Consider the following 144,179-nt stretch of genomic DNA (forward strand, 5'->3'; position numbering starts at 1 on the left):
GGCATTTGTTAAAATATAAAGCTATAGGGATGAAAGCCCTATTATAAAGGAAAGCACAAAACCAAAACTCGTTATTAATTTGAGATTTCAGAAATATCCATATAAGGAGTAATTCCATAATAATATAGAGATTAAAGAAAAATTAAATTTAAAATACATAGAAAAGGGATAAAAACTTTTACCTTTGTTGAATCAAGTGAGAATCCAATTCTCCAACTCAAATTTTAGAACACCACAAAAAATGTAGCCTTCTTATACTCTAAGAAATCTTTAGTAATTTTTGGTTTTTGGAATCAATTGAATTGAGAAAAAGGAAGGGAGAAGGAGGATTTTCTTTTAGAGAAGAAAAGAGTCAAAAGTGTTATGTGCATGATTTTTTTTTCTTTTTTTTTTTTCTTCTTCTTCTTCTTCTTATTATTATTATTTGTCAGTGATCAAAACATATTTTTTATCAACCAAGATAGAGAGGGAGAGAAACATAGAATCACCCACATTTTTAGATAACTCCTCTACCTGAGAGTTATCTAATTAATTAAATTAATTAAATTATTTTAATTAATTAATAATAATAAATAAATAAATAATCATTGATTAAATCTAATTCAATTAATCATTTGAATTAAATCATATTAAATGAAAGAAATCTCACATAATCTATAGTTTTAATTCAATTAACTAAATTAAATTAAATTAAATTAAATAATCAGTTAACTCTCCAATTAAATTATCTCCAAATTAAATATCTGGCTTACATTTGAATCATATTCAATTGTATTTCTCTCATACCTATAGTTCTAATGTGCATAAAATACAAATTAATTTTAACTTATAGTTTCAATATGAATCCAATTCATTAATATTTGAACTCCTTCAAATATTTAATTCTCCCATAAATTAATTTTAAATCATATCCAAAAATAAATTTATATTATAAAGTCTAATTACAATATAAACTTTATATTATAAAATATCATTATACATTATATTATTTCCCTAAATGAATTTGAACATTTCAAACTCTATTCAAAGCATAGTTACCTCAATTCCCTTTACAAGCTAAGAAGGGGATCTCATGGACCTATATATCAAAAACTCGAATGATATGAGATTAATTGACTAAACTCATTAACCAATTACACAATATTTGTTAATTGTGGGTACACTCCACTAAAGACCCATAGTTGCACTATTCTCCTATAGATATATTTATGTGTCCGGGTATATAGACCAATGATAGAAAATTAGTCCTTCACGAGTGCTTGTAACACCAGCTAGGTCAAATTACTGTTTTACCTCTATGTTACCTCTATATCCTTAAGTACCAGTGCTCCTCTAATGAACAACCCATTTATGATCCAACCATTAAATAGAAACCCCTCTCAAACCAGTCAGAGAGTAACGCCAAGGTCCCAAAGACACCACTTAAGGGAACACTCATCTACTTACCCTAAAGTCGGGAAGGAGTGAATTTCATCTTGTGAAATTATGTTCCTAGCTCCCCACTCGGTTTTATACCAAAATGGTAGACGTATTGAGTCGTGAACTAGACACTCTCACCCATACAAATCAAAGCAAAATCCCTCATGAACAGAAGTCCATAACTCACTTAGGAAGAAGATTAAGTTGCCTAGGTCATCCTAGTGAAATAGAAACCTAACTAGTCAATAGAGTTACATCTAGTGGTTACTATTTCGTGGTGCAGTCTCATGCAAACTTATTGCATTGGATACCCCCACTAGCATATCCTCTACACAAATGCGTTGGATCGTTGCATTTGTATCAAATACAAAGTGGACTGTATCCATAATGTCACTAGGATAAGGTATCCAGTCTTATCCATATACTATAAACCTTTTAGGCTGTATCTTAAACACTGATCCCCAAAACTCATATACAATTTAGGATGTTAGTTTATTGGATAAGGGTTATTCAGGCAAGATAAATAAAAGATAAACAATAATTATTTATTGCAATAAACATTAATAACACTTTATTAATGATCGATCAAATGTTACATTTACTATCTATGAGTTTTAGGGTATCAAACCCAACAAACTCCTACTTGAACTAAAACTCTAGTTAATGGGATGTTACACAATAAATAATCCAAAGCTAGAAATGTCAGATGTATAAGTACATTACATGAAAAGTAAATATACAAATACAATAAACTAGGTCATTCTTATATCCATTACAAATCTCCCACTCGCCATAGATTAAACTATATACTTGTCTTGCAAACTTAGACTCTTTAGATGACCCTCAAACACTTTAGTCGAGAGTGCCTTTGTAAATGGATCAGCAATATTGTACTTCGAGGTGATCTTCGTGATGATCACGTTTCTTCGTTACACTATCTCCCGTATTAGATGATACTTCCTCTCTATAAGCTTTCCTCGTTTGTGGCTATGAGGTTCTTTCGAGTTAGTTACAGCCCCACTATTGTCACAATATAATGTAATAGGTAAGTCCAAATTTTGGAACAACTTCCAAATCTGTAAGGAGCTTCCTAAACCAAACAACTTCCTTAGCTGCTTCACAAGCAGCTATATACTCAGCCTCCATAGTGGAATCTGCTATGCATCCTTGCTTGATGCTTCTCCAAACTATAGCTTCCCCATTAAAGATGAACACTGATCCTGACGTGGATTTCCTAGAATCCTTGTCAGTCTGAAAGTCAGAGTCAGCGTATCCTGTAAGGATCAAATCCTTAGCCCCATACACTAGTATATAATCTCTAATTCTTCGAAGATATTTGAGGATGTTTTCAATCGTTGTCCAGTAGTCCAACCTTACATTAAGCTCCCCACAATTGAGGCATATGGAATGTGTCTCATATCCTTAACTTCTTAAGGTGTCTTAGGATATTATTCCTTAGACAAGTGAACCATGTGCCTGAAAGGTAATAAACCCTTCTTAGAATTATGCATTCAATATCGAATCAACATTTTGTCGATATACATTGTCAGAGACAATGCTAGCATTTTGTTCTTACAATCCCTAATGAGCTAGATCTCAAGGACATACTGCACCTCTCTCAAATCTTTCATTTAGAATTGGGTCTGCTAACCAGTTCTTTATGTTAGTGAGGTACCCTACATCATTTCTAATGAGTAGGATATCGTCCACATAAAGTATTAGAAAAGCTACATTATTCTTATTTCTTTTCTTATATACACAAGGCCCGTAAACATTTTTGTCAAAACCAAAATTTTGATCACAATATTCCAAGATTTGGAAGTTTATTTCAATCCATAAATGGATCAATTCAGCTTGCAAACTTTTTACTCCTGACCTTAGACTATGAACCCTTCGTACTGAGACATAAAGATATTTTCTTCAAGATACCATTCAAAATGGCAGTCATAACATCAATTTGACAAATTTCATAGTCATAATATGTAGCTATGGACAACAGAATTCTTATAAAATTTAACATAGCAATAGGAGAAAAAGCTTCTTCATAGTCAACCTCTTTTCTCTAAGTATAACCCTTTGCTACAAGCCTAGCTTTGAAGGTCTATATCTTCTCAGTTGTATCTCTCTTTCTCCTAACAATCCATTTGCACCTTATGGGTTTTACCCCTAAGGTAGATCTACAAGCTCTCATACTAAATTGAAGTACATTGACTCCATTTCAAGGTCATACCCATTGGTTATTATCTTCGTCATTCATTGCCTGTCGATAGGACAATGGATCCTCAATGCCATCATCATGTATGATGACCTGAGTTTCAGTTAAATCCAAGTAGCGGTCAGGTCGTGATAAAACCCTCCCACTATATTGAGGCATTCTCAACGATTGAGAAGGACGCGAGACAAGTCTGAAGAACTAACTCCTTCATCAACTTTTGTTGAAGGACCAGTTTTATCAACAACTTTTGTTGACTCTTTAGTGTCTTCTCCTAACATTAACATACTGAAAGAACTCTAAATAGAGCACCAGTGAGCAAATTCCAAATCCCATTGAGAAAGAATACAAACAATTATAGTCTAACGGAATAGATTATGCATAAATAATAAATTACAACATGCTTCTTTAAATGAACAAATAAGGGATAGAGTATGCAAACCTTTGAAGAACCTTTCTTCAGTTATCCCTCGATCATTCAACAATTCGTTTAACAGCATGAACTCGAACGCAACAATCAGAACACGATCTCAATGAACGACTAGATGAACCTCGATCATAATCGAGTTCAACTCGATCCTCGAACCTCGAACGCAACTAGAACACCACCACAAAGGTTACCTTGGTATTCTCGGCATGAGAATCCAGGAGTTGTGGGCTCTATGTGATTTTGGATAGAAGAATGAAGGAGGTAAACGATCGAGTAAGTGGGAGATGGATGAAGTCTATCGTATAGACTAGATACTCAATCGTGTAGAAAGAAGAAGCCTATCGTATAGACTTGCTACTCGATCGTGTAGTCTCTTTATGCTATCGTTTAGTAAAACACTTTTACTCGATAGTCTTTCTGTGAGATCAATCTGAATGAATCATCAACTTCTGAATTTTGGAAAACCATTTTCCTTTTACCTCATAGTTATCATAAAACTTCTAATAACCTCCTCATCAAAACAGTTATTAAAGAAAAAGATTAATTAATTATCATATAATTAATATGTTATAAATAAACATAATAACCAACTTATAATATTATATTTATAACCTATAGTTTTAATATTTCATCATATGAAACATATAAATCATAGTTCTTTTTCTATTTATGGTATTTAATATAAATCATATTTATATTAATTTCTCCAATGATAATGTATCAAATACATCATATCAATTATATCACATATAATTAAATTTCCTCTTGTTAATTTGAACACTTCAAACTAACCCAAAATCTGACTCTCAGCTTGAACCCAGTGAGTTATTAAGGGGACCTTATGGATCTGTAGCTTGAAGCTCCAACGGTACGTGAATAACTTATTAAACTCTTTAATCACGAGATCTACCATCCGTTAACTATTGGTCACTCCACTAAAGACCGACAGCTTCATTCGTCGCACTACAGATATATTTTTGTGTCCATATGACCAATCAACAGGTGATGACCCTTCACAAATCGCTCGTAAGTACAGTTGGGCCAGTTTATCATTTTGCCCCTGTAGTTACATCTAACTCCTTAAGTACCACTAATTCCTCTAATGAACAATAACTACTATGACACTATGATTATGTCCTCTTGGGCCAGGAGAGGGTGTGGCCACTATGTTCAAGACCCAGAATCAGCTCTTAAGAGAGCAATTTATCTACTTACCTCTACTTCGGGGAAGGAGTGAATTCCATCTTGTGTAGATGCGTTCCCAGCAACCTAATCAGACGAATCCCAAAAATGATAGGCTTGTTGAGTTGGCAATCTGGCCACTCTCCCATGCAAATTAAAGGATGACCCTCATGAACAGGAGTTCCCAACTCACTCAGGATTAAGGTCATGTCACCAATGGTCATTCTGGTGAAATGTACGTCTCAATTATCGATGTTATATAAAAAGACTAATCATTTCGTGGTCCGGTCTTATACAAACTCTTTGTATAGGATACTCCCGCTCGCATATCTCCACATGAATGGTCAGGATCAAACCATTTGTAGCACTTCACGACACTTGTAACATCTACAAAGCAGACCGTATCCGTAGTGTCATCAGAATAAGATATCCCTCTATTATCCATCTACTACAGACCATTTAGATTATTACTTAAGGCATGATCCACTTATATGTCTACATATACATGCTTAAGTTACATGAAATAACCTAAATGTCTTTTGGTCATCTATAAAAGAGATGAAATATGTGTACCCTCCTCGAGTTTTTACATTCATTAGACCACATAGATCCGAATTATTAACTTTAAGAGTTCTTTGGCCCTATAACTTTTTCCAATAAAATGTCTTTTGGTCATTGATAACGGACAGAAATGCACGTTATTACAACACTAAAATATAAAACAATGTGGGAATGCGACGGTAAAAACATGCAAAATTGTGTCCAAAAGCATTAAGTTGAGAACATTATGATCGCATGCGCCCATCACATTAAAGCAACTAATTTACGTATTTTGTGCAGAAAAATGCGTTGGCGCAAAGCAAGTTGTGATCCAAGTAATTCGGCATCTGAGCGCATTAGAAGATTGTGACCGTACTATGCGATCGTATGCACTCGCGAAGATCTGCTCAAGAAGGTGGCCGCATAAAGACGGCGCATTAAGGTGAAAGCTTAATAAATCATGATGGGATAGAAAGCTGATGACGGTCCAATCCAAATTTAGTTAACAAGCCATTAACGACACACTGTAGCAAGAATATTCAACTTTTTGGTGACCATTAATCGGTGCATCAGATAGAGATTTAATGACTTCCCATCATTACAATCATTTGAGAGAAAAGCTCCTCACCTCGAAGCTCTATAAATACCGAAGGCCACCTTCATTAAAGGAGTTCCAGTTTTTGTTAGTATGAAATATACATAGTTTGCCATATACATAGAGTTAGATCATAGATAGTCGTAATCTGTAAGTTTTATACTTAGAAGGCGGAGGCGAGCGAAGAGAGAAGACGCCGAAAGACCATTCTTGGTTAACTCGAGAGACAGCGGGAAGTGCTGATAATGGAAAGAGGGCCGACTCTTGCTACAACAAGAACATTATTTTAGGTAGAGTAGAGTAAAACATAGTGTAAAAGCCTCGGGAAGCAAGACATTGCTATCAGGATCCCTATCCCTACTTCTATTGTCATTCTGTATTCTGGTTTTATGTATAAAATGGAATTTGCATCCCTACATCTGTTCAATCTCTTCACAATTCGCATGAGTAACTAAACTTCCGAATAGGTTGAGAAGCATTTAACTATCATGATCTAAGATCTTCATTTTATGTGATCATCTTGTCTTATGTATGCGTCCATCACCTTTTAGAGATACTTGAGAGAGTAGTCTAAAGAAAGAACCAAGACTTCAGAGAGTTAGGTTAGAATCTAGGCTTCAGAAAGTGAGATTAGAACCGCATAAGCAAGAGATAGAAACTTAGAGATAAGTTTTGATTGCTATCATGCATCGCATGCACCCAAGAAATAGGATATGATAGTATGTGGTCGCCTTGTGTATGTATGTGTCATTCATTATCGCATAGACAAGAATAGAGGCTTAGACATAAGTCCTATAGACATTATCGTATACATCCTAAAATTAGGAACTATAGCATTTGTATTGAGAGATGATATATTGTCGTATGTGTGTAGCATGATCGCATAACTTGAATGCAATCTTAGAAAGTGTTAGCTAAATCCCTTCTTAACCCGTTCCCCACATACTCATTGTAACTTTTGTTGTTATTAACCCTTTTCTCAATTCTACCGTGTAGGATTTATACTTTGAACAAACATACCAACCAACTTATTGTTTTGTTTGTCACCAGAAAGGAACAGAATTTACCGTTGCATATTGTCTCAATTAGTCCCTGTGTTTGATCCTGAGCTTATGATAACAGGTAGAAATGGACGTTATCATAATGCTAAGTTCTTAAACAATGCTGGCTTGTGTTGATAAAACATGTTAAATTGCGTCCAAAAAGCATCAGATCTATAATATTGCGGTCGCATGCGTTCATCGCATTATAACAGTTGATTTTTGTATTTTTAGGCAGAATATGCGATGACACAAGGTAGAAATTGCGATCATAGGAAATCATTGGTTGAGCGCAGCATCACCTCAAGGCTTTGCGGTGATTGTATTCGCAAACATTTGCTCAAGAAGGATTGCCGCAACATGGTCGACGCATCTGGGTGAAAGGCTAATTAATCGCGATGAGACAGAAAGCTGATGACAATCGAATCCGAATTAAGTTGATAGCTGCTAATAATAACAAGTACATTCAGCTCTTCGGTGACAAATATTGGACGCATCAATCAAGATTAAAGTTGTCCCATCTGTGCAATCATGAGAGAGAAGTCACTATTCACCTTGGTTGTTCTATAAATACCAAAGGCATCCTTCAGAAAAGGGGTTCACCGTTCCACTAGTTCGAAAATTCATACATTCGGATCGCACGTCTTTGTTCATAATTTTCTTTTTGTTTTAAGTCGGAGCAAGAGAAGAGTGGTGACGCCGGAGATTGCTCTGGGCAACTCAAGAGAGAACCTTGAGGCGTAGAAGCAGAGAGCGGGCCGACTCTCACGAGAGCGAGATTATCTTTTGAACGTGAGTAGAAAAATAATGTAAAAGCTTGGGCAACAAGAGATCGCTACTAGGCTCTTTATTCTATTCTTGCATTGTTGTTTTGTACTTCATCTTTACACTTATACAATGGAAGTTCTTATTCTACATCTATTCACTTTCCTAGTACGCATGAGTAGCTAAACTAGTCGAATGGGTTGAGAAGAACTAAGCTAACATGACCTAGGAGTTCATTGCTTGCGATTATCTTGTGTTATGCTGTGCCAAATACCCCTTTAGAGCTACTCGAGAGAGAGAGTCTGAAGAAAGAACCTAAGACTCGAGAAAGCTAGGTTAAAATCTAGACTCGAGAGAGCAAGATTAGAACTGCATAAACAAGAGATAGGGACGTAGATATAAGCTCTGTTTTCCAACCTGCATCGCATGCATCCTAGAGATAGGAATGATATTATGCTGTCGTCTAATTTGTGTGTGTATTATTCTATCCTCGCATAGATAAGAATAGAGGCTTATGTGTAGGTCCTATAGACTTATATTGCATGCATTCTAGCATTAAAAGCCGTAGCATTCGCATCGAGAGATGGTTTACTATTGTATGTATGTTGCATGATCGCAAAGTATGAACGCATCCTAAGAAGTGTTAGCCGAAACCCTTCTCAACCCGTTCATCGCATACTCATCGTATCTTCCGTCTACCAACTCTTTTCAAACTCCGCCGAATTTTTTATTTTTTTTTATCATCGAAAACAACAACCTCAACAACTATTTATTTATTTGGTTACCGCAAAGTTTTCCTAAAAATTACCAACGCAGCCTGCTTTCATAAGTCTCTGAGTTCGACCCTGGACTTACTAGGAAACTTAGTGGAGTTCACACTTGGATTCTGCTGAGGAAACTTGAGTGCTCAATTCAATTTCACCACCGCTTATCATCCATAATTCACTTCATAAAATCAAGCATCAGCTTACCAGGCAACCTAGTAGGATTTATACTTGGATTTTGCTAGGAAAACTTACATGTGCAACACATACACCACCATCGCAATATACACCATTATTTCATCGTATTCACAACGCATCAGTTATTTTCCTTTGAGACAAGATTCATATGGAGGTAGTGAATCATCTTCTAACTAATTTAGAAGTCCACTCTTAATCGAACGCTTGATCCTATTGAGGTTAATGTGACCTAGTCTTAAGTGCCAAAGATAGGTTTTGTTAGTCTCATGATTTGAAATTGCTTTTATGCCAGTTGGTCTTAATACATACAAGTTATTTTCTAATCTAGTATAACATATAAGCACACCATTTGTAAGAACGAATGCTTCATTATATTGAAAATTTACCGTGTAAGATTGTTTAAGTAGACAAGAGATATAAACTAAATTTCTCTTAGTTCTTGGTATGATAAATCCTTAAGAAAAAAAAATGTATCTCTAAAAAATAACTTTGCAGCTTCCACTGCACTGGTTGAAAAGACGTCTCCTATTTCGACCTTGAGCGCCATTTCACCTTCTTCCAGTGGTTGAATGGAACTATTTTCCTATAAAGAAGAACAAACATGATTAGTTGTATAACATCCCGAGTTTTTTTTTTTCATAATTCAATTTCTATATTTTCGTAAAATTTGAGGACATTTTGTTAATTTTGAAATTTGATCTTTATTTAAAGGAAAATTTTGATTTTATGTCGAATTGATTTGATATTTAAGTTAATGTCAAAATTTTAATTTAAATTAGGGAAATTGGTGTAATTTTGAAATTGGATTTTAAGAGGAAAAGGAAAGAGTTATATATATATATTTGTATGGAAGGAATGAATAAAATGAGATAGAATAAAATAAAATAAAACTAAATAAAATATTTTTTTTTTCTTTTTTCTTTCTTTTTTTAATGTTTCTCCCCCTAACCTTCATGAAAGCCCTCGTGTCCCCCCACCCCCCCCTCCCCCACTCTCACGATCTTCCTTAGCCAACCCCACCCTTCGTCGCGTGTTCGCCGCTGTTGATGCCCAGCCGACACCAACCACTGTTCGTTGACCTCGAAGCACTGCACGTCCGCCTTCAACCGGTCGCACCACTGGATCCAGCCCTCGCGCCGCTGCTCCAGCCGTTGCCTTTAGTCGCTTCCAGTCGCTCGCCATCAATCGAAGTTCTTCATTCAGCCGTTCTTCGTCGAGCCCTGTTGTTTGTCCACCGTCAACAATCGAGGCCTACCGCCCGCGAACCCATCGACGGCCGTCACTTCCAGACGCGTCAGATCGCACTTTTCTACAGCCAATCAGTCGTTCTGGCACTTTTCTACCCACGTCGTCATTCTTATGAACACTCAGCCTTGAATTTCGCCGGGTTCTTGTATTCTTTTTTTGTCAGTGATTAGTTGTTGTGAGTGGAATTTGTATGTCAATTAGAGTTCTATTTTGGGTGTTTTGGGTTGTTTTGGAATGCCATTGTTATTGAATTTAAGTTTTGGCCAAGAACTGATTTACCCATAAATTTTCAGGTTGGATTCCAGAATTTGGATTGGTTAGAGCCACTCTCCGGTGAGATTAAGACTTTATCGACAGGTTTTCGTTGGCTTTGTTTGCAAAGTTTGGGAGCGAGTTCAGTTTAAGCTTCAACTTTTGGGAGTTTGCTCCAAGATTATTCCATTCTAAGAAAAAGATTATTAGTTTATTTAGGCTTAAGTTTGAGATAAGTAATCTTACTACTGGAACCACTTTGGTGCCGGGCTATAAATTTATGATTTATTTTGAGGATTTTAAGACTAGTTACAAGGATAATTGTGATGAGATTTAATGGACTATTTAGAAAAGATATATGAGCATGTGATAATATGCCTGAAGCATGTTAATGTATGAACATTATTTAGAATTTTATAAGACATATTAAAAGTACGATTGAGCATGACCCTAAATTATGAGTTAAGCAACACTACTACTGGAATGTCTTAAAGCTAGGTGAAAGTTGGAGCACTGGTTGATGTACATATTTATGTGATTTATTATGAAAGTGTGTAGGCTATATGATGTATTATAAAATTTCGAACGTGTGATTGTTTACATGATTTAGTGCATGAGAGTGATGTGCTATAGTTGATCCATTTAAAACTAGATTAAATATGTATGTTGAGGTTAATTAACATGAGGTTGATAAGGAGATTTTAAAGGACTTATGATTATGTGAATGTTATATGTAATATGAAGTTAGATGTAATCTCTTTTCCTTTCCAGACTGTGTGACTGCATGAAAGTGATGCATGTCCAAGGGCGCTAGTACATGAAAGAGATGTACTAGGGCTGGTATGTATGAAAGTGATACATACCTAGAGGGTATTGGGGTGTACGTAAGAGGTGAACGCTCAGTGGGTTATGTGTATACAAAAGAGGTGTATACATAACCATGTGTACGAAAGAGGTATGCATCCTTACATTTATAGAGATGATCTAGGGTGTACAAAGAGGTACGCACTCAGTAGGTTATGTGTATACGAAAGAGGTGTATACTTAACCAGGTGTACGAAAGAGGTACACATTCAGTGGGTTATGTGTATATGAAAGAGGTGTATACATAACCATGTGTACGAAAGAGGTACATATTAAGTGGGCTATGTGTATACGAAAGAGGTTTATGCATAACCATGTATACATTAGAGATTGTCTTTCCTTCGGGATTCACTAGAGGTTGTGGGTCCTATCGGACTTACTAGAGGTAGTGGGCATACTTAACTATAGTAGGATAGAAACAAGTTTTTTTTCATGTATGTATGTGTCCCAGGAGGACTAGAGCAGTTTATATGTTCTACCAGAGGTAGGCATCTAGAGGACATAGATGTCTAGCCTGACTCCAGTAGTGGGGTTACTTACTGAGTAATTTATACTCATCCTTTCTCATGTTTATCTTTCAGGTAAGAGTAGAGACACATTGACGAATGACAAGTGAAATCCGTGATCAAGCCACTGGGACCAGTTTTATGCTTTCACTCATGATGTTTAGATTTCTTTCATGTTTTTCCACTTTCAGTCTTCATGTTTGAAACTTATTGATTAATATTCATTTCCAAACTTTTACAGTTTTCCAGACTCATTAAATTTCTAATTATGATTTATGGGTACCCTGTTATTTTACTTTTATTTAGTTTTAATGAAAATATTTTATTTGACTTTATTTATTTAGCATTTATTTCGTTATGAAAATGTATCATTTTAAATTCTATGCATGCATGTGTATAGTAACGGCCTAGCTCGAGTCCTAGGGAGTCAGGTCATTACAAGTTTCTCTCGAATCAAGTATTCAGGCAAACTCACCATGTTCCACAAGACACGTTTCAAAAATAAGTAATTTTATTTACCTTTTTTTTTCTTCTTTTTCTCAATGAGGTACTTAAAGGAGTTCCTTTTCTAGTGTGCATCCACATTGCAGTGGTTACACTTGCCCTTGTTGGCCACCTTGGCCTTTCCCTTGCCTTTTACAGTAGCGGTGGGAGCCTTCCCCTTATCTCATTTCTTCTTATGAGTCTTCTTCGAAGCATAAGATTAAGGAACAGACTTAGTTCAAGAGGATGAACCCTTCTGGACTTCCTTTTGTAATGGGCAACGTTATCTCTCTTTCAACCGGTCTCTTATTTTTCATAAGAGATTAGTAAGTTGTAGATCATTAAGGAGACTGCTCAGGATAAATTGGATTTTTTTCATCATCACATTGCTACGAAATTGTAGAAAACTCTTCGAAAGAGATTCCATGATGAACATAACTTGACTGCGCTCATCTATGACTGCTCCATTTGCCTCTACCACGTTAAATTGGATCATCATGTCCAGGACATGTTCCCAAACAGATTAGCCCTCTTTTATTCGGCAGTTGTAAGTGTATTTGAGAGATCATGGTGGAGGTGATAGGACGGTTGTCCAAACATCTCCCATAGAGATTTCATAATCTCTTTTGCTTTTTTCCATGGTCTAGTGCTTCTTAGATAAGACTTCAGTTAAGCTTGTCAAGATATAGGCATGGGCCTTTATCCATTGGTCATAAGTATCCCTCCAAGCCTTGGGTGCGTTACGAGTAGGGTCCAGAGGACATTCCTCTGATAAGACGAACCATAAATTGTCAACAACTAGGATCGTATTCAAGTTGCACTTCAACGTAGTGTAATTTTCGTCTGTTAATTTTTCATGTTTAAGTAGTGTGATAATTGAGGAAGACATTGCCAAAACTAAACAAAAAATAATATTAGTTATTTTTGCCTTAACCCATCACACAAGCAAAAAAATTGCGTGGAATCCATTCATTTAGAAAAAACAAGAAATCATAGAGCCCTTAATAAACAATTGATTTAATTTTTGCAACGATGCTTCAGAGGTTTAGAGCAATAACCACCGAAGGGTGATCTGTTACTCCTCCTCTAAAATGAGACAATTCTCCACGAACTCTAATGCTAAAATAACTCATATTCCTATAGACATTAGCCACCATTGTTTGATTACGAATTTATTAACTCTTAACTCATCCTTATAAGTGTAACCCTCTTACTTTCAGATCCCAGAGGTACGTCAACAGGCAGGTGGATCATAAGAATCTCATGGTGCACCCTAAGGGTGAAGCCCGAAGGATACGTGGACATGCATCTCACTCCCACTTACTATGGACATTTTCGCCATTCACCTTATTATTGAACCATGCAAATACTTTTCGAAGGAATGTCGTGCCTAAGGTGACACGAAGCCGAGCATGGATCTCATGGTCTAAATATAGGGACGTATGAGCAAAATTTGATATAAATATCTTGTTTTATAATTTTCCTCCCACTAAACGGTCCTATTGTATTATAGGCGATGGGATGTATAATCGTGCAACGGAGGCAAACAAAATCAATAAGCACTCTAATTGCATTTAATTTGAGTTCTAAAGCATACGAAATCAAATTTTCTAAAAGAGGGTTTTCAAGAATATCATACCTTTGAAGAATCCTCCAAATCCAAGCTACTCTCTACGAATTCTCAGCTTTAACACCTCAGTGCACTACCAAGAGATATTCTCTATTATTCCTAGCCTTGAATTTGAGCGGTGGAACACTAATTTAAAGTGAATTAAGTGAGGGAATGGAGAGGGTTTGAGATAGAGAGAAAGAGCTACAAGATTTCTCTAAATTCCAGCGTTCATCCCTTTTTCAATTTGAAAATTCCAAGCTTTTTATGTAACCCTTACATGTAAGCCTTGAATAAGGTATGCATTTGACACTTCAGTTGGAATTAAGAAAGTGAGATAAGTGTTTTAATTAGATAATGCCACAAAGAAACTCTAATTTTGTGGATTTCTCCACTAAATCACAAATTGATTTTCAATTTCTTTTTATTTATTTATAATTAAATGAAATCCAAAATTCAATTTCTAAAATTGAATTGAAAATTGAAAAGTGATTTGATTTTTAATTAATTAAATAATAATTTTACACCAAATATTAGATTAAACAAATACCTAATTTTAAACATGAATCATATTCATATTATCAATATTTAAATCAATATTTAAATGTTTTAAACTACTTAATTTTGTTTTATTTCGATAAATTAAACATTAATTATATCGAATATAATTATGAAAACCCTAATTTGAAATTGAACATTTCAAATTCAAACCCTAGTTGTCAATTTGAACACTTCATATTGAAACACTTAATTCAATTTGAAAACTTAATTTTGATTTTGAACATTTCAAAATTACTCAACTCACTCATCCAAGGTGTTCATGTCTTACGAGCTAGTAGAGGAATCTTACGAACCTATAGATCATGAGCTCCAATGATTTGAGATTAATTGGCTAAAACTCTTTAGACCGAATTAATCAATATTAATTAACTACCGAGTCACACCACTATAGCTCGATAGTTGCACTCTCTTCACTGTAGATATATTTGTGTCCACTTGATTTAACCAAAATGAGTAAGTCGACTCTTCACAGGTTGTTCGTAATAACGACTGGGTCAAATATTTTTTTACTCCCCACTCAGTCTTGTCCCCAAAATGGTAGGCTTATTGAGTTGGTAAACTGGTCACACTCACCCATACAAATCAAAGGACAATCTCTCATGAACAGGAGTCTATAACTCACTTAGGATTAAGACTAAGTTGCCTAAGTTATCCTAGTGATATAGAAACCTAACTAATCAACGAAGTTACATCTAGTGGTTACTATTCTGTGGTCCGGTCTTATGAAAACTCATTGTATGGGATACCTTCGTTCTCATGTCCCGTACACGAACGTGCTTGATCGTTGCATTTGTATCAAATACAAAGTGAGTTTTATCCATAGTGTCATCAAGATAAGATACCCAGTTTTATCCATATAGTATAGACCCTTTAGGTTGTATCTGATGATGTTAACATTCAACATGCAAAAGCAATTAGGATCTTAAGCAGTCTAGTTTCATCAATTTTAGTAAAGAAACATGCAACTTCATATAAAGAGAATAGGGTTTCAAAGGTATACCTTTGAAGAAATTTTCAACCTTTCAGTTCCAGGTTGAATCTGTTGGAAATGTCCTAGAACTTGTAGTTCGTGAATTTTGTGTTAAACATTCTATTTATCAATAAAATATTATTGAGTACCTTATTCAATAAAGTTGTTGATTTTGCATTCTATTATGAAAATCCAATAAACATATCAATGGGTATAGTATGAATACTTTGATTTTATGTGGTGACATAAAAAAAATCAAGTTAATAGTATATAGCCTAAATGGTCTATAAGTATATGGATGAAACTGGGTATCTCATCCTTATAAGATTATTGGATGCGGCCCATTTTGTATAGGTAATACAGATGACATAATCCACAAATCATTCATGTAGAGACATGTGAGTGGGGGGCATCCTATGTAATGAGTTTGCATATAGACTGGACCACAAAATAGTTACTTTTCTTTATAACGACTCTTTACTATTAAAACTGAATATTTCATACTTAAGTAACCTAGGATAACTCGATCTTAATCTTGAGTTAGCTATGAACTCTTGTTTATTTGGGATTATCCTTTGATCTGCATGGGTGAGAGTAGTCCAACATCACTGCTCAATAAGCCTTCCATTTTGGGGATAAGACCGAATAGATAGTTGGGGACATAGCCCTACAAGATAGAATTCACTCCTACCCATTTTAGGGTTAACAAATAGGTTATTCTCTTAAGTGCTGATTCTAGGTCTTGAACAATCGGAACTCACCTTCTCGTGATAGAGAAGGACATGATTCATAAGTAGTATTATGAATCAAATTATTCATTAGAGGGTCAGAGGAAACTTAAGGAACGAGATGTATTTATGGGGTAAAACAGTAATTTTGACCCAGTTGTAATTACAAACGACCTGTGAAGGATCGACTTAGTGATTATCATTTATATGGACAAAAATATATCTTCAGTGAGGAGAGTGCAACTATCGAGCTGTAATGGTGTGTCTTGATAGTTAACAAATAGTAATTAATTCGATTAAAAAGTTTTAACGAATTAATTACAGATCGTTGGAGCTTATGATTTGTAGGTCCATTAGGTCCCTCTACTAGCTCATTAAATTGAAATAACAAATTCAGTATTGATGTATGAAATTGAAATATTCAAATTCAAATTTAGGGGTTTTCGATTGATTGTATATGATACAATTATAAACGTTTAATATAATTGAAATTAAACGAAATGGAAAATCAATTAATATTTAAATATAAAATTGATTTATTGGTGATATTGATATTTTATTAATTTAATATTTAGATATTAAATTTTTTAAAATTAGTTTATCTAAAATAATTATTTTTGAATTAATTTTATAAAACTAATTTAAAACTAAAAATAAAAATGTTTTTTGAAAAAATTTTAAGGGAAAAATCCACTAACCACATTTTGATGGATTATCAACAAAATCCAATTGGAAATTGATATGATTGTTGAGGTTAATGCCCTAAAGTCTCGTGTCCTGTAGTTTATAAGCAGTTTGCGCGAATGCTTGTGATCTATAATATATGATATTTTACTTCACTTCTTGATTTTGCTCAGTTAAATGTTTTATTTGCTTTACCACAAACCAATAAACCTAAAATCCATAGTTATCTGTCTGTAACATAAGCATATATATGGTGACATACAAGTGGAAAATGTCTTAAGGGATAACCAAAATGGTCTGTAGTATATGGATATAGGAGTGAAACCTTATCATGGTAACGCTATGGATGCTGCCCGCTTTGTGGAATGGTCATAAGTGTCGTGACTTGTCACAGATGGTCTGATTTTGATCATTTATGTAGGGGACATGCGAGCGGGGATGTTTTATACAAAGAGTTTATATAAGACCTGACCACAAAGTGTTAACGTCTCGTTATATAACACCGTTCATGACAGAGACTTCAGTTCACTAGGATGACCATAGGTAACATGACCTCAATCCTGAGTGAGTTAGTAACTCCTGCCATTGACGGTGGTTCTTTGATTTGCATGGGTACGAGTGGCCAGATCGCCTACTCAAACCTACCACTTTGGGGATTCGTCTGATTTGAGAGTTGGGAACTCAGCTACACAAGATGAAATTCACTCCTTCCCCGATGTAGGGGCAAGTAGATAGATAGCTCCTTAAGGGCTGATTCTAGGGGTTTGAACGATGTGGCGCCAAACACCTTCTCTGAGCTCGAGTGGTGTTCACACATAGTTGGATTATGTTATATTATTCATTAGAGAAATCAGTGGTACTTAAGGAGTGAGATGTAACTATAGTGGCAAAACGGTAAATTGGTTCAGCTATACTTACGAGCATATGTGAAGGGTCATTGTACTCATGATTGGTTATATCCGATGGACACAGAAATATATCTGTGGTAAGAAGAGTTCAGCTGTTGGTCTTTAGAGTAATGCTTGGTAGTTAACGGAAGGTGGATCTCGTGGCTAAAGAGTTTAGTCAGCTATTCACGTACCGTCAGAGCTTCGAGCCATAGGTCTATAAGGCCCTCTTGGTAGCTTGGATAAAGTTAAGAATAAGTTTTTGTGTCAGCTTGAAATGTTCAAATTGACAAGAGGGAGTTCGATTATATATGATATAATTGAACTAGTTAATTATATATGATATGATTGACTAAATGTATGAGATTCATTGTTTTGGAAGAAATTGGATATAAATATGATTTATATCAAGTAGAGGAGAAAATACTATAGTAGATATATGATATCAAACTATGGGTTAAGAATATAATATGATTATATTGATTAATTAATTAATTAGGCGGTTATGAGATTATTGGCCGAGAATTTCTCTGGAAATGTGCGAAAATGGGAAGATCGAATTCAGTTCTTGTAACTAAAGAATAAAATGAAAATTGGTTTCATTTTGGAAAAGATCTGAAAAATCGCTCACGATGTGTTCCTATTCGATCGCTTAGCATTGAGAACCTATGTGATAGCGCCCATCGTCCTAAACGATCGCACATCCGCACACTAAATGATTGATTACGTTTACTACACGATCACTTAGCATGCCAAGCAGACCTAAACGATCGCTTACCATTTGCTAGATGATCATTTAGCAAAACCTACACGATCATGTACCTTTTTTTAAACGACAAGCACCCAACTATACGATAGTCTTCTACTATCTCCCACTTGCTTGTTCGTTCAACACGATCGTCTTTTCCTCATCCCTCTATCAATTCCATCAAAGTCCACCCTTTGGATTCTCATTCTGAGAACACCGAGGGCTTCGAGTGGTGGTGTCGTCCCCAGTTGCTATTGGTTCATGCGTTGCCGATCGTGTAGACGATCGTAGTGCTGTTAGGTGACTATTTGCTAGGCGATAAAGAGCATAGAGGAGTTCGCTTCTGCTGGATTGAGTTGAATAAAGAAAGTCTTCAATGGTACGTTTCTCTCAGTCTTTTGTATATTATTTGTTAAAGCATGCAAGTAATTAGTGTACAATGCATATCTGAATGTTAGAATGTATGTGTGGTAATTTTGTCACAATGAAATTGGAAAGATCCGCTTCCTCTCATGGATTCTCTTGTTTAAGAGTTCTTTCCATGATCACCGAGTAGGTGGTGCCCTCCATGCAGCCTATTGGTTTTGCATGATTTCTACATATATATAGTAGCTCCATGCATGAAGATCATGAAGCAATTAGAGTTTTACTTGTTGAAGTGAAAACCTGAAAACCCTACACGTCCCTCATTTATTCTTCATCAATTCAACTTGATTTCAGTGTTTCCATCACACGTTCTAGCTTGAGTATAGTGAAGAGAAATATCTCGGTGGTAGTCCTCTTGAAGATTCAAGCACTATCTTGGTGATTTACAGCTTAATTCGTGGAGGAAATCTTCAAATGTAATATGTGTTTCATACCCTCTTATGAATATCATATGAACAACATGCTTAAAACATAAATTAAATGTGGTTTAAGTACTTATTGATTCTGAAGTCTTCCATTACTTGATATATCATTCCTTCAATTGATATCATAACATGATTTAAGCGCTTAACTATTGTTAATTTGAGTTTGGTGGGTGTTTTTTTCATGAACTGCATGAAATACTATACTGATATGGTTTTTCCAGTGTTTTGGCATTTGAATCCTTTCAATTATGTTGTTTCTCTTGTAATTGGCTCTTGTTTGATGGGCCTTAATATGTATTTAAGAGTGTGTAATTCATATGGAGTCATTAGAAGTTGAAATTAGGATGTAATTGAAGAAAGAAAAAGAAGGTCGAGCTGTAGATTTCCAGTTATTTAGCTACTATTTGAATTTCCAGCGAGATTGGACCAAGTTCGAGTGAGATTTCATGTTCAAGCTTGATTTTGAATCGAGTTTGAGCGAGATTCTGATGGAATTCCAAGCAAGAAATCAAGTTCGAGCGAGATTTAAAGCAAGTAGCGAGATTCTGATGGTTTGAGCGAGATTTCAATAAGCCAGCAAGAGATCAAATTTTGAATGAGATTTCAACCAGCAGCGAGAGATCAAGTTTGAGCTAGATTTCAACATGGAGCGAGATCACGTTCAAACCAAGCGAGATCTTGGTCCATCAGCGAGATTTGGTTTATCCAAACTTGATTCTTGAACCGGTTTAAGAAGATTGACTGGTTTGACCGGTTTTCTTTAAACTTGACCCGGTTCATTTTCAAAATTATTTTGATTGGCCAAGTTTAGGTGGTTCACATTCGGTTAAGGATTTTTTAGGTCCAGTGAGCTGTTTGAGCGATTAAAAAGCGGTTTGGAGATGTCAACTGTTTTTTGTAATACATAGGCTTTTGAAATGGAAATCTAATTTCAAAAATTAAAATGGAAAAATTATTAATTCTAAAATTAATTCTTAATTAAATTAATTTAATATCATATATTAAATTAATAAAATACCTCTATCAAATATGAATCTTTATTCATATAATTAATATTTAAACCATGTTTAAATATTTTTCAATTCTCCAATTTCGTTGAATTCGATAATTAAACGTACAATTATATCGTATATAATTACTGATCCTCTTAATTCAAATTTGAACGTTTCAAATTTACTCATCACGCTATTCTAATGTTTAATCCGCTTATGAGCTAGTAGGAGACCTTATGGACTTACAGATCATGGGCTCCAACAATTTTAGATTAACCGTTTAAACTCTTTAACCTAATTAACCAACATTCGTTAGCTAACGGGTCACTTCACTAAAACTTAGCAGTTGCATTTCCCTCACTGTATATATATTTCTGTCCACTCGATATAACCATAATCAGTAAGTCAACGCTTCATGGGTTATTCATAGTAACAGTTGGGTCAAAAGTTGTTTCATTCTCGAGATTACATCTTGCTTCTTAAGTTCCATTGATCTTCTAATGAACAATTCGTTTGTGATCCATTCACTAAACCAAGTCTTTCTCCGGCCAATGAGAGGGTGGGGCCCCTTGTTCAAGACACGAAGTCAGTACTTAAGGGAACGACCTCTCTACTATCCCAAAAGTGAGTAGGAATGAATTCCATCTTGCAACCTTTGTTCCCAGCTATCTACCTGGTCTTACCCCTGAAATGGGAGGCTTATTGAGCTGGTGTTATTTGAGCCAACTCTCACCCATGCAAATCTAAGGATAATCCCAAATAAACAGAAGTTCATAGTTAACTCAAGATTAGGGTCAAATTACCTAGGTCATCGCTTTGAAATAGTCATGTTTTAAACAATAAACAACTTTATAAAGTAAGAGTGGCTTATTTCTCAGTTCGATCTTATACAAACTCTTTACATAGGACGCTTTCACTCACATGTCTCCACATGAACGTTTTTGGATCATATCATTTGTATTAAATATAAAGTGGGTCGTATCCAATAGTGTTCCTAGAATGAGGTACCCAGCCTTATCCATATACTATAGACCATTTTGACTATCTACTCAAACTTGATCTACTCTTATGTCTCCACATAAAGTTCAAGTACTTATGTAATAGCTATGGATCTTAGTTTATTTGATTTAGTTTTTATAAGAGCAATTTACATATTCAATAATAGTTCTATTGAATAAACCTCAATAACCTTTTTATTACAAATAGAATATATTTAATTTTACAAACTACGAGTTTTAGGACATACAACCCAACAGTATCTTGAACACTAATCCCCATATGTCTCCACGTATAGTTCAAGACTCATACAACAGTCTAGTATGTTAGTTTATTGGATTATGTTATTTAGGCAAGATAAATACAAGATAAAAAACAACTATTTATTGCAATAAACATTAATAATACTTTATTAATGATCAATCAAATGCTACATTTACTATCTACGAGTTATATGGCATAAAACCCAACAATAGAAACACTAACTAATTTAGAAAGTTTTTAAAGTATCAACAAAATGACATAAATGTGTGAATTTGGATTTTATAGAATTATAATGAAATATGTCAATTGTAAATACACTACAAAAGTAAAGATCTAGAAATGTATTAAACTTTCTTTAGGTTTAAGGAATTCTAGAATTCCTTTAGATAAGAATGAACCAAAATATTTAGAATATTTAGAATCCAAAAATAATCTAGAGAAATCCTTTTATTTGAGTTCCAAGGACCTCATGCCTATAAATAGAAGGTGTGACCCTATATGTGAGCCAAGAAAAGCTAGAGAGTTGACAAAAAGAAGTGAATGAGCATTAAAGAGTGAAAGAGTAATCTCTAAGTGTACTTCCTTGTATATTCATAATAAAAGTTCCTTTCTTTTCAAAAGTTTGTCTTCATTTTTGTGCTAATTTCTTCAACAAGTGGTATTAGAGCCAGGTTAGACTAGCTTGTTGTGGTGGAGCTTCTAAAGATCGAGTTATGAGACTTTGAATCTTGTTATAGGGACACAACTACTCTGGAGTACATTCATCACTATAAGATAATGGGAGACCTTCACATTGTTGGAGGAACCAAAAAGCTCAACGCTCATAACTACAAAACATAATCTCTATGCATGAAGTCTTATCTCCAAGCCCAAGAGTTATGGGATGTACTGAAGTCAATCCACCTGAGGATGTTGCCACTTTGAAGAAATGGAATATCAATGTAGGTAAGGTCATGTTTACAATTAAAACTACAGTTTACGATGAAATGTTGGAGCAAATAAGTACAATGGAGACAGGTACCATGGGACACATTTGCTTCAATTTTCTCAAAAGAAAATGATGCGAGATTGCAGTTTCCAAAGAATGAGCTATTATCAGTTCCTTAAAAGGAGATGACTATCAACCAATACTTTAGGTAAAAACACTAAACCGTGAAATCTCTTAATTAGATCCTACTTTTGCTATTTTAGAATCAAGGATGAGAAAAGTTATTATTCATGGACTTAAACCTAGATATAGAAGCTTTATTGCTGCTATTCAATGTTGGGCAGTCCAACCTTTCCTGATTGACCTAGAAAATATGCTTGTAGATAGAGATGTCCAATTTCTCCATGAGGATGGGATCCCATGGGGCCCCGCCCTGAACGGGGCGGGGATTCCCCGATTAGGTGGGGAATGGGGGAGGGGTGGGGGAAAAAAATTTCCCGTGAGCTAAACGGGGACGGAAATGGAGAATGCATTCCCCGTCCCCGCCCCCGGCCTCGGCCCCACCCCGTTTTCTGTCCCTGCCTCGATTAGCTTTTACATATTTATTTAGTATAGTTATTTAATGTTATGTTATTATTATTATTATATAAATATTACATTTAAATTTCAAATTTGATTATTTATTGGGAAAGATAATGAATATGTTTAAATTTAGATTATATATATGAATAATTTTATTTATATTTATTTCTTTATACTAAAAAAATAAATTAGCTTTTTTATACCAAAATTTGAGTAATTTATCTTTAAATTCAAATTTTCATATAAAACTAACCATAATAAAAAATTTAATGATAATTTTAATTATTTAATTAAAATTTGCTTACATTAATGATTTAAATTAATTGACTTTTTACAAAAAAAAAAAGGTAACGGGAAAAAACTTCCCGTGGGGAATCCCCGCCCTGATCTCCGTGGGGAATTTCACGAGGATGGGGAATGAAATGGGGAACGAGGACGGGGATAGGGAATGGCATTCCCGGCCCCGCCCTGCCCCATGGACATCTCTACTTGTAGATGCATGTTTTTCAACAAGTTGGCTCTTATGCATAAGAGGTAAATTATGAAAATGATTGGATTGTCGATTCAGGCTGCTTTAACCACATGATAGATTATAAGAGGAAGCTGTAAAATACATTTGAATACATAGGAATCTGAGTTGTTGTCACTACAAATAACTCAAAGTTGTCAATAGCCCTTGTTGGCAAAATTCTGATAATGCCACGTTGTAATTCTAATCAAGTAGAACTAAAGAACATATTTTATTTGTCTAGAATGAAGAATATTTTGGTATCAATATCTCAATTGATATCAGTAGGCAACTTTTTCGTGTTTAGATCTAACGATGTCAAGCTGTATCATAATCTCAAAGTCAATGGTACGCTATCGATGGAAGGGAAAAGAATAGATTCCATTTACTTCATATCAACAGAGGAAAACTAGGTGAATAAAACATGGAAGAATGAAACAGCAGATTTGTGGCAAGCAAGATTTAGCCATGTTAGCTACAATAAATTGAAGACAAGAACTAGATAAGTCTATGCTTAAGGAGCTACCTCAACTTGATATCAGAGAAGATATGAAATGTGTGGATTGCCAGTTTGATAAGGCACATCAACTACCATTTAAGGAGTCCAAGTTTAGAGCAAAGCAACCATTGGAGTTGGTGCATTCTGATGTATTTGGTCCTGTCAAGCAACATTCAATCAATGGTATGTTCTATATGGTAAACTTTATTAATGACTTCTTCAGGTAAGTTTGAGTGTTCTTTATGAAAGAGAAGTATGAAACAATTATAAAGTTTAAAGGATTCAAAGAACAATTTGAAGGTGAATTAGGAAAGATAATTCAATGCCTACGTACAGATAATAGAGAGAATGTACGTCTAATGAATTCTCTCAATACTTGCAAAGGTATAAGATACGCCATCAATTGACGTGTCCAAACGCTCCACAACAAAGGAGTGGCAGAAAGGAAAAATAGACATCTTGCAGAAGTATGTTGCAGCATGTTATACGCAAATAATGTGCAAAGAAGATTCTGGTTGAGTGCATGAGAACAATAGCCTATGTGGTTAACAGACTTCTTTAATAGAGTCCTAATTCCAAGTCACCTTATAAAAAAATTGTTGAATATCAAGCTAACAATTGAACACTTTTGAGCCTTTGGTTGTGTGTGTTATGTATTTGTACTAGGTCATTTGAGAAAAAAGTTTGATAAGATCGAAAGTAATTAGATGCATCTTTGTTGAATATGACAATCAAATAAAAGGGTAGAGGTGCATTGATCCTATCAGTGGACAATGTTATACATCAAAGAATGTGATATTTGATAAAGCATCATCATGGTGAGCACCTGAATTAGAAAAGGCACCCGAAGATGAGAAGTCTTTCAAAGAAGAACCAAAAAAAGAAATAAGTCAAGTGCAAAAAGCTCCAATACAAAAGAAGAAGAAAACAACGAAGAGACACGATCCTCGGCAAAGTAGAGTATATAATCAAAAGTCGCAATTATAAAGATCAACCAGACTATGAAAACCAAATTTCAGGTACGTGAATACGACATTAGAACCATTTGAAGAGCCAGAAATATATGATGAAGCATCAAAGAATATTCAATAGAGAAAGGCTATAGAAGAAGAAGTTAACGCACTAAGAAGAAATCGAACATGAGACTTGGCATTAAAGCCTAAAGATTTTAAACTCATATCATGTAAATGATTTTACAAAATTAGAACTCGAGCAAATGGGATAGTAGAGAGATATAAAGCTCGACTGGTGGTACGCGAGTTTTCTCAACAATATGGCTTGGACTATAATGAGACATTTAGTCCTGTAGTAAAGCTCACAACTGTTCGAGTCTTATTAACACTTGTTGCTAGTAAGGGATGGAAGGTATGGCGGATGGATGAATGCTTTCTTAAATGGAGAGCTAAATCGATAAATATATATGGAACAACCAAAAGGAATTGAGGATGAAGCTCATCATGACTATGTCTGCAAGTTGAGAAAGGTTTTATATGGTTTGAAGCAAGTACTAAAAGCCTGGTAAGAAAAAAATTGTAGAATTTCAAGTTGAAAGTGGCTTTGCAGTAGCTCCAGCAGATTCCAACTTATTTGTCAAAGCTTAAGACTCAAAGGTCACAATATATGAGTCTATATGGATGACTTAACCATAACAAGAGACTACATACAAAAAGTCCAACGAATAAAGCAGAATCTACTAGTCTGATTTGAAATAAAAGAGCTATGAGAACTAAAACATTTCCTTGGACTATTGGTGGAGCGCTCAGAGAAAGATTTGTTCCATGGACAACAAAAGTATGTAAAGAATCTTCTGAGCCAATATAAACATTGATGGAGGTTAATAAAAAGTTCTGCATGCATGAAGGTAAAGATCATGCAGACTCAAAGATGTATTGCCAATTGGTAGGTAGTTTGATCGACCTTAATTTAACAAGACCCGATATCTCATCTTTTGTTAGAGCTGTGAGTTAGTACTCAAAGAATCCAAAGAATCCTCATCTTGAAGTAGTTTAAAGAATTTTAAGATATTAAAAAAGAACAAGTGAATACAATCTTCTATATAAGAAAGGGGATGACTACAAGTTAAAAGGCTTATGCGACATTGATTTTGTATGAGATCACGATACATGACGATCAACTACTAGGTACTTGTTTAAACTTGGTTATGGAGTGGTTTCTTGGTGTAGCAAGAGACAATTAACAGTTGCACTATCTACCATAGGAACAGAGTATAAAGATGCAGCCATGCCAGCACAAGAGAATCTGTGGACAAAGCAACTAATGAAAGATTTGCACCAAAAAGTTAGTCATGCAATGACTTTATATTGCGATAATCAATGCTTAGCTGAGAATCCAGTGTTCCATGCAAGAACCAAGCATGTGAAAATGTATTACCACTTCATAAGGGAAAAGGTACTTCAAGAAGAAATTGAGATGAAGCCAATAAAACTCGAAGATTAAATTGCAGATGAAGGGATCAAATTCACAATGAAAGCATTGTGAACACCTTGCATCCCACAATTTGATTTTTACATAAACCATTCAGTATACTGAAGCATAATATAAACATGTAATATAGCATGATTTAGGGGAAAAGATTATAACCATTCTTACCTTTGTAGATTCCCAAGCTTCACAAAAAGTCTTCTTTAAGTTTCAACGAACGACTCCTCCAACGATCTCGAGCATGAACGATTTCTTGAACAATCTCAAATACAACCATGAGTGTAACCTTGTTATTCTCTAGGATTCCAATAGAAGGATAAGTGATATCCACCTATTGGGAGAGTGAGAGGAGAAAAGGTTTTTGGAGAGTAAAGAGAATTTTCTTTGTGGCTTAGGAAAAATTTTGCACAATAACACTTGTGTATTGTGTATTCTCAGTGTCTGTGTCCTAAATGGGCCATAGAGAGGTCTTTATATAGAGAAGAGTCAAACCCTTTTCCGATCTTTTTTCTATTTTCCTTTTCCATAATCAATTAATTAAATAACACTTATAACATCTTGTTGTTGCATCGAAACATAGAAATGTTGACTAATCTGACTAACATTGAACTTGGTAAAATGAAATGGTTGAATAATTGAAAAATGAGATTATTCAAGAATACACATTGAATGCTAAGATTACGCATTGAGTTTCTGGTAGTAGATCCATAATCAAAAAAGTGTTTGTGATTGTTCCAGAAGAAATGAAACAAAAGATACGGTAGAGCTAGGACAGTTATTGTATGAGGTCTATCCAATGCTAGATGCAGAGGCGCATAATAGATCGATATGAACATCATGAGCTGTCCTGTAATAAAACCTGTTGTTGCTGATACTTTCTTAATATATATATATATATATATTTAATTAGCATAAAAATCGTATATATATGTGCAATACCTCTCTATTAATTAATTCTTTGTGAATGTAATTCACTTGAATTAATTAATTGAATCTTATTCAAATATTACTTTCCAATTTATTTTGAATTATTGATCATATCCAAAATGAATTATATATTAATCACATTAATATATAGTTTCCTCAAATTAATTTGAACAATTCAAATCATCCCTTTTAAATATACTCTAGTGAGCTAACAAGGGATCTGGTGGACCCTAGATAAGAAACTCTAATGATATGAGATTAATTGGCTAAACTCATTAACCAAGTTAATCAATATTTGTTAATTGTGGGTATACTCTACTAAAGACCCACAACTGCACTCTTCTACAAATATATTTATGTTTCCACGAATATAGACCAATAATAACAAGTTAGTCCTTGACGAGTGTTCGTAACTCCAATTGTATCAAATTACCATTCTACCCTTGGGTTACCGCGGACTCCTTAAGTACTAGTGTTCCTCTAATGAACAACCTGTTCATGGTCCAATTATTAAACAAAAACCTATCTCGGGCCAATGAGAGGGTATGACCCTTTTTTCAAGTCCTTGAGACACCACTTAAGGGAACACTCATCTATTTTTCCTTAAAGTGGGAATGGAAGAATTCCATCTTGTATTATTATGTTCTCAGCTTCCCCACTCGATCTTGTCCCTAAAATGGTAGGCATATTGGGTCGGCAAACTGGCCACCCCATCCATACAAATCAAAAGAAAATCCCTCATGAATAAGAGTTCATAATATACTCAAGACTAAGACCAAGTTGCCTAGATCTTCCTATTGAAATAGAAACCTAACTAGTTAATGGTGTTATAGTGGTTACTATTTCATAGTCCATTTTTATGCAAACTCATTGCATAGGATAGCTCCACTCGCCTGTGTCAAGTACAAAAACACATTGGATCATTGTGTTTGTATCAAATACAAAGTGGGTCGTATCCATAGTGTTACCAGGATAAGGTATCTAGCTTTATCCATATACTATAGGCCTTTTAGGTTGTATCTTGAACATTGATCCTTGTATGTCTCCATATACAGTTGAAGATTCATAAGGCAACCTTGGACGTTAGTTTATTGGATTTAAGTTTATTAAGACAAAAATAGACAAACAACACAAACAATAACATTTATTGAATTAACATCTATAACTCTTTATTGATGACAATCAATTAATAACATTTATTATCTACAAGTTTTAAGGCATAAAACCCAACAGTAGATATATTCACCAAAGAACTGCCTGCAACCAAGCATGCAAAGTTTCGGCAGCAACTCAGGATAATTAAAAGACCTAGAATAGTTAGTATTGAGGGAGAGAGTTAAAATATAAAGCAACACTAACTAATCTAGAAAGTTCTTGAAGTATCAACAAAATGACGTAAATGTGTAGATTAAGATTTTCTAAAATTATGATGAAATAGGTACATTGTAAATATACACCACAAAAGTAAAGATCTAGAAGTTTCCTAGAATTTCCTTAGGTGTAAGAAATTCGAGAATTCCTTTAGATAAGAATAAATCAAGAAATATGTAGAATATTTCGAATCCTAGAACAATCTAGAGAGATCATTTTACTTGGACTTCAAGGATCTCATGCCTATAAATAGGAGGTGTGACCCATATTTAAGCCAAGAAAAGTTAGAGAGTTCACAAAGAAAAGTGAGTGAGTGTTAGAGAGTAAAAGAGTAATCTTTAAGTATCCATCCTTGTATATTCGTAATAAAAGTTTTTTTTTCAAGAGATTGTCTTCCTTTTTGTGCCGTCTTCAACAACATTTACTTCAACAAATTATTGTGCCATCATTTTCCACATCCATATGTTATTATTGGTTTTCTAATTTGCTTTATAGAAGATTTATAAGAATAAATCATCAAGCTACATGTTCTTGAGTTTTTTTTTTTAAAGTTGCAAAGATATGACCAAGGTGACAAAGTTAAAATTGACTAACAACTAGCTTTTGTAGACATAAGTCCCAAAAGGAGAAACAAGAAAAACCAAAATTGGAGTGGGAGTTAATTTTTTCTTTCAATAAAACAATATTTTTGAAGTCATGTATTACTTCTTTTCTTTCACTTTCTTCCAATCATAACTTTGACGTTTAGAATGTTAAATGATACCTTATTTACTAACCTACACACTTTGATAAACATTTTAAAAACATTTTAGACCAAACAAAAAAAATTAAAATAAACATTTTCAAAATACTATATACTAGCATATATTCAACAATAAAAAATACGTCTTTACTTCCTCCGAAAAAAATGGTCGATTGAAATAACAAAAGAAATATATGTGTGTGGGTATATATATTTGAATTCAATATGCAAAAAGGAAATTCAATTAGCGTTTTAGAAATTTATTCTTTTAATTTCAAAGTTTTGAAAAATAAATGGATCTAGTTTCTAACTTTTCAAAACATATATTTTTAGCCTCCGAAATTTTAATATTGGTACATTTGGTTTTTGAATAATTTTCAAAATATAATTTTTTAATCTTTAAATTTTTTAGAATAGGTTTTAAAAGGTCGTTGAAATAATTTTTTTTAATTATTTTAAATAATTATATAATATTTTAAATTAAAAAATAATTTTTAAAAAAATCTTCATAGATAGAAAAAAATGTCAAACTATTTATAAAAATCGTCTATCACAATTGAATTATGTGATATACCACTAGGCACAAACCCCTTTTCCTTCATTCATTACACAACTCTCCTGCATTATCTGTTCGCCCTTGAGCGCATAACCCGTGAATCAAACAGTCACACGAAAATGAATGTGAAACTTAGAATCAGGTTGCATGCTAACCTAATATAATTATGGTTTTAACAAAGATCAAATTAATTAAATTGTTTTAAAGAGTTTAAAATGTGGTAATTAATTAATTTATTTTTTATTTTATTTATAATAAGATTAGATTTGAAATAAATTTTTTAGTTTATTTTAAATAGTTTAAAATGAGAAATTAAAAGCCTATGGACACTACGTTCACTTCCAAATTTCTTCCTTTGTTATCTACTTTTCACCAATGGTTTTAAAAACCAAGTTAAATTTTGAAAACTAAAAAAGTAACTTTCAAAAAGTTGTTTTTGTTTTTTGAATTTGGCTAAGAATTTAATCATTCTAATTAAGAAAAATGCAAATCATTGTAAGAAATATGAATTAAATAGATTTAATTTTAAAAAAAAAAAAAAAAAAATCAAATGGTTATCAAACGGAGTCTAAAAATCAAATGTACACTACCTACAAACTCAAATTAAGAAGTTTCAACAAATGTGTACATATTTTTCAAAAATTAAAAGAGATAAAAAAAAAAAATTCTTTCGAATCTTTTTAATTTAGTTAAAAATATATGAATTGGAGAGATTCCAACCTCTAGAAGAAAAAAAAAAAGAAAGATCTTAAGTCAAAAGCGCATGCAGCAAAGCCCCCTCCTCCACTTGTACCGAAAGAAGGCGGGGCCACGGCGGCCATGGGGCTGTCTGCCGCTGCCTAAATGGGCGCCACCACCACACTATGGCTGGTCCTTCTCCCTACCTCTTCACTATATTTCTCTCTCCTTATTGTTTGGAGTCTTGACTCCTCTTTTTTTTTCTACAAATTTTAAACCTCACTACACATTTCTATTTCTAATCATTACTCTTTCCAAATCAATATACTTTCTAGTCCTTATAATTTTTTAAACAAATTACTGATATATAAAAATGGGGTATTTTCAGATTAAAAAAAAATAACCAACTTGTTTATAAATATAATAATAGACTACATCTGATAGATATTTATCGCAGTTTTTCGCCTACAGATAAATGTTTATCGTAGTCTATCGCCCATTGATAGATGACTATCATAGTTTATCACTGATAGACAATAATATTTTGTTATATTTAAAAATATTTTTCAGCAGTTTTACCATATAAACAATTACCCTGTAAAAATCCTGTTTTTCAACATTTATACGTTCATTCTTACCAACTTTCAAAATATCTATTTAATTTATCACACCTTTTTAAAGTATTTGTTACCCATTTCCAACATGTCTAGCTTGAGTACATGCCCACGTTATTAAATTAATATATATACTCAAATTCATTTTTTTTTTAATTTATGAAGGTCTTGTTTGGTAACTATTTTATTTTTTATTTTTGTTTTTGAAAGTTAAACTTATGGACACTACTTCTACCACCAAATTTCTTCCTTTGTTATCTACTTTTCACTAATAGTTTGAAAAACCAAACCAAATTTTGAGAACTAAAAAAAAGTAGCTTTCAAAAAGTTATTTTTGTTTTTGGAATTTGGCTAAGAATTTAGTTATTGTACTTAAGAATGATACAAATCATTGTAAGAAATGTGGATAGAAATGTGGATGATATAGGCTTAATTTTCAAAACAAAAACCAAAAACCAAATAATTACCAAATGAGGCCTAAATAATCCAAATGCACTGATTTCATGTGGCATATCATCGACATTTATGCCAATGAATGTGTTGCGAAGGGAAGAATATCAATTTGGCACAAACAAAATTTTTTGTAGTGAAGCTTTTTGCTTTGTTATCGACACTTTCAACCAATGTTTTCAAAAATCAAGTAGAATTTTAAAAATGAAAGTATGATTTTTGTTTTTGTGAATTTGTTTAAGAATTAAAATGTTTCTAAAAGAAGTATGAAAACTATGAAAATAGAGAGAATATAATAATAAATTTTGAAAGAAAATAAAAAATAAAGGTATTGTTTGGTATACCATTTGAATTTTGAGAACTATGCTTGTTTTTTTAAAAAAATTATCGATGGTTTTTCATGTTTCCTTTGTAAACATTTAGATTTTTAATCAATTATTTTCAAAAACAAAAACATATAAAAATATTATTTGTTAGAGCTTTGTTGATTGACTCTATATTTTCCTAAGGCTGCATGTGGTGGTTTTGCAGTTGTCACAAATATTGTCTCAATAAAATATTTTATAACAGTCACAGAAGATGTTTTTTTTGCCTTATATTTTCTTTTCTTATCTAGATATATTTTGCAAATTTATTTTTGCCTGATATTTTTCTTGTTCAAGGCTCAGTTTATATTTTTTTCCAAAAAAGTATTGTATTTCCTTTCATGGCTTCGATTTTTTAAAAGAAAAAAACAATGTTCTTTTAGGGCGGCTACATTTGATTATTATTGGAGAGTATTTCTATTTTTGGTGGTCGAATTGTGCAACATCGTGCTTTTTATCTTTGTTCCCCATATTCCACTATGCAATCTTGTTGATTGAAAGATGCAAGACCTAGAAGATATTCTCTATCTTAGAGGGAGTCTAGGACATTATCCTTGAGAAGTGATTCTTGATTTTAGGGGGAGCCTAAGACCTCGTTCTTGAGAAGAAATTCTCAATCTTAGAGTGGATCTAAGATTCATCGGCGAAAGGAGTTCATTGAAGAAAATAGAAGATAATATTGTTAGAGAGAAGCCTCACGCACTGTTGGAAGTCGAAGTATTCAACATTAATATTAACATACTTAGGGGCATTTGAGAGGGAGTTTCACATCTAAGGGGAGCCTAGATGATCTATGAGTTGGGCTTTACATGAGTCATTATAGTAGTCGTTGTATTATAGATAAGTACTACATTGTAATTGTTTGACTCTTTAATATTAGTAGATTATTTTTCCTGAGAATACAACCCCCCAGACGTAGGTGGATTTTTACTGAACTGGGTTACCAACTTCTTTATGTCTTTACTTGATTTCTTGTTGTTGGTATTTTGTTGTTACAGTGTTTGTTTGTGCTTTTTGTTTAATATTCATGTTCTAAGTGACGAGTCATGTTATAATTTTTCACTATTTCTTTTAGTTTTCAAATTTTGACTTTGTTTTTGAAAACATTAATAAAATAAAGCTAGTAAAATAAAGAAATTCATAGATAGTTGTGGTACTTATAGGCTTAATTTTTAAAAATCAAAAACAAAAAATTAAACCCCTTTTGATAGTCATTTGGTTTTTGAATTTTGAAAATTAAAACTATAAATACTCTACCACCTCTAAAATCCTTGTTTTATTGTTAACTATATTTAGCCAAATTTTAAAAAATAAAAAATTAGTTTTAAAAATTTTTGGAATTTTGACTAAGTAAGAACTTAACTCTTATACTTTAAATAAAATTCAAACGAGAAAATAAGTTTAATTCAAAAATTAAAAATAAAAATCAAATGAATTAAACTGAAATTGTTGTCGAAAAATTAAAATCATTACCATATTATTCGGATTGATAAACCAAATTGAAAATTTGGTAGTGAGGGTTGAGAACCGCAGAATATGGAGTCGTATTCAGTCAGGGCTTCAACCAAATTCTCCACCAAGTCTCCATCATTCTTGACAACTTCCCACCACCTTTGTTATTGGAACCTTTTTTTAGCTAAAGCAATTGACACTTATTGGCTTCTAACTTTTCTTTTCTTTTTCTTTTGACTTTTTTTGGTTGGTTAGAATGAATTTTGGATTATTCTAATTATGAAAATTGAAAACACTAATTGAAAAGTAGTGTTCTTCCGGTGAAACTTAACCGAAGATTGAAGCTTCCACAGAACAAGAAAAAACTATATGTATTTTCATCATCTTAATAAAGAGTTGACATTGTAAGTAGTGACTAGGTAACGTACTATATATAGCTAAATTTCATCTATGTCCCAATTTCATTAGTTCGATACTTATATGTTAGTGTCGTCTTTAGAATAAGAGGTAACATTTTTCTTCTGTTTCCTTCCATTTTACTACTTTTTAAAGGAAATTTAGTATTTTTGTGCATGAAAATTAAAAATTAATGAGGTCGATTGTTGTAGTTGGACTATCTAGAGATAATGTGTTGTTTTGTGTTGCAAGTTGCAAGTGCATTATCTAATTAAGATAAATTTTTAATATTAGACATGATCTCAAACAAAAAAATAATAAAAATAATTTTATTTTCATAAAAAACACTAGTTTTTTAAAAAATAAAAATAAAAATAAAATAATTAAAAATGCTCATATTTCCAAACTTGTATTTTTTTTAAAATTAAATATATAATTTTGCTCTTACTTTTATAGTGTTTTTTTAATTACTTTTAGGATGGTTTTTCAATATAAAAGTTCTAAATCTATTACTTTTAAGTCTCGTTTGATAATTATTTTATTTTTAATTTTTATTTTTAAAATTAAACATAGCAAAATTAAAAGAAAATAAAACATAAAACATATCATTGAACAAATAAAATACTGTTTTTTCAAGTTATTTTAAAAATTACAAGAAGTAAGACTTTCTGGTTAAAAAAACAACTTTCTTTTTCTTTTGTCTTTTCTTCTTTTTTTTTTCAGTAGATAGGTTGGTTTACTGTTAATGAGCCACAATAGTGCAAGGATGATTGGACAACGGTCTAATTTCTAGGTTCAATCGTGAAAAATATTTAAACTAAAATTCTATTCCAATAATATCGAAACACAAAATAATTAATTAAAATATACGTCATTTAGTTTTATATATTGACATGTATACCCTTCCTAACAATAACAAAATTACAAAATATTTAAAATTAAAATTAAATCAAAATTTCAAACCTACCATAAATATAGGAATTAGAATCTAATCTAGTGATTAAAAATTCTCAAAATTGAAGGAATTTTATATTGAAAATGAATCCGAAATTATTCCAAAAATAAAGAAAAAGAAAAGAATATTGTATGAAGGCAAAAAAAAAAAAAAACCCTAAAACGTGTATGCACATATACAATATTTGGAAACAAACAAAAGTAAAATCAATATGAACACATAAATAACCCTCCACCAATAAATACAACATATAAATATTTTATTTTTTTCAAGCAAGCTTATACAGTAAGGTGTATATAGTCCGAGTTGGGTCGGGTTGGAAGATTTTTGTGTACCAACTCAAAAATTCGGGTTGGCTAATAATGAACCTATTAGTTCTTTTTTGGAGAGTCAACCCAACCCAATCCAAAATTTCCGGGTTGGGCCGGGTTGGGTCACCAGTTCTTTTTTTTTTTAATTTGATTTTTTTTTTAACTTTTATTTATATATATATTCGGGTCGGGTCGGATTGACCCGATCCTGAAATGGGGTAACCCAGACCCAACCCGAATTTAATATTATTTTTAACATTTTTAACTCAACCCAACCCAAAATAAAATCTAACCCAACCCAACCCTTGCGGTTTGGGTTGGGTAGTTCGGGTTGGTTGGGTTACCGGGTTTTTTTAACACCCATAATATACAGAGCCTTTCAAGCTCACATTTGGATTGAAACACAAATCTTTCTTTTATGTATGAAATTAAAGGAGGTAGAATCCAACCAAATCAACAAATCTAACATCCTTTCGGCTACCATTTGTATCACTGTTACTAATATACGTAGACAGTGTGTTTGTAGTTACATCTATTGGATCACATGCGTTACTATGTATGCACTGTGAATTTGAGACACTGTCAGTATCAATAACTTTACACAAATCATTTACTAACTCTTCTAATGGTCTATTGCAGTTCTGATTATAGAGTTAATTCAACTCATTCCTATACAGGTAAGTCGAGAAATAACTTGGTTGGCTGTATTAAGTTGTAACTCAACACCAATACTCTCTAAGATGAATGATATTGGTGTCAAGAGGGACATGAAAAGAAGCTAATTTGAATCCATCATAACGGTTATTCAAATCCTATCTACCTCGGTATAACAAAGTAATTAGAAGCATCGGCACAATAATCAAAATGTATTGACAAAATGAACTTCAGAAGAAAAATAATAAATAAAAAAATATAAAAACACATAGCAAACTAAAAAGAAAGAAAAAAAGAGTACGCAGAAAATATAAATTCAACAAATAATAACGAATAAATACCAACAAATCAATGGTTTTGATCAATGTTGCAAGCCAATGAGATTGCTAATTATGCTAATACAACACAATAAATGCAAGAATGAGGAACGACAGTAACAAATTCATCCCTATTACCCATCCTATTTTTTTTAATCGATCAAAACATTAAAAATACTAAAAATATATGATTTAAAATATCAAATATGCAAAAGAAAAAAAAAATGAAAAGCTAAAGCGGGAATTGAAAAAATATAAATCCAGTTTGTTGAGATATTGTAAATCTAAAGAAATAAATCTAATAAAAAACCCCACAGTCGTCAGGAGAAGTAACAATTACCATCGGGCTAACCTTTCCGGACGGCAAAGAAATCGTCGGCAACACCGTTGGGGTATCATCGTCGGGGAAACCTTTCCCGACGGTTGGAAAGCCCTGTCATAGGAAAAAAGAATTATCTCGACGGATAAGAATGAGGCGTTTCCCCGACCCTAAAGGAAGCCGTTAGGAAAAAGGAATAAGGCCCGACGGTCGATCATCGGAATTGGTAGGTTAACCCGACGCTCATCCTTCGGGATTTAAGCTTTCGCTCGACAGTCGAGCATCGGCATTTATGGTAAGCCCGACGGTCTTCTGAACCGTCGGGATTAGTTTTTATCTCGACGGGTTTTGACGCCGTCGGGCTTTTCAATTTCGACCGACGGTGATGTAGACCACCGAGAGAGTTATAACGTCGGGCGATGTCTTTATCCCGACGGTGCATAGAGACCGTCGGGATAGTTTTAAATCCAGATGTTATGTAGTCATCGTCGGGAGTTCGTTGCCTGACTCCTTGCCGTAGGAAATTCTTGAAATAAACAAATAAAAAGATTTAAATGCCTCTTTAAATCTATTTATTTTTTTTTTAGATCTGTTTTTTTTTTCTCCAAATGTCATACCTGTCTGAATCTTATAAATATCAATCAACTAAATTAAGATTGCCAAAATGAAGTACATATCCATAATAGATTAATAATATATTAAAAACTTTAATCCATGAGTTCTATAACATCCATAATTACATCGACAATTACATCCACAATGACAATGTAAAACCTAAATACACTTCTTGCCTAGAGATGTATCTTCAATAAAAATCTCCAGATACCTACATAATACAAATTTAAATAAGTTTAATACTCGATAATATATCAATCTCAACTAAACAAATCACGTTACCTCAATCATAAATAAACCTACAAACCAAGAACTCAATCATAAACAAACAAACTCAATCAAAACTTAAACTTAACATACTTGTACTTAAATATAGATATGCAATCAACTGAAACAAACTAACTTACACAATCAAACTAACTTACAACTTAAACTTAACATACTTGTACTTAAATATAGATATGCAATCAACTGAAACAAACTAACTTACACAATCAAACTAACTTACAGAGTCTAACTAACTTACACAATCAACTAAAACAACCCTCCCCCATCCCCCAAAATTACTCAATGGTAATAAACAAACTAGCTTACATAATCAACTGAAACACTCCCCCTCCCCCTCCCCTCCCCCTCTCCTCCCCAAAATTATTCTCAATGGTGATAAACAAACTAATTTATACAATTAAACAAACTAACTAACTAAAACAAATTAACTAATACAATTAACTGAAATATCCCCTCCCCCACCCCCCACCCCCCACCCCCCACCCCCCAAACTTATTCTCAATCGTAATATACAAACCATCTGAAACACTTATATGTTTATGTTGTTACCATAACTACAGGATAACAACACATACACAATCATCTAATTTAGCATAAAATAAAATTCAAACTCAACTTCAGGATAACAACATTGACTATACTTTACATAACTATACGCTTGTGTTGTTATCATAACTGCAGGATAATAATATACACAATCTTACAATTAAGTTTACTAAAAAAGTCGAAGAGCTCATACATAGTTCGATCTATCTTTCATGAGCTGTAAGAGCATAACTTTCATATCCTCCATCTCAGCTTGTCTTTTGGCATCCTGTTCATCCAATCTAGCCTTTAAGAAGTATATTTCTTGTTGCTGCCCCTCTAGAATTCTTGATGAAGATGCACTAGACGATGATTCCCTAGATTTTTTTACTTTCTTACCCTTCGGTGTCCTACTAAGGCCCACTCCTGGGCCCAACACCTGCTCACATATTGGGAGGATTCTCTCAGCTTAACCATTTGACTCTACATAAATAATTAAAACTAATTATTATATGACAATTGTATATGAATAAAGTTACATTGAGGAATAAAAACTTACATATGCATCATTCGCAGCCTGATTAACAAAAGAGTTATCACTCCTACAGTGTGTTTGCCTAAATAAATCCACTAGGTCCTCTAGAAGTCTATCCTCATTTCTTTCATCTCTATTGAACCTTGTCTCAATTCCAGTTATGTACAAAGAACAAAATTCCAACGATTCATTCACTATATATGCTTCTCCTATAGAACCCTCAAGATGTGCTTTGTTTCTTACATATTGTTTCGCTGTCCGTAAGCTTCTTTCAATAGGGTGCATCCAATTATAACTAACTGGACCTGTAACTTTTGTTTCATAGGACAAATGGATTGCTAGGTGCACCATTACATCAAAAAATGCTAGTGAAAATATTTTTTCTAACTTACAAAGTATGATTATAATGTTTCTTTGTAATTGATTCAAATCCCCTATAGATATTGTTTTTGCACATAGATCACAGAAAAGTTTGCATAACTCAACGATAACAATGGCACGTCTTTTTTCAAATATGCTCGAACACCAATTGGAAGAAGCCTCTGAAGCAGAACATGCGAGTCGTGAGTTTTTGGCCCCCATATCTTTCCATCTTTATCATTCACACATCTTGATATATTGGATACAAACCCATCATAAAATTTGACTGATTTGATCCACTTACAAAATGCAACCTTATCATTAGTAGTCAATGCGTATGCAGGGTGTGGCTTTACAACTTTGTCTCCTACCTTTTGCAGGTGTAGTTCTTTCCGTATATTTAGATCTTCTAGATTCAGACGAGCATTAGTTGTATCCTTATTCTTTCCCTCAATATTTAATAATGTGCCTACCAAATTATCACAAATATTCTTTTCAATATGCATAACATCCAACTTATGTCTCAATAAAAGTTTCGACCAATATGGAAGTTGGAAAAATATACTTTTTTTTATTCCAATTTAAACTTCGTTTCTATTTTTTATCACATTTATCTGGATGTTTGCTAAGCACGGGAAAATTTAACAAATTCACCTCTCGTAAGATATCTTCTCCATCCATGTCAACTGGAGGAGGTCTACGTTCCACTTTTCAATCAAATTGTTTACTTTTATGCCAACTGTGATTATCTAGAAGATAACGTCGATGCCTTATAAAATATTGTTTTCCTCTTAGCCTCATTGATGATGTATCCTCTTTACAAATAGGGCATGTTTGGTAACCTTTGTTACTCCATCCAGATAAGTCACCATACGCAGGGAAGCCGTTAATAGTCCACAATAACCAAGCACGTAGTTGAAAGTATTCGTTGCTAACATAATTGTAAGTGTGCACACCATAATTCCACAACTCCTTTAACTCTTCAATCAATGGCTGTAAGTAAATGTCAATTTCTTTTCTAGGAGATTTTAGACCGGGTATAAGAAGGGAGACAATGAAATTGTCTCTTTCATGCATTTCCAAAGTGGCAAATTGTAAGGAAGGAGCACACTGGCCACATACTATATGAAGTACTCATATTCCCAAATGGATTGAATCCATCTGAAGCTAGTCCTAAACGAACATTATGTGGGTCTGAAGCAAACTGAGGAAACTCACGATCAAAATGCTTCCACCCTTCAGCATCAACTGGATGTCGCAACACTCCACTAGTTTCAACACGTTTATCTTTATGTCACCTCATTTCAGGTGCAATATGCTTAGATGCAAACAATCGCTTCAATCTTGGTATTAAAGGAAAGTGTCATAAAATTTTATGTGGAATCTTTTTACTTTTTCCATATTCAACTTTGTACCGAGATTCACCACATACTAGACACTGTTCCAAATCAACAAATTCTTTCCAATATAGGATGCAATCGTATTTGCAAGCATGAATACACTCATAACCAAGTCCTAAGTCATGTAATTTTCTTTTAACTTCATAAAATGAACTAGGTATAGATGCTGGGAAATGCTTCTTTTAACAATTCAAGTAACAAATCAAACGGCTTGTTACTCCAACTGCTAAAAACCTTAATATGCATCAATTTCACCAAGAACAACAATGACAAGAAATTTGTACAACCAGGGTACAACTGGTTGCGTGCTTCATTCATTAAGTCTTCAAATAAGCTTGAATTGTTATCTCTTTCTTGGGCATTAGTCTGTATCTCATCCTCATTTTCTTCTTTATTTACATCAGCAATTGGACACTATAGATCATTTATAATATTCAAAATTTCATTTTCTTCATCTATGACATTCATCTTTGTCGTACTTAATCTATCATCATGTGTCGATTGAGATGTGTGACTATCGTATCCCCTAAACAAGTCGAATGGGTCTCCATAATTTACCCATTGATGATAAGATGGAGAAATTTCATTAATGAATGTCGTTCAACTCCATCTATTGGCTTCTACCTAGCATTCATACATTTCTGCATGGACATCTTGTTTTTCCTGACTTATTAACATGAAGTTTTGCAACATCAAGGAATCAATATACTCCTTCTGCATACTCAGTTGATAACTTATTCCTAATCTTAATCCACTCTTTATCAATTCTTAATAATATATGCGATAAATTGAATCTGTATGATTTAGACAATTAGTTATATTAGAACATATAGTTCCAATTACTAACTTTTAATTTCATTTCATTTACTTCTTGTTTGTAGTTATGAATGATTAAAAGTACGTTTAAGTGTGATTTTGAAAATGACAAAAGTCATTTTAACTATTTTAGAATCACTCCTAAATATATCCTTATTCCTCTTTTGATCCTATACAATTTGTGTTGGGGTTGATGCCCTCATGTCTCATGTCCTGTAGTAAACAGTTTGTACAAATGCTTGTGTTGTATAATATATGATATTTACTTCACATCTTGTATTTTGCTCAGTTGCTTATTTTATCTGCTTTACCACAAACCAATAAACATAAAATCCCTGGTTATTTGTATGTGGCTCAAGCATGTATGTGTTGACATACGAGTGAATCATGTCTTGAGTGATAACCAAAATGGTCTGTAGTATATGGATATAGGAGGGAAACCTTATCCTGCTAACGCTACGAATGCGGCCCGCTTTGTGGAATGGTCACAAATATTGTGACTTGTCACAGATGATCTGATCCTGATCATTCGTGTTGGGGACATGCGAGTGGGGGTGTCCTATACAAAGAGTTTGTATAAGACTTGACCATAAAGTGTTAACATCTTGTTATATAACATCGTTCATGATAGAGACTTCACTTCATTAGGATAACCATATGTAACATGACCTCAATCCTAAGTGAGTTGGGAACTCCTACCATTGAGGGCGGTCATTTGATTTGTATGGGTGCGAGTGGCCAGGTCGCCGAATAAAACCTACCATTTTGGGGATTCGTCTGATTTGGGAGTTAGGAATTCAGCTACACAAGATGGAATTCATTTCTTCCCCAAGGCAGGGGTAAATAGATAGATAGCTCCCTTAAGGGCTGATTCCAGGGCTTGAACGATGTGGCACTACACACCTTCTCTTGGCCCGAGAGGTGTTCACACATAATTGGACTATATTAAGTCCCCTAGGTAGCTTGGATAAAGTCGAAAATCAGTGTTTGAGTTAATTTGAAATGTTCAAATTGACAAGAGGAAGTTTGATTATATACGATATAATTGGACTGGTTAATTATATATGATATAATTGGCTAAATGTATGAGATACATTATTTTGGAGGAAATTAGATATAAATATGATTTATATCAAGTAGAGGAGAAAATACTATAGTAGATATGTGATATCAAACTATAGGATAAAAATATAATATGATTATATTTATTATTAATTAATTGGTTAATTATATGATAATTAAGCCAATTCTTTACGTTCGGACGTGGGTTAGTGGAGCAGCGTCGGTTATTGTAACCGATGAATTAAAATGAAAATTTTTTTCATTTTTGAAAAGTTTGTCAAACCGTCTAAAAAGAAAAAGAGATGGCACTGGTGAAAAGTAATCGATTGCTTAAGTATTTCGAGAGCCTATACGATAGTCACTCTCTGACTAAACAATCGTCCACCTCGTGCCTAAACGATCACACACTAGTTCCTACACGATCGGATAGCTTCCCTAAACGATCGTATAGTGTGTCGAGTTTGCTAAGCGATCGTATATTATTTCCTAAACGATCGTTCAGTATCGTGTAGTTTCTCCTAAACAATAAGCATCGTGCTATACAACAGCGTCTTTTTCTCTCCCACTTGCTTATCGTCTACACGATCCGTGCTTCTTCCTTCCTCTACCAAATTCATCAAAGACCATGCTTTGGGTTCTCGCTCCGAGAATACCTGGGGCTCTTTTCTAGTGGTGTCGTCCCCACGACGTTTGTGTTCGTGCGGTTGTTCGGACATTGGTTGATCGGGTAGAGGTTTCCGCTGCATTGAGTTCCGAAGTTTGAAGAATGTCTTCAACTGGAAATAGTTATAAAAGTAGATATAAGGGTAGAAAGGCTTGAGATGTTTGGAGATAGTTTCAAAATGCTAGTTGAAGTTCTAGAGGTTGAAGCCAGATTATTGTAAAGACAACCAAATGATATCCACTCAGATAGAGATTTATAGTTGAAGCCAAATTGATGACAAAATCAATATTAGTACTATCATTCTTATCATTCTTATGAGAACGACGATGAAAGGATGAAGAAGAAGAAGAAGAATTAGCGAGAGAGGGAAGAAGAAGAATCGGTGATTTAAATCGAGTTTTTTCTGATGGTTGTCTGCCACCGTGGGATATGTCTTAAGCAATCCCGATAGTTTTCTGACACGATCGTCGACAGAAAATCACCAATTCCCAAATGAAAATTAGAATCCCTGACGGTTGATTGAACACCGTCGGGAATACAATAAAGACCGACAATTTTTTGACACCACTGTCGGGGCAAAATCACCAATTCTCAAAAGGAAAATTAGAATCCCTGACAGTTGACTGAACACCGTTGAGAATACAATAACGACAGACGGTTTCCTGACACCACCATCGGGGAACCTTCCCAAATTCCCAAAAAAGATTTTATATTGCTTAGAAATCCCGACGGTCGACTAAAAACCATCGGGAGTTGGACTTATCCCAATGGATCCTGTTGTACCGTCGGCCAATGATTCTGCAATTCCTGTAAAAACTTTTAAATATTTATTTTAGAACTTAGAATCTCGACGGTTGCATTGTGTTGTCGCGCTTTATAAAGAAAAGTCGACGGTTTCATGCTTACCGTCGGGGGAGCTTAAAAAATCACAATAGATTTTGCACACCACGCTCGAAGGTCGAGTAGTAATCGTCGGGTTTGCTTAGAATGCCCAACGGTGTTTTCTTATCGTTGGGAGAGATTAAAAAGCCCGACGGTCTTCTAGTGGATGGTCGGGAAAATTTGAAATCCCGACAGTCTGTTCGCGGACCGTTGGGAGTAAATTTTTATCCCGACCCCTTGTTTGGACCGTCGGGATTGGTAGAAACCGCCGATGGTTTTTTGGTCGTCGGAATTAATGTCGTTGGGAATTACATAAATTCTTGTAGTGAAAAAAAAATAGTTTCATTTTCATAAAAAAACACTAGTTTTATAAAAAAAAAAAAAAAAAAAATTAAATTCTCATATTTACAAACTTGTAATTTTTAAAAAAATAAATATATAATTTTGTTCTTACTTTTATAATGTCTTTTTAATTACTTTTAGGATGCTTTTTCAATATAAAAGTTCTAAATCCATTATATTTTAAGCCTTGTTTGGTAACCATCTTATTTTTGCAAATTAAACATATTTCATCAACATTTCTTATAATGATTTACATCTTTCTTAAGTACAATCGTTGAATTCTTAGTTAAATTCTAAGAACAAAAACAACTCTTTGAAAGCTTTTTTTTTTTAATTCTCAAATTTTGGCTTTATTTTTTAAATTATTAGTGAAAAGTAGATGACAAAAAAAGAAACTTGAAGGTAGGGTAGTGTTTATAAGCTTAATTTTAAAAAACAAAAGTAAAAAATAAAATGATTATCAAACGAGATTTAATTTTAAGGGTACCTTTTTAAACTTATTTTTCTTTTAATTCAACCATTATAATGGTACAAAAATCAATTGTGAATGAAACTCTATCGACGTAGTTTTTTTAAGCGGTAATAGGGAGGTTAAGATGTACCTTTTCTGTTTAATAATTTAAGAGATTTTAAACATACCGGTTCTAGTTTAAGAAATTACTTCAACAAAATTTTCAAATTAAAATATTTGCAAAATAAGTCTAAACTCTATTGACTCATGTCTGGCACTTTTATCTTAAAAATTTTCCATTTTTAGATTTGTGTGCAACAAAAAAAAATTATTACGATCTTATTTTAGAGAAATTATTTTAAATGATAAAACTGATGAAAATATTTATAAATAATAGTAAAATATCATTGTCTATTATCACAATAGATTACTGTCTATGTCGATTATGATATATATTAGTCTATCGCGGTCTATCTTAATAGATAAACAGTTAAATTTTATTATATTTATAAATATTTTTGTCATTTTTCTATATTTGAAAAACAGCCTCTTATTTTATTTTATTTTTTTAAAAAAATAGTTGGTGAGTTTTGTTAGCAAAACTAAAAGAAAATAAAATGTAAAACATACCATAGAATAAATAAAATACTGTTTTTTCAAGTTATTTTAAAAATTACAAGAAGTAAGACTTTCTGGTTAAAAAAACAATTTTTTTTTTTTTTTTTTCATGAGATAGGTTGGTTTACTGTTAATGAGCCACAATACTGCAAGGATGATTGGACAATTAGTTTTAAATATTGACAGGTATACCCTTCTTAACGATAACATAATTACAAAATATTTAAAATCAAAATTTAACCAAAATTTCAAACCTACCATAAATATAGGAATAGGAATCTAATCTAGTGATAATCTCAAAATGGAAGGAATTTTATATTGAAAATGAATCCAAAATTATTCTAAAAATAAAGAAAAAGAAAAGAATATTGTATGAAGGCAAAAAAAGTCCCTAAAACGTGTATGCACATATACAATGTCTGGAAACAAACAAAAGTAAAATCAATATGAACACATAAATAACCCTCCACCAATAAATACAACCTATTTTACACATTTGGATTGAAACACAAATCTTTCTTTTCAAGTATGAAATTCAAGGAGATAGAATCCAACCAAATCAACAAACTTGACATCCTTTCGACCACCTCTATGAACGATATTTGTGTAACATTATACGTAAACAATGTGTTTGCAGTTACATCCATTGGATCACATATATTACTATGTATGCACTATGAATTTGAGACATTGTCAACACCAACAACTAATACACAAATCATTTACTAATTTTTCTAAAATAATTGACATATATGTCACATTCTGACTATAGAGTTATTCAACTCATTCCTATATAGGTAAGTCGAGAAATAAGTTGGTTGGCATACATTAAGTTGTAACTCAACACCAATACACTCTCTAAGTTGAATGATATTGGTGTCAAAAGGGACATGAAAAGAAGCTAATTTGAATCCATCATAACAGTTATTCAAATCTCATCTACCTCTATATAACAAAGTAATTAGAAGCATTGACATAATAATCAAAACGTATTGACACAATGAACTTCTGAAAAAAAATAAAAAAAATAAAAATATAAAAACACATAGCAAACTAAAAAGAAAGAAAAAAAGAGTACGTAGAAAATATAAATTCAACAAATAATAACGAATAAATACCAGCATATCAATGGGTTTGATCAATGTTGCAAGCCAATGAGATTGCTAATTATGCTAATACAACACAATAAACGCAAGAATGAGGAACGATAGTAACAAATTCATCCCTATTACTCATCCTATTTTTTTTAATCGATCAAAACATTAAAAATATTAAAAATATATGATTTAAAATATCATATATGCAAAAAAAAAAAAAAAAAAGGAATGAAAAGCTAAAGCGGGAATTGAAAAACTATAAATCCAGTGAGTTGAGATATTGTAAATTTTAAAAAATAAATCTAAAAAAAAAAAAACCCACAACCTACAAAAATAGGCTGCCCAACAACCCACAAAAATATGAACTCAAAAAGGGAAAATTAAAAATTTAACCAACGTCCAGTAGTCCCTTAGAGGGTACATACGGATTAAAAAACATATCCTACAAATGCGGTCTTTCACACTTCAGACATTATTCATGAAAAAAAATCAAAATAGAGATCAATTAAATCCCTATCCTTGTTTTAGACATTTGGTGCAATTTGTCTTAGGTCTAGTTGCACAAATAACAATCAAACCTAAAATAATAAAAAAAATGTAGAACAAAGATGAACATATTAAGGATATGACACAAAATTAGCATCAGATATCACTGATAGCAGCTATCAGTGATAGCAATATAGGTAAATGACTAAAAAGCCCACATGCAGCCCACCATTTCACGCTTCTTCTTCCGATTTTCTCAAATTTAAAACTATCACTGATAGCAACTAACAACGATAGCAAATGATAGCAGCTATCACTGATAGCCACTGATAGCTACTATTGATTGCTATCGTTGATAGTTATTATAAGTGATAACTTTCAATTTAGGAAATATTAATACAACCTTAGAATAGTAACACTTGAATTATCACCTTAAAATAGTAGCCTTAAAATCTTTTTGTCTTTTTCTCATTTCTTACTTTTACACAAAAGAGGAAATCTTATCTAGACACGTCACTTTCGTTTTGGCTTGCCCACATGGGTTATGTTGAAGATATCCAACTATGAGCAACGTCTCCTAATAGGGTGTCAAAGCTTACTCATTCCTCAGGGTACTTTAGCTTAGAGGGAAACTATAGATATCATAGTTGCCCTAAGTTAATCATAACCCCAAGAAAGAGGAGTAATCCCCTTAAAAAATAACATACAAACTTGTTTTTACTCTACCACATGCTTTGCCTTTTACAAACTTTCTTTTACTTCATAACATGCTTGCCTTTTACAATACAAAACAAGAGTTTGGTAAAAACTTAAACATGCATTACTAGGTTGAGCTTTCAGTCACTTAACATCTATCACCTAGGTGTTTTGGGATGACAACAAAAATATAAGCCAAATAATACAATTCTAAGCATGCAAGACCTAATTTCGTTAGACAAAGGACTTAGGTGTGCATGAGAGATAAGAAAATTTTTTAAAACGGGCCAAAAGCATGATCATGCTCTTCAAACATAATTTCGTGCAAACGTAATCACAAAGAAGGTGTGTCATCAACTATTCATCATAACAATCCAAGCAAAAGAGCAAGCAAGCAATTCAAGCACACAAACACATTGCTTAAGGACCCCAAGCTATCACAACATACCCCATCCCCAACTTAAAATGATACATTGTCCCCAATGTGTCTCTAATCTAAACCCAATAAAAATAAAAGGGCCAAGGGGCAAGAAAACCTCCCCTGAAGATGTTTATGTGCACGAAATGGTGGTATAAGGGCTCACGCATGAATTGATATTCTTCTTCTTTTAGGGTAATGGAAGAGAACCTACTAAATAAAAAGAAGAAGCTAAGCTACAAAAGTAGTAAAGGAAAGTAGTAATTTTTTTTCACTTAGCTCCCTCTAGTTAGGACAAATTTTTAACTTCAGTTGCTCAACGTGACATGTCCCCTGTCAAAACACAAAGAAATTCTCGTACTTCTCTATTCCCTTCTTAGATGAGTCAATATAGCCTAGTAAGGCTATAAGGATCTTCGTATTTTGAAGAGAACCAAATAGTTTGAATTTTTACTTTTTTTAATAAGGAAAAAAAAGGAAAAAAGAAAGAATAAAAAGACTCAAATGACCAAAAAGAGTTGAAAGAAAGAAAAAACTCAACAAACTCGTATGGACTAGGAGAGAAAAAATAAAAAATATACGCAATATTAAGCGTTAGAACAAGGCGAGTGTTGGGTTGTATGTCCTAAAACTCATAGTTTTCTATACAGTAAACATATATGAAGTTTATTCAGACAACTGTTGTTGATTGTTTAATAACTCTAAATTCTATAAACTACGAACCCTTGGCTATTGTTATGAATACTTGGACTTTATGTGGAGACATAAACTAGATCAAGTTATGTAACACTGTTTATTATGTGTAACAAGCTACGAATCCTTGGCTATTGTTATGTGTAAGACTGACCACGAAATAATCACTGTTATGTATTAACACCATTTACGATTAACACTGATTAATTTCACTTCTTGATGACCTAAATAACATGATCTGAATCCTGAGTTGTCTATGAACTCCTGTTTATTCGAGATTGTCCCTTGATCTGTATAGGTGAGGGTAAGCTCAACATTGTTGCTCAATATGCCTCCAATTTCAGGGATAAGACCCAGTAGATGATTGGGGACATAGAATTTGCAAGATGGAACTCACTCATACCATTTTTAGAGATAGTAGAAAGGTTATTTCCTTAAAGGTTAATCCTAGGTCTTGAACAATGGGCTCCATCCTCTCGTTGGCCTGAGAGCGAATGGATTTAGTGATTATGATCCTAAATCAATTGTTCATTAGAGGGACAGTGGTACTTAAAGAGAAAAGATGTAACTCAGGGTATTTCGGTATTTGACCTAGCTGAGATTGCGACCAACCTATGAAGGATCAACTTATTGATGACGGTCATATCAAATGAACACATAATATATCTACAGTGAGGGGAGTGCAACTACAAGCTATAGTGGATAGTCCTGTTAGTTAACAAATGTTGATTAACTAGGTTAAAGAGTTTGATTGGTTAGTCTCGAATCGTTGGAGCCCATGATCTATAGGTTCATCGGGTCTCCTTGCTAGCTCAATACGGACAAAATTGAAGAACTAGGTGAAGTGAGAATTTGAAATGTGCAAATTCGGTCTTAAGGAAAAATTGTATTTTATATGAGATATAATTTACAATTAAATAATTAATTTATTAATTAACTATTTTTTAGAGTATACTTAATCATTAGCATGAAAGTATTTTTTAAACTTGATTAATGTGATTAATCAAAACAAGGTGTCTTAAACAATTTAATATGTGATATTAAATTTGTTATTTTTTTAATTAAAATTATTTTAATTAAATAATTTCTAAAATTTGAAAATTGTATTACATTTTGTTAATAAAAAAAATTAGTTAGTGAAAAAATCCAATTGTTGGATTTTCCCACTAACTAAGTAGATATTGAAGTGGCATTTCCCAAGCTTGACACCTAGAGATTACATGCTAATGGAGTTTGAGTTGGAAGATATGCAAAATCTCTCTCTACAAAAAGCTTTGTTTTCAAGACTAATGCTTCCTCAACTTTTGACCTAAAATCTTTCACTTCATTTCTCTTTACTCTCCTTCTTTCTATAGTGAAATTCCCTTATTTTGACTAACATAATGGTCCCACAACCGTGTTCTTCAACTAGAGAATAGCGGGATTTACAGTTGGTGGTGTCGATCGAGCTTGGGAGAGGAAGATTGCAGTAGAGTCTTCAAAGGTTGTATTTTCTATCCATTTTGCATGCTTATTATTGTTTTTATTGCAATTAGAATGTTGTCAATTTCATCGCTTCCACTGTGCATGCATTTTTTATGTTCCACCAAATGGTATCAGAGCATGCTTATAACGTTCTATTGCATTTTGGTGGGTGTTATTCATGTGATGAATGTTTGGTTGACTAAAGTAGAAACATTACGGTTTTGACATTAGTTTTCATTTAATTTCTTGTTGAAATTTGTAATTGCTCACATATATGTGAGCTTTAATGTGTGGCAAAGGGTCTGTAAATTTGCTAGAGTCATTAGAGTCGTTTTTAGGCTGTAATTGCTCGATTCCAGGAAAGAGGATAACTTCTTTTTGGTGAAGAAAAACTCAAAGACGTGATTTAAACCTTCAGACCCGAGAACCCGCAGACTCGACCCAGTTCGTGGGTGTCCCTACACGTGCCAACTATCTTCGCGCCCGGGCCATCCGCTTCATAACCCAGCTCCGAGCCCCGACCCGGTTCACTTTAGCTCTACATGCGTCCATCAGGGACCCGACCCACGCGCCTCCTTCCATTAACTGACCCTTGCGTGCGTTGATCAGTTGGTCCAGATGGTATGGACCAGCCCAGTTGACCTAGTTGAGCCAGTTTGACCAGTTCAACCTGGTTTTTGGTGTTCAAGCCGGTTCGAGTGGTTTTTAGCTGGTTTGGATTGGGTCAAAGTGTTTGAAGCCGGTTCGAGGGAGCTACTTGTTGTTTTATGTAATAATTTAGTTGATTGTTTGCTTTTAATGCCAAAAGCAATCCACTTTAGTATTGTTAACTTATTATGCATGTGATGTATAATATTGTTTGATTATGTATGCATAAAGTATGCCATATAGTTTTTTAAAAACCCCACCATAGGATAAGCATGTGGCATACATTTGTTATATATTATAAGTGTTATAATGTATATAGTATGCATGCTAGGTTTTAATATAAGTGTTATATTAAAGCATGTTTGTTTAAAGAAGCATGTTATAGATGAATGTTCTAGGGTTATAATATATTTTATAATTGTTATAAAATAACCTAGACTTTTAAAATCTATAACAAAGATAAGATGCATGTTCATCTAGGTTTAACCGGTGCAATTCAATCGCCTTTTAAGAGTTAAAATAGGTTGATTACTTGTAAAACAAGAGTTGTTTACTTACCTGGGGAGATCTTATCTAAGGTTAGGGGTGTTGGGGTTGATGCTCTAAAGTCTCGTGTCCTGTAGTTTGTAAACAGTTTGTACGAACGCTTGTGATGTATAATATATGATATTTACTTCACTTCTTGATTTGTTCATCTGAATGTTTTATCGGCTTTACCACAAACCAATAAACTAAAATCTCTGGTTATCTTTATGTAACTTAAGCATGTATATGGTGACATACAAATAGATCATGTGTTAAGTGATGACATGCAAAAATGCATGTCATCTTGGGCCTTTTATTTAGAATTATGAGGGCTGTTAAGTAGAATATGCGACAATTATGTTAGGAATTCATGAGAAAATGGGCTTACGGCGTTCAGCATTGAGAATCTTGGCTAACTCATTATTATGCATTCATTTGTCTATTTTTGTACCTAATGCAGGAAGTGGACACAAACACGGAAGCCGGACTACCGCATAGACGACCGCATGTGGAGAAACTTTCCATCACATAGGCGAACGCATACGATGAACGCATGGGTGTTGCGGTGATTATCTGCATGCATCCATCGCATAGGGGTTGCGATCGTCAAGTGATTGTAGTCATCGTGTAGAAGTTGCGGTATTAAGCGAATACGGTCACTAAACGATTGCGGCTACATGATGACGCATAATAGAGGGATCAACGCAAGGTTGGTGGAATGAACTCATCAACGCATCTCTTGGGAAATCAAAAGATGATGTTGACATTTCACCTACCACGCCGTTAGCAGCAGAGATTCAGAAAAGGACTAACGCGCCGCGAATGTCAGAACCAGAGCAGTCCATTAATGCCGTCGATGATTCAAGCTCTATAAATAGAAGCCGATGAGTAGAAATTCAAGTATCCAAGGTTTTTGTCTGAGGTTCGCCTTAGGGAAGATCCAGGGTTACCCCTGTGATCCAGACTAATGCGTGAGAAGAAATCTTGAATGTTTTTCATCTCCCTCATCCATTCCGAGTGACGACTGGAGCCTTCGACCGGAGCTAGATCTCAGAAGAGTTAGCTCTACCACCCATCCATGGCACCTTTAGCAGCCTTGACACACATCTGCTGGAAGCAAGACATTGGTTCTAGTTGGTCATTTAATTTTCTCCCCTTTTCTTATATTGTATTGTATTACAATTTTGTGATTAAGGAATTAATATATTATGTGTTCAATGCATCTCTGTGTTTCCTCCGCTTCCATCTCCATCTCTTTACTTAGCATCCTTAACTTTCATTGCATCACTTAATGAGATTGCTGAAGTATCACATACTTAGTCATGTAGATTAGAGATATGAAGCATGTAGCAAACCACCGAGAGGTGTGCGTTGTGCGATTGTGCAAGAAAACCTTATTTGCTTAGTGTGAAGCTATAGCAACGTCTGTCTATAGGCGGATGCAACGCTTGTCTATGAGTAAAGTCAGCAACAACTAATTGCCCGAGAGGGTAAGTGGTTGGTCGCATTAAGCAGTGTAAGCAAGTTTTCACTAAAGATAGGAATAATCTTATGTCAGCCAAGTTTATGCTGTTACATTGTCTTATGAGCACATCATTCATCATTTAGGCATACTTGAGAGAGTAGTCTAAAAACCCAAATATAAGACTTGAGAGAGTGGATTGGAAAGCATAAGCAAGAATAGAGAACTTAGAGATAAACTCCGTTTGCTATTACACAGCGTATGCACCCTACGGATAGGATATTGCATGCGTCCAGAAGTAGGATATGGTGGTATGTGTCTATCACGCTCATGCAGCGAGAGCACGTGAATGGGTTATGGAGGTTTAGGCAGGCATAGGCTTCTCGGCACTATCGCATATACATCGCATGCGTCCTAGATTAGGCTCAAGTGTGTGTAGCATAATCGCATTGCTTGTGTTGGTTGAGGTTGCCCTTACGGTCAAGCTCAGTCTTGCAGTGAAGAATCCTCACATTTTATCTATTTTTCCATCCATTTATTTCACGTCAATAGTTGTCGTGTCTCTATCTCTCATTCATACTTCTCATTGCATTGTCTGTTAGTTAGGAGTAGAAGTAGTGTTAGCATAGAAACCGCTCCATCATTCTTTTATTCAACCGCCGCATGCACATTACTGCATACATCTAGCTACAAGTCCCTGAGTTTGACCTCGGATCACCCGAGAAACTTGCATTCACGTTATACTTGGCATGAGCACAAGAAAACTTGTGACATGAATGCATGGTCATCGCATACATTCGTTAACGCATGGTTTATTCCAACGCATGACCACCGACGCATGATAATTAACGCATACTTTAAGACATGCATCGCATATTGCGTTCACTTAATTTTAGTGATCAAGTCCTTCACGATTTGATTTACTAATTTTCGTCACCAAGTTTTTGTCGCCGTTGCCGGGGACTTGGTAGTTAATTGTTTGTTAAGTTTTGTGTCTCTGCAGGCAACCTTTTTATCTTAGGAGTATTGCAGCTTATGTGACCAATTTGCAACCAATATTGAAGTGTAGGCGATGCACCGAAAGCCACTATTGACCCCAGGATAGAAGGGCAATCAGTCGCATGAGCTGAAGGTAATTCTAAGCACATGGTGGCCAACATGAGCCCAACAATTGTCGGAAGTTCCAATGGTCAGGACAAGATCTTGACCTAAGAAGTTGAGAGTAATCTTCTGCACGGGAGACTCCTTACGGTGACAACACTCCAATTTCTCCAGGGATGTCTTCTACTCTATCTTTACCTTGCTTTCTTAGTTTAGTTTATTTTTATTTTTATTGTTATTTTGTATATGCGGCTGCATCCTTTGTTGTGGTACGTTTGCTCTTTGTAGGTGCGATTATAAGTCTCCTCGGTGCGCAGTACAATGGAAGAATTCCTTTCATCCTTCAATGCATGGCTTCGATCACGTGGATTCCAATGCACGATCGCATGCATTATTCCGCCTGAGGTTCTTTTCTTGTTATCTCGTATGCTTTATCCTTTTGAAATTCTTTTTTTCCCAATCACGTTCCTTTGCATTGTTTCTATGATGTTATGTATAATTCACCGCATCATCTAACTAAGCATCGCAAGACGCTCCTTACTTTTGATAGCTTCTTTAAATTTTGAAAGTCTTAAGTTTCATTTTGTGTAAACCTTTGCTCAAACATTTATTACCGCATTCCTGTTGATTTTGTTTTTAGCTTTGCGATGAGAACACTGCCAACCTCTAAGTTTGGGGGTGGCAGCGGTCTTGGAGAATTGTGTTCATTACATTGCGATCATTTAAAAAAAAAAAAAAAGAGAAAGAATTTTGAGAATAATAACTCCACTGTCAACACAATGGGGAAACCCATGTTGATAAGAGTTAAGTTGTGAAAGGAACTTACCTGTAGTTGGATGTTCGCATGACACACGTGAGGGCAAGCCAAAACGAAGGTAAGATTGCCAGGATCAACGCATAAGCGCAACTTCTCATTCCGGCAAAAGCCAAATCAAGCAAGACAAGAGTTGAGTTGAATATGGAATGCAACCGAAGTTGGATGCCCGTATGACACACGTGAGGGTGAGCCAAAACGAAGAGCGTAACTAGGTTCAGCACCGCATTCGATTAAGTCATCGCAATTTTTTGAAATATTTTGAACGAACGCATTCTCAAAAGTTAAACACAAAGTTGCAGTGAATGAAGAAAATTTTTTTGAGCAAAGGCTTGCCGGATCTAAACTTAGAAAAGTTCTTTTTGAAGAAGCAGCTGAAGTGGAGGAGAGCATTGTAGCGATGGTTAGAGGTATGAGTAAATTATATTCTGAAAAGCTGGTCATCGCAAAGGAAAGTCGGAAGGTGAGTTAGAATTTCTTGAGTATAACGCATGCTTGAGGACAAGCATGATTCTAAGTTTGAGGGTGTGATGACATGTAGAAATGCATGTCATCTTGGGCCTTTTATTTAGAATTATGAGGGCTGTTAAGCAGAATATGCGACAATTATGTTAGGAATTCATGAGAAAATGAGCTTGCGGCGTTCAGCATTGAGAATCTTGGCTAACCCATTATTATGTGTTATTATGCTTCAATTGCCTATTTTTGTAGCTAACGCAGGAAGTGGATGCAAACGCAGAAGCCGGACTACCGCATAGACGACCGCATGTGGAGAAACTTTCCATCGCATAGGCGAACGCATACGATCAACGCATGGGTGTTACGGTGATTATCTGCATGCATCCATCGCATAGGGGTTGCGATCGTCAAGTGATTGCGGTCATCGTGTAGAAGTTGTGGTATTAAGCGAATCTGGTCACTAAATGATTACGGCTACACGATAACGATAATAGAAGGATCAATGCAAGGTTGGTGGAATGAACGCATCAATGCATCTCTCGGAAAAATCAAAAGATGATGTTGACATTTCACCTACCACGCTGTTAGCAGCAGAGATTCAGAAAAGGACTAACGCGACACGAATGTCAAAACCAGAGCAGTCCATTAAGCCTGTTGGCGATTCAAGCTCTATAAATAGAAGCCGATGAGTAGAAATTCAAGTATCTAAGGTTTTCGCCTGAGGTTCGCCTTAGGGCGTATCCAGGTTATCCCTGCGATCCAGACTAATGCGTGAGAAGAAAGCTTGAGAGTTCTTCATCTCCCTTATCCATTCCGAGTGACAACCGGAGCCTTCGACCGGAGCTAGATCTCAGGAAAGTCAACTCCACCGCCCATCCATTGCACCACCGGCAGTCTTGACACATTGCTACATTGCTTTCAGCTGATCATTTCATTTTCTCCCCTTTTCTTATATTGTATTGTATTACAATTTTGTGATTAAGGAATTAATACATTATGTGTTCAATGCATTTATGTGTTTCCTCCGCTTCCATCTCCATCTTCTTACTTAGCATCCTTAACTTTCATTAAATCACTTAGTGAGATTGCTAGAGTATCACATACTTAGTCATGTGGATTAGAGATATGAAGCATGTAGCAAACCACCTAGAGGTGTGCGTTGTGCGATTGTGCAAGAAAACCTTATTTGCTTAGTGTGAAGTGTTAGCAACATCTGTCTATAGGCAGACGCAACGCTTGTCTATGAATAAAGTTAGCAACAACTAACTGCCAGGGAGGGTAAGTGGTTGGTCGCATTAAGCAATGTAAGTAAGTATTCACTAGAGATAGGAATAATCTTATGTCAGCCAAGTTTATGTGGTTACCTTGTCTTATGAGTGGATCATTCATAATTTAGGCATACTTGAGAGAGTAGTCTAAAAACCCAAATCTAAGACTCGAAAGAGCAAATTGGAAAGCATAAGTAAGAATGGGGAACTTAGAGATAAACTCCGTTTGCTATTACACAGCGTATGCACCCTACGGATAGGATATTGCATGCGTCCAGAAGTAGGATATGGTGGTATGTGTCTATCACGCTCATGCAGCGAGAGCACGTGAATGGGTTATGGAGGTTTAGGCAGGCATAGGCTTCTCGGCACTATCGCATATACATCGCATGCGTCCTAGATTAGGCTCAAGTGTGTGTAGCATAATCGCATTGCTTGTGTTGGTTGAGGTTGCCCTTACGGTCAAGCTCAGTCTTGCAGTGAAGAATCCTCACATTTTATCTATTTTTCTATCCATTTATTTCACGTCAATAGTTGTCGTGTCTCTATCTCTCATTCATACTTCTCATTGCATTGTCTGTTAGTTAGGAGTAGCAGTAGTGTTAGCACAGAAACCGCTCCATCATTCTCTTATTCAACCGCCGCATGCACATTACTGCATACATCTAGCTACAAGTCCCTGAGTTTGACCTCGGATCACCCGAGAAACTTGCATTCACGTTATACTTGGCGTGAGCACAAGAAAACTTGTGACAGGAACTCATAGTCATCGCGTACATTCGTTAACGCATAGTTCATTCCAACGTATGACCACCGACGCATGATAATCAATGCATATTTTAAGACATGCATCACATATTGCGTTCACTTAATTTTAGTGATCAAGTCCTTCATGATTTGATTTACTAATTTCCATCTGATTTTGCTCATCCGGATGTTTTATTGACTTTACCACAAAACAATAAATTAAAATCTCTGGTTATCTTTATGTAACTTAAGCATGTATGTGGTGACATACAAGTAGATCATGTGTTAAGTGATAACCAAAATGATCTGAAGTATATGGATATAGGAGGGAAAACTTATCCTGGTAATGCTACGGATGTGGCCCACTTTGTGGAATAGTTACAACTGTTGTGACTTGTCACAGATAGTCTGATCCTGATCATTCGTGTAGGGGACATGCGAGCAGGGGCGTCCTATACAAAGAGTTTGTATTAGACTTGGCCACCAAGTGTTAACATCTCGTTATATAATGTCGTTCATGACAGAGACTTCACTTCACTAGGATAATCATAGGTAATATGACCTCAATCCTGAGTGAGTACGAAATTCCTGCCATTAAGGGTGGTTCTTTGATTTGCCTGGGTGCATGTGGGCAGGCCTCCGACTCAAACCTACCACATTGGGGATTCGTCTGATTTGGGAGCTGGGAACTCAGCTACACAAGATGGAATTCACTCCTTCCCCGAAGTAGGGGTAAGTAGATAGATAACTCCATTAAGGGTTGATTCCAAGGCTTAAACAATGTGGTGCCACACATCTTCTCATGGCCTGAGAGGTGTCCACACATAGTAGGACTATGTTGTAATGTTCATTAGAGGGATTAGTGGTACTTAAGGAGTGTGATGTAACTACAGGGGCAAAACGATAAATTGGCCCAACTGTACTTACAAGCATCTGTGAAGGGTTATCGTACTCAAGATTGGTTATATCTGATAGACACAGAAATATATCTGTGGTAAGAAGAGTTCAGTTGTCAGTCTTTAGTGGAATGCATGACAGTTAACGGATGGTGGATCTCGTGGTTAAAGAGTTTAGTCAGCTATTCACGTATCGTTAGAGCTTTGAGCCATAGGTTCATAAGGTCTCCTTGGTAGCTTGGATACAAGTTAGGAATCAGTTTTTGGGTCAGTTTGAAATGTTCAAATTGACAAGAGGGAGTTCGATTATATATGATATACTTGAACTGGTTAATTATATATGATATGATTGACTAAATGTATGAGATACATTATTTTGGAGGAAATTGGATATAAATATGATTTGTATTAAGTAGAGGAGAAAACATTATAGTTGATATATGATATCAAACTATAGGTTAAGAAAATGATATGATTATATTCATTATTTTATTAATTTATTAATTAGGCGGTTATGAGATATTTGGTCGAAGTTTTCTTCGATTTCAAGCGATAGTGGGAAGTTCAATTCAGTTTTAGTAACTGAAGAATAAAATGAAAATGGTTTTCATTTTGCAAAAGACGTGAAAAATTGCTCACGGTGTGAAATCCTTGTATCGCTTAATGTTGAGAGCCTGTATGATAATGCCCACCTACTAAATGATCACACACCCGCGTTTCCTAAACGATCGCTCGCGATTATCTAAACGATCACTCGTGATTATCTAAACGATCGCTTACCTTTCCTAGACGATTGCTTAGCACGCCGAGTCCTTGTGAAGAAAGTCTTCAAATGGTACATTCTCTCGGTCTTTTGTTTTTATCTTTTAAAGCATGCCAGTAATTAATATTTTCAATGCATATATGTATGTTAGAATGTATGTGTGGAAATTCTGTCACAATGAATTAGAAAGATCTGCTTCCGCTCATAGGTACTATTGTATAAGAGTTCCTTCAGGGGGTACTTAAATTGATGGTTTACGAAACACCTCCTATCTGGAGATCAAACTGGCGTCTAAGTAAATAACCCTAGTTTTATGAGCATGCATGAGTGGTGTAAGATAATAAAATTGGTTTATCACCTAGACATCATAGGTTAATCCTGGTATAAGAGTTATACTAGGAAAAATCACCTAGACTTAGATTGTTAAATATTAGCTGATTAATAAGCAAGTAAATACCAAATCTTTTATAAAATAGAACATTTCAGTGGGAGATTAATAGTATATGAGATATATTATTTTTAGCTCTCACGTCCCTAAGAGTTCACACTGTGAGATCCATGCTCGGCTTCGAGTTGCTATTAGCGGCAACCTCCCTTCAAAAAGTGTTTGCATGGGTCAATAACAAGGTGAATAGGGAAGTAGTTCATAGTAAGTAGGTGAAGGGTGTATGTCAACATGTCCTACGGTCTCTTCCATTAGGTCACACCGTGAGATTCCTATGTTGCGCCTACTGGTTGGCTTTATGCGACCCTTTGCTAGTCGTTTAGCTATGGCTATCCCTTCAGAAGGTTGTAACATAGGATTCGTAACACCGTGAACTCTATAAATGGATAGGGTTGCTTAGTTCCATTTTCAAACAATTGTTTCTCATTTCGAGGGTTTGCTTGATTCCGATCTCTGTAATTCGAAAGTGGCGATTATATACTTACAAGTTCTTGACCAAATAAACGGTAACTAAGTACTATAAGGATAAGATTTATTTGGGTATTAGTATTTAGTCAAGTATGTCTTGATTCAGTGAAGGAGTAGTCAACTGCCCTTCGGTGGAGGCTATTCTGACTCACTAAAGTATCTTAGCAAAATAATAATGAAAATGGGTACATTTCTTTTTTGCTAAATAAATTGGATTAAAAAGAGTTAAAATTAATTTTTTAATAAATTTGTTTACTTTTTCAACAATGTCATCATCCATTATACAACTGCTAGCTTCTGAAAAACTTAATAGCGATAATTATGAAACTTCGAAATCAAATATCAACACAATACTAGTAATAGATGATCATCGATTCATTTTAACGGAGGATTGTCCTCCATCCTCTAGTCCCAATGCAAACCAAACAGTTTGAGAAGCATATGACAGATGGGTCAAATCTAATGAGAAGGCTTGAGTTGATATCTTAGTCAGTATATATGATGTATTGTCTAAGAAACACGAGAATTTAGCTACTGAAAAAGAGATCATGGACTCTTTGCAAGGCCTTTTTGGACAACAATCCACATTTGTCAACGTACTTTAGAGTTACAAATCTTTATTGAAAAATAAAGGTTCAGAGGCAGAAGAAAATGTTGTTTCTATTGGGGATGATGCCTAAACTCTCGTTGGGTCTTGTAGTTTGTAAACATAGTTTTGAACAAATGCTTATGATGTAACAATATATGATATTTTCTTCACTTTTGTCAATGGAACATTGGAAGTTTTAATTTCTTTACCACAAACCAATAAACTAAGATCCATGGTTGTCGTTTGTAACTTAAACATGTATGTGGAGACATATAGGTGGATCATGTCTTAAGTGATAACCAAAATGGTCTGTAATATATGCATATAGGAGGGAAACCTTATCCTTGTAACGCTACGGATGTGGCCCGCTTTCTAGAATAATTACAAGTGTTGTGACTTGCTACAGATAGTCTGATTCTAATCATTCATAGGGAGACATGCGAGCGGGGGCGTCCTATAGAAAGGAGTTCTTATAAGACCGAACCACGAAGTGTTATAGTCTCGTTATATAACGCCGTTCATGACAGAGACTTCATTTCACTAAGATGACCATAGGTAACATGACCTTAATCCTGAGTGTATTGGGAACTCATGCTTTTGAGGGTAGTTGTTTGATTTGCATGGGTACGAGTGGCCAGATCACCAACTTAAACCTACCGCTTTGGGGATTTGTCTGATTTGGGAGCTGGGAACTCAGCTACACAAGATGGAATTCACTCCTTCCCCGAAGTAGAGGTAAGTAGATAGATTGCTCATTTAAGAGCTGATCCCGGGGCTTGAACGATGTGGCAACACACACATTCTCATGGCCTGAGAGGTGTCCACACGTAGTAGGACTATGTTATATTGTTCATTAAAGGGATCAGTGGTACTTAAGAAGTTAGATGTAACTACAGAGGCAAAATAGTAAATTGGCCCAGATGTACTTACGAGCATCTGTGAAGGGTTATCATATTGTTGATTTGTTATATCCGATGGACACAGAAATATATCTATGGTGAGAAGAGTACAACTATCGGTCTTTAGTGGAATGTTTGGCAGTTAACGGATGGTGGATCTCGTGGCTAAAGAGTTTACTTGGCTATTCACGTACCGTTGGAGCTTCGAGCCGTAGGTCCATAAGGTGCCATTGGTAGCTCAATAGATTCAAGTCGAGAATCAATTTTTAGGTCAATTTGAAGTGTTCAAATTGACAAGAGGGTGTTCTATTATATATGATATGGTTGAACTAGTTAACTATATATGATATGGGATAATTGTTGTCCGACTTTTTCTCCTTAACTGAATGACTTAGTGGGAGATTGCTTACAGTTTTCATAACTGCAGGATAAAATGAAAATTGTTTTCTTTTTGCAAAGGATCAGACATTCGCTCAAAAGTGAAGGATAAAATGAAAATTGTCTACTGCCTATCGCATAGCAAACCGAGAGCATACACGACAGCTCAAAGTTTCTAAGCGATTGTATACACAAGCACGGTTTACTAAACGGTCGCATAAGTTTTGATAAACGATCATCTAGCTTCTTTCTAACCAATCACACGTCCGAGCATTTAGTAAACGATCTTCTATACGATCGCGCCCCTTTTACTAAACAATTGTGTACTCTACCTAAACGATCAAGCATCGTCTATACGATAGACACTCGATATTTCCCACTTGCATGGTCATGGTATACGATTGTCTCTTCCTCCTTCCCTCTACCAAATTCAACAAAGCCCACACCTCTTGATTCTCACTACGAGAATACTGAGGGTTTTAAGTGGACGTGTCTTTCTTACTGACGAGTTCGTGAGATGTCCGTTCGTGGGTAGACGATTTGGTGGACGATTGTTTGGACAATCTCAGCGAGAGCGAGAGGAGCAATCCTTGAACGAGAATGAGATTTGAGGCTAAGAAGGGTTCTTTAACTAGTATGTATTCTGTTCTCTTTGTAGTTTAAAGTTCAAAGCATGCCTGTAATTTGCTGTTAATGCATAACTAGCCTGTCTGATTGTGAATGCGGTAATTCTATCACAATGAGTTTGGAACGATCTTGCTTCCACTCAGAGGTGCTCTTTGATAAGAGTTCCTTCAACTTCCACCTTAAAGAGAAAACCCCAGAACAAATCGTCTTTGGGAGTAAATCTGGCCCTTCTTTCTCCAAGAATAGAGGTATTAAAAAGAAAAAAAAGAAAACTGGGAAGGGGAAGGCTCCAACTGCATAGAAAGTTGAGAAAGAAAAACTAGGTAAATTAGATTTACTAGTAATTTGAACATGTATAGTGGAGAATGAAGGTTCTACCTGGATACTGGATTCAGGGGCCATTAATCATGTTTGTTTTTCTTTTCAGCAAACTACTTCTTGGAGGCAACTTGAAGAAGATGAGATTACACTCTAGGTTGGATCAGGGGAGCGTATCTGTGTAAAAGTAGTTGGAGCTGTTAAGTTAACTTTTGAAAATAGATATCTGTATTTAGAAAATGTTCTTTATGTACCTTCTTGTAAAAGAAATTTGATATCTATTTCTTGTTTATTGGAAGATTTGTACAAAGTAAATTTTTGTCTTAATAAAACATTCATTACATAAAAAGGTATACAAATCTGTTTTGCAAACTTAGAAAGTAACATATATAAGCACCGGGAACGCCACAGCAAAACAGCTGTATATAACACAGAAATGTTTAAAATAGCTAAAACTCAAAGAAAAAGGCAACGCATTTCTCAGAGTACCTATCTTTGGCACTTGAGACTTGACCATATTAATCTCAATATGATTAAGAGACGGGCTAAAAGTGGACTTCTAAACAAGTTAGAAGATGTTTTATTACCGCCGTGTGAGTCATGTCTTGAAGGAAAAATGATAAAAAGATCTTTTTTCCTAGAAAAAGTCTTCGAGCCAAAGAAACCTTAGAGCTCATGCGTTCAGACCTCTGTGGACCGATAAGTGTTAAAGCGCAAGGAGGTTATGAATATTTCATTAGCTTTATAGATGATTATTCAAGGTACGGTTACATTTACCTAATTTGTTTTATGTCTGAAGCTCTTGAAAAGTTCAAGGAGTTTAATACCGAGGTTGAGAACCAATTAGGTAAATCTATTAAGACATCTCGATCAAATCGAGGTGGGGAGTATTTGAACTTGAAATTCCAAGACTACATGATAGACATCGAATTCAGTCACAACTCTCTGCATCGGGAACGCCTCAGCAAAACAATGTATCTGAATGGAGAAACCGAACCTTGTTGGACATGGTTCGGTCCATGATGAATTAATCTCGGTTGTCTAACTCGTTGGGGGTATTAAATTTTGAATAAAATTCCCTCTAAGAGTGTTTCAGAAACACCTTATGATTTATGAATAGGATGTAAAACTAGGTTACATCATTTTCGGATCTGGGGTTGCCCGGCATACGTGTTGGTGCAAAATCCTAAGAAATTGGAACATGGTTCAAAATTATGCATGCTTATAGGTTACCCTAAACGAACGAGAGGTGGTCAGTTTTATGATCCTCAGCATGATAAGATAATTGTATTGAAAAATGCCACATTATTAGAGGAAGACCACATTCGAGATCATAAACCCCTGCAATAAACTAGTATTGGAAGAGATTTCAAATAATGCTACAGACGAATCAACAAACGTTGTTGATCAGCTTTGCTCATCAATAAGAGTTGTAGATAGATCAAGGGCGTATGGTCCATCACATCCTACTCAAGAGTTGAGAAAGCCTCGACCTACTGGGAGGGTTGTGAGACAGTCTAACTGCTATATAGGTTTAACTAAAACCAAAGTCAACGTACCTGATGATGGCTTAGAGGATCCATTAACATATAAACAGGCAATGGATGATTTTGATTGAGATCAGTGCATCAAATTCATGGATCTTAAAATAGAGTCTATGTACTTTAATTCAGTCAGGGAACTTATAGATAAACCTGATGAGGTAAAACCTATTGATTGTAAATGGATCTACAAGCGTAAAAGAGACTATACGGGGAAGGTACATACCTATAAAGCCCGATTAGTAGAAAAAGGGTTATACCTAGGTTGAGGGGGTGGACTATGAAGAAACCTTCTCACCTATTACTATGATAAAATCAATCAGGATAATCTTGTCCATTTCCACTTTTTATAATTATGAAATTTGGCAAATGGATGTCAATACTGCATTTCTAAATGGAGATCTTGAAGAGAGTATTTATATGGTCCAACTAGAAGGGTTCATTGGACAGGGTCAAGAGCAAAACGTTTGCAAACTGAAGAGATCTATTTATGGATTGAAACATGCATCTAGATTCTGGAATATAAGATTTGAAACTGAAGTCAAATCTTATGGCTTTGAACATATGTTGATGAACCTTGTGTATACAAAAAGATCATCAACTCTACTGTAGCATTTCTAGTTTTGTATGTAGATGATATCCTACTTATTGGGAATAATGTAAGATACCTAACTGACATTAAAAATTGGCTAGCAACCCAATTTTAGATGAAAGATCTGGGAGAGACGTAGTATGTGATAACGGGCAGAAATGCACGTTATTACAGTGCTAAGTTATTAAACAATGCAGGTTTGCATTGATAAAATATATAAGATTGCGTCCAAAAAGCATTAAGTTTGTAACATTGCGGTCGCATGCATTCATTGCATAAAAAGAGTTAACTTTGGTATTTTTATGCAAGATATGCGTTAACGCAAGGTGGAATGTGCGATCACAAGAAATCAACGGACGAGCGTAGTATTACCGCAAGGCTTTGCAGTGATTTGTGCTCGCAAACATCTACTCAAGAAGGATTGCCGCATAGAGCTGGCGCAACTTAGTGGACGCATCTGGGTGAAAAGCATAATAAATCACGATGGGACAAAAAGCTGATGAGGTCGAATCCGAATTAAGTTGACAAGCCGCTAACGATAACAAGTACACTTAGCTTTTCGGTGACAAATATTTGACACATCAGTCAGAGAATTAAAGCCATCCCATCTATGCAATCATAAGAGAGAAGTCGCCTTTCACCCTGAAGTTCCATAAATACCAAAGACAACCTTCAGAAAAGGGGTTCAACAAGTTCAAACACTTAGAGAATTTTCCCTTAGATAGAATAACCTTGTTCATAGTTTTCTTTTTTATTTAGAAGGCGAAGCGAGAAAAGGGAAGAGATGTCGGAAGATCACTCAGGGCAACTCGAGAGAGAACCTAGGGGCATGAAAAAGTAGAGACCGGGCCGACTCTCGCGAGAGCGAGACTATCTTTTGAACAGAGTAGAAAAGACAGTGTAAAAGCCTTAGGAAGCAAGAGATTGCTACCGGGCTCTTTATTCTCATCTTGCATTGTTATTTCATATTTCAACTCTATGTCTATATAAAGGAATTTCTTTATCTACATCTGTTCACTCTCTTACAAACACGCATGGGTAGCTAAATATGTCGAATTGGTTGAGAAGAACTAAGCTAACATGACCTAGGATCCTTATTGCATGCGGTTATCTTGTTTTATGTTGTGCCCAACACCCCTTTAGAGCTACTCAAGAGAGAGTCTAAAGAAAGAACCTAAGACTTGAGAGCTAAGATACAATCTAGACTCGAGAGAGCATGATTAGATCTTCATAAGCGAGAGATAGAGACTTAGAGATAAGCTCTATTTTCCAACCTGCATCGCATGCACCCTAGAGATAAGTTATGATATTATGTGGTTGCCTTATTTGTATGTGTGTCATTTTGTCATCGCATAAATATGAATAGAGGCTTATGTGTAGGTCCTATAGACTCATTGTATATATCACATGCGTTCTAGTATTAGAAGTCGTAGCATTTGCGTCGAGAGATGATTTTCTATTGTATGTGTGTTGCATGATCGCATAACATGAGGGCATCCTAGGAAGTGTTAGCCGAACCCCTTCTCAACCTATTCACCGCATACTCATCGCATCTTTCGTATTATCAACTCTTTTCATAATTCCGCTGCATTTTTTTATTTTATTACCGCAAACAAAAACCCAAAACAACTATTTGATTTCTTGGTTACCGCAAAGTTTTCTTGAAAATTACCACCGCATACCGTTTTCCCTAGTCCCTGTGGTCGAACTTGGACTTACCAGGAAACTCAGTGGAATTCATACTTGGATTTCGCTAAGAAAACTTGTTGCTCAACACATTTCCACCACCGTATTTCATTCCATTATTTCATCTCATAAAACAACACATCAAGATTTTAGCACCGTTGTCAGGGACTTTGGCAAATCAGTGTGCTAACGGTAATTTTTATGATTTCTTTATAGCTCTCAATCTTTGGCGAATTACGACCCAAAGATTGAGAGGACGTTCCGAAGATGATTAAGATACAACCACTAACAACAACAACCAGATAAAGACGATATGGCAGAGCAGCCTGAAAACGAAGCACCAATCGAAAACAATGTCATGGCGAATCCAATCCTACTAGCAAACGATCGTAATAGGCTCAATCGGGACTATGCATCGCCAAACCTCTACGATTTCTCCCTAGGAATCACAAGGCCTACCCTTGATGGAAGTCGATTCGAAATGAAACCAGTGATATTACCGATGATCCAAACTGCAGGACAGTTCGGAGGAAGGTGTGCGAGTTCCCGCATGCCCACCTCTGTAGCTTTATAGAAATCTGCAACACTTTTGTGTTCCCGAATATCTTTGCCGAAGAAGTTCGAATAACTCTTTTTCCATTTTCTCTGTATGATCAGGCAAGAAAATAGGCGTATTCCATCGAGTCGGGAGAGATCACTTCATGGGAACAGGTCGTGGAGAAGTTTAGGAAAAAATATTTCCCACCTACTAAGAATGGTAGAAGAAGGAAACTAATAACCGATTTTGAACAAGACATGGATGAATCGCTCAGTGATGCCTGGGCAAGGTTTAAGCGGTTGGTAAGGGACTGTCCACACAATGGATTACCAGACTACTTGCAAATGGAAATTTTTTATCACAGTTTAAATCCCACTTTGCAGACCGCTGCCAAAGCGGCAACCGCTGATGGTCTGCTAGACAAAACGTATGACAAGGCTAAGAACATCTTGGATTGCATCTCTAAAAATCACGAGGATTGGAGAGAGAGCAATCAGAGACTGAGAATAAAGGATAACGACGCAAACAATGGTGCTATCGCTTTGCTTTAGAGTCAGATGACCGCAATAATGAGCCTAATTCAGGGAATTACGATCAACTACCCAACACTGCATAGTGGGAAAGTAAATGCAATTAATCAGAATGTCTCAAGGTATGCGACTTGCGGTGAAGGGCACACAATGGAAGAATGTCCACAGAACCCATAGTCTATTTATTTTGTGAAAAACAATCCATTCTCTAACACCTACAACCCTGGGTGGAGAAACCACCGCAACTTTGCGTGGAAGAATCAGTAGCAAAATTTCCACAATGTGGCACAAAATAAAGGGCCACCCAGATTCTTCCCGCGAAACAAAAGTCAGACGTGCAGTCAAGCTAGTAACTCACAACTGTCGCAATCTTCCTCCTTGGAAATTTTATTGAAGCAATATATCGAGACAAATGAAATTATGCTTCAAAACCAGGCAATGTCCATCCACAACCTAGAATTACAGATGAGCCAGATTGCGAGCGAATTAAAGAATAGACCGCAAGGGGCTCTGCTGAGTTCAACAGAACTCCCACGCAACCCAGGGGGAACAGGTAAAGTGTAATGTCAAGTCGTGACATTGTGGAGTGGAAAAACTGTGGAGGGAGAGAGGAAGGAGCCTAGTCGGGCGACTTCAATTGCGCTGGAACTTGAGATTGTAGTGACTCAAGAAGAATAAGAAGAAAAAGAAGTGATAGAGCCAGAAATTGCGTCCACCTCTAAGTCGACAGAAAAGAGGACCGTGAGAGTGCAGTTGCCATCTTTCCCACAGAGATTCAGAAAGAAAAAGAATGACGAGGTACAGTACCAACGCTTCATGAATATGTTAAAACAATTGCACATTTATATTCCGTTCAGTGAAGCGATTGAAGAGATGCCTGCATACACGAAGTTTCTGAAGGATATGGTAATCAAGAAGAGGGGTACTGGTAAGTTTGCCACGGTGGCTTTAACGCAGAGCTCAAAATCAATAATCCCATCGAAGATGAGCGATCCTGGGAGCTTTACTATAACTTGCTCCATTGGAAGACTGTACATCGGGCAAGCATTGTGTGACCTTAGAGCTAGCATCAACTTGATGCCTCTGTCGATCTTTAAGCAGCTGAATGTGGGGCAACTTGGACCCATGATCGTGACTCTCCAACTAGTAGATAGATCTCTAGTGCATCCAAAGGGGAAGGTGAAAGACGTGCTGGTTACCATCGACAAATTTATATTACCAGCCGACTTTATCATCTTAGATTATGAAGCTGACAAAGATGTGCCCATCATCCTGGGACGACCATTTTTATCAACAGGTCATGCCAGATTGATGTGCACAAAGGAGAGATCACTTTGAGCGTAAATGGACAGAAGCTCAAGTTCAACATCATCCGTGCCAAGAAGTTTCCTGACAAGAAAGACCTGCATGAATCTGACGACGGCCAGAGTTTAAATGAAGAAGAGAAGATTGACAACGAAAATGAAGATGAGGATGCAAGCGCATCCATTGTGACATATAATGCGATCATAAACAAACAAGGAAGATGAGAGAAGAAGAGCCAACAAAAAATGAAGAAAGAAAAACAACGCAACTATCCTTAAAAGAACCACCAACAATAGAGTTGAAGACCCTACCGAATCACCTAAAGTATGCATTCTTGGGGCAGAATGAAAAGCTACCAATCATTATTTCCTCTGAACTTAATGAAGAACAGAAGAATGCGTTGATGAGCATTCTGAGGAAACAAGTGCGAGCGATTGGCTAGCCGCTCACAAACATTCGAGGAATTAAACCCGCATATTGTATGCAATAAATTCGTCTCGAAGAAAACCACAAGGCATCGATCGAGTATCAGTGCAGACTCAACTCTGCGATGAAAGAGGTCATTAAAAAGCATCAAGTGGTTAGATTCAGGCATTATTTATCTGATAGCAGACAGCACGTGGGTCAGCCCCGTGCAGTGCGTACCGAAAAAAGGTGGCATGACGGTAGTCCCCAACGAAAATAATGAGCTGATATCGTAAAGGACCGTCACTGGGTGGCGTATTTGCATGGACTACCGCAAGCTGAATGCGGTAATGAAGAAAAATCGTTTCCCTTTACCTTTCATTGACCAAATGCTTGATCGTCTGGCCGGAAATGACTTCTACTGCTTTTTGGATGGGTATGCTGTGTATAACCAGATTATGATTGCTCCAGAAGATCAGGACAAGACCACATTCACCTGCCCATATGGGACTTTTGCTTTTCGCCGCATGCCGTTCGACCTCTGCAATGCACCGAGCACGTTCCAAAGGTGCATGATGGCCATCTTTTCAGAATATCTTGAGGACTCTTTTGAAATCTTCATGGACGACTTCTCTGTCTATGGGCACAATACGATGTTTGTCTTGTCAATTTGGAGAAGATATTGAAAAGATGCGAGGAGACGAATCTCATTCTTAACTGGGAAAACTACCATTTTATGGAAAAGGGGGGCAGTGCTGGGGCACAAGGTATCTCGGGACGGGTTGGAAGTGGACAAGGAAAAAATAGAAGCAATTGAAAAACTCCCACCTCCAACAAGTGTAAAGGCTGTAAGAAGTTTCTTGGGGCATGTCGGATTTTACAGATGCTTTGTCAAGAACTTTTCGAAAATAGCACGACCGTTGAGTGCGTTGATGAAGGTTGACAAAATATTTGAATTTGATGACAATTGCCTCAATGCATTCAGGATTTTGAAGAATGCATTGTTGACCGCACCCGTATTGATCACACTAGATTGGACACTTCCCTTTGAATTAATGTGCGATGCAAGCGGGTATGCGATGGGAGCAGCTCTGGCACAGAAGAGAAAAACAATATTACATCCTATCGCATATGCAAATAATACTTTGAATCCTGCTCAGACTAACTACACCACCACAGAAAAATAGCTACTTGCGATAATTTTTGCGTTGGAAAAATTTAGAGCATATCTGTTGGGAACAAAAGTAGTCATCCACACTGACCACTCGGCGATAAAGTATTTAATGACAAAGAAGGATGCGAAGCCGATGTTGATCAGATGGGTTCTCCTCCTCCAAGAATTTGACATAGAAATAATTGATCACAAAGGGACGGAGAACCATGTTGCGGATCACTTATCCAGATTGGAAAACCCAGAGGTTGACTGGAATCAGTCAGAAGTGAGTACGATGTTCCTAGACAAGCTGCTATGTCATATTGAAGAATTGCCATGGTATGCAGACGTGGTAAATTATCTGGTTTGCGAGCAATTTCCAGAGGATTATACTGACCACCAGAAGAGGAGGCTCAAGTACGAATGCAAATCATATTTTTGGGATGAGCCAAATTTGTATAAATAGAGGACAGACCAGATTTTGCGATTATGTGTATCGAATGCTGCTCAACAACGCATATTATTGCAATGTCATGATTCACCATATAGTAGGCACTTTGGAGGACAGTGCACTGCAGCTAAGGTATTGCAAAGTGGATTCTATTGGCTAACACTGTTTAAGGATGCAACTGACTATGTGATGAAATTTGACCAGTGCCAATGCACAGGTAACATTTCATGGAAACATGCAATGCCTATGAACACCATTTTGGAACTAGAGTTGTTCGACGTTTCGGGTATCGATTTCATGGACCATTCCCACCATCAAATGATAAAAATTATATTTTGTTAGCCGTCGACTACGTGTCCAAATGGGTAGAAGCAGTGGCATGCACCACAAGTGATGCGTCGGTAGTCTCTAAATTCTTGAAGAAAAATATTTTCACTCGTTTTGGCACTTCACGTGCCATAATAAGTGATGAAGGGACCCACTTTTTCAATCATACGGTCAAGGAGTTGCTACACAAATATAATATCCTCCATAAAGTGGCTACCGCATACCATCCGTAGATGAATGGTTAAGTCGAAGTGTCCAACCGAGAGATCAAGCTGATAATGGAGAAGGTGGTAAGGCCTTCGCGAAAGGATTGGGTAACAAAGCTTGATGATGCGTTGTGGGCTTACGGACTGCATATAAGACACCCATAGGTATGTCCCCGTATGTGTTGGTATTTGGTAAGGAATGTTATTTTCCATTGAAGCTGGAAAACAAAGCGCTGTGGGCGGTGAAGAAGCTAAACTTTAACTTGAAGACAGCAAGAGAAGCGAGAAAACTTCAATTGGTCGAGTTGGAGGAATGAAGGGTCAACGTATATGAGAATGCAAAGATCTACAAGGAGCGTGCAAAGCGCTGGCACGACAAACACATATGCAGCAAGAACCTCCAAGTCGGGCAGAGGGTCTTACTATTCAACTCACGACTACGGCTCTTCCCTGGAGAATTAAAGTCACGTTGGTCCGAACCATTCATGGTCAGAGAGGTATTCCCACATGGTGCGGTTGAGTTATCTAATGATGATGGAACCAACATAGTCAAAGTTAATGGCAGCGAGTAAAAGTGTATCACGGAGAAGGCTGGCATCGCTGAGTTGACTCCGTGGACCTGAGGAACTCTGATTTTGAATGAAGTGGGTGGTCCCTGCACGATCAAGTGATTTAAATTCATCAGGGACGCAAGTTTTGTGAAGCATCCGTTGTAACCTTTAACTCTTCAACTTATCCCTACTCCTTAGTATTTGCATTTCATTATCCTTTTGCTTATCTAAAAAAAACAAAAAAAAGGGCGATCGTACTGAATGATTGCGGTAAAAGAGTTTGTTTTGTTTAATATTATTTGACCCTCTCAATGTTTTTCTTGTAACGATCGAGGTGAGCGATTGCAGAGGTGCTACATGAAGAAGCAACTTATCTTATTCCATCACTACAATCCAAAGAAGGTAGATCGCCACAAAGCAGAATGCGTCAACAAATAATGCGGGCGACAACGCAAATTTGGGGGTTGTATTCTTCCTTGACTTTATTCTAAATTATGTATTATCTCATCGCATTTTAATTTTGAAAGTTTTATCACCGCGTCCTCTTTGATTACCGCAATCATTTAATATTGATAAATTTAGTAAGTAACCGTATGACTTCTCTTTGCCAATTATGATTTCAATGATGAAACACATGTTTCTATTTTTTTCGTATATACTAGAGTCAACTTAATTTTAGGACAGTCACCTTATGAAATATCTCTAGAAGTTAGTGGTCTGTTAGATTTCTTTCAAATTGACTCTTTATGTAGCCTCCTAAGAACATCACATGACTTTTTTCAATCTATTGGTAATGAGGACATTGCCGCATTTTAAATTTGGGGGTGAGGTATTCATTTTCGACATTTCTATTTTTAGCTCTTTAAAAAAAATTGAGAATAACAACTCCAATGTCAATGCAATGGGGAAACCCATGTTGATAAGAGTTAAGTTGTAAAGGGCACTTACCTGTAGTTGGATGACCAAATGACACACGTGGAGGCAAGCCAAAACGAAAGTAAGTCGTCAGGATCAACGCATAAATAAATGACAGCAACTCTGCTGCCAAGTAGGAATGAGTTTAGTCTGAGAAAGAGCACCTTGCTCATAGCTGGATGTCCGCATGACACACATGGGGGCAAGCCAAAACGAAGGCAAGGTACTTGGATCAGTGCAAGGTCAAAAAAAAAATAACAATGTAAAAAATATGCAAGGATAAAAAAAATCAGTTAACACCCCAGTGAAAAAGTTTTTTTGAAATAAATCATGCGATGTCGTGAAGTCCAGTAAATAAGACTTAAGGAAATTTAGGTGTATAGGATTTGAATGAAGTATACTTGAGAAATCTAGGAAAAGAATGTGCGGTCGACTTTCTAAAGGAAATCTTTAGCTTATACTTGAGGACAAGCATTGTTTAAATTTGGGGGTATAATAACAGGCAGAAATGCACGTTATTATAGTGCTAAGTTATTAAACAATGCAGGTTTGCATTGATAAAATATATAAGATTGCGTTCAAAAAAGCATTAAGTTTGTAACATTGCGGTCACATGTGTTTATCGCATAAAAATACCAAAAAAATTAACTTTGGTATTTTTATGCAGAATATGCATTAACGCAAGGTAGAATGCACGATCACAAGAAATCAACGGACGAGTGCAGTATTACTGCAAGGCTTTGCGATGATTTATGATCGCAAACATCTGCTCAAGAAGGATTACCGCATAGAGCCAGCGCAACTTGGTGGACGCATCTGGGTTAAAAGCATAATTAATCACGATGGGACAAAAAGCTGATGAGGTCGAATCCGAATTAAGTTGACAAGCCGCTAATGATAACAAGTACACTCAACTTTTCGGTGACAAATATTCGGTGCATCAGTCAGAGAATTAAAGCCATCCCATCTGTGTAATCATAAGAGAGAAGCCGCCTTTCACCCCGAAGCTCTATAAATATCGAAGGCAACCTTCAGAAAAAGGGTTCAGCAAGTTCAAACACTTAGAGAATTTTCCCTTAGATAGAATAGCCTTGTTCATAGTTTTCCTTTTTATTTAGAAGGCAGAGCGAGAGAAGGGAAGAGAGGCCAGAAGATCGCTTAGGGCAACTCGAGAGAGAATCCAGAGGCGTGGAAAAGCAGAGAGCGGGGTGACTCTCGAGAGAGCAAGACTATCTTTTGAACAGAGTAGAAAAGACAGTGTAAAAGCCTTGGGAAGCAAGAGATTGCTACTAGGCTCTTTTTACTCATCTTGCATTGTTATTTTTTATTTCAAATCTATATCTTTACAATGGAATTTCTTTATCTACATTTGTTCACTCTCTTACAAACATGCATGAGTAGACAAATTTTTCGAATAGGTTGAGAAGAACTAAGTTTACATGACCTAGGATCCTCATTGCATGCGGTTATCTTGTTTTATGTTGTGCTCAACACCCATTTAGAGCTACTCGAGAGAGAGTCTAAAGAAAGAACCTAAGATTTGAGAGAGCTAGGTTAGAATCTAGACTCGAGAGAGCAAGATTAGATCTGCATAAGCAAGAGATAGAGACTTAGAGATAAGCTCTGTTTGCCAACCTGCATTGCATGTACCCTAGAGATAGGTTATGATATTATGTGGTTGCCTTATTTGTGTGTTATCATTTTGTCATCGCATAAATAAGAATAGAGGTTTATGTGTAGGTCCTATAGACTTATCGCATATATCACATGCGTTCTAGTATTAGAAGTCGTAGCATTTGCGTCGAGAGATGATTTGCTATTGTTTCTGTGTTGCATGATCGCATAACATGAACGCATCCTAGGAAGTGTTACCCGAACCCCTTCTCAACCCGTTCACCGCATACTCATCGCATCTTTCGTATTATCAACTCTTTTCGTAACTCTACCGCATTTGTTTATTTTATTATTGCAAACAACAACCCAAAACAACTATTTGATTTCTTGGTTACCGCAAAGTTTTCTTGAAAATTACCACCGTATACTGTTTTTTCTAGTCCTTGAGTTCGACCCTGGACTTACCAGGAAACTCATTGGAATTTATACTTGGATTCCACTGAGAAAACTTGTTGCTCAACGCATCTCCACCACCGTATTTCATTCCATTATTTCATCTCATAAAACAATGCATCAGTATATTCTTGGGATTCAAATAGTTCGAAACCGAAAGAACAGAACACTAGCAATGTCTCAAACATCTTATATAGACAAGATGTTGTCTAGGTTTAAGATGCAAGATCCCAAAAGAGGTCTTTTACCTTTTAGGAATGGAATACATTTGTGAAAGGAACAATGTCCTAAGACACCTCAAGAAGTTGAGGATATGAGATGGGTTCCCTATGCATCAGTAGTCGGAAGTCTGATGTATGCAATGTTATGTACTCATCTAAACATATGCTTTGTAGTAGGGATTGTCACTAGGTATCAGTCCAATCCTAGTTATGAACATTGGACTGCTGTTAAGAATGAGGAGAATATTGCTGATCTGTTTACAAAGGCCCTACTGGCTAAGATTTTCGAGGGTCACCTAAAGAGTTTAGGACTACGGGTAAAATAAATAGGGCAAGTGGGAGAAAATATGGGTATGAGATGCCCTAGTTTATTGTATTTAGTTTTCTCTAACAACACTCGACTTTGTTGTAACTGTTGGGATTAGTGTCCTAATTCTCCTGGAGTTTCGTTGTTCTGTAAAGATACACATTGTTCAATGAATAAAATAAGTGTTATTTAATTCTGGCATTTACTCATATCCAATAAATAAAACTCCTTGGTTATCTTATGTGAACTTAAGCATGTATATGTGATATACAAGTGGATCATGCCTTAAATGATAACCTAAATTGGTTTGTAGTATAAGGATTAAGGTGGGATACCTGATCTTGGTGACACTACGGATATGGCCCGCTTTGTAGAGGTTTGCAAATGTTGTAAACTACTACAGATGGTAGGTCCTGACCATTCATGTGGAGACGTGGAACAGGGGTGTCTTATACAAAGTGTTTGTATAAGACCTGGACCACGAGATGACTAGACTTTGTATATAATGCTATTGATACTAGAGACTTGCATCTCACCTAAACGACCATAGTGACAAGCCCTCAATCCTGAGTGTTTTAAGAACTCCTGGCTTTGAGGATGGTCCTTTAATTAGTATGGGTGAGAGTGGCCAGATTGCTAACTCAACATGCCTACCTTTTTGGGGACTTGTTTGATCTGGGAGCTAGGAACTCAATCCACAATGGAATTCAATCCTTTCCCGAAGCAGGGATAAGTAGAGAGATTTCTTCCTTAAGGGCTGATTTCGGAGCTTGAACATAGTGGCCACAACTTCTCTTTGGAAGAGAAGACTCAGTCATAGTAGGACTATGACTTATGTTCATTAGAGGGATCAGTGGTACTTAAGGAGACAGATGTAATTACAGGGGCATAATGGTTATTGGCCCAGCTGTACTTACGAGCGATCTGTGAAGGGTTGTCGCACTGCTGATTGGTTAAGATGGACACATAATATATCTGTAGTAAGAAGAGTTCAACTGTCGATCTTTAGTGGAGTGCCTAGTAGTTAACGGATGGTGGATCCCGTGACTAAAGAGTTTAGTCAGTTATTCACGTACCGTTGGAACTTCGGAGCTACAGGTCCATGGGTCCCCTTGGTAGCTTGGATTTAGTTGAGAATCAGTTCTTGGTGTTGATTTGAAATGTTCAAATTGACAAGAGGTATTTTGATTATATATGATATAATTGGTATGATGTATAAGATACATCCAGTGAAGGATTGATGTAAATGAGATTTACATTAAGTACCATGGAATAGAAAAAGAACTATGGTTTATATGTTTCGTGGGATGAAATATTAAAACTATAGGTTATAAATATAGTATGATAAGTTGGTTATCATTTATATTTATAATGATATTAATTATTGGATAATTAATTCTTTTTCTTTTAAATAACCAAAGTAGTGGATGGTTATTGGATCATGGTAACCGTGAGTTTAAAAGGAAAGTGGTTTCCTATTTTTGAAAATGAGGTTTTCTTACAAAAGTTTGAAAAGGTTTTCGAGTTTTCTCTCACGAAAAAAAAAACTCAGGCATCGTCAAGTAAATTCGGATTTACTAAACGACGGCTGGGTGAGCTAAACGATCGTGCAGGTGTGAGCTAAATGATCATGTAGTATTTACTAAACAATCGCATAGCTTTGCTAGACGATTGCTGGCCAAAGGTAAACGATCATGTAAAGTCTGTAGGTAACAGGCTGAGCTAAACGATAGAGCTAAACGATCACATAGCTTTTGCTAGACGATCATTTAGCTTTATCTAAACGATTGGGCATCGACCTATATGATAGGTCTCAGCCATCTCCCACTTGCCCAATCATGTACGTGACCATTCTTTCCTCCATCTATCTGCCTCATACTAAGTCTGAACAAAGCCCACCCTCTAGATTCTCACACCAAGAATACCAAGGTCACCTTGTTGGTGGTGTCAGACTCAACTTGTCACTGTCGAGGTTTATTAGAGGCCGTTCGTGGTGCTGTAGAGGTCGTTCGGGTTGCAGAGGAGTTCATGATCGAGGAGATCGTTGAGGACGAGCGCCAAGGGTTGGTGCTATATTCGTGTGGTGTTGAGGTCATGTAGATCGAGTGTTCATGGTCGCTGTTGTTCGAGCGGTCGCGCAATGGAGCATGGAGACGCTGCTACATATATTTGTATAGTTTTTCCCTCGGTACTTTTGAGACTTTCATACTGTAATTTCTTTATGATTTGCATAACCATTTATGTTTGAAGTCGACTGTAAATATATGTTCATTCATGATTGTAATTTGGAATAGTCTTATTCCGCTGCTCATGGAAATTTCGAGTTCCGATTTCCTTCAGTATCGCACTACGAGTTTTAGTCCAAGTGAGAGTTTGTTGGGCTGTATGTCCTAAAACTCATAGTTTTTTAAATAGTAAACATATATGAAGTTTATTCAGATAAGTTTTTTTGATTGTTTAATAACTCTAAGTCCAAAAAATTACAAACTCTTGGCTATTGTTATGAATACTTGGACTTTATGTAGAGACATAAACTAGATCAAGTACGAGTAAAATAGCCCAAACCGTCTATAGTACTTGGATTTGGTTGGGTACCTATTTCTGGAGACATTATCGAATATGGCCCACTTTATGATTGTTACAAATGTTGTAAAGTTTATCAACGATGTGATCAGTTCGTTCATGTAGAGACATGTGAGCGAGGGTATTCTACATGATGAGATTGTGTAAGTCAGTCCACGAAATAATCACTGTTACGTATTAACACCATTTACTTTTAACACTGATTAATTTCACTTCTTGATGACCTAGATAACTTGATCTGAATCCTGAGCTGTCTATGAACTCCTGTTTATTCGTGATTGTCCCTTGGTCTGCATAGGTAAGGGTAAGCCTAGCGTCGTTGCTCAATATGCCTCCCATTTTATGGATAAGACTGGGTAGATGGCTGGGGACATAGAATTTGCAAGATGGAATTCACTTCTACCCATTTTAAGGATAGTAGAAAGATTGTTCCCTTAAGGGTTGATCCCGGGACTTGAATAAAGGGCCCCATCCTCTCGTTGGCCTGAGAGGGAATGGATTTAGTGATTATGATCATAAATCAATTGTTTATTAATGGGACAGTTGTACTTAAGTAGAAAAGATGTAACTCAGGGGTATTTTGGTATTTGACCTAGCTGAGGTTACGAACAACCTATGAAGGATCAACTTATTGATGATTGTTATATCAAATGGACACATAATATATCTACATTAGTTAACAAATGTTGATTAACGAGGTTAAAGAGTTTGACTAGTTAGTCTTGGATCGTTGGAGCCCATGATCTGTAGGTTCATCAGGTATCCTTTCTAGCTCAATAAGGACAAAATTGAAGAACTAGGTGAAATGAGAATTTGAAATGTTCAAAATCGGTCTTAAGGAAAAATTATATTTTATATGAGATATAATTTAAAGTTAAATAATTAATTAATTTATTAATTATTTTTTAGAGTATACTTGATCATTAGCATGAAAGTATTTTTTAAACTTGATTAATATGATTAATCAAAGCAAGGCGTCTTAAATAATTTAATATGTGATATTAAATTTGTTTATTTTTATTTAATTGAAATTTTTTTAATTAAATAATTTCCAAAATTTGAAAATTTCATTACATTCTGTTAACAAAAAAAATTAGTTAGTGGAAAATTCCAATTGTTGGATTTTCCCACTAACTAAGTGGACATTGAAGTGGCATTTTCCAAGCTTGATCTCATAAATTGTATGAAAGTCTAAATCCAATAAACTAAGACCCATGACTATTGTATGAGTACTTGAACTTTATGTGGAGACATGAGAGTGGATCGGGTTCGAGTAAATAGTCAAAATGATCTATGGTACATGAATGAGGTATGGTATCTTATTCTGGTAACACCACTGGATATGGCCTACTCTGTAGTTGTTCCAAAGAGTTGTAAAGTGCTACATATGACGTGATCCTAATTCGTACATATTATGACATGTGGAGTGGGGGTGTTCTATGCAATGAGTTTGCATAAGATCAGGACAAAGAAATAAGTCACTCTTACTTTATAATGCTAATTACTGTTTAAGACTGACTATTTCACCTAGATTACCTAGGTAACTCGATCTTAATCTTGAGCTAACTATCAACTCCTATTTATTCGGGATTGCCCTTAGATTTGCATAGTTGAGGGTTGGCTCAACAGCACCGGCTCAATAAGACTCCCATTTCAGGGGTAAGACCGGATAGATAGCTAGGGACATAGGGTGAAAGAAGTAATTCACACCTACCCGATTTAGGGATAGGTGAAAGGTTGTTCTCTCAAGTATTGAATCCAAGTCTTGAACAAGGGGCCCCACCCTCTCACTGGACTGAGAGAGTTTGGTTTAGTGATTGGATCACAAACTAGTTATTCATTAAAGGATCAGTAGGGACTTCAGGAATAAGACATAATCTCAAGGGGTAAAACAGATATTTGACCCAGCCGTTATTACGAACAAACTGTGAAGGGTCGACTTTCTGATTATGGTTAAATCATGTAGACAAATATATCTACAGTAAGGGGAGTGCAACTATGGGCTTTAATGTGGTGACCCATTAGTTAATGGATGGAGATTAATTTGGTCTAATGAGTTTAGCCAATTAATCTTGGATCATTGGAGCTCATGATCTGTAGGTCCGCGAGGTCCCCCTACCAGCTCGTAACGGACTAGCTCTAGAATAGCGTGATAACTTAATTTGAAATGTTCAAATTAGAATTAATGGAATTAGTAATTATATGAGATATAATTATGTTTAATTTTAGAATTAAATGGAATAGGAGAATTTATATATTAAAATATGATTTAAATATACAAAGATGGATATGTGTTAAAATTAATTTAATATTTGATATTAAATTAATTAAGTTTTATTTAATAATTAATTTATGAAATTAATTAATTTTTAATTTTAAAATCAAATAGATTTTTTAAATCAAAATTTAAGTTTTAGATAAAATTGGAAAAATTGGAAAACTAAAACACAAAATGGAAAAATGGATTTTTCCATTATCCATCACCAAGTAGCTCACACATATTGCATTGTCATGGCCTTGTCTTCTCCAAGCATGAGCTGCAACTCATGTAGCTATTCTCTTTGCATGTTGATCTGCAATATAATGAGAAGATTGGAGTGAAAATCAGGCATGAAATCAAAGGAGTTTTGAGAGAAAAAATGGTTTGAAGAAAGGTTCTTCAATAAGGTTGCAGCAGTGAGCTTTTCTTTTTCGTCCCTTGATTCATGCTTGTTTTGAGTCTCACAACTCAATCTAGAGCACCAAAAGAAGAGTGGGGAAGATCTTGAGGTGATCTACAACAAGATATGGAGAAGATAGCAGCTGGAGATGGAGCTTTGAAGAAGTTCTACAAGAGATATGTCTTGAAACTCACTTTTTCTGTAGAAGCATGCTTTATATTATGCCAAAATTAGTGAATTTGAATGCTTAGATATTCCTTGTGCTTCCGCTATTGTTGATACAACCTTAAAATTGGTATCAAAGTATCAAATAAGCATTCAATTCAGTTTAATTTTGTTTGGTGGGTGTTTTATATGAAAAATATGAAACTGGTGCACTGATATGATTTTATGAGTTTTGGCTGTTTAATTCTCTTTAATTTCTTATTTAAACTTGTAATTGGTTCTTTCTTGATGAGCTTTAATGTGTTCCCAAGAGTCTGTAATTTATTTGGAGTCATTAGAGTTGAAATTAAACTATAAATCGAAGAAACAAGCGAAGAGGCCGAGTTGCAGTTCTAGAAAATCAGCCTCTGTTCTTATCGTCGCTGAGGTTCCAGTTGCTAAACGATCGTCTAGCTCCAGACACTATACGATGTGAAGAAAAGCTAGATGATCGTCTATCAATGGGAGCTGGTCGTTGTGATGTTAAGGCTAGACGATCATGTACCTACGGGAGTTAAACGATGCGTTCAATTTTCTATACGATAGCATTAAGTGATCGTTTAGCTTTGACGTGGGAACTAAACGATACGTTGAATTTACTATATGATTGTACTATGCGATCATTTAGCAATGATGCCTCTAAGCGATGCGATGAAGTGTTACGGGATAACACTGAGCGATCGTTTAGATGCGGAGCTAAGCGATCATATAGACGAACTGCTAAGCGATATGCTGAAGTTTCTAAGCAATGGAACTAAACAAATCGCTTATCTACGATGCTAAACGACGCGATGATGTTTTATACGATGGAGCTAAGTGATCGTTTAGCTACGGTGGATACTAAAACGATGACATGCAGTGCTAGACGATAGTGTTAAGTGATTCAATGAAGAGCTATACGATAGCCCTGAGCGGTCGCCTACTACAATAGTGAGCGGTCGCCTACTACAATAGTTTATCTTTGATTAGGAGCTAAACGATGCGCCGAGCTGCTATGCGATAGCACTACCCCATTATTTACGTCTATGCGGGAGCTAGGCGATGCAACGAGTTGCTATACGATAGCACTACGCGATCGCATACCTTCGTGTGATAGCTGGGCGATGAATTGAATGCTATGCGATGGCATTAAACGATCGCTTACCTTTTGTGCATGCTAAACGATCAAGTATTTACTAAATGATCTGGCAAAATGCAAGATGATGATCGTCGTTGCTAAACGATGAGACTTAGTGAGATGTTGAACATGTGCAAGGGCTGCTGATTCGACCGATTCTCTTGTGGTCGAGTCCGGTTTAGCTTCGAATGGTTCTTGGCTGGTTCGGTTCAGACAGTATGGGTTCGGTTCAAGCTAATTGAGTTCATTTACAAACTCGATCGGTATATAATCATGTCTAAGGCTAGGGTACTTAAGTTGACGGGTTACGGAACACCTCCTACCTGAGGATTATGGCCGAATTATTGAGCGTTGGTAACTGGTTTTATGAGCATACGTGAGTGATGTGAGGTAATAAAATGATTTATCACCTAGACATCGTAGGTTAAAATCCAATTATAAAGAGTTATACTCGGATAAACCACATAGACTTAGGGTTGTTTTATTAGCCAGAAAAAACCTAAATATAAATATACCTAATTAGAACACTTCAATGGCAGTTTAATGACTTTTATATGATAAAGTTATTAGAAAACTTTAGTGGGAGATTAATAACATATACGATATGTTATTTTTAGCTCTCACGTTTCTAAGAGTTCACAATCTATATTTAAGTGGTACTTCATGTCACCCTTGAAGTGACCTCCATTTGGAAAGTATTTTTTAGCTTAGATCTAGATTTTGGTGAATAAGAGAAAGTTGTTCAAATATAAGTCTATTATACGATATATAAATTTCAACTGCCATGTTTTCACGTAGTTTACACCGTGAGATTCATATGACGCTTCGTGTCTCCCTGGAAGTAGCCTCCCTTCAGAGAGTGTTTTGTATGAGTCAATATCAAGGTAAGCGGATGAAGTAGTTCAAAGTAAGTGGGTGAAGGATATGTGGCAATATATCTTATGGTCTCCTCCATTAATCTGAACCATGAGATTCCTATGCCGTGCCTGTTGGTTTGCTTTAGGCAGCCCTTTGCTAGTCGTTTAGCGACGACTATCCTTTCGTAGGGTTGTAACATAGGCTTCAGTAAAATGAATAAGGTCTTATAGTTTCGTTTTGGATGTTGTCTTCTATTTCGGAGACAAATTCATACCATCCTATAGGATCTGAAAATGACGGGTCACACTTACAAGAATTACTAAGTTGTTAGTAAAGATCTTGGCCGAAAATGATAACGAAACGACTATAGGAATAAGAGTTATTCTGAAGACAATAGGAATAATGGTTATTTTGGGAATAGTGTTTGGTTAAAATTGTTTGTTTTAGTGAAGGAGTATATGACTGCCCCTCGGTAGCACATATTCTGACTCACTAAAATATCGTTGCAAATAAATAATGGTTATGGGTACATTATTGCTTTTGCTAAAATTTGATTTTGGATTTAGTTACAATTTGCTAATTAGATTTTTTTTGAATTTTATCAGTATGTCAAATTCTGTAATACTCGCTTCCGATGTACATAACAGTAAAATCAAATCAACAAACAAATTACTAGCAGTTGATTATACCAAAAGAGTTTTAACAGAGGATTGTCCTCTATCTCCCAACTCATCTAAAATTATGAATTATGTAGATGAGGATGATGAATTCAAACAACAAGATAAATATGATTTATTTGTTATCGAAGTATGTTTAGTAGAAAACGATAAAATCTGGATAATTGATTCAGGTGCCGCTAATCATGTATGTACTATCTCACAGGAAACAAGTTCCTAGAGACAGTTGACAGAAGGTAAAACAATCTTTAAGGTAGGGACCAGGGAGATTGTTTCGACCAAAGCAGTGGGAGATATGAAGTTATTTATAGGAGATAAGTACATTTATTTGAAAAATGTATATTATATTCCTTCTATGAAAAGAAATCTAATATCCATCCCTATTTGCTAGAACAAAATTATAAAGTTTATTTCGAAAATGGTGAAGTGTTCATCAATATGGGAAATAACATATTTACTCTGTAAAATTAGAAAATAACTTGTATATGTTAAAACCAATTGAGGTCAAAGCTGTTTTGAACATAGAGATGTTTAAAACTGCTGGGAGAAAAGGAAGATTTCTCCAAATGCCTATCTTTGGCACTTAAGACTGGGTCACATAAATCTCAACAAGATTGAGAGATTGGTTAAGAACAGTCTTTTAAACAAGTTGGAAGACAGTTCATTACCACCATGTGAGTCCTTCCTTGAGGGTAAAATGACAAAAAGATCTTTTTCTGGAAAAGGTCTTAGAGCCAAAGAACCCCTAGAGCTGATTCATTCAGACCTCTGTGGGCCTCTAAATATTAGAGCAAGAGGAGGGTATGAATATTTCATTACTTTTATAGATGATTATTCAAGGTATGGCCATATTTACCTAATACACCAAAAGTCTAAAACTTTTGAAAAGTTCAAAGAGTATAAGGTTGAGGTTGAAAACCAATTAGGTAAAAAGATTAAAACACTTCGATCGGATCGAGGTGGTGAGTATATGGACATACAATTCCAAAACTGTTTGATAGAACATGGAATTCAGTCTCAAACTCACAGCCCCTGGCACACTTCAGCAGAATGGTGTGGCAGAGAGGAGAAACAGAACCTTGTTGGACATGGTTCGTTCCATGATGAGTTACGCTCAATTACCAAATTCTTTTTGGGGACACGCAATTGGGACTGCAGTGTATATTTTGAACATGGTTCCCTCGAAAAGTGTTTTTGAAACACCTTACGAGGTTTGGAGAGGACATACTTTAGGATTTGGGGTTGTCCAGCACATGTGTTGGTGCAAAATCCTAAAAAGTTGAAACATTGTTCAAAAGAGTGTCTATTTGTAGGCTACCCGAAGGAAACAAGAGGTGGTCTCTTTTATGATCCTTAGGAAGATAAAGTATTTGTATCGACAAATGAAACCTTCCTAGAGGAAGATTATATAAAGAACCATCAACCTCGCAGTAAGCTAGTAATAGAAGAAATGTCCAGAGAAACGACAAAAGTATCAACAAGAGTTGTTGATCGAGTAGGTCCTTCAACAAGAGTTTTTGATAGAGCAGGTCCATCAACAAGAGATGTTGATGAAACTGATACTTCAAATCCTTCTCAAGAGTTGAGAATGCCTCATCGTAGTTGGAGGGTTGTGCAACAACCTGACCAGTACATGGGTTTAACTCAAACTCAAGTCATCATACCAAATGATGGTTTAGAGGATCCGTTGTCTTTAAATCTAGCAGTGAACGATGTGGACAAAGACCAATGGATTAAAGTCATGGACCTTGAAATGGAATCTATGTATTTCAATTCTGTCTGGGATCTTGTAGATCAATCGGAAGGGGTAAAACCCATCGGTTGCAAGTGGATCTACAAGAGAAAATGAGACCAAGCTAGTAAGGTACAGACCTACAAAGCTAGACTGGTGGCAAAAGGGTTTACCCAAAGAGAGGGGTTAGATTTTGAAGAAACCTTCTCTCCAGTTGCCATGATAAAGTCTATTAGAATACTCTTATCCATAGCCACATTTTATGATTATGAAATATAGCAAATGTATGTTAAGACAACTTTTCTTAATGGCTATCTTGGATAGAGTATCTATATGTCTCAACCAGAAGGGTTTATACAGCAGGGTCAAGAGTAAAAAGTTTGCAAGCTTAATCGATCCATTTATGGATTAAAATAAGCTTCTAGATCTTGGAATATGATATTTGACGCTGCGATCAAATCTTATGGCTTTGAACAAAATATTGACGAACCTTGTCTCTGAAAATCGTCAACAAAACTGTCACTTTTCTGGTGTTGTATGTTAATGATATTCTACTAATTGGGATGAGGTAGAATATCTAGCTGACGTTAAGAGATGGTTGGCTTCACAATTCCAAATGAAAGATTTAGGAGAAGCACAGTATATTCTTGGAATCAAAATAGTTTGGAATCGCAAGAACAGAATATTGGCATTATCTCAAGCATCTTATATAGACAAGATCTTGTCTAGATATAAAATGCAAAATTCCAAGAAAGGATCTTTACTTTTTAGGCATGGAATTCACTTGTCTAAGGAGCAGAGTCCTAAGACACCTCAAGAGGTTGAGAAGGTGAATCGAATTCCATATGTATCTGCAGTTGGGAGTTTGATGTATGCAATGTTGTGTACTCGTCTCGACATATGCTATGTCGTAGGAATTGTCAGCAGATTTCAGTCCAATCCTGGTCATAACCAATGGACTGCTATTAAAAACATTCTCAAGTATCTTCGGAGAATGAGAAATTATATGTTCGTGTATGGTCCTAAGGATCTGATTCTTACTTGATACACTGATTCTGACTTTCAGACCAATATTGATTCGAGGAAATCAACTTTGGGGTTAGTATTCACTCTGAATGGAGGAGCATCAAACAGAGTTGTATTGCAGACTCCACAATGGAAGCCGAGTATGTAGCTGCAAGCGAAGCAATAAAAGAAGCACTATGGCTTAGAAAGTTCCTGACAGATATTGAAGTAGTTCTTAACATGTACATGCCTATCACTCTCTATTGTGACAACAATGGAGCAGTTGCAAATTCAAAGGAACCACGAAGCCATAAAAGGGGAAAGCATATCGAACGGAAGTACCATCTTATCAGAGAGATTGTACACAGAGAAGACGTCATTGTCACTCAAATTGCTTCCCAAGACAACTTAGTTAATCCATTTACGAAGGCCCTCCAGCCTAAAGTGTTCGAGGGTCACCTAGTAGGACTAGGTCTACGAGTTTTGTATCACTAGGGCAAGTGGAAGAATTTATGGGTATTGTAATTCCCTAGTTTATTGTATTTGTACATTTTATTCTCTCCATGTAAACTCAACATTGTATTTGTATATATTGATGCCCTAGTTTATTGTATTTGTACATTTTATTCTTTCCATGTAAACTTAACATTGTATATATTTGTATATATTAATCCACTGGAGTTTTAGTCCAAGTAGGAGTATTTTTGGGTTTTATGTCCTAAAAAACTCGCAATTTGTAAAATGATAAACATTTTCTATAATCAATATACTTGTTATTGATCTCATAAATTGTATGAAAGTCTAAATCCAATAAACTAAGACCCATGACTATTGTATGAGTACTTAAACTTTATGTGGAGACATGAGAGTAGATTGAGTTCGAGTAAATATTCAAAATGATCTATGGTACATGAATGAAGTGTTGGATTTTATGTCTTAAAACTCGTAGTTTGCAAATTAATAAACATATTCTGTTTTGTTTTTCGATAAAGTTGTTATTGAAATTGTAATCTTAAATCCAATAAACTAAGGTCCTGAGGCTATTTATTGTAGTTTGAACTTTATGTAGTGACATAAATGTGGATCAAGTTTAAATATATAGCCAAAATGGTCTATAGTATATAAATAAGGTTGGGCGCCTTATTCTAAGGACACTATGGATGCGACCCACTTTGTAGTTAGTACAAACGATGTGATCCTGAATCGTTCATATAGAGATATGTGAGTGGGGGCATCCTATGCAATGAGTTTGCATAAGACTGAACCATGAAATAGTCACTTTTAACGTTCTAAATGCCATTTTATGTATAAAACTGACTATATCGTTAATTGATGATCTAAGTAACTTAATCTTAATCCTGAGCTAACTATGAACTCCTGTTTACTCGGAATTATCCTTAATCTGCATAGGTGAGGGCAGCTCATCATCGCTGGCCCAATAAGCATAGTTATATCAAATGGACACAAATATATCTATAGTGAGGGGAATGCAACTACGGGACTATAGTGGAATGACCCGTTAGTTAACGAATATTGATTAGCTCCATCTAAAGAGTTTAGCCAGCTAATCTCGGATCATTGGAGCCCATGATCTATAGGTTCATTAGGTTCCCTTACTAGCTCATATGGAATAAACTTAGAACAGTATGATAGAATGATTCGAATTGTTCGAATTAGGTGAAGAGAGAGAAACCGTCAAGTATATGTGATATAGTAATCGAATTTTTCAGTTTAGAGATACAGCTTTAATATTTAAATATGATTTAAATATCAAGAATATGAATACGTTCATATTCGGAAGCTCGAAAATAATGGAAATGGTCAAAGATGTAAAAAGTCAAAGAGTTGACTTTTGACTTTGAAAAGTCAAACTTTGACCAATCTTATATTCAAATATGATTTGAATTTCGAGAAAATGAATGTGGATTCATGCTCGGGAGGTCAAAGTTAGTCAACATGGAAAAAATCATAAAAAGTCAAAATGTTGACTTTTTGGTCAAAGTTTGACTTTGACCAAATGACTATTTTGCTCTTTGACTAAAGTTAGTGGAAAAATCCAAACTTTTGTTGGATAATTCCACTAACAAAATAGTGGACTAAGTGTTGGCTTATAGTGGAGACATTAAGCCCACTTAGATAGTGGATTCTAGATGTTGAATTTTTATGAATTGATTTCATGCAATTGTTGCATGGTTCTTTTCTATAAATATAGGCTTTTGAATTTGGATGAAAAAGTTTTGACAATTTGCCAATTTTTGTTTTCAAAATTGGGCTGGAAAAACAAACCCAAACCCCTACCCAAATTCCATCTTCTTTTCAATCTCTTTCTCTCTCTCGGGTTCTTCATCCACCGGGTCCCACAACCTGGTTCTGGGTCCAGAGGATTGTAGGTCAACTCTAGTGGTGGTCTGTTCGTGTTCTGGTCGAGATTCAGCGAGGAAAAGCGGTTTTGGGAGCTTCAAAGGTAATTATTAATTACTGTTTTTCCTTCAATTGCATGCATTTTTTCCTTTAAATTAAAAGAAATTAGAGTGTAATTAGGTTCGTTTTCCGCTGCGTATGTCTCGTGTTCCATCATGAGGTTGGGTACCTTATTCTGGTAACACGATTGAATGCGGCCTACTTTGTAGTTGTTACAAAGAGTTGTAAAGTGCTACATACGATGTGATCCTAATTCGTACATGTTATGACATGTGGAGTGGGGACGTTCTATGCAATGATTTTGCGTAAGATCAGGACCAAGAAATAAGTCACTCTTACTTTATAACACTATTTGTTGTTTAAGACTGCCTATTTCACCTAGATGACCTAGGTAACTCAATCTTAATCCTGAGCTCTATCAACTCCTGTTTATTCAGGATTGCCCTTAGATTTGCATAGTTGAGGGTTGGCTCAACAGCGCCGACTCAATAAGATTCCCATTTCAAGGGTAAGATCGGATAGATAGCTGGGGACATAGGGTGCAAGAAGGAATTCACACCTACCCGATTTAAGGATAGGAGAAAGGTTGTTTTCTCAGGTACTGAATCCAGGTCTTGAACAAGGGGCCCCACCCTCTCACTGGGCTGAAAGAGTTTGGTTTGGTGATTGGATCACAAACCAGTTATTCATTAGAGGATCAGTACGGACTTGAGGAATAAGACGTAATCTCGGAGGGTAAAACATATATTTGACCCAGCCGTTGTTACGAACAACCTGTGAAGGGTCGACTTCCTGATTATGGTTAAATCATGTGGACATAATATATCTACAGTGAGGGGAGTGCAACTATGGATTTTAGTGGGGTGACCCATTAGTTAACGAATGGAGATTAATTTAGTCTAATGAGTTTAGCCAATTAATATCGGATCTTTGGAGCCCATGATCTGTAGGTCCGCGAGGTCCCCCTACTAGCTCGTAACGAACTAGCTTTAAAATAGCATGATAAGTTAATTTCAACCATTCAAATTAGAATTAAGGGAATTAGTAATTATATGAGATATAATTATGTTTAATTTTAGAATTAAACAGAATAGGAGAATTTATATATTTAAATATAATTTAAATATATAAAGATGAATATATGTTAAAATTAATTTAATATTTGATATTAAATTAATTATGTTCTATTTAATAATTAATTTATGAAATTAATTAATTTTTCATTTTTAAAATTAAATAGATTTTTTAAATCAAAATTTGATTTTTAGATAAAATTGGAAAAATTGGAAAACAAAAACACAAAATGGAAAAATGAATTTTTCCATTATCCATCATCAAGTAGCTCACACATATTGCATTATCTTAGCCTTGTCTTCTCCAAGCATAAGCTGCAACTCATGCAGCTCTTCTCTTTGCATGTTGATCTTCAATATAATGAGAAGATTGGAGTGAAAATCGGGCATGCAATCAAAAGAGTTTTGAAAGAAAAACTGGTTTGAAGAAAGGTCTTCAACAAGGTTGCAACAATGAGCTTTTCTCCTTCATTCCTTGATTTATGCTTGTTTTGAGTCCCACAACTCAATCTAGAACACCAAGAAAATAGTGGGAAAGATCTTGAGGTGGTCTATAATAAGATATGGAGAAGATAGCAGCTGGAGATGGAGCTTTGAAGAAGTTTTACAAGAGGTATGTCTTGAAACTCACTTTTTCTTCAGAAGCATGCTTTAATATTATGGAAAACTTAGTGAATTTGAATGCTTAGATGATCCTTGTGCTTTTGCTGCTATTTATACAATCCTACAATTGGTGTCAGAGTATCAAATAAGCATTCAATTCGGTTTAATTTTGTTTGGTGGGTGTTTTATATGAGAAACATGAAACTGGTGCACTGATATGGTTTTATGAGATTTGGCTATTTAATTCTCTTTAATTTCTCATTTAAATTTGTAATTGGCTCTTGCTTGATGAGCTTTAATGTGTTCCTAAGAGTCTGTAATTTATTTGGAGTCATAAGAGTTGAAATTAAGCTGTAAATCGAAGAAATAAGCGAAAGGATGAAGTTGCAGTTCTAAAAAATTAGCCTCTGTTCTTATCGGCGCTGAGGTTCCAGTTGCTAAACGATCATCTAGCTCTAGACACTACATTATGTGAAGAAAAGCTAGATGATCGTATAGCAATCGGCGTTGGTCGTTGTCATTTTAAAGGCTAGACGATCATGTACCTACGGGAGTTAAATGATGCGTTCAATTTTCTATACGATAGCATTAAGCGATCGTTTAACTTTGGCGTGGGAACTAAACGATACGTTGAATTTACTATACGATGGTACTATCCGATCATTTAGCAACTATGTGCTCTAAGCGATACGATGAAGTGCTACGCGATAGCACTGAGCGATCGTTTAGATGCGGAGCTAAGCGATCGTATAGACGAAGTGCTAAGCGATATGTTGAAGTTTCTACGCGATGGAACTAAACAAATCGCTTATCTACGATGTTGAACGACACGATGATGTTCTATACGATGGAGCTAAGCGATCATTTAGCTAGAGCTAAGCGTTCTACACGATGATGTACTAAAACGATGACATGAAGTGCTAGATGATGGTGTTAAGTGATTCAATGAAGAGCTATATGATAGCCTTGAGCAATCACCTAGTACGATCGTTTATCTTTGATTAAGAGCTAAACGATGCATCGAGTTGCTATGTGATAGCACTACGCGATCGTTTACGTCTATACGGGAGCTAGGCGATTCGACGAGTTGCTATGTGATAGCACTACACGATCACATACCTTCGTGTGGCAGCTGGGCAATGCGTTGAAGGCTATACAATGGCATAAAACGATCGTTTACCTTTTGCGTGTGCTAATGATCAAGCATTTACTAAACATCTGGCAAAATGTAAGACGATGGTCGTCATTACTAAACGATGAGACTTAGCAAGATGTTGAACATGTGCAAGGGCTGTCGGTTCGACCGATTATCTTGTGGTCTAGTCCCGTTCAGCTTCGAATGGTTCTTGGCTGATCCGGTTCAGACGGTTCGAGTCCGGTTCAAGCTAATTGAGTTCATTTTGGAGCGGTTCGAACAGTCCGGGAGCAGTTTGGAAGCTGTTTTGTAATAGTTAGGCTTCTATTTGCTTGTTTTTGGAAAAACTAAAACCATATCAGTCTATGTTTAATTATTTATGCATTTGTTGTATGTTATAATAAATAAATCTTGTATGTTCATATAGTATGCCATTTAGATTTAAAATCCCACCATAGAAAGCATGTAACATGCATTGAAAGTAAGTTATAATTGTTATAATATATAGTATGCATGTTAGGGTTTCTAGTATTTAATATAAATATTATAAATGTTGAATGTCTCATGTATGTTGTGGATGTTTATCATGTCTAAAGTTTTATAAGTTGTTATAAAATTGAGTTAGACATTTAAAATCCATAAACAACAGTTGCATGCTCACGTAGGTTGACCACCTGTTTTATTTGTTAAAACTTATAAAACCAAGGTTACAAACTCAGCTGATATATAATCCTGTCTAAGGCTGGGGGTACTTAAGTTGACGGGTTACAGAACACCTCCTACTTGGGGATTATGGCTGAATTATTAAGCGTTGGTAACCAATTTTATGAGCATACGTGAGTGATGTGAGGTAATAAAATGGTTTATCACCTAGACATCGTAGGTTAAAATCCAATTATAAAGAGTTGTACTTGGATAAACCACATAGACTCAGGGTTGTTTTATTAGCCGAAAAGAACGTAAGTATAAATATACCCAATTAGAACACTTCAGTGGCAGTTTAATAACTTCTATATGATAGAGTTATTAGAAAACTTCAGTGGGAGATTAATAACATATACGATACATTATTTTTAGATCTCACGTCTCTAAGAGTTCACAATCCATATTTCTAGATAATGCTAAGTATGCAATTACAAAATCTCAAGTAGTTTATAAGACAAATAAGAAATAATATAATTGAACAAGCAAGATAAACAGAGGCAAATCCATGGCCAAGTTATAAAAATTACAATTAAACAAAACTCCCAAAATTACATTGTTCCAAAATTCCCTAAACTAGGGAAAAAAAACCCCTAGAACTTACCTACCCATGGGATGAAGAAGACAAATCAGGGCTCCATCTCCACTAATTATATGAGAAGAAGGAAGAAATTAGAGAAAAATAAAGTAGAAAAGGTAAGAAGGTGGAGAAATCAGTTGAAGGCCGATTGGGGGGTCGATTCTTTTACCCTAAAACAAAGAATCCTTTATATAGCAGTCACAGTGGCACCGCGACACTAGGGATAGTGTTGCAACGCTAAGACATACCCATGTTCGTCAAAATATGTAGCATCGCGGTGCTGTGCTAGAATCTGTGCTTTTGGAAAAAGCGTTGCATGTTGATGCCGCAATGTGGAGGACGTGTACCTAACGGTATGTGCAAGGGCACGCAATCGAAGTAATAAATCCTAAACATGGTATCATCCTCAGGGACAAGCATGAGCAAAATTTTCCTAACTTAGCTATCACAATTCTTCGTCAATTTTATCCAGGCAACCAAAAGATGATTTCTATCTATAACTACGGATAACAAAAATTCAGTCACACGTAAGAACAATTTCGAGCAAAACAATTCTAGGGTATTGTTTCTTTTAGAGAATACAATGAATATGACATGCAATTGATTGAAATTGATAGATTGAGGATAGAAGTTCTAAAATCAAGAAATCCTCTCTCGAGCTCAAACCATACTGATAACTACCCATCAACCCAAATCTCTTCTACCGCTTGAATAGTTACAACATTAAGACCCTTCAATCGCACCTCTTATTATTCTAAAATCACTCTCTTGCAATTTCGAATAACAATCTAAATTATTGGGTCCAACGAATTAAATTCTTTCTCGAGACATCTAATTAACTTAAGTTCATTTAATTAGTGGCCAGTTAATCAAAAGTATTAAGCATAAATAATTCAGAAATCTATGCAAAATCAATCAACTGTAAATTCAATATTCAAAGTAACATCCCTAAAATCCACAAACACCCTAGAATAAAAGAGTTTAGTCACGCATGATTCCGATAACAGTATTCAATAAACAAACAATCATTATGGCGAAAAATAAATTAACAAAGAAGAACGATCTCCCATCAATAGGTTCGAATCTTAATCATAATCTTTTTAACTCTCATCAAGAATACCGGATTGTTCTTCAATAACACTACACAATCATCATCAATCTTCATGTCACGATTAATCCAGAAACACTCTCAGATCAACTTTTAATTAAAATCTTGAGTCTTCAACCAAAAATGGTCATAAATGCTCTGTTTTGGCTCTTGTACGGACTAGAATCTATCAAGTCGACTCTCTATTTTCTCCTCTTTTCAGACCTGGAGGTGCACACTGATATTTATAAAATGCTCGCAGCGTTGCAGTGCCCTGTTCCAACACTGCAACGCTGTTGACATGCCAGCCGCACGTTAAAGTCGTAGCGTTGCAATTCTACCCTGTTCCAACTTGCTCTCGGGCCTACAGTGTCAGAGAGCAGCGTTGCAACATTCTTTCAATGATGGCTCCCCCGAATTGCCTTCCGAATTTTCCTCTTTTCTTGATCTTGGGTCGTTGGTTTCTTCTTAATTCCATAGTCAACCGTAGTTGCGTAAAATTGGAGTTTTGCCCCATATTTTTTTTATCATTTTCACACAAATTGCTCCTGATGCTTAGATTCCTGAAATTACTCAATAAACCACGTCAAACTAAACAAAACTAGCCATATTAGTTTCTTGAAGGTAATAAAAGCACTTTTTAGATGCTTTTCACCATGTCAAACTTAAAACTTTGCTAGTCTCGAGCAAATAAAAGAAAGAAACACAAAGTAGGAGAAATAATGAATACTAAAATGAAAAGGTTCAAGCCATGCAATCTCTTATTCCAGTTTCATCAGCTTCTCAACATATATAACAGTCATCCACAGAGAAATTCAGACACATCCTAATCATTGAGAGTTTCTAAAGCCAAAACTTTGTATGCTCTGTGTCTGTGTGATTCCTCCTTTAATTCAAAACTTAAAAACTGATTTAAGATTTAATTAAGCATCATTAGTTTTCCCCTTAATCTAGCTCAAGCACCAATAATCAAGCATCACCACACTCAAGGAAGTAATATGTCCACTAAGGTGCCTTATTTCTCTCTCTCTCTCTCTCTCTCTCTCTCTCTAGCAAAAGGGCCTTAAACTTGCATCATTTTACCTAGAGGCACTAGCTTTCGCACATCCATTGCAGGGAACCGTACCTAATCAAGTCCCAGATGTCCTAACTGATCACAGCAAAGGCTTCTCTTTTTACTCCCATCCATGCATACACATTACATGTTTACAATAAGAAAAAGGTATTTCTTTTAAGCACACGAGTATACTCATCTTGTTATTTATTTATTTTTTCAATAGCAATAATAGTATTCTTTTCTTTCCTCTTAATCTAACATTACAAACGATCATGCAAGACACTCTCTAACCAGTGGGGCCTTTCGAGGTGATAACCAAATTGACTTAAATCAATGCTTTGTTTAGTTTGAGGTTCTAAATTAAAATGGTTTGTGCTCAAGATAACAAAGGATACAAAGAGAGATTCAGTACAAAGAATACTCAAGACAAGACTATGTTATCCAATTTCTACTTCAAAGCATGGCATACTTCCTAAGTGACTCATCAACCATCATAGTAAAAGAAAACAACCAAAGAAAACAATTCAATCAATCTTAGTATTCTTCCTAACCTTTTCAAAATTTAAAAAAAAATTCAATTTTTCCTCAAAATCAACAATATCATGCATAAAATAATCAACTCAAAACAACATGCATAAAAGCACAAGATTCAAGCACAAAGTACGCCTCCCACCCCAAACTTAAAAAACTGTCCCCAATGCATAACATCTAAAACAATCACACAACATATGAGTGATACAAGGCTGGGTAATGAGCAAAGATTCACAAATATGGATGGCGAACTGGTGCTTGAAAACACTTGAGCATCCTCTCCAACCTGAGGATCAAAACAAAATAATCATGAGGTGGCTCTCTATCTTTAAAAAAATCAAACGAATCAAATAAAAAATAAAATAAACTTGAATTAAAACAAGAACACTTGGGTTGCCTCTCAAAAAATTCTTAGTTTAACGTCTTTAGCTAGACCTGGTCTCTAATTCAGACAACTTTCAAGGTGGCTTCATCATTCCATGCACAATAGCACCTGAAATATATAATTTTCTCCCACACTGACATTCACATAAAAAAAATTAGTCGAAGAAAAATTATCAAAAAAAGCATATTCTCTCCCTTCTTCCACCAGTTCAATATCTCCCTTATGAATATAATCGAGAAAGTTTATTGTACCTTCCTTTGGAGATTGTTCATAACAACTTATCTTTAATTTTCCCTTTCCTTTAACAAGAGATTTTTCAGAATGTTACCATCTACTTCATTGATCTATTGGCACAAATTTACAGGCTCATTAGGTTTGGAAGAACGAAAGATGATGAATTTTACCTCTTCATCATTCACCCGAAGTATAACCTTGCCATCATAAACCTCAATCAAATCTCTGCTTGTGGCTAGGAATGGTCGTCCAAGGATGATGGGAATTTTAGCTTCTTCCATGTCTAGGACCACCAAATTTGCTAGGAAGATGAAATCACCGACTTTAACCAGAACATCCTCTACTACACCACGAGGGTAAGTGGGGAACAATCTTCCAACTGCAATGAGATCGTCGTCGGCTGTACCTCTCCTATGTCTAGTTTCTTGTACAAAGATAAAGGCATCAGATTAATTGAGGCTTCTAAATTACATAAGGTCTTATTTACCGTCAAATTCCCTATAATGCGGGGAATGAAATTCCCAGGATCCTTTAATTTTTGCAGTAGCTTCTTTTGCAATATAGCATTACATTCCTCATTTAAGCTAACTGTCTTATACTTCATGGACTTCACATAGTTTGGCATATGTTCCAACGCATTTGCAAAAAGAATATTAATGTGAAGCTTCTTAAAAATATCCAAAAATTTAACCAATTGATCATTCAATTTCTTTTTCTGAAAGTTCTGGGGATAGGGGATTTTATTCAATACAATAGGTGAAGGTTCAGAATTACTCCCTGATTTAGATGATACAGGAACATCAGCCTTTTTCCCTTGATTCACATTACCAGTTGAAGAACTCAATACCGCCTGTTCATCTGTCTGGTCTGTCATAGAATGCACAATATTTTTTCCACATCTCAACGTTATTGATTTGCACTCTTCCCTTGGGTTTTTCTCCGTACAGTAGGGAAAGCTCCTTTGTTCATTGTGTTTAATGTAGTAGCGATCTAGCTAACTTGAACCTCAAGGTTTTGGATTGCTTTCCCATGACTCGTTACTATGCTCTCCAAGAAATTGCTTCTGCTCCTTGACTTCTTTATGAAATCCCCAAGCAAAGCCTCCACAGATGGTTTCTTTTCAGAAAAACCTGGAGGTGCCTGCAGAACATTCTTATTGTTGACATATGAAAACTTCTCATGATAGTGCAAACCTAGGTGATAATGAGTGGGTTGATTCATCTAATAAGAATTTTGATGGACTCTTTGAAGATTCGCTTGGCACACATAATTTTCCTGCTCAGGGTTAGGTACCTCCCATGATGTGAGTGTATTACAAGCTGCCATCGATACAATCGATGGTTGGGTACCTATAGACAAGAGATTAATGGCATTAGTCAAAGTAGCCATTTGCGCCTTTAAAGCATTTACCTCATCGAGTTCATAAACTCCAGCCACTCTAGATGAAGATCATTTCGAGGGCCGATTATAGCTCGTGGCAGCCATGTCCTCCAATAATGCCTAAGTAGCATCAACAGTTTTTGCAAAAAATTGAGCCACCTGTAGCAACATCGAAGATGGATTTCGTTGTACTGGTCAATCCATTGTAGAACAACTAGATTCGTATCCATTCATGGTATCCATGTTGGGGACACTTCTACAACAACTCCTTATAGCACTCCCATGCCTCGACTAACCTCTCGTCCTCTCTCTGTCTGAATGTGCCAATTTATATTCTCAGTTTGCTCGTTTTCGCAGGAAGGAAGAATTTGTTCAGAAAGGCTTGGGCTAACTCATCCCATGTTGTTGTGCTTCCCATTGTAAGTGACTTCAACCAATCTTTCGCCTTGTCCTGCATAGAAAAGGGAAACAATCTCAGTCTAATGGCATCAGAAGAGACTCCATTTATTTTTACTGTCTCGCTAATTTCCAGGAAAGAGTGGATATGCTTATGTGGATCTTCATGTGGAGTTCTCTGAATGCAAGGTCTCATGCCATCTGAATTAAACCAGGTTTTAGCTCAAAATTATTGGCATTAATTGGGGCTTCAGTAATGCCCATTAGGTTGTAGGGATAGCTGGTTAGAAATAATCTCTGATAGTTCTAACAGCTCCACCCTGGTCTCCCATGGCATCGAGCTCATCTCTCATATTCCTTCCTACTCTTCTCAAAGTCCTTTCAAGTTCTGGATCACAAGGAACAAGTTCAACCTGTTGACTTCTTCGCATACACAGGATTTTGCAACAACTACAAAAAAAAAAAAAAAACAAAAAAAAACAAAACAAAAACAAAAATGCCCAAATTAAGATCAACTCAGTTTTTAGCAATATTAAGCTAGGAAAAAAATTTCGTGTCAGTCCCCGGTAGCGGCGCCAAAAACTTGACGGTATGCATAAGCGCACGCAATCGAAGTAATAAATCCCAAATAGGGTATCGTCTTCAAGGACCTGCGTGAGCAAAATTTTCCTAACTTAGCTATCATAATTCCTCGTCAATTTTATCCAGAAAACCAAAAGATGATTTATATCTACAACTACGGATAACAAAAATTCAGTCATACACAAGAATAATTCAGAGCAAAACAATTCCAGGGTGTTATTTCTTTTAGGGAATACAATGAATATGATATGCAATTGATTGAAATTGATAGATTGATGCTAGAAGTTCTAAAATCAAGAAATCCTCTTTCGAGCTCAAACCATCCTAATAACTATCCATTGACCCAAATCTCTTCTATCGCTTGAATAGTTACAGCATTAAGACCCTTCAATCGCATCCCTTATTATTCTAAATTCACTCTCATGCAATTTTGAATAACAATCTAAATTATTGGGTCCAGCAAATTAAATTCTATCCCGATACATCTAATTAACTTAAGTTCATTCAATTAGTGGTCAGTTAATCAAAAGCATTAAGCAAAAATAATTTAGAAATCTATACAAAATCAATAAATTGTAAATTCAATATTCAAAGTAACATCCCTAAAATCCATAAACACCCTAGAATAAAAGAGTTTAGCCATGCATGATTCCGATAACAGTATTCAATAAACAAACAATCATTATAGCAAAAAATAAATTAACAAAGAAGAACGATCTCCCCTTAATAGGTTTGAATCCGAATCACGATCTTCTTGACACTCCCCGAGAATATCGGATTGTTCTTCAACAACAATGCACAATCACCATCAATCTTTCTGTCACGATCAATCCAGAAATGCTCTTAGATCAATTCTTAATCAAAATCTCAAGTCTTCAACCAAAAATGATCATAATTGCTCTTTTTCGGCTCTTGTACGGACTATAATCTATGAAGTCAGCTCTCTATTTTCTCCTCTTTTCAGACCTAGCGGCGCACACTGATATTTATAAAATGTTCACAGCGTTGCAACACTGGCATCACACCAGCCGCGCGTTAAAGTCATAGTTTCACAACATTACAAGTAGCATTGCAACGCTACCTTGTTCCAACTTGCTCTCGGGTCTACAGTGTCCGAGAGCAACGTTGCAACATTTGTCCAACACTGGCTCCCTCGAGTTTCCTTGCAAATTTGCCTATTTTCTTAATCTTGGGTCATTGGTTTCTTCCTAAATCCATAGCCAACTTGCAATTGCTCAAAATTGGAGCTTTGCCCCGGGTTTTGTTTTTTATCATTTTCGCACAAATTGCTCTTGATGCTTAGATTCTTGAAATTACTCAATAAACCACGTCAAACTAAACAAATCTAGAAATATTAGTTCTAAATTTGAAAGTAATGAAAGCACTTTTTAGATGCTTTTCAGTGCTTCCAGGGTCGTTTTTGTCATTTCTACCTAGATAATTGATTTAGGCACCAAAAATCATGTTTCTTCTTCTTTTCAAGAAATTAGTTCCCGAAAACAGCTCAGGACTGGTGAGATGACTATGCATGTTGGAACTAGGCAAGTCATCTCAGTTGTAACAATGAGAAGCCTCCGATTACTTTTTCGAATAACATATTTATTATTAGGTAATGTATATGTGGTTTTTTATATGAAACAGAACCGTATTTCTATTAAAAGTTTTACTTTAACAATCATATTCTGTAAATTCTCTTATGAATGAAGTGTTTGTTTATAAGAATGGTGTACATATTTGTTTAGTAAACCTAGAAAGTAATCTTTATGTGCTAAAACCGTTAGCATCTAAGGCCTCCTTAATATTAAAATATTTAGAACTGCTGTAACTCAAAATAAAAGATAAAAAGTTTCTTCTAAAGAAAATGACCAACTTTGGTACCTAAGATTAGGTCACATAAATATCAATAGGATTGAGAGGTTAGTTAAGAATGGACTTTTAAGTGAGTGAGAAGAAAATTCTCTACCAGTGTGTGAGTCATGCCTTGTAGAAAAAATGACTAAAAGACCTTTTACTAGAAAAGGTGATAGAGTCAAAGAACCCTTGGAACTTATACATTTGGACCTCTGTAGTCATATGAATGTTAAGATAAGAGTAGGGTTTGAATATTTCATGTCTTTTATAAATGATTTTTCAAAGTATGGGTATATTTTCCTAATGCAACATAAGCTTGAAGCCCTCGAAAAGTTCAAGGAGTACAAGGCTAAAGTTAAGAATACATTGGGTAAAACAATTAAGACACTTTGAACTGATCGAGGTGGGGAGTATATGGCTTTGAAATTCTAGGACTATTTGATAGAACATGGAATTGTATCCAACTCTCAGCACCTGATACACCTCAGTAGAATGGTGTATCAGAAAGGAGAAATCAAACCTTGTTGGACATGGTTTGGTCTATAGTGAGTTACGCTCATTTACCTGATACGGTTTAGGCTTATGAAGTACAGACTGCAGCTTATATTTTGAATTGTGTTCCATCCAAGAGTGCTTATATAACAACTTTGGAATTATGGAATGGTCATAAAGGTAGTTTATGTCATTTTAGGTTTTGGGATTTCCCAACACATGTGCTTGAGGCTAATCCTAAGAAATTGAAACCTCGTTCAAAATTATGCCTATTTGTGGGGTACCCCAATGGAAAGAGAGGTGATTGCTTCTACAATCCTCAAAATAATAAAGTGTTTATGCCAAAAAATGCTACATTTTTCGAAGAGGACCTCATCAGGGGGCAAGTTGTGTAGTAAGATAGTGTAAGCGAACTTTCCGACGAAACTATTACAACTACAACAAGAATTGTTGAAGAGCCTAGTACATTAACAAGAGTTGTTGATTCAGTTCATCTATTCGATCACATCCACCTTAACCGTGAGGAAACCTCGATGTAGTGGGAGGGTCATGAACTCACTTATTCATTATATGGATTTAACGGAAACCCTAACCATCATATCTAATGGTGACGTTGAGGATTTATTGTCCTATAAACAGGTAATAGAGGATGTGGAAAAATATGAATGGATCAAAGCTATGGATCTGGAGTCGATATACTTCAATTTAGTCTAAGATCTTGTAGATCAACTTGATGTGGTTAAACCTATAGGTTGCAAGTGGATCTACAAGAGAAAAATGGATGTAGATGGTAAGCTGCAAACCTTTAAGGCTAGACGAGTAGCAAAGAGTTATACCCAGGTTGAGGGAGTTGACTATGAGGAAACTTTCTCACCTGTTGCCATGTTAAAGTCTATACCATATACTTCTTTCCATTGCCACATATTATGACTATGAGATTTGGAAAATAGATTTCAAGACTGCCTTTCTGAATGGAAATCTTGAAGAGACCATCTTTATCTAACAACCAGAAGGATTCATTTCCCAAGGTCAAGAGCAAAATGTTTGCAAGCTTAATCGATAAATTTATGGACTGAAATAGGTTTCTCAATCTTGGAATATAAGGTTTGATACTACGATCAAATCTTATGGCTTTGATCAGAATGTTGATGAGCTTTATGTCTATAAGAAAATCATCAACAATTCAGTAGCTTTCCAAGTATTGTATGTAGACGATATCCTACTCATTAAGAATGGTGTATGTCTATTGACTAGTGTAAAGTAGTGATTAGTAGCACAATTCCAAATGAAAGATTTGGGAGAGGCGTCATTTTTTCTTGGGATCTAGATCTTTAGAGATCATAAGAACAAAACATTGGCCTTGTATCAGGCATTGTACATTGACAAAATACTTGTCAAATATTCGATGTAGAATTCCAAGAGAGGTTTATTACATTTTAGGTATGGAATTATCTTGTCTAAGGAAAAGTGTCCTAAGAAACCTCAAGAAATTGAGAAGATGAGATGAATCCCCTATGCATCGGCTGTTGGTAGCCTAATGTATGCAATGTTATGTACTAGATCTGACATTTGTTATGCAGTGGGGATAGTCAGTAGATATCATCTAATCCAAGATTAGATCACTGGATAGCAATTAAAACCATCCTTAAGTGTCTTCAGAGAATGAGGGACTACATGCTTGTGTATGGATTTAAGGATTTGATCCTTACATGATACACTAACTCTGATTTTTCATACTGATAGGGATTTTAGGAAATCCACTTCAAACAATGTTCACTCTAACGGAAGAGCACTAGGCAAGGTTGCATAGTTAAATCTACCATGGAGGCGATGTATGTAGCGGATTTTGAAGCTGCCAAGGAGGCTGTGTGGCTTAGGAAACTTTTGACTAATCTGGAAGTTTTTCCATACATGTCAAAGCTCATCACTCTTTATTGTAATAATAGTGGTGCTGTGGCGAATTCAAGAGACCTTAAAAGCCAAAATCGTGGAAAACACATAGAGCGCAAGTATCATCGCATACGAGAGATTGTGCATCGAGGGGATGTAATCGTCATGAAGATCACTTCAGAGCACAGTGTTGCCAATCCATTTACAAAGCCTCTCATGGCTAAAGTTTTCGAGGGTCACCTAGAGTGTCTGGGTCTACAAGACAGGCCTAATCTAGTCTAGGGCAAGTTGGAAATTTTTACTAGACGTGTAATGTATGCCCTAGTTTCTTGTTTTTATGTACTATACCTTGTAATTTTACTTTGCATTTGTACACCCCACTAGCTTTAGGATAAGTGGGAGATTGCTATTGTTGATGCCCTAAATCTTGTGATCATGTAGTTTGTAATTGTATTTGTACAAACTTATTTTTTATCTAATAAAATAAGTTGTATTTTATTTGACATTTAGTTTATTTAACCTAAAAACTAATAAACTAAGATCCAAAGTTATTAGATGTAACTTAAATATGTATGTGGAGACATACAAGTGGATCATGTTTAAGTGATAACCTGAACAGTCTGTAGTAGATGGATAAGGTTGGGTACCTTATCCTGATTACACTACGGATATGACTCGCTTTGTAGTTGTTACAATTGTTGTAAAGTGCTATAAATGATTTAATCCTGATCACTCATGTGGAGACATGTGAGTAGAAGTATCATAGACAAAGAGTTTGTATAAGACCAAACCATGAAATGAATAGTCTCTCTTTATAACATCGTTGCTAGAAGAGACTTAGATTTCATCAGGATGACCATAAATGACTTGACCTTAATCCTGAGTGAGTTGTGAACTCCTACCTATAAGGGTGATCCTTTGATTTGTATGGTAAGAGTGGTCAGATTTGCCGACTTAATAATCCTACCATTTTGGGGATTCGTCTGAATGGGGAGCTGGGAACACATTTACATAAGAAGAAATTCACTCTTTCCCTATTATTTGGGTAAGTAGATAAATTTCTTCCATAAAGGATGATTCCGAAATTTGAACAATGTCACGTCACACCCTCTCTTGATCTGAAAGGGGTTCGGTTATAGTTGGGCTATAACTAATTGTTCATTAAAGGGATCAGTGATACTTAAAGAGTTAGGTGTAGCTACAGGAGTAAAACAATAATTTTGACCCATATGTACTTTTGAGCAATTTGTGAAGGGTCAATGCACTATTGATTGGTTATATCCTATGGACATAGAAATATATCTATAGTGCGAAAAGTGTAGTTATTGGTCTTTAATGAAGTGACTGACAGTTAATGAAGATTGATTAATTTAATTAAAGAGTTTAATTAATTAATCAGGTATCATTGAAGCTTCAATCTATAGGTCCATAAGGTCCCTTTGTTGGCTCAATAAGGATTAATGAGAATCAAATCCATTTTTCATTAATTAAATTGTTCAAATTAATTAAAAGGAATTAATTATATAAGATATAATTAATATAATGTATGTGATACATTATTATATAAAGTTTTAATGAGAGAAATAAATATTCGAATATGATTTGAATATTAATTATATGAATGTGATTCATATAAAAACTATAGGTTAAAATTAATGTGAATATGATTCATATTATACTATTGGTTATACGAGAGAGCAATAAACTATAGGTTATATTATATGTGATATAATATAAATTATAGGTTATATATTATATGTTATATGTGATATATTTATTTATATGTATATATTAAATTAGTTATTGGATGGAATAGACAAGCATGCAACGGAAGCAAACAGAATCAATAAGCACTCTAATTACATTTAATTTGAGTTCTAAAGCAAGCTTTTTCAGAAAAACTGGGTTTCAAATTGAACTTACCTTTGATGAAATCTTCCAATTCTAAGCTGCTCTTCACTCCAATTTAGCTCCAAATCAACAATGAACCACCAAGAGATCTTTTCTACTATTCTCAGCCTTAAATTTGAGTGGTAGAACTCGAATTTGAGTGAATTTGGTGACGAAAATTGAGAGAGTTTGTAAGGAAGAAGATGAAGTAGCTTAAAACTAATTTTTCCAGCTGAATCTCTTATTGGCTGCTTTTATTTAGCAAATTGAGAGAGTTTTATATTTCTTCAACATGCAAGCACTCCTCAGCCATCAAATGGCTAGCACCTACTTCAACTAAAGGTTGGATTTGTGTATGCTTCTAGGAAGAACACCTCCTACTTGAGGTGTTTGTGGGCAAAACCCACTTAATCCAATTTTTCCAAATTTTCATTTCAAAATTCAATTAATTAAAAAATGAATTAATTAATTCATAATTATCAAATCTAAAATATCAAAATCCAATTTCATAAATTGAATTAAAATTAGAAATTAATTTTAATTTTAATTAATTAAACATATTTAATTAATTAATTGATTTAATATCAAATATTAAATTAATCACACACCTAATTTTAAACATGAATCTTATTGATGCGTGGTTAATGCGATGAAATAAAGGTGTAGAATGCGATGGTGGAATGTGCGTTGTGCATGCAAGTTTTCTTAGCAAGATCAAAGTATAAACCTTACTAAGTTGCCTGGTAAGCCCAGGGTCGAATGAAGGGACTAAGGAATAGTATGTGATGGCACTTTTCGATTATTTTGCGGTAACAAATAAATCAATGTGTTGGTTGGTTTGTTGTTCAAGGTATAAAGTCTATGCGGCAGAATTGAGAAAAGAGTTAATAATGTGAAAGATACAATAAGTATGTGGAGGAACGGGTTGAGAAGGTCTTTAGCTAGTGCTTCTTGAGATTGTGTTCAAGCTATACGATCAAGCTACACACATGCGACAGCAATTCATTTTCCAATGCAAATGTGATAGCTCCTAGCTTTAGGATGCATGCGATGTATGCGATGATGTCTATAGAGCTTATTCCTAAGTCTCTAGTTCTTTCCTATGCGATGATGAATGATGAACACAGGTACAAGGTGACCGCATACAATCATATCCTATCTCTAGGGTGCATGCGATACGTTAATAGCAAACAGAACTTATTCCTAAGCTTCTATCTCTTGATTATGCGTTTCTAATCTGAATCTCCCGAGCCTAGATTCTAATTGAACTTTTCCAAGCCTAGATTCTATCCTCAGACTACCCTCTTGAGTATCTCTAAGGGACGAATGACAAATACATAATACAAGATGATCACATAAAGTGAAGAGCCCAGGTCATGCTAGCTAAGTACTTATCAACCCATTCGACAGTTTTAACTACTCACGCGTAATGTAAAGAGAGTGGACAGATATAGAGATGCAATTTCCATTTTATAAATAAGTTCAGAATACAAAATGGCAATGGAAAGTAAGGTTAGAGAGCCTAGTGGCAATATCTTGTTTTCCAAGGCTTTTACACTGAGTTTTCTCTACTTTGCCTAAAAGATGTTCTTGCTTCCGAAAGAGTTGGATCTATCTTTATTTTCGACGCTTCCGGATACTCTTCCGAGTTGACCAGGACGATCTCTCGGCATATTCTCCCTTCACTCGCCTCCTCTTTCTAAGTATGTAAAATCTAAGTATATGGTGAAGATGAACTCTAAATTTTGAATAGCAGAATCGAATTCTCCGAACTCCTTTAACAAAGGTGGCCTTCAGTATTTATAGAGCTTCAGGGTGAAGAGCTTTTTCTCTCAAATGATTGCACTGATGGGATGTCATTAATTCTCTGTCTGATGCACTGAATAATTTTCACTGAAAAGTTGAGTGTACTTGCTACAGTGTCATTAACGGCTTGTCAACTTACTTCGGAATTGACCGTCATCAGCTTTCTGTCCCATCGTGATTTATTAAGTTTTCACCTTGATGCGCCGGCTCTATGCGGCCACCTTCTTGAGTAGATCTTCACGAATACATATGATCGCATAGCCTTGCGGTTGCAATCTCTTGATGCGCTTGACTCTAAATTCCTTGGATCGCAATTTTGCCTTACGTCAATGCATTTTTTGCAAAAAATACATAAGTTAGTTGTTTTAATGCGATGGACGCAATTTCATATATTTTTATCGTCGCAACCCTTCATTGTTTTATATCTTTGCGCTGTAATAACGTGCATTTCTGCTCGTTATCACACCCCCAAATTTAAAACAATGCTTGTTCTCAAGCATAGACTAAAGATTTTCTTTAGAAATTCGATCGCCTTCTACTTTCCTAGATTTCTCAAGATTGACTTATTCAAATTCTATGTACCAAAATCTCCTTAATTCTTATCCAGATCTCTTCTAAAAATATTTCTAAAATTTAGGGACCGCAAGTTTAACCTTCAAATAGACTTTACCAATTTTCAAGGCTTCGCCTGATTTATTTCATAAAAAAACCTTTTTCAACTGGGGTGTTTTCAACTTGTTTTTATCCTTGCGTAATCTGGACGTCTATATATATATATATATATATTTTCTATGACCTTCCGCTGATTCGAGTACCTAGCCTTCGTTTTGGCTTGCCCCCACATGTGTCATGCATACATCCAACTACGAGCAAGTGCTTTTCTCAGTCTAAACTCATGCCCATTTGGCAGCGGAGTTACGATCATTTTTTTTTGTAATGCCTACAAATAGCAAGGTTGGAAAAGAATACCGCACCCCCAAATTTAAACGCAACAATGTCCTCATTGCTGAAAGATTGAAAGAATTCATGCGATGCTCTTAGGAAATTTCGTAAAAGTCAATTTGAAAGAAAGTTGGTGGACCACTAACTTCTAGAAATATTTCGTGAGTTGGTTTGTCCTAAAATTAAGTTGACTCTAGTATATACGAAAAAAAATAGAGGCATGTGTTTCATCATTGAAATCATAATTTGCAAAGAGAAATAATGCGGTGACTTACTAAATTAATCAATGTGTAATGATTACGCCGACTAAAGAGGATGCGATGATAAATTTATCAAAGTTAAAATGTGATGCGAGAGTGAAAAATTTGGAATAGAAAAAGTCAAGGAAAGTTACAACCCCCAAATTTGCTCTGTCGCCCGCATTGTTTGTGATAGCATCCTTCTTTACGGTGGCGGAATAAACTAGTTACATATTTCGTATGGCTCCTCCGTAATCGTTCACCACGATCGTTGTAAAGAAAACATCGAGAGGGTCAAATAAAAGACAAAGGTAGCAATTTTTTTTAAATATAAAGAGAAAAGACAAATAAACGATAACCAATTTAAAAGAAGAGTAGCGAGAGTTCACTAATCAATGGTAAGAAAAGGATACTCCAAAAGACTTGCGCCCCTGATGATTTTCTGTCGCATAACAACGCAGGGGCCGCTCGCTTTTTCTTCATTTAGGATTTCTCAAGTCTATAGAGGTATTTTCTCGATGAAAATCACCTCCGTGATATATCATGACTCTTTGCCCATTAACCTTAAATGTGGGGCTCCCTTCCTCATTAGTCAACTCGACCGCACCATGTGGGAATACTTCTTTAATTTATCGGGAAAGAGTCGTAGCCGTGAATTGAATAATAAGACCTTTTGTCCGACGTGGAGATTCTTCTCGCATAGTTGTTTGTCATGCCAACGTTTTGCACATTCTTTATAAATTTTGGCATTCTCATAAGCTTGCATTCTCCATTCATCAAGCTCGACCAACTGAAGTTTCCTTGCTTCGCCTACGACCTTTAAGTTGAGATTAAGCTTTTTCACCGCCCACAGTGCTTTATGCTTCCGCTCAAGCGATAAATGACATGCCTTATCGAACACCAGCACATATGGGGACATGCCTATAAGTGTCTTATAGGCGGTCTTGTATGCCCACAAGGCATCGTCCAGTTTTATTGCCTAATCTTTTCGTGAAGGCTTTACCACCTTCTCTAATATCAGCTTGATTTCTCTGTTAGACACTTCAGCTTGACCATTTGTCTGTGGATGGTATGCGGTGGCCACATTATGGAGGATATTATATTTGAGCAGCAAGTTGTTGACGATGTGATTAACAAAGTGGGAGCCCTCAGCACTTATTATTGCACGTGGAGTACTAAAACGAGTGAAAATATTTTTTTTAAGAACTTGGAGACTACCGTCGCATCACTTGTGGCGCATGATATCGCTTCTACCCATTTGGAAACGTAGTCGACGACTAACAGAATGTATTTGTGACCATTCGATGGTGGAAATGGTCCCATGAAGTCTATGCCCCAGACGTCAAACAATGATAGTTCTAAAATGATGTTCATGGGCATCGCATGCTTCCATGAAATGTTTCCCGTGCGTTGGCACCGGTCACATTTCATCGCACAGTCTCTTGTATCCTTGAATAATGTTGGCCAATAATACCCACTTTGTAACACCTTGGCTGCTGTGCGTTGGCCTCCAAAGTGCCCTCTATATGGCGAGTCATGGCATTATGATAGTATGCATTGGTGAGCAGGATCTGGTACACACAGGCGCAAAATATGGTCTGACCCCCTCTTATGAAGATTTGGCTCGTCCCAATAATATGATCTGCATTCATGTCTGAGCCGCCTCTTTTGGTGGGCTATATAGTCTTCAAGAAATTTTTCGCAAACCAGAAAATTGACCACGTCTACATACCATGGTAATTCTTCAATTTTAAATAGCTGCTCGTCTGCGAAAGTTGCGTTCACCTCTGACTAGTTGCGATCAACTTCTGGATTTTCTAATCTAGATAAATAGTCTGCAATCTAGTTCTCCGTCCCCTTGTGATCAATGATCTCCATATTGAATTCCTGGAGGAGGACAACCCATCTAATCAATCTCGGCTTCGCATCTTTCTTTGTCATCAAATATTTTATCGTTGAGTGGTCAGTGTGAATGATTACTTTAGTTCCCAGCAAATAAGCTTTGAATTTTTCCAATGCAAATATCACCGTAAGCAATTCTTTTTCTGTGGTGGTGTAATTTGTTTGAGCAGAATTCAAGGTTTTACTCAAATGTGCAATGGGGTGTAACATTTTTTTCTTCTTCTGCGCCAGCACTGCTCACATCGCATAACCGCTTGCATCACACATTAATTCAAAGTATTGTGTTCAGTCTAGTGCGATCAACACAGGTGCAGTTGTTAATACATTCTTCAGTATCATGAATGTGTTGTGGCATTGATCATCAAAGTCAAACTTTCTTTCTGCCTCCAGCAACGAACTCAGTGGTCGTGTAATCTTTGAAAAGACTTTTACAAAATGTCTATAAAAGCTAGCATGTCCTAAGAAGCTCCTAACAGCCTTCACATTTGCTAGAGGTGGAAGCTTTTCAATCGCCTCAATCTTTGCCTTGTCCACCTCCAGCCCATCCTTAGAGACCTTGTGGCCAAGCACAATACCTTCCTTCACCATGAAGTGGCATTTCTCTCAATTAAGCACAAAGTTCGTCTCTTTACATATTTTCAATATCTTCTCCAGATTGTTGAGACAGACTTCATAAGTTTACCCATACACCGAGAAGTCGTCCATGAAAATTTCTATAGTCTTCAACATATTCAGAAAAGATGCCCATCATACACCTTTAGAAATTGCTCGACGCATTGCATAAGCCTAACAGCATGCGTCGAAATGCAAATGTTCCATAAAGGCAGGTGAATGTGGTTTTCTCTTGGTCTTCAGGAGCAATAATGATTTGCTTATAACCGACATATCCATCCAAAAATTAGTATAAATAATTTCCAGCTAGGCGGTCTAGCATTTGGTTGATAAAGGGAAAAGGGAAATGATCCTTCTTTGTCGCCGCATTAAGTTTGCGGTAGTCCATACAAATCTGCCATCCAATGATGGTCCTCATTGGTATTAGTTCGTTATTTGCATTGGGGACTACTTTCATCCCTCCTTTCTTCGACATGCATTGCACGGGGCTAACCCACGTGCTGTCGGCTATTAGATAGATAATTCCCACATCCAACCACTTGATTATTTCCTTCTTCACGACCTCCTTCATCGTAGGGTTCAGTCTGCGTTGATGTTCGATCGATCCTTTTTGGTTCTTCTCAAGACGAATCCTGTGCATGCAATAAGTGGGGCTACTTCCTCTAATGTCTGCTAGCGTCCAGCCAATTTCTTTTATATACTTTCTTAGGATGCTCAGCAACGCATTCTCTTGATCTTCATTAAGTGCATAGGAAATTATTACAGGTAGCTTTTCATTATGTCCTAGAAACACATACTTCAGGTGGTTTGGAAGGGTCTTCAACTCTATTGTTGGTGGTTGTTCCAAGAATGGTTTCGTTGTTTTTCTTTCTTCATTCACTATCAGCTCGTCTTCTTTGGATGCGATCATCTCATCTTCTTTGGTTGTTTTTTCTGTGATCGCATTGCAGGCTGCTATGGATGCGGTCGCATCCTCATCTTTATTTTCATCTTCAGACTTTTCTTCTTCATTCAAACTTGGTTCATCGTTGGATTCATTGAGGTCTTCTTCTTTAGGATATTTCATGGCTAGGATAATGTCAAACCTGAGCTTCTGTCCATTCATGCTTAGTGTGATCTCTCCCTTGTACACATCAATCTGAGCGCGACCAGTGGATAAAAATGTCGCCTCAGGATGATGGGTACATCCTTGTCTGCTTCGTAGTCCAGGATGATGAAGTATGCTTGTAATATAAATTTTTCAATCGTAACTAGAACATCCTTCACCTTCCCTTCTGGATGCACAAGGGATTTATCAGCCAATTGAAGAGTCACCGTCATGGGTGCCAGCTGCCCCACATTCAGCTGCTTGAAAATTGAAAGGGGCATCAAGTTGGTGCTGGCCTTAAGATCGCAAAGCGGTTGACCAATGTATAACCCTCCAATAGAGTAGGGTATGGTGAAACTTCCAGGGTTACACATTTTTGGTGGAACTATGGATTTTGAACTTTGCGTCAATGCCACCGTTGCGAAGTTACCAATGCTTCTCTTCTTTGTCACCATATCCTTCAAAAACTTTCCATACATGGGCATCTGTTTGATCGCTTCAATGAACAGTATGTTAATATGAAATTGTTTCAGCATACCCATGAAGCGCTGATACTGTACCTCATCATTTTTCTTCTTTTTGAGTCTTTGGGGGAATAGTGGCAGCTGTATTCTCACGGTTCCCTGTTCTTTCGGCTCTGAGGTGGACGCAATCTCTGGTTTCATCGCCTCATTTTCTTCTGTTTCTCCTCGAGTCAACGTAATCTCTGGTTCCATCGCAACTGGAGCAGTCCGTCTAGGCTCATTCTTCTCCTCCGCCACAGTCCTTCCACTCCGCAACATCACAACTTGACATTGCTCTTTTCCCATACCCTCTGGGTTGCGTGGGAGCTCTGTTGAACTCAGAAATGCCCCCTGCGGTCTATTCTTGAGTTTGCCCCCAATCTATCCTATTTGAATTTCTAGATTGCGGATAGACATTGCTTGGTTCTGAAGCACTGTTTCATTCTTTTCAATATATTGCTTCAGTAAACTTTCCAAAGATGAAGATTGCGGCACCTGCGAATTGCTGGCTTGGTTTTGCGTTTGACTGTTTGTTCGCGGAAAAAATCCGAGTAGCCCTTCCTTTTACGCCACGGGTTGAAATTTTTGTTGTTGATTTTTCCACTCGAAGTTAGGGTGGTTTCTCCACCTAGGGTTGTACGTGTTGGAAAACGGATTATTCTTCAAAAAATAGACTGATTATGGGTTCCTCGGGCATTCCTCTATTGGATGGTCTTCTCCGCAAGTAGCACAACCTTCGGTCATCTGGTTGATTGCATTGACTTGCCCACTATGCGTTCCTGGGCTACTGATTGCGATTCCTTGTATTAAATTCATCATCACAGTCATTTGGTTCTGAAGGGACGCGATGGCCCCGTTATTCACATCACTGTCTTTGATTCTTAATCTTTGATCGTTTTCTCTCCAGTCTTTATGATTTTTATAAATGTGATCAAGTATATTCTTGGCCTCATCGTATGTCTTATCAAGCAGACCTTTAGCTGCTGCCGCATTGGTAGTCGTCTGCGATGCAGGGTTCAATCCGTGGTAGAAAATTTTCATCTGTAAATAATCTGGTAAGCCATTATGCAGGCAATCTCTTACCAACCTCTTAAACCTCGCCCAGGTGTCACTAAGCGATTCGTCAATATCCTGTTCAAAATTAGTGATCAACTTCCTCCTTATGGCATTTTCCGTCGGGGGGAAATACTTCTTCATGAACTTCTTAACTACTTGTTCCCATGATGTAATCTCCCCTGGTTCGAGAGAATAAGCCCATTTTCGTGCTTAATGTTAATCGAACCTCCTCAGCAGAGATGTTTGGGAACACAAACGTGTTGCAGATCTCAATTAAACTCCGGAGGTGGGCATGCAGATCCTCACCACGCTTATCACCAAACTGTCCGACAGTTTAGATCATATGCAGCATCATAAGTTTCATTTCAAACCTCGATCCGTCAAGAGCTGGCCTAATGATTCTTGGTGAGAAATCATAGAGGTTGGGCGATGCATAGTCCCGAATGGGCCTATTGCGGTCGTTCGCCAATAGGATGGGATTCGCCATGATATTATTTGCATTTGGTACTCCATTTTCGGGTTGCTCCGCCATATTTGGATCTTTCTCTTATTGTTGTTGTTGTTGGCGGTTGTTTCTTCTTCTTCTTTGGAATGATCTCTTGATCTCTGAGTCGTAAGTGGGCTCAGGATTTTGTCCTTTGCTCATATGATGCCCGCTTCTTCCCTTACCTAAGGAAAAGCAGTGAACAGAGATGGAGAGTCTGAAAGAAAATAAAAAAGTTACCGTTAGCGCAATGTATTGTCGTAGTCCCCGACAACGGCACCAAAAACTTGATGCATGGTTAATGCGATGAAATAAAGGTATAGAATGTGATGGTGGAATATGCGTTGTGCATGCAAGTTTTCTTAGCAAGATCCAAGTATAAACCTTACTAAGTTGCCTGGTAAGCCCAGGGTCGAACATAGGGACTAAGAAACAGTATGCGATGGTACTTTTTGATTACTTTGTGGTAATAAATAAATCAATGTGTTGGTTGGTTTGTTGTTTAAGGTATAAAGTCTATACGGCAGAATTGAGAAAATAGTTAATAATGCGAAAGATACAATGAGTATGTAGAGGAACGGTTTGAGAAGGTCTTTAGCTAGTGCTTCATGAGATTACGTTCAAGCGATGCGATCAAGCTACACACATGCGACAACAATTCATTTTCCAATGCAAATGCAATAGCTCCTAGCTTTAGGACGCATGCAATGTATGCGATGATGTCTATAGAGCTTATTCCTATGTCTCTATTTCTTGCCTATGCGATAATGAATGATGCACACAGGTACAAGGTGACCGCATATAATCATATCCTATCTCTAGGGTACATGCGACGCGTTAATAGCAAACAAAACTTATTCCTAATATTCTATCTCTTGATTATCAAGCCTAGATTCTATTCTTAGACTACCCTCTCAAGTATCTCTAAGAGATGAATGACGCATACATAATACAAGATGATCGCGTAAAGTGAAAAGCCCAGGTCATGCTAGCTAAGTGCTTCTCAACCCATTAGACAGTTTTAGCTAAGTGCTTCTCATGCATAATGTAAAGAGGGTGGAAAAATATAGAGATGCAATTTCCATTTTATAAATAAGTTTAGAATACAAAATGGCAATGGAAAGTAAGGTTAGAGAGCCTGGTAGCAATATCTTGCTTCCCAAGGCTTTTACACTGAGTTTTCTCTACTCTGCCCAAAAGATGTTCTTGCTTCCGCAAGAGTTGGTCCTCTTTGTTTCCCACGCTTCCTGGCACTCTTTCAAGTTGACCAGGATGATCTCTCGCCGTATTCTCCCTTCACTCGCCTCCGCCTTCTAAGTATGTAAAATCTAAGTATATGGTGAAGACGAATTGTAAATTCTGAATAGCGGAATCCAATTTTCCGAACTCCTTTAACGAATGGGGCCTTTGATATTTATAAAGCTTTAGGGTGAAGAGCTTTTTCTCTCAAATAATTGAACTGATGGGATGTCATTAATTCTCTGTCTGATTCGCCGAATAATTGTCAATGAAAAGTTGAGTGTACTTGCTACAGTGTCGTTAACGGCTTGTCAACTTAATTTGGAATCGACTGTCATCAGCTTTCTGTCCCATCGTGATTTATTAAGCTTTAACATTGATGCGTCGGCTCTATGCAGCCACCTTCTTGAGCAGATCTTTGCGAACATATATGATCGCATAGCCTTGCCGTCGCAATCTCTTGATGCGCTCAGACTCTAAATTCCTTGGATCGCAATTTCGACTTGCGCCAACGCATTTTCTGCACAAAATATATAAGTTAGCTGTGTTAATGCGATGGACGTATGTGATCGCAATGTTATAAACTTAATGCTTTTGGATGCAATTTCATATATTCTATCGCAACCCTTCATTGTTTTATATCTTTGCACTGTAATAACGTGCATTTCTGCCCGTTATCACCTATTCATGTAATTAATATTTAAATCAACATTTAAATATTATAAACTCTCCAATTTTGTTTAATTTCAATAAATTAAATGTTAATTATTTCATATATAATTATACAACCGTAATTTGAATTTGAACCTATTCAAATTCAAACCCTAATGGCAATTTGAACATATTGAAACTCAATTTGAACAATTCAAATTGATATCATTCCAAATTTACTCAATCTAATAATTTAAGGTGTTCATGTTTTACGAGCTAGTAGAGGGACCTTATGGACCAACAGATCATGAGCTCCAATGATTTAAGGTTAATTGGCTAAAAATCTTTAGACCAAATTAATAAGTATTCGTTAACTATCAAGTCACACTTCTATAGCTCGATAGTTGCACTCTCCTCACTGTAGATATATTTATGTCCACATGATTTAACTATAACCAGTAAGTCGACCTTTCACAGGTTGTTCGTAATAACGATTGGGTTAATATGCTAGTTTACCCCCGATATTCCGTCTTGTTCCTTAAGTTCCAACTGATCCTCTAATGAACAATTGGTTTATGATCTAATCACTAAACCGAATCTCTCTCTATCACGAGAGGGCGGGGCCCTGTTGTTCAAGACCAGGAATCAGCACTTAAGAGAATAATTTATCTGCTAACCCTAGGACAGGTAAGAGTGAATTCCACCTTGCAAAGCTATGTCTCCAACTATCTATCCGATCCTATCCCCAAAATGGGAGGATTATTGAGCAGTGCTGTTGGACTCACCTATGCAGATCAAAAGATAATCTCGAATAAACAGGAGTTCATAGCTAGCTCAGGATTAAGATCAAGTTATCCTAGGTTATTTTAGTACGAAATAGTCAGTTTTAATAGTAAACGGTCGTTATAAAGAAAAAGTGACTATTTCGAGGTCCAGTCATTATGCAAACTCATTGCATAAGATGCCCTTACTCACATGTCTCTATAAGAATGACCTGTGGATCACATCATTTGTGAAGGAACTCTTATACAAGAGTACATATCAGCAAAAGCGGATCTTTCCAATTCATTGTGACAGAATTTTCACATATACATTCACACATACAGATATGCATTAACAATACTAAATTATCGGCATGCTTAAGGAGATAAACACAAGAGAATAAGAAACTTACCAGTTGAAGACTTCCGTCTCGGAAAATCTCAATCTCTCCACGAACGAACTCCTCTCGCTCTCGCTAGAATAGCAAGCTATCGTCCAGCAACACCCCAGTCGGCAACCACAAATAGCTTCACACGAACAACAAGAAATGGGGATGACACCACCACTAGAAGCCCTTAGTATTCTCGGAGTGAGAATCCAAAGAGTGGGCTCTGTTCGGATTTGGTAGAGGTGAGGAGCAAAAGAGATCGTGTACAATGATCAAGCAAGTGGGAGAAGGCAATGACTATCATATAGTCAAGGTGCTTGATCATTTAGGCAAGGTATACAATCGTGTAGGAAAAGCTAGATGATCGTCTATACAATCATTTAGTAATGCTCGGGCACTAAGCGGTCGTTTAGTATGTGCACGCTCGGGTGTGCGATCATTTAGTAAATGATGTGCTATCATATAGGCTCTGATTCACTAAGCGATTGAATGTTATACACACCGTGAGCAATTACGCATCTTTTTTTTGCCAAAATAAAAAAAATATCATTTTATTCTTCAGTTACGAAAACCAAATTGGAACCTCCCTCTAAAGCATGGATACAGAGAAAATGTCGAAAAATTATCCCATAATTGTCGAATTAATAAAATAATAAATATAATCATATTATATTCATAACCTATAGTCTAATATCATATATCAGTCATAGTGTTTTCTCCTCTAATTGATATAAATCATATTTATATCCAATGTCCTCCAAATTAATATATCTCATACATTTAGTTTATCATATCATATATAATCGAACTCCCTCTTGTCAATTTGAACATTTCAAACTAACCCAAAAACTGATTCTCAACTTGTATCCAAGCTACCAAGGGGACCTTATGGACCTATGGCTCGAAGCTCCAACGATATGTGAATAGCTGACTAAACTCTTTAGCCACGAGATCCACCATCCATTAACTGCCAGGCATTCCCCTAAAGATCGACAGCTGAACTCTTCTTACCACAAATATATTTTTATGTCCATCAGATATAACCAATAATCAGTACGATAACCCTTCACAGATGCTCGTAAGTACAGTTGGACCAATTTACCATTTTGCCCCTGTAGTTATATCTTACTCCTTAAGTACCACTGATCCCTTTAATGAACAATACAACATAGTCTTACTATGCGTGAACACCTCTCGAGTCGTGAGAAGGTATGTGGCACCACATCGTTCAAGCCCTGGGATCAGCCCTTAAGGAAGCTATCTATCTACTTACCCTTGCTTCAAGAAGGAGTGAATTCCATCTTGTGTAGTTGAGTTCCCAGCTCCTAAATCAGATGCATCCCCAAAGTGGTAGGTTTGAGTCGACGACCTGTCCACTCGCACCCATGCAAATCAAAGGACCGCCCTCAATGGCAGGAGTTCCCAACTCACTCAGGATTGAGGTCATGTTACCTATGGTCATCCTAGTGAAGTGAAGTCTCTGTCATGAATGGCGTTATATAACGAGACGTTAACACTTCGTGGTCAGGCCTCATACAAACTCTTTGTATAGGACGTCTCTGCTCGCATGTCCCCACACAAATGATCAGGATTAAGCCATCTGTGGCAAGTCACAACACTTGTAATCAGTCCATAAAGCGGGCTACATCCATAGCGTTACCGGGATAAGGTTTCCCTTCTATATCCATATACTCCAGACCATTTTAGTTATCACTTAAGATATGATCCACTTATATGTCACCATATACATGCTTAAGTTACATAATGACAACCAGGGATTTTAGTTTATTGGTTTGTGGTAAAGCTTAAGTTACTTATATGTCACCATATACATGCTTAAGTTACTTATATGTCACCATATCCATGCTTAAGACATCCAATGTGAAAAGTCAAGAAGTGAAGTAAATATCGTATATTATACATCACAAGCGTGCGTACAAAATGTGTTTACAAACTACGGGACACGAGACTTTAGGACATCATCCCTAACAATCTCCCACTTGTCCTAAAGCGAGTAAGGTGTACAAAAACTAGTATAAAACAATAAACTAGGGCACTCAGGCCAAGTACAAGAAAATCTCCTACTTGTCCTAGTCCAACCGCGGGTAGTCTCGTAGACCCATGCTCTGAAGGTGACCCTCAAACACTGTAACCATGAGAGCCTTCGTAAACGGGTCAGTAATGTTGTGCTTCGAAGTGATCTTCATCATGATCATGTCCCCTCGATGCACTATCTTGCGGATCAAGTGATACTTCTGCTCTATGTGTTTGTCGCGCCTATGACTTTTAGGCTCCTTGGAGTTCGCCATAGCACCACTATTGTCACAATAGAGAGTGATGGGCCTAGACATATCTGGAACAACTTCTAGCTCTGTCAGGATCTTCCTGAGCCAGACAACATTCTTAGCAGCTTCGCAAGCCGCTACGTACTCGACTTCCATCGTGGAGTCGGCGATGCACCTCTGCTTAATGCTTTGCCACACTATAGCTCCTCCGTTAAGAGTAAAAACTGACCCTGAAGTGGACTTGTGAAAGTCCCTATCAGTCTGAAAGTCAAAATTTGTGTATCTAGTAAAGATCAAATCCCTAGATCTATACACGAGCATGTAGTCCCTCATTCTCCGAAGATACTTGAGGATGTTCTTCACTTCCGTCCAGTGACTCTGGCCTGGGTTAGACTGATACCTATTGAGTATTCCAACAGTAGATGTCTGGTCTAGTACAGAACATCGCGTACATCAAACTACCAACGACAGATGCATATGGGACCCATCTCATCTCCTCAACCTCTTGTGGTGTCTTAGGACACATGTCCTTAGACAAAGTGACTCCATACCTGAACAGTACTAGGCCCTTTTTGCAGCCCTGCATCGAGTACTTGAGCAAAATCTTGTCAATGTACAATGCTTGAGACAGTGCTGGTACTTTGTTCTTACGATCCTGAAAGATCTGTATACCCAGAACAAACTGAGCCTCTACCAAATCTTTCATTTGGAATTAAGTCGCTAGTCAATTCTTAATTGTAGTCAGTAGACCTACATCATTCCCAAGTAGGATATTGTCTACATACAATACTAAGAAAACTACTAAACCGTTGACGATCTTCTTGTAAACATAAGGTTCATCAACGTTCTGGTCAAAGGCATATGATTTGATCCCATTATCAAACCGAATTATTCAAGATTGAGACACCTATTTCAGCCCATAAATAGACCGATTCAGTTTGCAAACTTTTTGTTCTTGACCTTCGGCAATGAATCCTTCGGGCTGCACCATATAAATGGTCTCCTCATGATTGTTATTCAGAAAGGTCATCTTGACGTCCATTTTTCAGATCTCATAATTATAATAAGTGGCAATGGACAGGAGGATGCAGATCGACTTTAACATGGCAACAGGCAAGAAAGTCTCCTCAAAGTCGACTCCCTCTAACTGTGTATAACCCTTTTCAACAAGTTGAGCTTTGAAGGTTTGCACCTTCCCATCAGCACCCTGTTTCCTCTTGTTGAAGTACATCAACTCCATCTTGAGATCCATGGCCTTGACCCATTCATCCCGGTTTACATCCTCTATTGCCTTATGATAAGACAATGGATCCTCAAAGTCGCCATCTGCTACCATAGCTAGGATTTGCGTGAAACCCAGAAAGCGAACGGGCGGGTTCATGACCCTCCTACTGCGTCGAGGTTCCCTCAATTCTTGAGGTGGAACCGACCTACTAGATGAACTATCATCAACAACTTTTTCTGATGAAGCAAGCCCTTCAACAACTCTTGTTGAAGTTTCAGTAGTTTCGTGCGAAAGCTCACGTATCACGACTTTACTACATGGACTGTGCTCCCTGATATAATACTCCTCCAAGAAAGTAGTGGTGACGAAAATTAGTGAATCAAATCATGAAGGACTTGACAACTAAAATTATGTGAACGCAATATGCGATGCATGTTCTTAGTGTATGCATTGATTATCATGCGTCGATGGTCATGCGTTGGAAGGACTATGCGTTGACAAATGTATGTGATGACCATGCATTCCAGTCACAAGTTTTCTTGCACTCACGCCAAGTATAACGCGAACGCAAGTTTCTCAGGTGATCCGAGGTCGAACTCAAGGACTTGTAGCTATATGAATGCGGTAATGTGCATGCAGTAGTTGAATAAAAGAATGATGGAGGGGTTATTAAGCTAATACTACTCCTACTCCTAACTAACAGATAACGCAATGAGAATATGAATGAGAGGTAGAGACATGACAACTATTGACAGGAAGTAAATGGATGGAAAAATAGATAAAATGTGGAGATGTCTTCATTGCAACACTGAGCTTGACCGCAAGGGCAACCTCAGCCAACACAAGCTGATGCATTCATGCCATACACACCCACTGCAAATGCACGTGATTTGTATTAGCAAACGGAACTTATCTCTAAGTCTCCATTCTTGCTTATGCAATCTTAATCTAGCTCTCTCGAGCATCGATTCTAACCTAACTCTCCCAAGTCTTAGGTTCTTTCTTTAGACTCTCTCTCGAGTAGCTCTAAAGGTGTGATGTATGCATACATAAGACAAGGTAACTGCAAAAGCCTAGTTGAGGTAAGATTATTCCTATCTCTAGTGAATACTTGCTTACATTGCTTAATGCGAACAACCACTTACCCTCCCGGGCAGTTAGTTGTTGCTGACTTTACTCATAGACAATCATTGCGTCCGCCTATAGACGGTGTTGCTACAGCTTCACACTAAGCAAATAAGGTTTTCTCACACACTCATGCAACGCACACCTCTCGATGGTTTGCTATATGCTTCATATCTTTAATCCACATGACTAAGTATGCGATACTCTAGCAATCTCTCTAAGTGATGCAATGAAAGTCAAGGATGCTAAGTAAAGAAGATGGAGAAGGAATCGAAGGAAACACATGAATGTATTGAACACATAATGTATTAATTCCTTAATCCCAAAATGTAGTATAATACAATATAAGAAAATAAGGGAAAATGAAATGACTGGCTGGAAGTAATGACTAGCTGGAAGTAATGACTTGCTTCCAGCGGATGTGCCTCAAGGCTGTCGGTGGTGCCATGGATAGGCGGTGAAGCTGACTCTCTTGAGATTTAGCTCTGATCGAAGGCTCTAGTCGTCACTCGAAACGGATGAGGGAGATGAAGAACTCTCAAGCTTTCTTCTCACGTATTAGCCTGGATCGTAGGGATAACCCTTGGATCCGCCCTAAGGCGAACCTCAGGCAAAAACCTTGGGTCCCTGGATTCCCTGGATAAGTTGAAATTCTGCTCAGCGACTTCTATTTATAGAGCTTCAATCACCGATAACATTAATGGACTGCTCTGATTCTGACATTCGCGGCGCGTTAGTCCTTTTCTGAATCTCTGTTGCTAACGGCGTGGTAGGTGAAATGTCAACATCACCTTTTTATTTTCCCGAGAGATGTGTTGATGCGTTCATTCCACCAACCTTGCATTGATCCCTTTATTATGCGTTATCGTGTAGTCGCAATTGTGCAGTGACCACATTCGCTTAATACTACAACTTCTACACGATGACCGTAATCGTTTGACAATCGCAACTTCTATGCGATGGACGCATGCGGCTAATTACCGCAACATCCATGCGTTGATCGAATGCGTTCGCCTTTGCAATAGAGAGTTTCTCTACATGTGGTCATCTATGCAGTAGTCCGGCTTCCGTATTTGCGTTCACTTCCTGCGTTAACTACAAAAATAGACAATTGAACGCATAATAATGCATAATAATGGGTTAGCCAAGATTCTCAATGCTGAACAATGAAAATTCATTTTCTCATGAATTCCTAACATAATTTCCACATAATCTGCTTAACAGCCCTCAGAATTCTAAATAAAAGGCCTAAGATGACATGCATTTCTGCATGTCATCAAGTAGTGTTCGTGGAAACAAACACCCTATTTTCCAACGGATCATAAAAATAACTCCCTCATGTACCATTTGGTCAGCCTACAAAGAGGCATAACCTTGAACGTGGTTCCAACTTGTTGAGATTTGTCAAGCATAGGTGTTGGGCAACCCCATATGCGGAAGTGACGTAAACTAGCTTTACACCCATTCCATAACTCCATAGGTGTTCTCGCAACACTCTTGGAAGGAACATAGTTGAGTACTTATACTGCAGTCTCCACTGTGAAACCCTAAAACGAGTCCAGTAAGGAAGCATAACTCATCATTGAACGAACCATGTCCAACAAGGTTCTATTTCTCTTTTCCGCTACACCATTCTGCTGAGGTGTACCGGGCGCTAAGAGTTGGAAAACGATTCCATGTTCTATCAAATAGTCCTGGAACCCTGAATCCAAAAGCTCACCACCTCGATCTGATTGAAGTGTTTTAATTCGTCTATCCAAGGAATTTTCAACTTCAGCCTTGAACTCTTTAAACTTTTCAAAGGATTCAGACTTCTATTGCATTAGATAAACATACCCATACCTAGAGTAATCATCAGTAAAACTGATAAAATACTCATAGCCACCTCGGGCTCGCACATTCATAAGACTGAGGTTTGAATGTACTAACTCAAGAGGCTCTTTGGCTCGATAACCTTTTCTAGTAAAAGGTTTTTTAGTCATTTTACCCTCAAGGCAAGATTCTCACACCGGTAAAGAATTTTCTTTTAACTCACTTAGAAGTCCATTATTCACCAATCTCTCAATCCTTTGAGATTGATATGCCCTAATTGAAGGTGCCAAAGTTGGGCATTTTATTTTGGAGAAAGTCGTTGACGTTTAGATTGAGTTACGACAGAATTAAACATCTCTATGTTATGAAGGGAACTTAAGGCTAACGGTCTTAGGACATACAAGTTGTTTTCCTGTTTAGTTGTACAAATTTTAACACCATCTTTATGAATAAACACTTTATCCACATTAAAAGAAAGCGTATATTTACATTGTAATAGAAACATTAGAGGAATAAGGTTCCTTTTTTAATCAGGAACAACATAAACATCTTTTAATACAAGAAACCTATTCTGTAAAGTTAACCGGATGCCTCCCACTACCACAACTGAGACAACGTGCCCGGTGCCTACTTGCATTATCATCTCACTAGCCTCTAGCTATCATCGGGATCTAATCCCCTAAAAAGAAGAACAAACGTGATTAGTGGCGCCCGAATCAATTATCCAAGCAGAATCATCATTCTCCACTAAACATGTTTCTAGCACAAAGGTAAATGTTGGCCTTGGCCTTATCTTTGGCTGCCTTCCTTTCCTTTAGCCAGCGAGGGCAATTCCTCTTCCAGTGTTCGTCTTGGTTGCAGTGGAAACATTTTCCTTTATCAATCGACGGTAGATGCCTCCTTGGGGTGACAGATGGTAGATTAGTAGGCGTTTTTCCTTTCCTCTTACCACCCTTCTTCTTCTTCCCCTTTACAGAGTTAGAAGTAGAAGGTGCAGACTTCATTCCTGAGGTCAAACCTCGATGGGATGTCCTAGAAAATGAGGCAACATTTGCCTCACCCCTTTTCCTCTCCTTACTTTTTAGTAAAGATTGGTATGTCTGTAACTTGTTAAGGAGAGTTGTAAAGGTGTATTCCACTTTGTAAAGAATCACATTGCTAACAAAATGGAGGAAGCTCTCCGACAAAGAATGTAGGTTGATGCTAATCTGACTGCCCTCATCGATTCTAGACCCATTCATCTCTGCCACATTAAAGTGGACCATCATGCTAAGCACATGTTCACGACAAAGGTGCCTTCCTCCATTTTGGAGTTGAAGATGTGTTTCAGAGCCTCGTGCTTGAGTTGTCCAAATGGTTGTCCGAACATTCCCCACAAGGACTCCATGATCTCACGCGATGAGACCATGGGTTCATGCTTCTTGGCCAACATGTCATTAAGACTGGCCAAGATATAGGCTCGAGCCTTATCGTTTTCCTGTGTCCATCGCTCGTACGCCTCCCGAAAATTTTGAGCAGCGTTTGGAGCTGGAATAGGAAGACAGACCTCCGTAAGGGCAAACATTAGATCCTCGATGGTAAGTATCGTTTTGATCATATGTTTCCAACTCGAATAGTTGTCGCCAATTAGTTTGTCAGTGCTTATCAAAGCAATTGTGGCTATAGCCATTTTTAAAAAACAGTTGCTGTAAAACGAAAAAAATTGTTATAAGACTTTACTAAACTACATTTTAACCAATTAGTTTTAGCAAAATAGTTTCCAAGTACCCTAAGTGATTAAGACTTCTATTTTGCAATGATGCCCCAGTGAGGCAGGACAAACGTCACCGGTGGGGTGATCAGATGCCTCTTCACTGGGATGAGACATTCTCAACCACTAGGCAGAACCAACTCTTGGAACTGAACCTAACAGCCATCATTTATTTGGTCCAAAACTGTTAACTCTTAACAATTTTGCGTAAGTGTGACCCCTCATTTTCAATGCCATAGTCCTGTCCTAATGAGCCCACCTTAGGGAAGAAGTGGATAGGACAAGAGACTAAGTAACCTTATCCTCTTCCAGGAGATCTGTTACGAAATCGACAATTAAAGAACACAAAAAGGAACGTAGAGATAGAGAAGATTGACACACAGATATGCGTGGTTCACTAACGGTGTGTTAACTATGTCCACGGGCAGAGGGAGAACAGTATTATTAGGGAGAATGTTTTTCAGAAAATTACATCAAACGACACCTCTAGGGTTAGAGAGTTTATATAGCGCACTACTCTAAACCCACCTTGACCTATGGTTTGAAGCTCCAACGGTACGTGAATAGCTGACTAAACTCTTTAGCCACGAGATCTACCATCCGTTAATGGCCAGGCATTCCACTAAAGACCGACAGCTGAACTATTCTTACCACAGATATATTTTTGTGTCCAACGGATATAACCAATCATCAGTACGATAACCCTTCATAGATGCTCGAAAGTACAGCTGGGCCAATTTATCGTTTTGCCCCTGTAGTTACATCTTACTCCTTAAGTACCACTGATCCCTCTAATGAACAACATAGTCCTACTATGTTTGAACACCTCTCGGGCCATGAGAAGGTGTGTGACACCATATCATTCAAGCCACAGGATCAGCCCTTAAGGGAGCTATCCATCTACTTACCCTTGCTTCGCAGAAGGAGTAAATTTCATCTTGTGTAGCTGAGTTCCCAATTCCCAAATCAGATGAATCCTCAAAGTAGTAGGTTTTAGTCAGTGACCTGGCCACTCGCACCCATGCAAATCAAAGGACTGCCCTCAATGGCAGGAGTTCCCTGAAGGAATTCTTATTCAAGAGTACCTACGAGTGGAAGAAGATCTTTTCAATTCATTGTGATAGAATTACCTTATATACTTTCAAAACATACTAATATGCATTCATAATGTTAAAGAGATCAAGAGATCATAACAAATGAAAATTTCTTCTTCATAGCGAGTCTGAAGCCCAACCGTCTACCTCGAACAATCACTACTCGGACAGAAGAAAACGGAGAAGACGACACCACTCAGAGCCCTCAGTATTCTTGGAGTGAGAATTCAAAGTGTGGGCTATTTTCGGATTTGGTAGAGGGAAGGAGGAAGAGAGACCGTAATCAACGATCAAGCAAGTTGGAGATGAGGTCGTCTATCGCATAGACAAGATGCTTGATTGTTTAGGTGCAGTATACAATCGTGTAGCAAAAGTAAGAGATCGTCTAAACGATCGTGTAGAAAAAGTGATCGTGTAAGAAAAGGGTGAGCGATCGTCCAAACGATCGCGTAGGAAAAAACTAAGCGATCGTCTATACGATCGTTTAGTAAATATGGAGAGCTAATTGATCGATTAAGAAAGGTAAACAATTGTTTAGTTAATAGCACGCGACGGTGTAATCGGTAAGCGATCACTTAGTAATATCGTATATCTAAGCGATCGTGCAGTCACTATCGTATAGGCACTGATTTTCTAAACGATGACACTATCTTTTTCACAATGTCCGTGCACAACGAGATCAACACCCGTCAGCTATTTATAATGCACTCATCCGTTATTTAGAACAGAAGAGACGCCTTCTCATTTCCTTTATAACCATCCAATGAATGCGATCTTATCATATTCATAACATATAAATTAATATCATATATTAATTATAATATTTTCCTCTACTAGATATAAATCATATTTTTATCCAATTTCCTCCAAATTAATGTGTCTCATACATAAAGTTAATTATATCATGTTTAATTAACTCGTTCAATTATATCATATATAATCGAACTCCCTCTTGTCAATTTCAACGTTTCAAACTGACCCAAAAACTGACTCTCAACTTGTATCCAAGCTACCAAGGGGACCTTATGGACCTATGGCTCGAAGCACCAACGGTATGTGAATAGCTGACTAAACTCTTTAGTCACAATATCCACCATCCGTTAACTGCCAGGCATTCCACTAAAGATCGACAGTTGAACTCTTCTTGCCATAGATATATTTCTATGTCCATTGGATATAACCAATCATCAGTACGACGACCCTTCACAAACACTCATAATTACAGTAAGCCAATTTACCGTTTGCCTCTATAATTACATCTTCCTTCTTAAGTACCACTGATCCCTCTAATGAACAATACAACATAGTTCTACTATATGTGAACACCTCTCGGGCCATGAGAAGGTGTATGGCACCACATCGTTTAAACCCCAGGATCAGTCCTTAAGAGAACAATCTATCTATTTACCCCTACTTTGGGGAAGGAGTGAACTCCATCTTGTGAAGCTGAGTTCTCAGCTCCCAAATCAGATGAATCCCCAAAGTGGTAGGTTTGAGTCGGCATTTTGACCACTCGCACCCATGTAAATCAAAGGACCACCCTCAATGGCAGGAGTTCCCAACTCACTCAGGATTGAGGTCATGTTACCTATGGTCATCCTAGTGAAGTGAAGTCTCAGTCATGAACGGTGTTATATGACAAGACATTAACACTTCGAGGTCAATTCTTATATAAACTCTTTGTATAGGACGCTCCTGCTCACATGTCCACTACCCGAATGATTAGGATCAAACCATCTGTGACAAGTCACAACATTTGTAACAATTCCACAAAACAGGCCGCGTCCGTAGTGTTACCAGGATAAGGTTTCCCTCCTATATCCATATACTACAGACTATTTTAGTTGTCACTTAAGACATGATCCACTTGTATGTCACTACATACATGCTTAAGTTACATAAACACGATCAAGGATATTAAGTTTATTGGTTTGTGGTAAAATGAAAAACATCTAAATGTGAAAAGTCAAGTAGTGAAGTAAATATCATTTATATTATACATCACAAGTGTTCGTACAAAGTTGTTTACAAACTACAGGACACGAAACTTTAGGGCACAAACCCCAACAATCTCCCACTTGTTCTAAAGCGAAGTTGGGAGTACAAGTAAACAGGCACAAAACAATAAACTAGGGCATAAAAACCCAGTGCAAAAAAATCTCCCACTTGCCCTAGTCTAGCTGTGGGTGGTCCCATAGACCCATGCTCTGAAGGTGGCCCTCAAATATTGTAGCCGTAAGGGCTTTCGTAAACAGATCAGCAACGTTTTTCTTTAAGGCGATCTTCGTGACGATCACATCTCCTTGATGCACTATCATGCAGATTGACTTGAACATGGCAATAGGTGAGAAGTTCTCCTCATAGTCGACTCCCTCCACCTAGGTATAACCATTTGCCACAAGTCGAGCCTTAAAGGTTTGTACCTTCCCATAAATACCCCGTTTGTGCTTGTAGATCCATTTATAACCTATAGGTCTTACCCCATCAGGCTGATCTACAAGATCCCATACCGAGTTGAAGTACATCGACTTCATCTCGAGATTCATGGCATTGACCCATTCATCCCCGTCAACATCCTCCATTGCCTTTTTATAGGACAACAAATCCTCAACGTCACCATCTGTCACTATAGCTAGGATTTCCGTGAAACCCAAATAGCGATTAGGCATGTTCATAACCTTCCCACTGCATCGAGGTTCCCTCAACTCTTGAGGTGGAACCGACCTACCAGATGAACTATCATCAACAATTCTAGTTGAATCAACAACTCTTGTTGAAGTTTTAGCAGTTTCTATAGAAAGCTCACTTAACACGACTTTACTACGTGAATTGTTCTCCCTGATATGATCCTCCTCTAGGAAAGTAGACTTCATGGAAACAAACACCTTGTTTTCGGACGGATCATAAAAGTAACCTCCTCGTGTACCTTTGGAGTAGCCTACAAAGAAGCACAACCTCGATCGTGATTCCAACTTCTTGGGATTTACCTCAAGCACATGTGTTGGGCAATCCCATATGCGAAAGTGACATAAACTAGCTTTACGCCCATTCCATAACTCTAGAGGTGTTCTTGCAACACTCTTAGAAGGAACACAGTTGAGAATGTATACCGCAGTCTCCACTGCGAAACCCCAAAACGAGTCCGGTAAGGAAGCGTAACTCATCATCAAACGACCATGTCCAACAGAGTTCTGTTTCTCCTCTCTACTACACCATTTTGGTGAGGTGTACCCGATGAAGTAAATATAATTTATATTATAAATCACAAGTGTTCATACAAAGTTGTTTACAAACTACAGGACGCGAGACTTTAGGGCACAAACCCCAACATTCCTAACTCACTCAGGATTGAGGTCTTGTTACCTCTGGTCATCCTAGTGAAGTGAAGTCTCTGTCATGAACGACGTTATATAACGAGACGTTAACACTTCGTGGTCAGGCCTTATACAAACTCTTTGTATAAGACACCCCTACTCACATGTCCCTATATGATTGATCAGGATCAGACCATCAGTGGTAATTGTAACCATTCCACAAAGCGGGCCGCATCCGTAGCATTACCAGGATAAGGTTTCCCTCCTATATCCATATACTATAGACCATTTTGGTTATCACTTAAGACATGATCCACTTGTATGTCACCACATACATGCTTAAGTTACATAATGACAACCAGGGATTTTAGTTTATTGGTTTGTGGTAAAGCAAATAAAACATCAAATGTCCAAAATCAAGAAGTGAAGTAAATATCATATATTATACATCACAATCGTTCATACAAAATTTTTTTACAAACTACAGGACACGAGAATTTAGGGCATCATCCCAATAATTTGTATCAGCATACAAAGTGGGTCGCATCTAATAGTGTTACTAGGATGAGATACTCAATTTCATCTATATACTTATAGACCATTTAGGCTATATACTATTAACTTGATCCTGTTTATGTCACGACATAAAGTTAACGTATTCATACTATAGCCATGGATATGTTTATTGGATTTTCATAATAGAATGCAATATCAATAACTTTATCGAATAAGATACTCAATAATATTTTATTGATAAATAGAATTTTTAACACGAAATTTACGAACTAAGAGTCCTAAGACATTCCTGACAATCTTCCACTTGGACTAAAACTCGAGTGAGAATAAATATACAAATATATACAATGTTTATAATGTTGAGAAACATAGAGGGAAAATACAATAAACTAGGGCATCTATATACCATTGTATAAGATCGGACCAAGAAATAAGTCACTCTTACTTTATAACGTTGTTTACTGTTTAAAACTGACTATTTCGCTTAGATGACTTAGGTAACTCGATCTTAATCCTGAGCTAACTATGAACTTCTGCTTATTTGGGATTTTCCTTAGATTTTCATGGGTGAGAGTTGGCTCAGCAACGCTAGCTCAATAAGCATCCCATTTTAGGGGTAAAACCGGGCAAATTGCAACTAAATCCAAAGTCAAGTTTTAGCAAAACAAGTAATAATGTATCCATAACCATTATTCATTTGCAACGATACTATAGTGAGTCAGGATACGTACTACCGAGGGGCAGTCAAATACTCCTACACTGAAAAAAACAATTTTGATCAACACTATCTCTAGAATAACTCTTATTCCTAAAGTCGTTTAGTTACCGTTTTTGGTCAGAAATTACTTACACTTCAGTAATGCTGTAAGTGTAATGCTCCATTTTTAGACGTCGAAAGTTGGCCCCAACTATGCTACCGAAATGGAGAGTCAAGGTTGGGAATGGACCTAAGAAATCCTATCGATTTCTGGAGTTTGAGTTGTTTTGAATCCTATGTTACAACCCTTCGAGGGGATAGCCATCATTAAACGACTAGTAAGGGCCGCTTAAAGCAAACCTGCAGGCACAATATAGGAATCTCACGATACAAACTAACGGAAGAGACTGCAGGACACGTTGACACATATCCTTCCCCCACTTACTATGAACTACTTCCCCCGTTCACCTTGTTATTGACTCATACAAACACTTTCCGAATGGAGCTCACACCAAGGGTGACACGAAGCGTCATATGAATCTCATAGTGTGAACTATGTGGAGACGTAGAAGTTGAAATCTATGTATCATATAATTGATTTATGTTTGAACGACTTCCCCTTATTCACTAGAATCTAGATTTATGCAAATACTTTCCGAATGGAGTAGTCGCGGTAAAAGTGACACGAAGCTGAGCATGGATCTCATGGTGGAAACTCTTGGGGACGTGAGACCTAATAACTATATATTGAATATATTGTTAATCACCCACTAAAGATTTGTAAATGTTTGGGTGTTTATTTACTTAGATTTAAAATAACTAACTTTAAACAACCTAAGTCTATGTGATTTTTATCTAAGTATAACATTTATATTTGGATATTAACCTATAATGTTGATAACGGGCAGAAATGTACGTTATCATAGTGCTAAGTTCTTAAACAATGTTGGATTGCATTGATAAAACATGTTAAGTTACGTCCAAAAAGCATTAGATTCATAATATTGCGGTCGCATGCATTCATCGCATTAGAACAGTTGATTTTTGTATTTTTGTGCAGAATATGCGTTGACGCAAGGTGGAAATTGCGATCATAAGAAATCTTTGGTCGAGTGCAGCATTACCGCAAGGCTTTATGGTGATTATATTCGCAAACATTCGCCCAAGAAGGATTGCCGCAACTTGGTCGGCGCAACATGGTGGGCACATCTGGGTGAAAGGCTAATTAATCGCGATGGGACAGAAAGATGACGACAGTCGAATCCGAATTAAGTTGACAGTCGCTTGATGATAACAAGTACATTTAGCTTTTCGGTGACAAATATTCGGCACATCAGTCAGGGGAATTAAAGTCGTCCCATCTGTGCAATCATGAGAGAGAAGCCGCCATTCACCTTTGATGTTCTATAAATACTAAGGGCAACCTTCAGAAAAGGGGTTCAGCTGTTCGAAGATTCATACATTCAGTTCGCACGTCATTGTTCATAGTTTCTTTCGTTTTAAAGCGGATGCGAGAGAGGAGGTTGTGCCGACAGATCATTTTGGTAAGCTTGGGAGAGCGCCGAAAGTTTTAAGGACAGAGAGAGGGACGACACCTACGGAAGCAGGAACATCTTTGGAACCGAATAGAGAATTACAGTGTAAAAGCCTCGGTCAGCAAGGAATTACTACCAGGCTCTCTACTTTTAACTTCCATTGTTATTTTGTACTCCACTCATTTATCGAAATGGAATCTACTTCTCTATATCTGTTCACTCTCTGTTATTCACGCATGAGTAGCTAAATCAGTCGAATGGGTTAAGAAGCATTTAGCTAGCACAACTAGGGAATCTTCACTCTATGCGATTATCTTGTATTATGTATGCTTCATTCGTCCATTAGAGATACTCGGGAGGGTAGTCTAAGGATAGGATCTAGGCTTGGGAAGGTCAGGTTAGAATTTAGGCTCGGGAGAGTTAGATTAGAATGCATAATCAAGAGATAGGAGCTTAGGAATAAGCACTATTTTCTATTAACGCATCGCATGCATCCTAGAGATAGGATATGATTGTATGCGGTCACCTTGCCTTTATGCATTTGCATCATCGCATAGAAAAAGAGTAGGGACTTAGGAATAAGCTCTATGGACACTTCTGCATTCAACACATGCGTCCTTAACTTAGGAGCATCGCATTTGCATTGAAAAATGACTTGCTGTGCATGGTTGTAGCATGATCGCATAGCCCGACGCATTCCCAAGTAACGATAGCTAAAGATCTTCTCAACCCGTTCATTCGCATACTTAGTGAATCTATCACACAACTGACTTTTCTCAAATCCACCGCATTTGTTATTTTTCATTAACGCAATCAACAACAAACCAATAATTAATTGAGTTACTGGTTACCGCAAAGTTTTCCTAAAGATTACCAACGCAACCTATTTTCACAAGTCCCTGAGTTCGACCCTGGACTTACCAGAAAAATCAATGAAGTTTACACTTGGATTCCGCTGAGGAAACTTGAGTGCGCAACGCAACTTCACCATCGCATATCATCTATAACATCACTTCATAAAATCAAGCATCAAATGTCTAAGTGTTTCAACTAGTTTTAATCCTTACACGGCTCATGCAAGCTCATAAAATCAGTTAACAATGCTCAACACTTCGGTCATAATCCCCTAGATAGAAGGTGTTATGTAAACCATCAACTTAGGTACCCCCGGCCTTAGACAGGTTCATGAACCGGTTTGAGTTTGGAACCAAATTTTATAAGGTAACAATCTATTTTAACTGTTAAAACAAGTTGTTAACCTAAGTGAGCATGTTGTTTAGCTTTGTTATGGATTTTAAAGTTTAATTTCATTTCATAACAAACTTATGAAATAAACATGCTTTACTAAACCATAAGATGCTTCAAAGGTATTCAAAATCAATATAACAATTACAACAATTTTTAACAAACTCTAAAACATGCATACTATATATTATAACTAATTATAACATACAATTATGTATGTAACATGTTTACCTATGGTGGGGTTTTAAATCTAAATGGCACACGATATGCACAAACATGTTTTAATTCAAAATAATATAAATCACATACATAAAATAATTAAATACCAATATGGTTCAACTTTGGCATTCTAAACAAACAAAATACTAAATTATTACAAAGTTGTATAACAGAGGATTGTCCTCGATCTCCCAACCCATCTAAAGTTTTGAACTCAATAGATGAGAATGTAAAATTCGAACAACAAGATAATATGATTTACTTTTTATCGAAGCATGTTTAGTGAAAAACGATAAAACTTGGATAATTGATTCAGGTACCGCTAATCATGTCTGTACTTTCTCACAGGAAACAAATTCCTGGAGACAATTGGCAGAAGGCGAAACAATCTTTAAAGTAAGGACCGGGGAGGTTGTTTTAGCTAAAGCAGTGGGAGATATAAAGTTATTTATAGGAGATAAATACAATTATCTTAAAAATGTTTATTACATTCCTTCTATAAAAAGGAATTTAATATCTATCTCTTCTTTGGTAGAACAAAATTATAAAGTTTCTTTTGAAAATGATGAAGTGTTCATCAATTCAAAAAATAACCAAATTTGTTCTGCAAAATTAGAAAATAACTTGTATTTGTTAAAACCAACTGAGGTAAGAGCCGTTTTGAACATAGAGATGTTTAAAACTGTTGAGACTCATAAGATGAAAAATTTCTCCTAACTCCTATCTTTGACACCTCAGACTTGGTCATATTAATCTCAACAGGATTGAGAGATTGGTAAAAAACGATCATTTAAGTCAGTTAGAAAATAGTTCTTTACCTTCATGTGAATCATGTCTTGAGGGGAAAATGACGAAAAGATATTTTTCTAAAAAATGTCTTCGTGCCAAATAACCTCTCGAACTTATACATTCAGATCTATGTGGTCCGATGAATGTAAAAGCATGAGGAAGATATCAGTATTATGTCAGTTTTATTGATGATTACTCTAGATATGCTACATTTACTTAATAAGTCACAAGTCTGAAACTCTTGAAAAGTTCAAAGAATTTAAGACCGAGATAGAAAACTTGTTAAGTAAAAGAATTAAAACACTTTGATCTGAACGAGGTGGTGAGTATGTGGATTTACAATTCCAGAACTATTTAGTAGATCATGGAATTCAATCCCAGCTCATAGCACCTAAAACATCACAATGGTGTTGCAGAAAGGAGAAATCGAACCTTGTTAGACATGGTCCGATCAATGATGAGTTACGCTCAATTACCTCAATCCTTTTGGGGGTATTTAGTACAGACTGCGGTATATATTTTGAACATCATTCCCTAAAAAATTGTTTCAGAAACACCGCATAAGTTATGGAAAGGACACAAAAGTAGTTTATGTCATTTTCGTATCTAGGATTGTCCAGCACACGTGTTGGTACAAAATCCTAAGAAACTGGAAACACATTCAAAGTTATGCCTCTTTGTAGGATACCCAAAAGAAACAAAAGAAGGATTGTTCTATGATCCCCAAGAAGATAAAGTGTTTGTATCGAAAAATGCTACATTTTCGGAAGAAGATCATGTTAAAAATCATCAACCTCGCAGTAAACTAATATTTCAAGAAATTACCAAAGATACTACAGAAAGTTTTACCCAAAGAGAAGGGGTTGATTATGAAGAAACCTTTTCTCCTGTTGCCATGATAAAATCTATAAGAATATTTTTATCCATTGCCACATATTATGACTATGAAATATGGCAAATGGATGTTAAGACTGCTTTTCTAAATGGCCATCTTGATGACAGTATTTTTATGTCTCAAGTAGAAGGGTTCATTGAATAAGGATAGGAACAGAAAGTCTGTAAGCTTAAACGATCCATTTATGGATTGAAGCAAGCTTCAAGATCTTAGAATATAAGATTTGATACTGTGATCAATTCTTATGGCTTTGAACAGAATGTTGATGAACCTTATGTATACAAGAAAATAGTCACTAAAACTGTAGCATTCTGGGTGCTTTATGTTGATGATATCTTGCTCATTGGGAATGAGACAAGCTTCCTTACTGACGTAAAGAGATGGTTAGCATCATAGTTCCAAATTAAATATTTGAGTGATGCTCAATATGTTCTAGGGATATAAATTTTTCGAAATCGGAGGAATAAAACCTTAGCACTATCTCAAACATCTTATATTGACAAGATGTTGTCAAGGTATAATATGCAAAATTCCAAAAAAGGTATATTGCCTTTTAGACAAATAATTCATTTGTCAAAGGAACAATGTCCTAAGACACCTCAAGATGTTGAGGAAATAAAAAGAATTCCATATGCATCTGCAATTGAGAGTTAGATGTATGCAATGTTATGTATATGTCCTAACATATGCTTTGTAGTTGGAATCGTTAACAGGTTCCAATCCAATCCAGGACACAGTAATTGGACTGCTGTCAAAATCATCCTCAAGTATCTAAGGTGAATAAGGAACTATATGCTTGTGTATGGACCTAAGGATTTGATCCTTACTGGATACACTGATTCTGATTTCCAGACTGACATAGATTCTAGGAAATCTACTTCAGGATCAGTTTTTACTCTCAATGGAGGAGCTATAGTTTGGAGAAGCATTAAACAGATATGTATCACTGACTTCACGATGGAAGCATAATATGTAGTTGCATGTGAAGCTACTAAAGAAGCAGTATGGCTATGCAAATTCTTGGTAGACTTGGAAGTAGTTCCAAATATGCACCTGCTCATCACATTGTATTGCGACAATAGTGGTGCCATTGCCAACTCCAAATAACCAAGGAGTCATAAACGTGGAAAACATATTGAAAGAAAGTACCATCTCATCAGAGAGATAGTACACCGAGGAGACATGATCATCACGAAGATAGCCTCTGAAGACAACCTTGTTGATCCATTTACGAAGGTCCTCTCAGCTAAAGTTTTCAAGGACAAGAACTACGAGTAACATAATCTAGGGCAAGTGGGAGAATATCTATGATATTATAGATGCCCTAGTTTATTATATTTTCCCTCTATATTTCTCAACATTATAAACATTGTATATATTTGTATATTTATTCTCACTGGAGTTTTAGTCCAAGTGAAAGATTGTTGAGAATATCCTAAAACTCGCAGTTCATAAATTTCATGTTAAATATTCTATTTATCAATAAAATATTATTGAGTATCTTATTCGATAAAGTTGTTGATATTGCATTCTATTATGAAAATCCATAAATGTAAGAGATAGGAAACACCCAATGAAAGAAAAACGGATCATTAAGCATTCTAATTCATTAATTTTCACTTCGAATCTAAGCATGCTCCTAAAATACAAAGTGGGTTCATGACATACCTTTGAAGAACACCTTGAATCACGATTCTCAACTGCAAATCAGCTTATGAACCACCACAAGGCCTTCAATACTATCCTCTTGGTGCCTTGGATTGAGTCGTGGGACTTAAAATAAGCTTGAATTAAGGGAGAAGGAGAGGAGAGGTTTCTGGTTTATGAACTTGTAAAGAACAGTTCTTCAAGATAAATTTTCAGCCAAAATCAACTCTTTTACATGCTCAATTCCATTGAGATTCTTCAGTATATACTGCATGACTATCATGCAAGAACAATTGTTGCATGAATTGCAGCTCATGCTTAGATTAATGGTTGAATTAGGTGAGTAAAAAGTGTGTAAGCAAGTTGGAAATGGAAATGGTAAAATCCCAACTTTTCCATTTCTAATTTTCTTCTCTTTTTTCCTTTTAATTTGAAAGTTTTCAAATTAAAACATAATTTTAGTTTTTAATTCAATAATTAAAATTAAAATTATATTTAATTTTACAAAAACTAATTTAAAATTAATTTTTCCAATAAAATTAATAATTAATAATTAATTAAATAATTTAATTAATTCAATTAATTTAATATCAAATGTTAAATTAATTTAACACTAATTCCACCATCGTGAATCCCTATTCGTGAATTTAATTTTTAAATCATATTTAAATATTAATTGATTCTCCAAGTTTGTTTAATTCTAAAATTAAACGCATAATTATATCACATATAATTACTAATTCCCTTAATTCTAATTCGAACGTTTTAAATCAACTTATCATGCTACTCGAAGGTTAATCCATTTACGAGCTAGTAGGGGGACCTCGTGGACCTACAGATCATGGACTCCAACGATCCGAGATTAATTGGCTAAACTTTTTATACTAAATTAACCCTCATTCGTTAACTAATGGGTCACTCCACTAAAGCCCATACTTGCACTCCCCTCACTGTAGATATATTATGTTCACTCGATATAACCATGATTAGTAAGTTAACCCTTCACAGGTTGTTCGTAATAATGGCTAGTTCAAATGTATGTTTTACTCCCAAAATTATCTCTTGTTCCTTAAGTTCCACTAATCCTCTTATGAACAATTGATTTGTGATCCGATCAATAAATTGAGTCCCTCTCAGGCAATGAGAGGGTAGGACCCCTTGTTCAAGACCCGGAGTCAGCACTTAAGGGAAAAACCTCTCTACTATCCCTGAAAGCGGGTAGGAGTGAGTTCCATCTTGCACCCTATGTCCCCAGCTATCTACCTAATCTTACCCCTGAAATGGAGGTTTATTGAGCCGGCGTTGTTGAGCCAATCCTCACCTATGTAAATCTAAGTATAATCTCAAATAAACAGGAGTTTATATTTAGCTCAGGATTAAAGTCAAGTTACCTAGGTCATCGCTTTGAAATAGTCAGTCTTAAACAGTAAACAGTTTTATAAAGTAAGAGTGACTGATTTCGTGGTCCGATCTTATACAAACCCAGTGCACAGGACGCTCCCACTCCTCATTTCATAACATGTACAAATTAGGATCACATCATTTGTAGCACTTTACAACTCCTTGTAACAACTATAGAGTGAGCCGCATCCAATAGTGTTACCAGAATAAGGCACTCAACCTCATTCATATACTATAGACCATTCTGACTATTTACTTGAACATGATCCACTTTTATGTCTTCACATAATGTTCAAGTACTCATGTAATAGTCATGGATTTTTTAGTTTATTGGATTTATTTCTAAAACGAAATAAGCAATACATATTTTCAATAACAACTTATTGAATTTTCAGAATAAGTTTTATTGTTTACAAACCACGAGTTTTAGGACATAAAACCCAACAAACTCCCATTTGGACTAAAACTCTAGTTGTAACTGATATATCCAAATATATAATACAGAGTTTCTAAGTTTTATAAAGAAATACAATAAACTAGCGCATCACATACCCATGGTTTACCATACGGTAACCCATACCAGATTTTCTCCCACTTGCCCTAGGTTATTAACCTGGTATTCCTAGTCTTACTAGGTGAATCTCAAACACTTTAGCTGAGAGAATCATTGTAAACATGTTAGTGTACAATAGATTTCTTATTAAACTATATGAGGAATGCATCTTATTCTCACAACACTTATTTCTCAATAATGGCTAAGAAATCATACACTCCTCTCACTACATCGAGGTACTCTCAATTCTTTGAGTATGATGCATCTGGCATGTTTAAACAACTCTTGTTTACAGTGTTAATTCAATAACTTTTTATTGATTTATGCAAGTTTTTATGGAAACAAATAATACAAGATGATCTAGAACAATATTCCAATATTTAGAGTGGTGACTATTTCATACTAAAATAACCTAGGATAACTCAATCTTAATTCTGAGCTAGTTATGAACTCCTATTTATTCGGGATTATCCTTTAATCTGCATAGGTGAGAGTAGTCCAATAACACTGCTCAATAAGCCTCCCATTTTGGGGATAAGACCAGATAGATAGCTGGGGACATAGCCTTGCAAGATGGAATTCACTCATACCTATCTTAGGGTTAGTAGATAGGTTGTTCTCTTAAGTGCTAATTCCTGGTCTGGAACAATGGGGCCTCGCCCTCTCGTGATAGAGAGAGACATGATTCATAAGTGGTATTATGAATCAGTTGTTCATTAGAGGGTCAGTGGGAGCATAAGGAACAAGATGCATCTATAGGGGTAAAATGGTAATTTTGATCTAACTGTAAATACGAACGACCTGTGAAGGATCGACTTATCGATTATGGTTAACATGTACAAAAATACATCTACAGTGAGAAGAGTGCATCTACCGAGCTATAGTGGTGTGCCTTGATAGTTAACGAATAATAATTAATTCGGTTTAAAGAGTTTAACCAATTAATTACAAATCGTTGAAGCCCATGAGCTGTAGGTCCATTAGGTCCCTCTACTAGCTCATAAATTGGAATAATAAATTGAGTATTGATTGAATGAAATTTGAATTTAGGGTTATGAATTTGAAATATTCAAATTCAATTTTAGTGTTTTCAATTGATTGTATATGATACAACTAAAACATTTAATTTAGTTGAAATTAAACGAAATTGGAGAATCAATTAATATTTAAATTATGATTTAAATATTAATTATATGAAATTGAATCATATTGGTGGAATTGGTATTTTATTAATTTAATATTAAGATATTAAATTAATAATTTTTTAATTAAAATGTTTAATTAAAATTAGAATTAGTTTTATTTCAATTAATTATTTTGAATTAATTTTATAAAACTAAATTTTAAATAAAATAGTTTTGTTTAAATGAAAAATCAATTTAGTAGATATTTATTTGAGTTAGTGGATTTTTTCCAAAAATTGGAAAAATCCACTAACCTCATTTGGGTGGTTAATCAACCAAATCCACTTTGATCTTCAATTAAACACCAAGTAGGAGCTGCCCTACATGCAACCCTCCTTCCTGCATGAATTCAGCCTATATATTGAAGCTTCATGCAAGGAATTGATAGAGCAATCTGAGTTTTACACTTGAATTGCTGCAAAACTGAAAAACCACAAAACCCACCTAAGTTCATCACCAATTCAGCTCAATTGGAGTGTTTCCACCACACATTCCTTCTTGAGATTAGTGGAGAAGATCTTAATGGTGGTCTACTTAAAGAATCAAGCTCAAATTCATGGGAATTCAGCTGAATTCGTGGAGAGATCTACAAACGTAATGTTTTGTTCAAACCCTCTTATGAATATCTCATGAGTAGCATGTTTAAAACTCAAATTAAATGCAGTTAGAGTGTTTATTGATTGTTAATTCTTCCGTTGCATGTTATATTACTCCTTCATTATATAAATATAACAATATGAAAATTCAAAATTCAAAATTTTGAGTTTTAAATTAAATAAAAGGGGGAAGATATTTTAATAACTCCCTCAACCCACCTCTCTCATAAAAACGTGATGCATAGATTATGGAAAGAATAACTACTCCTGCTTCATTTGCTTCCTCCTTCCTCTTTGTGAGATCTATAAAGAATTCTCTTAGAATACTTTCCTCCCTTCCACACCAACAAATAGAAGCTCCTACACTCTCTATTGATCTCTCATCCTTGAGAATAATAAGGAAGATTTGTGGTGGTGTTCTTTTTTGGACAAGTGTTGTTGTTCATGCTATGGAGTTTCTTTCGAGTTTGGGAGATTGAAAAAACCAATGCATTATTCGTGTTGTTGAAGAGGAAACGTGAAGTTTTGATTCTTCAAGGGTTAGTCTCTCGATCCCTTTCTCCTCTCTATAAATCTCAATAGAAATGCATGCTTAATTAGTTTTTGTTTATCGAAGTTTTCGTCCCTCTGTATTTCATGTTTTGTAAAAGGAAATGGGACACAACGGCAGTCAATTTCTTCTGCTTTGGGGTATTCCAAACCCTTCAACTTGAACTCTGGATTCCTTGATTGCCTCAACGGTTGTAATTAAACATCCGTCCACCTTGCTGATTTCCAGCATAGCTCGCCTCAGCTACAGGCTCCTAGAGTTGTGCCTTAGCAAAAAAAACCTGTTTCACAATAGTACACAATTCGGCAAGTTCAGCTTTAAGTTCATTTACTGATACGCACCTAAAATGTGTGTCATTTTCCTTAGATTTTTAGGATGGTTTTTTTTATATGATTTTATAAGATTTGATGTCTTTGCTAGTGATTTTTAGGCTTTATATTCTATAATTGAATTATACTTAAGAGAAGCCAAAAAGGATCAAATTATGCCTGAAGAAGTCGAAACCGAGCAATGGATCAAAGGGAAATAAGAGAAGAAGGAAAAAAACATGAAGATGTGCAGATTTCTACTGTCTGTCATCTTTTATCTGTCATTAAAAGGACAGCGTAACACACAAGGTAGTTATGCTGCTCTGTTACGTCTGAAGGAAATAGCTACGATTAAGTTCTACCAATAAACAGAGTCCCTCTCAGTCATTAAGAAGGCGGGGGCCCTTTGTTCAAGACTACGAGCCAGTATTTAAGGAAACAACCTATCTACTAACCCTAAAATGGGTAGAAGTGAATTCTGTCTTGCAGGAATATGTCCCCAGCTATCTATCTGATCTTACCCCTAAATTGGGAGGCTTATTGAGTGGCGATGCTGAGCCACTCTCACCCATGCAGATTAAAGGATAATCTTGAATAAACAGAAGTTCATAGTTAGCTCAGGATTAAGATTGAGTTACCATAGGTCATTGAATTAAAATAGTCAGTTTTAACAATAAACGGTCGTTATAAAGAAAAGTGACTATTTCGTGGTCCGATCTTATGCAAACATCTTTTGCATAAGATGCCTCCACTCGCATGTCTCTACATGAACGACTTTAGGATCACATCGTTTGTATCAATATACAAAGTGGGCCGCATCCATTGTGTCCCCAAGATAAGGTACCCAACCCTATCCATATACTTATAAATCGTTCTAGCAATATACTAAAACTCGATCTACTTTTATGTCTCTATATAAAGTTTAAATATTCATGTTATAGTCGAGAGTTCATTATTTTATTGGATTTATGAATCTATAAATGCAATTTATATATTCAATAACAACTTTATTGAAATACTCTCAATAACATCTTTATTGTAAATAGAAGTATGTTTAAAATTTACAAATTGCGAGTTTTAGCACATATTACCCAACAAAATCCCACTTAGACTAAAACTTCAGTGGGTTACAAATAAAAAATGTTGAGTATAAGAGAATAAATACAATAAACTAAAGCATCTATATACCCATGAATTCTCCCACTTGCCCTAGATTTATGAAGCTCGTAGTCCTAGACTGACTAGGTGATCCTTGAACACTAAGCCATGAGGGTCTTCGTAAATGGATAAGCTAAATTGTCTTCAGAAGCTATCTGTGTGACAATCACATCTCCTCGATGTACTATCTTGCGAATGAGATGATACTTGCACTCAATGTGTTTTCCGCGCTTATGGCTTCTTGGCTTTTTTGAGCTGGCAACTGCTCCACTATTATCACAATAAAGAGCGATTGACAAATGCATATTTGGAACCACTTACAAATAGGTCAAGAACTTTCTAAACCATACTGCTTTTTTGGCTACTTCACATGCAGCTACATATTCCGCTTCTATGGTGGAGTCAGCTATACAACTTCGCTTGATACTTCTCCAAACTATAGCTCCTCAATTTAGAGTGAATACTAATCCTGAAGTAGATTTCCTAGAATTCACGTCGGTCTGAAAATCAAAATAAGTATATCCAGTAAGAATCAAATTCTTAGAGTCATACACGAGCATATAGTCCCTCGTTCTCCGAAGATACTTGAGGATATTCTTAATGGTAGTCCAATGATATATCCAGGATTGGACTGAAATCTGTTGACTATTCCGACCGCATAGCATATGTCTAGACGTGTACACAACATGACCTACATCAAACTCCCGACTATTGATGCACAAGTGATTTTTTTCATATCTTCAACTTCTTGAGGTGTCTTAGGACACTATTCCTTAGATAGATGAATTCCATGTCTAAAAGGTAATAAAACTCTCTTGAAATTTTGCATTTTATATCTAGACAACATCTTGTTTATATAAAAATGCTTGAGATAGTGCTAGCATTCTGTTCTTGCGATTTCAGACTATTTGGATTCGAACATATTGTGCATCTCCTAAATCTTTCATTTGAAATTGAGATGTTAGCCATCTCTTGACGTCAACATGGAATCCTACCTCATTCCCAATGAGTAGGATATCATCAACATATAGAACCAGAAAAGTTACAATTTTGTTAACAATTTTCTTGTAAACACAAGGTTTGTCAATATTTTGTTCAACGCCATAAGATTTGATCGTAGTGTCAAACCTTATATTCCAGGATTAAGATGCTTGTTTTAACCCATAAATGGATCTTTTGAGCTTGCAAACTTTTTGCTCTTGACCCTATTCAATGAACCCTTCAGGTTGAAACATGTAGATACTTTCTTCAAGATAGCCATTCAAAAAACCTGTCTTGACATCCATTTGTCATATTTCATAATCATAAAAGGCATAAATGAATATAAGTATTCTAATAGACTTGATCATGGCAATAGAAGAGAATGTTTCTTCATAGTATACCCCATCTCTTTGGGTAAATCCTTTTGCCACAAGTCCAGCTTTGTAGGTCTATACCTTACCAGCTTGGTCTCATTTACTATTGTAGATCCATTTACAACCAATAGGTTTTACCCCATCTAGTTGATTTACAAGTTCCCAAACTGAATTGACGTACATAAACTCCATTTCAAGGTCCATGGCTTTTATACATTAGTCTCTATCTACATCCTCTATTACTTGTTTAAAGGTCAATGGATCCTCTAAGCCATCATCAGGTATGACAATCTGAATTTCTATTAAACTCATGTACCGGTTAGGCTATTGAACAACCCTCCCACTACGTCGAGGTATTCTAAATTCTACGAAGGCCCTCACAGCTAAAGTGTTCGATGGTCACCTAGTCGGACTAGGACTACGAGCTTCATAAATCTAGGGCAAGTGGGAGAATTTGTGGATATATAGATGCCCTAGTTTATTGTGTTTATTCTTTTATAGTCAACATTATATATTTGAATATATTTAAATCCACTAGAGTTTTAGTTCAAATGGGAGTTTGTTGGGTTATATGTCCTAAAACTTGCAGTTTGTGAACTTTAAACATATTTCTATTTATAATAAAGATATTATTGAGAGTATTTCAATAAAGTTGTTATTGA

General features: G+C 36.2%; 1 pseudogene; it reads right to left on the reverse strand.

Moving 5' to 3' along the window:
- Positions 1-39,251: 39,251 nt before the first annotated feature.
- Positions 39,252-96,393, reverse strand: LOC120067541 (uncharacterized; annotated as a pseudogene).
- Between the last annotated feature and the right edge of the window lie 47,786 nt (positions 96,394-144,179).

Source organism: Benincasa hispida, chromosome 12, assembly GCF_027475165.1.
Source record: "Benincasa hispida cultivar pf3 chromosome 12, pf3_genome.v1.1, whole genome shotgun sequence".
NCBI lineage: Eukaryota > Viridiplantae > Streptophyta > Magnoliopsida > Cucurbitales > Cucurbitaceae > Benincasa > Benincasa hispida.